The sequence below is a fragment of the Hypanus sabinus genome, unplaced genomic scaffold (genome assembly GCF_030144855.1).
Source record: "Hypanus sabinus isolate sHypSab1 unplaced genomic scaffold, sHypSab1.hap1 scaffold_47, whole genome shotgun sequence".
In the NCBI taxonomy this organism is placed as follows: Eukaryota; Metazoa; Chordata; class Chondrichthyes; order Myliobatiformes; family Dasyatidae; genus Hypanus; species Hypanus sabinus.
The window spans coordinates 582,074-726,252 of NW_026781341.1; the positions used below are offsets into that span (position 1 = coordinate 582,074).

Genomic DNA, 144,179 nt, shown 5'->3' on the forward strand with positions numbered 1-144,179 from the left:
TGTGGAAAATCAGCAGCAATGGATGCTGACCAACCTCTGAGGCATTAGAGGATGCCAGAAGGATTGAGTTGTTGAAACTTGCTAGGTTAAAACTTGCTAAGGTGAAATTGACAATGAGGAGGGCACAGATGCAGAGGATAATAGCTGAACATTATGTATCTGAGGGTGTGTTTAAAGTGGAGGAGTTGGAGGTGTTTCCTGAAAGTAAACCTAGTGAGCTTGAGCTCCAGTACAAGTGAGAAAAATTAAACTGGAGGCTGCGGAAAGGCAGAGGCAGTTTGAGGCTAGAGAAGCAGAAAAAAACAGAGAAGAGGCAGAAAAATAGAGGGAGGAAACAGAAAGACAGAGGCTGTTTGAGCTGGAAAAGATAAAGAGGTTGCAGCAAAGGAGTCCAGCGTTTTTCTCTGGTGATAAATTTGAGGCCAGTTGGGAAGTTAAATTGGTCCCTCCATTTGACGAGGCAGAGATTGATAAATACTTTCAGCATTTTGAGAAGGTTGCTCAGAGTTTAAAGTGGCCAGAAGGGGTTTGGCTTATTCTCTTACAAAGTGTAATTAAGGGGAAGGCTCAGCAAGCCTATTCTGCTTTGACAGTTGATGAAGCAGCTGATTATGACATAGTGAAACAGGCTGTGCTCAAAGCTACGAGTTTGTCCCAGAATCATACAGGCAAAAGTTTAGAAATTTGAGGAAATCCGTGAACCAGACTTTTATGGAATTTGCTTATGAGAAGATAGTGTGTTTTGACCGCTGGTGCACACATAAAAATGTGAATGATGATTTTAACAGCTTGAAAGAGTTGGATTTAATTGAAGAATTCAAAAGGTGCGTCCCTGATGACATAAAGAGATATTTAGAAGAAAAGGATGCTGCCACTTTGCAGGAGTCTGGGAAACAGTTGAAGGAGAAATATTCTGGTCTTACTTGTTACTATTGTAAGAAAGCTGGACATGTGATGGCTGATTGTTCTGTCCTGAAGATGAAAAAGGAAAAGGAGGCAGTCCCAAATGCCCGTGGTCAGTATGTTGAAGCACCTATAAATCCGTAGGGTCCTGAACATTCTATTGAGGCTCAGTTAAGGTCTGAGAGGTCTGACCAAGTTAAGAAGGGATTAGATCATTTTATGTCAGATGGGTTTGTATTAGTAAAGGAAGGGTCAACCCCGGTAACAGTGAACATTTTTTGAGTTACTGGGGCTTCTCAGTCACTTATATCAGACAGTGTTCTAAAGTTTGGTGATGATTCTAACATTGGTGAGGTAAATCTTATTAAAGTCATTCGGGGCGACATGGTTTCCGTGCCATTGCACAAGGTAACTTTACTGTCAGGGTTCGTTTCAGGACCTGTTAAGATCAGATTATGCTCCAGTTTACTGGTGGAAGATGTTAGTTTGCTGTTAGGGAATGACCTGGCAGATTGTAAAGTTGTTCCTGCAGTGCAGTTGACAACTAACCCAACCACTGACGAGCCACAGATGGATTTTAACATTTATCCTTCCTGCACAGGAACTCGAAGTATGGCTAAAATGTCTGCCGATGCGGGAGAGCTTACAGCAGAACAGAACCTAGACCCTGAGATTGAAGCTTTAAAAGAAACAGCCCTCTCAGATGATGAGACTAAGAAAGTGCCAGCAGGGTGTTACTTCAAGGATGGTGTGTTAATGAGGAAGTGGAGGCCACCTGCTATACCAGCGAGTGAGGAATGGGAAATTGTTCACCAAGTTATAGTTCCTTAAGTTTATAGGGCTGAAATTTTAACTTTGGCCCACAGTATACCCTTAGATGGCCATTTTGGAGTGAGTAAAACGGTAAACAGGATTACGAAATAATTCTACTGGCCTAATCTGTGGAAAGATGTTACGAGCTTTTGCAGAACCTGTCACACTTGTCAAGTTGTAGGTAAACCTAATTAGGTCACCCCAGTGCCCCACTGTGATCTATACCTGCATTCGGTGAACCCTTTTCAAAATTTATAGTGGATTGTGTTGACCCATTGCCAAAGACTAAAGCTGGCCATCAATATCTGCTAACTATTATGTGTACTGCATCCGGATTCCCAGAGGCAATACCTCTCAGAAATGTTAAAGCTAAAACTGTGGCGAAGGCTCTTACCAAGTTTTCTACATTTTCTGGTTTGCGTAAAGAAATCCAGTCTGATCAAGGACATGATTTTACATCTGGATTATTCCAGCAGGTAGTTTATGAACTGGGAGCTGAACAAATTACATCATCTGCATACCATCCAGAATCACAAGGGGCTTTAGAAAAATTTCATTCCACCCTCAAAACAATGATTATGATATTAAAATGTTGAAAATGGAAAAGACTGGGATGAAGGTATACATTTATTTTTGTTTGCAGTAAGAGAGTCGGTACAGAGATCACTGGGCTTTAGTCCATTTGAACTTGTATTTGGTCAGAGAGTGAGGGGACCTTTGACCTTGTTAAAGGAACAGTGGATTGATGGGGATGTACATGTTAACTTGTTAGACTATGTTTTGAAGTTCAGAAATAAACTACATCAAGCCTGTAGTCTATTGAGACAAAACCTAAAGATTTCTCAAAACAGGATGAAGTGTTGGTTTGATAAGCGGGCTTGCAAACGAAAATACCAGGTGGGGGATAAGGTGCTTGCCTTATCTCCAATGTTGACAAATCCACTTCAGGCGAAATTCAACAGACCGTATGAAATAGTCTCTCAAATTAATGATGTGAATTATGTTATTAAAACGCCCGACTGACGTAAACTAACACAGGTGGTACATATAAATATGAAAAAGCCTAATTTTGACAAGCAGGCACCGTCTGTGAGTGTTGTTGTCAAAACATATGAATCTGGTAACCCTGAGAATGAAACAATTGACTCATCTGAGACTTTTCACAAGTCAAACGTGGTCCCAGTTAGGCTAATGAACTCGGTTGTTCTGGAAAACATTGATAACAGGTTGGCTCATCTGCAGCCAAAGCAACAACAACAGCTGAAAGAATTAATTCTGAATTTTAAGGATTTATTTCCCAATGTTCCCAAGCAAACCGCGGTTGCAGTACATGATGTAGATATTGTTCAAGCCAAACCGATAAAACAACACCCATATTACATGAACGTAGAAAAATGTAAATTGGCTGAGCAAGTGTTGTAAGTGGGGAAACAGATTCGATATGTCTCAGAAGCAAGGACTTTGGACAGAAAATGATTTTATTTACAGAAGGCAATCGTGGGAAAACGGCAACAGAAGCAACACGCACAATTTACAGCAGTTCGGCAATAAAACACACACGGACAATTACTAACGAACGTGGGAATATCGCCTGGGAAAAAAGTGCACGCGCATAACACCCGCACACACACGCAAACACACAAAGGAAAATTCTATACGATATCCGCCAGCTCTGTGTTATTAAAGAGAGTAATCAACGCTCCCAACCCTATTCAATGCACAGCTCACTAACAATTTCTCCAGCGCCGTTCCACGGTTCTCAGCCTGGAGTGAAGCAGGGTGTCTCTCGGAGATGGCAAAGGGAAAGCACACGCGGCACCCTTTATAGTGCTCAGGGATGGAGGGTCCAGCCCAGGTAATCTACAGAGGGGCCAAAGGCTCCGTGCCAGCAGAGTGAAGCCGATTACAAAGGCCGATTGCTCGAGGCCAAGTACAAGGCTAATTAAAGGGGCCAATGGTGAGGTGTGTATTTGGCAGGTGGTGTGCCTTGACCAGGTAGTGGGTAGGTTTGTCACGTGAAAGTCACGACCCCTCCAATACAGTCTACCCCTCGGATCCACGCCACTCGCCAAGCATTACATGTAACAGAGTGAGAAGGAAAGTGCTATATCTTAATGGAAGTCTTACACTTAACTATTTCTAAGGTTAACGCTGTATGTGACTGTACAGAACTAGAGAAAGACAGACGTGCTCTGAATAACATACACACAGCGATGATAACGAGAGGTAAAACGTAGAGAGAAGGCAAACACGCCGAATTCCACGGTGGTAATTAATAAATATCAGTGGTGGAAGATCCTCCGTCGAGCCGTTCCAAAGCTACACACGAATTACCACCAGAGTGATCTGTCACAGGGATGCCGTCTTCAAGGAGTTACCACATCACTCACCCAGGCAGGGGGTAACTTCGAGTGGCCCCACAGGACATTCCCAGATCCACTCCTTTGGACTATACGGAGTTACAGCCACACATCCGATGTGCTCCGGATCGATGATCACTCCACCCTTGTGGGTGTAGCAGAGTTCCAAATCCCCAGCATCGACAAACTGGAACTGCTGCCTTTTCCAGGTTCGCTCCTCTCTCTCTGTCTCTTCTTCCGACTCCTGACCGTGACTGTCTGTGTCCTTGTTTTAAAGGTAAACAAGCTGCGAGTCGGTCAGTGAACAACGTCATAGTCCTGCCTCACTGAAGCGCTCTGTTAAAGTGACAGTCCACAGTGAACGAAACCTGCGGGTCCGTAACAGTGCATTGATGGGCGAGGAGGGGTCAAACCTTGATTGGCAGGTGACGTGCCTTCCGACCGGGTAGTGGGCAGTGATGTCACGTGACAGTCACGCCCCCTCCGATACACTGCGTTAGGCAATGTTCTCTCAAACCGTTCAGTCTCAGTGTACTCCCGACATGAAAACAATTAACCCTGTCTTTCCGTCCAGGCGACCAAGAACGCTCGGAGTCGACTTTCCTCCAGCAGCTGGTTCTCACAGCGCCAGTGCCTGGATCCCAGCTCAGAGTAGATGAGGAAGAATGTCCTTAACTCCTGGCAGAGTCATCGGGCGCCGTCATGACAAGTTTTTGCACCGATCTTTCTGGTGATTGCTCATGGCGTTTCTGCGGCATTCTCCAGCTTTATTTTTACGAGGTCGAGTTGCCGCTCGACGCTCAACCCAGCACGGATGGAAAGCGTGCAAGAGAGCCGGCTGGCCTTGAACTCGGGACCCTTCGCTCCGGAGTCCGGCGCTGATGCCACGACGCCTCACAGTGCCGAGGGGCAAATTCCATCCACACCAGGTGATGGTTCGAGGACGGCATTTGCCACATTCAGGTTGCCATCGCAGGGAGCTGTACGCTTGACAGACATAGAGGCGATCTATTCGAGAATCTCTCCCTCTAGACACTTCTGGAGAAGGCTCCAGAGTCAGGAAGTAGATCCCGCCAGGCGTCCACCAAGTCAAAGGAGCCGACTAACTCCTTCAGCTTCTTTGCCGATGCTGTGTCGCGCTGGAGACTGCAGAGGTTCTCCACCTCGAAGGTACATTTGAAGTCCCCACTCCCAGGACCCATGGAGCTCAGTAGAGTGGACAGCTGACGGAATAGGGAATAGGCGCGTCAGCATCACCCCGCCCCTCAGGGCAGACACGTTGATGAAATGCAGAGGTTCACCATCCAGGCGCACAGCCAGATGGAGCAGGCGGCCGGGCACCGACATCTCGAGCTTTAACCATTTCCGGCTGGAAGGTCGAGGCCAACAGGATCGTCACCCCGCTAGAGTTGGAGCTGAGGAGGCTCATGTAGACCCCTCCTTGCCGCTGCAGGAGCCAAGCGGACTCGTCCCCCGCGGTGGTATGGGTTCCCTACAGGAACCTCACCGTATATCGCCCATCCCAAAGGACTGAGAGATTCTTTTATCTGCCGAGAGAACCCCTGCTACCATTAAAATTTAGACCAGCTACAGTGAGCTTCATGTAAGGAGTTTACTAGGACTCAGCACCTGCACCCTTCCCGGTGAGAGCGGAGGCACCCTCAACCACACTAGCCCGAGAAAAAAAAACAAGAATTCTCTTTGCTTTCCGGGGCCCAGTGGTGCCAACGCCACTCACCTGTGACCCACCGTCTCCCGAAGGAGCGAGGCTGATTCCCACTCTGATGTCCCTCACCAGGTCATCCGGAAAGGATTTCAGCTGCCGCCTGACATTCCCAGACACAGCATTCCTCTTCCCCTTCACCTTCCGTCTAAGGATGACTCGCAGGGACTTCATCAGCCTCGGTGTGCCAGACCAGCGAAGCGAGGGAGCTTAGGCCGATGCTTTGCACACTCAGAGGCGAGAATGAACTCTGTCATTTCCTCCACAGGTATCAATGGGGATTTCTCTGGAGGGGTGAGGATGTCCTTTGTCTCACTCCACCGCCTCACTACAGATAGATTCCCCCGTCTTCATCCCCGTGTGTTCGAACAGACGGCTGCACTTAAAGCCCACACTGCGCAGCGGGTACCTCCCTCATACCTTTCCGCTGCACCGTCGCATCAGTCTTATCCACAGTTACGACAATGGAGGGATCATCCCCAGGGTCTCCCTGCTAGTCGTTATTTGATGGGGTCGGCATGCAGAGTACATCACCCTCCCCAGGAGGCAGGTATGAGGTGGGTCTCAGCAGCTCAGATCCTAGGGATCCACCGGCAGCCCGATTATGAGAGTGAGAGAGCTTGGTCTCCTCTCCGCTCTTACTGTTTAATGCACTTGCCCCCAGGGAATCGCTTACTACTAAGTCCTGGGTGGAGGGCTTCAGGGCTGTCGCGATTGTGCAAACAGGGCTGGCACTAACTTTCAGCACAATCACACCACCTACCACAGGACTAGTGGCTACATCTGGGGATTCAGGGTTAGACACAAACTCTACCTGGATTCCCTCCCTTTCCTGGGAAATCCCCGCATCTACATTCCCTATCCTCTTGGGGGAAGATACCCTTCTCTTCTGAGGCGCACACAGGTGCCGGATTCACCAATGACGCGGTACTCTCCGCTTCCATCTGCGCACTTTCCCGAGCCTCCCGCTCCACTTCAGGGCAAATAGGCGGGAGTTCTGCGGTCTCGGGGGCCGACTTCTTAGTGTGTTTGGATTTCTTCTTTGCTTTCTTTCTCAGCATAAGCTCCTCCCCGTCCCTCGCCTGAACTTCCTTGTACGTAGCCTCAAGATCTCCCACCTGAACCACGGGGCAGGGGCAGGGACTGAAACAGACGTAGGAATAGGAGCAGGAAGCAGGAGTCGGCTCAGGTGCAGGCACAGGAATAGGATCGGGGCAGAGGTAGCTGGAGAATTAGTGCCCGAAGTGGACATCCTAGGGTTTCGGGTGTTAGGACAGTCCCTCCGAAAGTGCCCCACCTGAACCACGGGGCAGGGGCAGGGACTGAAAGACGTAGGAATAGGAGCAGGAAGCAGGAGTCGGCTCAGGTGCAGGCACAGGAATAGGATCGGGGCAGAGGTAGCTGGGGCTCTGGTGCCCCAAGTGGACACCCTAAGGTTTCGGGTGTTAGGACAGTCCCTCCGAAAGTGCCCCACCTTCCTGCACGTAGCCCCAGGAGCACCCGCCTGAACCACAGGGGTAGTAGCAGAGACTGGAACAGACGTAGGAACAGGGACAGGGGTAGAGACAGGGTCAGGAGCAGGAGCAGGGGCCGGCACAGGTGTAGGAACAGGGATGGGATCAGGGGCAGAGTTAGCTGGGGCACTGGTTCCCGAAATGGACTCCCTGGGTTTTCGAGTGCTAGGACAGTCCCTCCGAAAGTGCCCCACCACCCCGCACGCATGGTACCGTGGGCGCTCAGAGTTCCAATACACCTGATAGTCTACCCCCTCGTGCCGGACAGTAAACCGGCCCTCAACGTCGTCCTCCATTTCCAGCTGCATGAACACCTGACGCCGGAAAGAGATTACGTTACGGAGGGTGTGTCTCTTAAATTTGAGTCTGATGTCAGTTATCTCTGACCGTACTTGTCCCAAGCTGTCTAGTGCGGGAAGCAGGACCTCGTTGGGGATTAAACGCTTAACGTGTCCGAAGACAATTCGCTGCGTGGACATGTCACCAGCTTCATCTTTAAAAGGATGTTTTCCACCGTGATCCCCCCAACTAAGATCCCGGTGTACTAACTCATCATTCTCTAGATAAAACACTGCCTTCCCGAACTCATTCACTGTGGCCAAAATGCCACCTTTCCCAAACAAGTCCTCCAGAGCCGCCACATATATTTTGCAGGGCGGTTCTTAGATTCAAAATACATTGCACTCGCGTTCTCCTTTCACCGACCAAAACAAGGCGTTGTCCGAGGCTGGAGATACAGCCGTCTTTATCCAACTCCCCGAAGGCCTGCAACTCCGTGGAGAACGGCCCGGCATGGTGACACTATGTCCAAATCTAGAGATATACGGATGTGTCGGTTATAAGTCCTGGAACGAGTTGAGTGACTGGCCTGAAAAGTTTGTACTCGACAGTATCTTGCAGGCTCGGCACCAGAAATTCCAGCGCCAGGAAAGGCTCCGTCGGTCCTGCAGAACTTCCAGGCCGTGAGAGGTCGAGACTTCTCAACAGATGCTCCGGCTCCTACACCGAACGAGAATCACGACGATAAAGAGGAGGGACGTTGTTCCGATGTTAATGGGAGAGCAATGGCGTTTGTCTCCGTTGTTTGGAGCAAACCGGTCTCCTGGAGAATTGCCAGCAGCTGCAGCTGGGAGCCGTCAACGAACCCAGTCCAAACTGGCAGAAAAACTCCAAACGAAGCTTCCACGCTAAAACAGTGTGTGATGGGTGAATGTGGAGGGAGCCTTACTCTGTGTCTGACACAGGAATTGTGCGATGGGACAGTCTGGAGGGAGATTTTCTCAAAGTCTGACCTGCGATTGTGTTATTATACAGTGTGGAGGGAATTCTCTCAGTGTCTGACCCCGGTAGTGGGTTATTTCATGGTGTGTACAGAGATTCTCTCAATGTCTGACCCTGTGAGTGTGTAATGGGACGTGGTGTAGGTAGGTTCACTCTGTGTCTGACACCGGTAGTGTGCGATGGGATGGTGCGGAGAGAACTTCACTGTCTCAGAACCCAGGAGTGTGTGATGGGATAATGGAGAGGGAGATTTACTGTGTTTCTGACCCCCAGTTGTATGTAATTGGATGATTTAAAAAGAGCTTCATTCAGTGTCTGACCCTGGATGGTTCTGATGGGACGATGTGGAGTAAACCACACTCTCTGTCTGACACAGAGATTGTGTGATAGTACCATGCGGAGGAAGCTTCACTCTGCGTCTGACCCAGAGACTGTGTGATGCGACATTGCAGAGGGATCTTCACTCTGTATCTGATCCGTGGAGAGCGTGATACACTCTGTTTCCGACCATTGAGGTTGCAGGTCTGATAGTATACCGTATATGAGCTTCCAATCTCTTTTGTCAATTTTGTCTGCAAAGCCAGGAGAGTGCTCAGGAAGGCTGGGGTCAGGAGAGTGGGTGTATCTCGGGTGCAAGGAAGCGGTGGTCAGCCTGGATGGGGATAGGGACTGAAGAGATCCTGGGGACTGGACAATCTCAGCCTGGAACTGAGGCGCAGCTGTACCACTTCATTGAGTGTGTGTGTGTGTGCGTGTGTGTGTGTGTTTGTGGTTCCCTATGCTACAGTTCCAAGGTGAACACAATGAAAATGTCCTTTGTAATCTGTTTCAGCTCAAGAACTCTTTTGGTATATCTCACACTGCAGAGACGTGTTTTCTCCCCGTGTCTGAACCCGGGAGTGTGTGATGGGACGGTGTTGAGGTAGCTTCACTCTCTGTCTGACCCCGGGAGTGTGTGATGGGACGGTGTTGAGGTAGCTTCACTCTGTGTCTGCCCCAGAAGTGTTTGATGGAAGGTGTGGAAGGAGCTTCACTCTGAGTCTAACCCCGACAGTGTGTGATGGGATGATGTTGAGGGAGCTTCACTCTGTGTCTGACCCCGGGAGTGTGTGATGGGACGATGCGGTTGGAACTTCACCCTGTGCTGAATGCCGGTATTCCATCCCGCATCCCATTCGTACTTGGGAACTCAGTGAAATCACATCTGACATTACAGTAGATGTTAACTGTCTGTGGGCGCCTCGTCTCTGAGACGCTGCTGTACCAGTGTGAGGAGCTCAGAACCATTATTGCAGTTCACCGAGTGCGGGGGGCAGCAGTAACCCCAGGTCACTGTTTCTCCCCTAGTGAGACTCAGGTCCGACACCAATGCAGGAAGTTACAGCAGTTTATTGATTTCATCATGACAAATGTAAATTAAGGAATGTTTGAACTAGATAGGACACGGAATCATGTCACTGCGGCACCGCCTCTGAGATCACAGAGAGCTCGGCTGAAGCAGGGATCTGTTAGAACAGTTAGAAATTAAACGTGTATTGCAGGAAATCGGCCAACATGTCCTCATCCAGCGAGCAGGGATGATCACACATTCAGATCTTCACAACTCCACTCTCAGTCCTGGTCTGGGTTCCTGCAGAGATCTCAGTTCCCTCTCTCCTGTTGGACTGAACCGATTCCAGTGCAGCCTGAAACAGATGGGAGAATAAAGATGAAATAAACTGATTACACAACAGTGTCAGTAACAGGGGACCGGGGTTAATGTTTCAACAACACTCACAGACAAATATCACCAGAAAACCCGCGGATCCGCTGATATTTCATCACATTGAACATTAACACAAGCACTTACCCGATCCGCCCCAGACTCGGGAGGGTCAGTATGACGCGGCGGAGAGCCGGGACAGATCTGTCTGTGAGCGAGTTTAATCCCAGGTCCAGCACCATCAGTGATGAGTTTGTAATGAGAGCGAAGGCGAGATCCTCGGCGCCAGAATCCCTGAGACCGACATTGTACAGACTGGAGATGAGAGAGAGTGAGGGTGAAGGACACAGAGAGACAGGAGATGGTACAAATCCCCAGTGTTTATCAGTAACACAATTACTGATCACATTAATGTTCAGTGTCAGACACCCAGTGACTGTAAACACAATCTCCCACAGTCTGGTACTTACTCCAGTTTCTGTATTTTACACTCTGGGTTCCTCAGAGCCGCAGAAACCAGTTTCACTCCTGAATCTCCCAGTTTATTTTCACTCAGATCCAGCTCCGTCAGTGATGGGTTTGTACTGAGAGCGGCGACGAGATCCTCGACACCAGAATCTGTGAGACTGTTATCTCTCAGCCTACAGATGAGAGAAAGTGAGGGTGAAGGACACAGTGAGATACGAGACGGTAAAAATCCCCAGTGTTTATCAGTAACACAATTACTGATCACATTGATGTTCAGTGTCAGACACCCAGTGACTGTAAACACAATCTCCCACAGTCTGGTACTTACCACAGTTTCTGTATTTTACACTCCGGGTTCCTCAGAGCCACAAACACCAGTTTCACTCCTGAATCTCCCAGTTTATTACGACCCATGTTCAGATCCATCAGTGATCGGTTTGTTTTGAGAGCAGAGGCAAGATTCTCGGCACCAGAAACTGTGAGATCGATATTGTCCAACCTGGAGATGAGAAAAGGTGAAGGACACAGAGAGAGGAGGTGGTACAAATTCCCAGAGTTTATCTGTATCTCAATTACTGTTCACATTAATGTTCAGTGTCAGACTCTCAGTGACTGTAAACACAATCTCCCACAGACTGGTACTTACCCCAGTCTCTGTATTTTACACTCCGGGTTCCTCAGAGCCGCAGACACCAGTTTCACTCCTGAATCTCCCAGTTCATTCCCCGCAAGTCTAAACACAAACAGACAGATTGCTAAACAAATTGATGAATTGATGAGGGTCTGAGGGAATTACTCTCAATCAGGTATTTCAGGAACCACTATACCCTTCAGTAAATCACTGATCAGTGTTCCCATCACTGTCAACGTCCCTCTCTGCCCAGCTCCAGGGTATTCACCAATTATCAGTAATTTAATCTGTTGGTGTGATCCTGTAAAATACACATATTCTGTCTCATTTCTGACGGTTAGAGAAGTGTTATTGGCCTGGGAGCATCAGAAGCAGCAGGGAGGAATGATGGAAGAAAGTCCCACAGTGTGGAAAATTTATGACTGGGAGACTGTCAATGGGAATGGTGGAAGAGACCGCACCTGAGGAAAACTCGATGGGAAGAGAGATCCCACAGGAGGAAGGAGGATGGGAAAAGTTAATCCTACAAGACGAGAGGATACAGAAAAAGATTTCATGGAAGAGGTGGGTCTGAACTGAGGCCCACAGTCGGGAGAGAAGATTTGCCCATGGGGTCTGGGTATCTGGTAGTGAGCACAGTCACACAGGTGGCCTGATGGTGATAGTCACACAAGAGGAAGGGCAGGGGAGGACAATCTCACAATGGTATTTCTTTCCTTCTCACTGGGACAGTCTGAGGACTGTCTCTTGTCCCTCACCGGGAAGGGAGTGTGAATCTCTGACCCACCTGCTGCAGTCAGTGTCGGTCTGGGTGTCAGTAACAGTGAGAAGGAACATTGTCAATGGACGTGTCACAGGCAGCGAGAAACACGGCCATTCCTGTGATTTATTATCATTAAACCAAAGGCCGGTGTTCTCAGAACTGACAAAGTCTCTAACAGCCCTTCACAAGGAATCACAGAAACCTCCTGTACTTGGGGAATTAGTGGCCAATCACTAGGGCATTTGTCACAATTTTTCAGAACCTCAGTTACTACAGTTTTAACCAAATCCCTTGACATTGAAACAACACAATGGAACAGAGTGATAGATAAGTCAAGTTACCTCAAATCCTGGCACTTGTGCAGCCCGGGTCCCAGCCGCTGGATTCCTTCACTCTGAACAAGGCAGTACTCCAGGTCGAGGTGTTTTATTGTGTCACGGAGTCCGATGACATAAGACAGGACCGCGCAGTCAATCGGGGTCAGTGTCATTCCACGGAATGAAAGTGATTCCATTGATTCCAGTGTGGCCTGAGCCAGTCCAAGATTCTGAGACTCAAACAGATAGTGCAATGTGTTCAGGAGGCTCCTTTTACCAGCTTCACTCTCTGTGTTTGAACTCTGGTGTTTAACCTCCTCCTTCACCCAGTCAATCACCTGGCAGGTTGTTTCATGAGGAAATGGACCCAGAAACTCTTCCAGGCCCCGAGCTGTCATTGGGGAGGAGAGACCAGCAACAAAACGAAGAAATACCTCAAATCGTCCATCTGTCGTGTTGTGGGCTTCATTGAGGAATATCAGGATATCCCCGGGATGTGGATTCAGGAATTGTGCGACTGCAGCTACAAACTCTTGGATGGTGAGGTGTGGGAATGTGTACACCACACACCGGGCAGAATCCTCTCTCTCCAAAAGCTCCATCAGGAACCCGGACAGGAACTGGGAAGGCTGCAGATTGTGGTTGATCAAATCATCATCTGTAAACACAATCTTCTTCTCGGACACTCCTCTGAAGGCCATCTGACCAACCCTGAGTAACACATCACGGGGGTTCTCAATCTCACGGCCGTGGTTTTTCAGGATGTTGTAAATATAGTAGGAGTACAGTTGGGTGATGGTCTTGGGAACTCCAGCAGTAGGAGGGGTTGTAGCTCATGGTGTACAGGATCTCGTTCTCCTTCACATATTTGAAAACAGCTGCCGCCACCGTCTGATCTTCAAAATGCCTGCTGAAATATTCCTTCCTTTCCTCACCAAACAATCCCAGGATTTCAGCCCAGACACTGATCTCTGCCTTTTCCAATAAATGTAACGCAGTGGGACGGGTGGTCACCAGCACTGAACACCCTGGGAGCAGCTTGCCCTGGATTAAACTGTACACAATGTCAGACACTTCACACCACCACTCGGGATCTGGACACTGGTGCTTGGGTTCCGTATCTCTCCGACTGTCAGCAAAATCGATTCTGTGTTTGAATTCGTCCAAACCATCGAATATAAACAGCAATCCCTCGGGGTTCTTCCAGACCTCTCTCAGGATATTCCCAAAGTAAGGATACTGATCCAGAATCAGTTCCCACAGGTTTATTCGACAGTTAATGGTGTTTAAATCCCGGAATTTGAAACTGAAGAAAAACTGGAATTGTTCGTATATTTTCCCCGTGGCCCAGTCATAAACAATCTTTTGTACCATTGTTGTTTTCCCTATCCCCGGGATTCCAGCCACTGCTGCTGAATTCCCAGTTTTGGATTTACTCCGGGAAAAGCTGCTCTGGAGTAACTGATCAGTCCGGATTTTTTCCAGCTCTCTGCGGAGATGTTTCTGTCTCCACTCCTTGTGGTCTCTGCCTCTTGCCAGCAGCTCATGTTCCACCAGTCTCCGATCTCGAACAGTAGAAATGACCGTGAGCTCAGCGTATCAGTCAACCAGCTGGAAAACCGTCACCTTCTCCCTCATCAGGATCGTGTTCACTCTCAGTGTTTCAGTTTGTGCCCGCAGAGTCTCCTTGTGTTTCTGTTGAACATCTTCCATGGGAACAGAGAACATAGTCAAAATGTTAAATGGTTCAACGGACAAAGAATATTATAACTGCATTTCAACATTCAGTGTTTGAGATTACATGAATTAATTCAATGCTTACATGGATATTAGGCAGAAAGTAAAATTCTGTTCACAGACACCGGAATTGACAGCGATGGATGTCTCAGAAAATGTCCATTTCTCATATTCTGATACTAGTTATTTGTGAAGGTGAACTTTCCCCTGATATCCTATTCCAATCCTGACTGCACTCCCGTTGCAACAACATTTCACTATATTTCAAGCATTGCTTGCATCATTAACAGATGATGTTAATGTTGATCTGGCATGGAAATATGGAGAGAAGGACACTGTGAATTTTGGCAAAGCTGCACACTGGGGAGTCCATTGCTCTTACATCACAACAAGAGCAGAATATGTGGAAAATACTCAAGTCGGGCAGCGGGTGGGGGAGAATCACAGTGACATGCGGATCGATAACCCATCAGAATGACAAGAAAGAAAATGGGTAGTTTTCAATCGCAGTGATGGAGGATTGGTGGAAAGGTGAAATCTCTGTTATTGGAAGAAGCCAGAAGCGTCTGTCTCAGTGATGGACATTGTTTATGTGGAGAGGGTGGTGAAGTCTTGGCAACTGCTACTCATCAGTCTTGCTGTGGCGGTGTGGGGCGCTGTCTTATGAGGCCTCCGTCTGTCAAAGTCGACCATGGATGTCCTGACCCCTTCATTTCCATTCAGCAATGTCTACCCATGATCATATTTGCATATGCTTGTATGGAGTGCTGAATCCCCCTTGTGTTGATGAAAATCTATCCTTAGAGCTAATTGTGGATTTCAGAAAAGGCAAGGTGAGGGTACACAACACAGCAATCCTCATAGAGGGATCAGAAGTGGAAAGAGTGAGCAATTTTAAATTGCTGGTTGTCAATATCTCTGAGGATCAAACCTGGAGCCAATATATCAATACAGCTACAAAGAAGACACAACAGTGGCTATCAGGAATTTCCAAAATCACTCGAATTTGTAACTGGGCATTGTAACTGGCTGCATCGCCGTCTGGTTCATGGGGACCACTGCACAGGATCAGAGTAAGTCACACACTCAACGATTCAGGTACAACTTCACCTCTGCCATCCAGTTTCCTAATGGACATTCAACCCCTCGATAGTGCCTCACAAATCACTTTTTTTATTTCCATTTCTGTACAACTTATTTAATTTAACATTTCATATAATCACGCAGTCATGCATAACTCTACATGCACAACTTTCAGGCCCTGATGCCATTTTGCTGCTCAGCCAGCTCCACTGGACAGGCCACGTGCCTCGCATGGACAATTCCAGGTTACCGAAAGCAGTATCTAAGGAGAACTCACTCAGGGCAAGAGAGATGGTGGTGTCCAACGCAAGAGATACAAGGACCAAATTAAGCAACAGCTCCCTCAGGCAAATATGGAGGTTGTCCACGGAAAAACCAAAAATTCAGAGGAACCCAGAAGAGCGACTGCTGGAAAGAGGAGGAGATGCAAGAAGGATCCAACTACCGAAATGCCCGACTCCCAGCGACATCTATGTTCCAACTGCTCCCGGGTGTGCAGATCCAGCATTGGCCCCCACAGTCAGCAACGATCGTGCCGTCATCCAGTACGTACGTTCGCACACACACACACACACACACACACACACCTGTGTGTTATTATCACAGAGGGTGATGTTTTCCACCAGAAACCGGTCAGGACTGCCCAAACCAGAAATGCTGCAACAGCAGTTCCGTGCGAACAGCACGTATTGCATGACTGACAGCTTACATTGTTGGTAATCAGCAGGAGCTCAAGAAATGCAGCTCCGATTTGTGGAATATCAGCCAGACAGCGAAACGACAATACCGAGACAGGATTCAGGCACAACTCTCCTCCAACAACACACACAGCTTAGAGTAAGGTCTGCACACCATCGTGGACTTCAAAGTCAAGCATCGCTGCATCTCTCCCAGATGAGCCAAATCTTTTATACGGTCGGTTCAATATCGCCAACACTGAGGCCCCGAGGAGAGCTGACAAAGCGACCTGCACATTGGTCATCTCTGAGGCTGAAGTTCGCATGTGTTTCCAACGAGTGGACAGTTGCAAGCCTGCAGGACCGGATGGCATCCAGGGCGGGTACTCAGGATGTGCACGGCGCAAATGGCAGGTGAGTTTACGGATATTTTTAATCTCTCCCCCTCCAAGTGTAGAGTGCCGTCCTGCTTCAAAACATCCACCATTGTCCCTGTACCTAAAACTACAAAGGCAACATGTCTGAACGTCTGGCGTCCTGTCGCTCTCACGTCAAAAATAAGCAAATGCTTTGAGAGGCGGGTCAAGGACTAGATCTGCCGCATGCTGTCACCCACACTGGACCAACTACAATTCATCTACTGACACAACCGAACGACAGATGACACAATAGTCACTGTTCTGCACACCACCTTAAACATCTGGAGAAGAGGGATGCTTATGTGAGAATGCTGTTCTTGAACTACAATTCAGCAATCAATACCTTCATTCCCTCCAGGCTTGACAAGAAGCTCAGAGACATCAGCCTTGAGCCTGCCTTCTGCAGCTGGATCCTGGAGTTCCTGCCGGATCACCGGCAAGTGGTAAGAGTGGGCTCCCTCACTTCCGTCCCTCAACACAGGAGCCCCTCAGGGCTGAGTCCTGTGCTCCCTCCTTTACTCTCTGTATACGCATGACTGTGTTGTAGATGATACTATATTTATTGGCCAAATCTCAAATCATAATCATGTATGATTATGTGATGTATGATTATGTTGAGAAGTGATCACACTGGTGTCAAGAAAGCAACTTGTCCATCTATGTTGCAAAAACAAAGGAGCTGGTTGCAATGTCACAGAAACAAGAGGACTGGAGACAGGCTAACCACTATTGACACCAGTGGATCTGGGGTTGAGAGGGTAAACAGCTTTCACATCACTGAGGACCTCACGTGGTCTGTAAACACCAGCTGTGTGGTGAAAAAAGGCTCAACAGCAACTCTTTCACCTCAGATGGTTGATGAAGTTTGGTATGGACCCCAAATGCTAATGATTTTCTACAGGGGCACAACTGAAAGCATCGTTGGCTGCATCATAGCCTGGTATGGGAACTGTACTTCTCTCAATCGCAGAACTCTGCAGAGAGTGGTGCGGACAGTCCAGCACATCTGTAGTTGTGAACTTCCTATTATTCAGGTAATTTCATAGACGGGGGTAAAAAGGGCCCGAAGGATCATCCTGTACCCAAGTCGCGCCACCCACAAACTATTCCAGCTGATAGCATCCGGGAAACGGTACCGCAGCATAAAAGCCAGGACCGACAGACTCCAGGACAGCTTCTCCCACCAGGCCATCAGACTGATTAATTCACGCTGATACAATTCTATCCCTATAATTGTATACATAAATACACGCTCACCACACACGCACACGTAATTGTGCTGCTGGCACAGAAAAACAATTTTCACGACATGTGTCCATGATATTAACCCTGATTCTGAGAAATTTTATCTGGCTGTTGTCTCATTTTTTTAGATCTGTCCTTCATCATCCTCATACTGTCCTCTTGCATATCAATCTAAGTGCGCTCCAGTGCACATGGTGTTTTCTACAAATTGTTATTTCTTATTTTTCTTTGCATATTTTCCAGATCTGCTTCAGACCAGGATACTGTACCAAAATTATATGTCAATATGGGCACAGTGAGTGTTTACAACCTTTGTTATATTTTTACTGTTCAGCTCTGTTTGGCAGATTTTCTTGATCCTTAATGTAAATTCAGATCTTCTTCAGCCTTGAAGTTAATTTTGTTGTAAGGTTTTCCTTTATCACACGATGATCTATTTTCTTTGCTAATTGATACCCTAAATATATGTTTCATATTCTGTTGCTTTGCTTTTCTGATGCTCTGTTTGAAATTCTACTGGCTCTATTGCACCTTTCTTTATGTTTAACGTTCTGCACTTTTCTAGTCTGAAGTTCATCCTTATATATATTTGGAAATTAGTTCCATTATTTGAATTATTTGTTTTAGCTTTAGCAAGAGCAAATAATTTCAAAGCACCAATACATAGCTGTCTCAAGGTACAATTCGTATTTTCTTCTGATTTGATACCTGATTTTTGTCCCTTTCAGTGAATAATGAGCGGGTTTAAAGCTAGACAAAGCCATGGTGGGTTCAGTGAATCACTCTGGAAAATCCCTCAATTTATTTTGATAATGGTGGTTGTTCCTTCATGGTTGTTAATAGGACGATTATTTTCCGCCAATGATTCATCAGATTGTGTGGAAATTTCCCAAATATTGGATGAATCATATATACTTGGAATATCTCTTAACCATGTGGGGGAGAGAAACAAATGTTTTTTGATAGACAGTAAAACACTGAAAGATTTCTGCTTTCCACAGAGTTTGAAGTAGAATTACATAAGCTGTTTTCTGTTGTTCATACCCGACCGGTATTCTTTCCGCTCTCCTGTGAGTATATTGTGGTTATCTAAGTGAGTTGTTATTAGTTACAAGATGCACGATGCTGCAATTTACATATTAAAAAATGGTCTTATTATTAAGAGCCAATAATAACAGTAGTCTTATAAATGCAGAATTAAAGCTGTCCTTGAGGCTGGTGTCCTTAAGCCTTTTATATCTTCTGCCCCCATGGGAGTATGAAAGAAAGAATATTTGAGGTGGTTTGGGGTTCAGCAGCAAGGCTTTGGGTGGGGTTAGCGTCTTGCCAACCTGATTACACATGGATGTTGTCTACTTGTATATTGGTAGAGTCTTTGACAAGGCCCCACATGGGAGTCTCATACAGAATATTAACATGCCTGTGAACTGTGTGAATTGTCCTGGCTGGCGGGGACCCACACTGGGAGAAATTTCTTGGCTGGCGGGCGGTGAATCTGTGAACTTATGGAAGACATGACATTGGGTATATTTAAAATGCAAGTCGATATGTTCCTGATGAGGTAGAGTGTCAACGTTTACTGTGGTAATGGGGTAGAGAGGAATTGAAGAGCAAATTCACTGAGCCGAATAGCTTAATTCTGCTCCTGGATCTTATGGTTTTAGGGAGAATCTGGAGAATTTTATACACCTGATTGTCCAGCTCTTGGAAGCATTGGAGAGGGTGCAGAACAGGTTCATCGGGTGTTGCCTGGATTCGGTGGCATGTGCGACAAGTAGAAGTTTGATAAACTTGGTTTGTTTACCCTGGTGGTAGAACAGAGATCTGACAGAGGTGTACAGGTTTGAGAGATATGAGTTTGGGTCGACAGCCTGTATTTTGTTTGTTATTTTTTTTACTTAAGACCTGTGTTTAATACCAGAGGGGATTTGGTTAAGGTGAGATTGGGTAAATTTACAGCAATTGTGGGTAGTTTTTTTTTTCACAGAGTTGCAGGTGCCTGGAATTTACTGTCTGGGTCATGTCGGGGGCAACTATGCCAAAGGTGCTCCAAGTTATACATGAATGTGCATGAAATGCAAGGATATGGTCAATAATATAAGAAAGGATACTAAAGTCATTTTTTTCGTTCCCAGATATATAGAGTAAAAAAGAGAGAAAGAGCTGTATGGGAACCCTGACAAATGATGCTGTAGTTGCAGTAGCGGGTGAAAAGGAAATGCCAGACAAGCTCTGTGCAAGTCACTAGCGGAATTACAAAAGGTGAAGAACGTCAGTGAACAGAATTGTGTGTAGTGCTATTACAAAGGAAAAGGGGCTTGGAAGATGAAAGGTCTGAAGATAGAAAAGTCACCTGGACTGGGTCATAAAGTGTATCAGGAGCCTGTCAGAAGTGTGTGGGGATTCCGAGAACGTGAGGACCTGGAGTGAAGGCTTCACCAGAACCAACAGTTGGATTAATAGTAAAATACAATGTAGAATATTCAGGTTGCAACGAGAGATTCTCTGAATTGTAACTTGAAACCAGAGATCAGTGAGTGATTAATGGTGAATTTTCCTTCCCAGATTCCACCAAGTCACAGTCAAAATTCCGAGATGCGGTTTGAACTGACAATTTCATCACTCACCAAGCAGTTCAGTAGGTAACTCAGATAACACTTGGCCGATGTTCATGTTTTCCTGTGGATCCGGACCTGTTTGAATCAAAATATGTCCATGAAAACAGAGCTCAAATAAATAAACCTGTTTATTTCAATGTGCCTGTGTGTTCAGTGTGTGGTTTTAACATACCGAGTTCCTGTATTTCCCTCAGTATTCTGTCCAACTTCGGTAACTCAGTCCTCCATGTCACAAAGGATTCCCACATCGCCCTCTGGGCCCGGGAGCCTTTGCCATTCACCAAACTGAGGAAGAGTCTGGAACTTTCGGTCCGGTTTCCCTTCTCTGTCAGTTCAGTGACTTTCTACAAAAGGAAAAAATGAATTTATTATGGAGCAGACGGACAGACATGGAGAAGACGGACAGACATGGAGAATGTGCAGGAAAATATCTGTTCTTGGTCCCGGTAGCTTCAGAACAGATGCAGTCACTGGGCTGCTGCCTCATCCTCTCTGAGTTCAGTCATTAACAGAGAAACCATAACTGAAGGAAATTCTAAATCAATATTGTGGAAGTGTCACGTACCCCGTGACTGGTTAAAAAACCAACAGAAATAGAAAATACCGTAGAGTCTGGTTTTGCTATAAACTAATGCTATTTATTAGTAACTACGCAATACATTAATATAAATGCAGATATATCAAACAGGTTAGCAATATACATAGTTAGTATATATAAGTGTGGAAATAGGAAAACCAAGTTTCTTCAATCCTAGGGGTAAATGGATGCAGTCTTATGATGATGAATGAAGTTCAGTTCAGTTCGTGGTATTGAGTTAAGTAGTGATGGAGAGAAAGAGAGGGAGAGTTTTGAGTCTTCAGGTTATCTGACGCCATCGATCATCCTGTTGTCCTCCGAAATCCTTTGGAAGTCACCGATTGTGACCGCAACAAAGGGGACCATTCTGTCGTGGAATTATTAACACAGGCGAGGGTTGGACACACGAATAACCCCCCCACCGGTCACACCTTTTTCACACTGTGAGAGCCACTGTTCAATTCTCCTTATCGATCCTACAAAACCCACCTTTTCTGTGGCCACAACAAAGCTCATTCAGCGTCCAAAACCATGTGTCTGTAGGTCTATCAGCGGACCTCCTACTTATCTCACCGTGCTGAACTCCAGCTGTCCACCAAATAATGCCGCCCTCGGTCACCATGGCGACCCACGAGCTGCTCACTGCTCTCTCTCCGTAAGAACTCACAAGCAGGCAATGTCCTTGTAAAAGTGTAAACAAGCTTGCAGAGAAATCATAACACCATCTCCGAGCAGTCAGTCAGTCAGTCTCTCTCTCTCTCACACACACCCACACACACACACACACACACACACACACACAGTGTCCGCGGTTCAACAACAACTCCCTCTCTTTTTCAAAAACACAGTTCACAGGAGTAATTCAGGACCCCGCCAGTAAGGATAAGGATTCACTGACAACCTGCAGAATATTCAACATGATTAATTTACTTGTCCATCAATGTGCAACATTACATCAAAAAGATGTGACTACAAGAATGGAAGTGAGGGGAGAGCGAGAGAGCAAAAATGGATGGTGGGCATCACTGAATTCTGGATGAAAGAAGATCATATTTTGGTGATTACATCCAAGGATAAATATTTCACCAGAAGTGTAGGCAGGTGGGTGAAAGGGTTGTGTTGACTCTGTTGTCATGAAAATAAAAGTCCTTATAAAGAGGTGAAATCGGATTGGACGATGTAGATGTTAAGTAACTGCATAGGACCCTGAAAATGACCCTGATGGAACAGTAACCAGGATGTGAGCTACAAATTCCAGTGGGAGAGAGAAGAGGCATGTTAAAATAGTCATGGGGAATTTCAATATGCAGGTAGCTTTGGAAAATCAGGTTGGTGCTGAATCCCAAGAGAGATAATTCATAGAATGCCTCTGAGATGGCTTTTGAGAGAAGCCTGTGGTTGAGCCCACTATTGGAACGGCGTATCTTGAGTCTGTGTAGTGTATTGCACCAGATTTGATTGGGGAGCTTCAGCTAAATAAACCCTTAAGAGGCAGTGATCAGCAAATAGCAGAACTCACACAGCAGTTTGAGAGGGAGAAGGTAAAAGTTAGATGTATACATATTACAGTGGAATAAAGGAATTACAGAGGCATGTGAGAGGAGTTGAGCAAAACCAAATTGGAAGAGGACACTAGCAGAGGCAACAGCAAAGCAGGAATAGATGAAGATTCTGGGAGGGATTCGGAAGGTGCAGGTAGAGGTTGATAATCCCAAAGATGAAAAATTATACCAGAGGGAGGATGAGCAACCGTGGCTGATGAGGAAGTCAATATCAGTGCAAATGCACAGGAGAGGACATAGAATATAGCAAAATATATTGGAAAGCTGGAGGACTGGGAAGCTTTTACTAACCAGCAGAAAACAACAAATAAGCTGTAAGTATACAAAATATGAAATATGAAAGTAGGCTACCTAATAATGTAAAATGGCTCACCAAAAGGTTTTCCTGATATATATGTTCTTTTCGGACAACCTATTGATTTTTGGGGTCATGAGATATCAGCTTTGTGCATGGTAGTTCATGTCCAACCAATATTAAAGTTTTTCCAAGGAAGTTACCGGGAAAGTTGATGAATCAATGGAAGTGGGTCTTGTCTGCATGGACTTTCGCACGGCATTTGACAAGGTATTGCATAGGAAGGTTGTCAAGAAAGTTTATTTGCTCCGCATTCAAGGTAAAATGGTAAATTGGATTTGACACTGGCTTTTTGGAAGAAGACAGAGTGGTTATAGATGGTTGAATCACTGCCTGGGATCGGTGCTGGGTCCATTGTCTTTGTCATCTATATCAACAATCTGGCGAAAATGTGATTAACTGGATCAGCAAATTTGCTGATGACACCAAGAGTGGGAACGTGTAGTGGAGAGTGAGGAAGATGACCAAAGCTTGCAGTGGTGTCTAAACCGGTTGAGAAATGGGCTGAAAAATGACCGATGGAATTTAATGCAGACAAGTGCAACATGTTGTAGTTTCGAATGACCAAGCAGGGTCGATCTTCTTCAGTGACTAGTAGGGCACTGAGTAGTGTGGTAGAACAAAGTGATCTGGGAATACAGGTCCACGACTCCTTAGCAGTGGCAGAAAAGGTAGATGGATCGGAAAGAAAGTATTTGGCACACAAGCCTTCATAAATGAAAATATTGAGTACAGGAGGTAAGATATGATGTTGAATGTGTGTAAGACGTTGTTGAGGCCTAATTTTGAGATTCTGTGCATTACCGGTCACCGACTTACAGGACAGATGTAAAGAAGTTTGGAAGAGTACAGAAAAAAATTACAAGGATGTTGCGGGACTGGAGGACCTGAGTGACAGGAAAAGATTGAACACATTATGCCTTGGAATGCAGAAAACTGAGGGGAGATTTGATAGAGGTACACAAAATCATGACGGGTATAGATAAGGAAAATGCAAGCAGACATTCTGCAACAAAGTAAAGAAGTACTACAACAAGAGGTCTTCAGTAAAGGATGAGTGGTGAAAAGTTTAAGGGACACATGAGGGGAAACTTCTTCAATCAAAGGGTGGTGAGAGTGTGGACTGAGCTAGCAGCGCAAGTGGCACAAATGGTTAAGAGTAGTCTAGATAGATACATGAATGATAAGGGTATAGAACACTATGGCCCAGTGCAGGCCAATGGGAATAGGCAGTTTAAGTAGTCTGGCATGGAATAGATGGGCCAAATGGCCTATTTCTGTGCTGTACTTTTCTATGACTATGACAAATCAGCCACTTATTGTGCAGGAACTTAGACGGAGACCAGACCAGCAGTACCGCAGTGAAGCCAGTTGACCCAATTTACAATCTGACAGTTTAATATTCATCCTGGATTAATGAGCTGAGGTGAATTTGACCGACGGTCCTGATAAGATGAAAAATTAAATTTAGACTGAATGTCTGTTCAACAGTCCAGGTATGCAGCCACTGCTCTTATATCACACTGATAAATACAGCAGGTGTGAGAGGAAATGGTGACGCTGAACCTGTAGTTCCCAGTGCTCACCACCTTATCAGCTGAAACCAGATCTGCTGGAGACATCAGAGATCAAAGTCTCCATTGCCATGTAGAACACCTAGAATGTGCAGGAGATTAATATCGATCACTATTACCTATGATACCAGCAGTTTGGTGACAATACACAAACTATACTTGCCTCATTTTCTTCTCTACTGAAATGTCCCTCCTTTGTCAACATCCAATCGAGTCTTTCAACCTTTTCTTCAATTGCTTGTTTGAGTCTGTCCCTGTAGAACTTTGTCAGCTGGTACAGTCGATACTCGCCCCCCTCTGCCAGGAGGTCGGAGATTGTAAACTCTGGCTCTGGGAATATAAAAGTGAATGTAATCACAAACTCAAATATCGCTTGTCTCCACCGCTCTCACCCAACTCAACAAACCAGTCATCTCTTGAACCTCAGTGTTCACCTGCTTTCAGCTGGAAACACATCTTTTGCCCTAATCTCCAACACTGGCCTTATAACCCACCTATCAATGTGCTGGGCATGACGTTACCAGAAGGAACATATTCCTTAGAAACCTGTCTCTCCTACCGTCCCACCTACTCACTGATTTCAGTTTCAGATGGGCAATAAATGCTGGGAATGTCAATGATAGTCGCTTCCCAGAGATACTCTCTCCATCCTGGTGAATACATTTCCCATAACTCATATCCCCTTATCCGGATTGCTGCATTTCCTCCGATACACATCCTGGAAATCATCTCAGCAGGTAGTACATTTCCTGTAGTAGGGTAACGGGTGCCTCAGTATGCCACATACACCACTCCCACGCATTTCACCTTTCTGAACAACCCTCCAACAAGGAATAGCATTTACCCGCTTCCTGCCTCATTCTGCAAGCACATCACCCTGAGGTTTCACTCACCTGCTCCTTGGTGGGGCCTGGACAATTCCATGATCAATGAGCTTCTGAGCTGACAGGCGATCACCTCTCTTGTGCTGGTTCCAGATTCCTGATTGGTGTCTCTGACGTCACTGTCTCTGGGCTGAATTTGCTCCTCCTTTTCTGCGGCTGGACTGCTTTCCATTGGGACATTGCTCTCAGTCTGACCCCGCTTTAGTATCTTGCTTCCCATGTCCCGATCATCTTCCCTCGATGAGTTGCCTGAAATAAACCTCTTGAGTACTTTCCGTATCCGATTCAATTTCCCACCTGAAATAAATGATGAATTGCAGGTTTAGAGAAATTTCTACTTAAACAAGGATTAACATTGGGTGTCTGCAATGGAGCTGAGACTTCGGCTGACCAGATTTTGAGTGGGACTGTGCTGGTAAGTGTGAACCACAATTCTTGCCAGGTGAACATTATGATAAACCGGTGTCTGGACACATCCACACCCAGAAAAGGAACTGGAAAGACACAGTAATACTGATATCAGAATACGCATTAGTTAATTCCCGGGTGATACCGGGAATTATCACTGGGATTATCTTCCACAAGCATAAATCTCCCTGGATCACAAACTGTCCAGTCACCTGTGTCACTCACAGACAAGCCACTGGATTACTCATTGTCCGATCCTCTAGATCACAGGTTCTCCGTTTGCTTTGTCACACAGTCTTGTCCCCTGTGTCACAGAATGACCACTGCCTTGAGAGGAACAATGTCCAGTCCCCTGGGTTACAGACTGACCATAACCTTGAAGCCCGTGATGCCTGGTCCCCAGGACCCATCCGGTCTCCTGGATGGTGATTGTCATGGAACAGCTATACAAGTCATTGGCAAAGGGAGAGTCTTGAGTGAAGTTCTAGGAGCTAAACTTCAAGTCTCCCTCTTGCAGTTGCTAATCTATAGGATGGGTGTGATTCAGCTAGAGAGTGCAGAGGAGATTGACATTACTGGACAGGGCTGTTTGGTTTTTGTGTTATATGGTTCGGCTGGGACAGTTTGCCGCCGCTCATGGGAGCTAAAGGGTAACCTTATACACGTACATAAAATAATCAGGGTGCAGATAGGGTAGATGGTCGTAGTCTTTTCCTCAGGGTAGGTGAGTCTGAGACTCGAGGGCAGAAATTTAAAAGGGACTGAAGGGGCATTTTGCCACGTTGCGGGTGATGGGTTACATGCAGCCAGGGGAGGGTGCAAACACAAATAAAATTACAAAGTTGAGAATATGTGGAAGGAAAAAGGATAGAAGAAGTCTGCAAGGGAAATTTGGGAAAAGCTGCTGGGAAATTCGACAAGCTCAGAGACATTTAGAACAGCATGAATTAGTTGGGCTGAAGACCAGTTTCCACACTGTAATCTCCATTTTATTCCACCTAAAATCACAGATTTGAGCACGATCACAATATCTGCTGGAGACAAATACAGTTGGTCATTGGTTATACCGGGTCTCTGATCAGAGATACTGAGTATTTAAATTCAGGTAGCAGGTCATCTCAAGAGGGAAATATTGAGAACTCACGTTCACCATTTGGCCACAGACCAGGCATGGATTGGGGTTTTAAAACAGAATTAGAATCAGGTTTATTATCACCAACATGTGACGTGAAATTTCTTAACTTAGCAGCAGTTCAATGCAATACATAATCTAGCAGGGAACAAATAATAATGGATAAAATAAAATATAATAAACAAATAAGTAAACTAATTACGTATGTTGAATAGATTTTTAAAAACATGCAAAATCATAAAGAATGTATATTATAAATAAAGTAAGGTTGTGTCCAAAGATTGGATGCCCATTTAGGAACTGGATGGCAGAGGGGAAGGAGCTGCTCCTGATTCGCTGAGTTGTGTACCTTCAGGCTTTTGTACCTGCTTTCTGATGGTAACATTCAGAAAAGGGCATGCCCTGGGTGCTGGAGGTCCTTAATAATGGACGCTGCCTTTCTGAGACCCAGTTTCCTAAAGATGTCTTGGGAAATTTGTAGGCGAGTACCCAAGATGGAGCTGACTAGATTTACAACCTTCTGCAGCTTCTTTCAGTCCTGTGCAGTAGCCCCTCCATACCTGACAGTGGTGCACCAAAGCAGACCACAAGTTTATCTAAAATGAAGTGTGTCCTGATCCTCAGCCACTTCCAAGGCTGGCAATGTTCTCGGCTCAGCTATGGAAAACAGAGTTTGGAAAATTCCCCTCATCTACTTTGCGCATTGAGGGGGGAGTTGATAGCTGTCCTGACAGAACCCGAAATGTATTATCACAGAATCTCTGAAAAACCGGAAATGCTCTTATCACCTGACTCTGAATTTTATAAATGAAAGTTGGAGATGTCTTTCACCTCTAAACAGGCCCTGATATGTAACAAACCCTGAACCTGGGCTTTTCCGTAACGAACAACACGGCTGTCACATTCCTCTTAGTGTTTCACCCTCAACCTGCTGATTCAGGGTCTCCGGCTCCTTTCACACAGGTGAAGCTTTGCCTGGTGAGCGGAGTCATTCGACCATTACTGGTGTCAGGTCCCTGCCCTGGAACTGTTGTATTGATTGATTACACAAAGCCGCTTTACCAGTGGGGTCAATGACACTGCTTGATGAAACACTTCTCTGCCCTGTTAGTGCCTGTGTGAGTTTCTTCATCTGAACTACTGTGCATCAACAGGGCAGAAGTTTAATTATAAAGATCCCAGTGAACATACCTGTAGCCATTCTGATTCTGACTGACGGTTGTTGATTGTCGTCTTCTTGTTTACACTTTGGTCGCGGTGCAGGACAGCTCCACCTGCTGGTGATGCCCTGAATTGCACAAAACTAGCAGACAGTGAGTCAGAGAGGGTAGGATTACTTTACAAATGTGACAGTACCGCCGTCCTCTGAATCTGAGCAGCAGTTTGCTTAGGGATCAAACATTCCCTGTTAACATCAACTCCCACACCATGTCTGTATGTCTGTCCAGTGATATCTGTTACATCCTACTGATAGAGTCACAGAGCAAGAGAGCGCAGACACTGACATTTCAGCCCATTGAGACAATGCTGACCACAGTGCCCACACAGATGGTCATTATTTTCTAAGTTGGGCCCATTTCCCTCCAGGCCTCTTCATTCCATCTTCACATCCCAACTTCAAGAATTATACAATTGTGCCTGCCTCATCCACTTCCTCTGGCAGGTCCCTCCACATGATCACCATCCTCTGCATGAAACCATTGCTGCTCGTGTTGGTTTTGCAATCTACTCTGCCAATTTAGATCCCCTATAAGCTACGATAATCTTCATCATGAGTACCATCTACTAATTTTGTGTCCTTGCAACACCTAGGGCTTTCATTTATCCAACTTCCAAAGGACTCCTCATGTTCCTTTCAACCTCCAAGTCACTTTTTAAGCTCCTTCCAGGCTACCTTATAATTCACTAGAGCCTTGCTCGAATGTTGCTTCCTAAACCTAAACAATGCTTCCATTTCCCTTTTGCTAAAATGTTCTCATCTCTTGAGAACCACGGTTCATTTATATAAACATTCTTTCACTGTGTGTGGAACAAACCTACCCCGAACCACATTCAAGTGTTCCTGAAACAACCTTCACAGTTTCATTGTACATTTCCCTTTGAAAATGTTTTCCCAATTTACACTCACAAGTTGCTCCGAACACCATTGTAACTATCCATCCACTAATTAAATACTGCCTCATATCGTCTGCTAATATCCTTGTCCATGACCATGATAAAAGTTGGGGTGTTGTGGTCACTGTCTCAAAAAGGTCACCCATCATGATATCTGTCACCTGACCAGCGTCATTGCCTCATACTAGATGCAGAATGGCAACTCCTCCAGTTAGCCCATCCACATACTATGTCAGGTATTCATCCTGGACACACAACACATTCTGCCCCATTGACACATTTTGGAACAAGGAGGTGGGGTCAACATCAGGAAAGTTGATGTCAACGATGACAACAACCTTGTTGCTTTTGCACCTTTCCCAAAACTGCCAAGTTATCTGCTCTCATTATCCCTGCCGCTTTGGGGGTGGCCTATAGAATACTAACGGAATGATAGCCCCCTTCCCATTTCTGACTTTCAGCTACATTGATGTCCACTGTTTATGTAGCTGTGATAACATCCCTAATTAGTAAAGACAATTCTCCCCTTTTACCACCACCTGCTCTCTTCCCCCCCCCCCCCCCCCCCGCGTATATAATGAAACAACTAAAACCTGGAGCATCAAACACCAACCCTGCCCTTGTAACAGTCTGGTCTGTGTAATGGTGATAACATGTACCATCCATGTTCTAAGTTACTCGTATTCTTAACACTTATTGTATAGAATTAAACTCATTTTGAACTGACTATATGATGCCCTGTCCACATCTGATCCTTCCACAATCTCTGTGAACTTGGCATCTACCTTTATATCAACTCTTCTATCATCTGACCAAACACTCTCATTCCCATCCCACATTGACTGAGTTTAAACTGACCCTGGCAGCTCCAACAGTGCTGGCTGCAAGAACATTTGTTCAACTCAAGTACAGATCTATGCGTTTGGTACAGGGTCAAAGGTGAACATAACTTCACTGTAAAACCTAATTCTGCTTAATCACAGATTTGTAGGCTCTGACAATTTATTAGTAGGGAAGTATTTGATGACGACAGTGTATGGAAATGTAAATGATTGGTTGGCATTTGCTAGTTCGGACTGAATGAAATGTGGTGCTGGGACATTTGGCTTCAAGAGGGTTTGCTCTTAGCAGAGGCTTGCACGACGATACACTCGGGGGCAAGTGTATCATTGCAGCTTGCAATAGACAGAGGAATCAATGCAACGTTGCTGAAGTTCATGGTAATTCCACATTTCTGCAATCACTACAGTAGGAACCAACTGTGGCCTCTTATAAAGGGAGGAAATTCTCAATGCATTTTGAGATTATTGTGACCTAACACAGCCAAGCAAGAAAACAGCAGAACTGATAAGAGTTTGAAATGAGCAAACAATGTAAGGGAATGTGTGTGGCTTCACAGATCTGGGATGCTGACAGCACATTAGCAAATCTGGAGTGATTGCAACTGGCACCTCTATATTTATTCAATCCTGCTCCAGCTATTTCCTCCCTTCCTTGGTGCAGAAATGTAATGTCCAAAGGACCAGTGTTAGAATAATTGGGACTCACCAAACTTTCTCCTGACTGAATCACTGGAATCTCTGAGTCAGATGGGTTCTCTCCAGTCGGTGCTCTCAGTCCTCGGGCTGGTTCACTTGTTGCTGTTCCCTCGTCTTCAGTCGTGGTTTGCCTCCAGTTGGGGTTTTTCTTCCAATAAATTTCTCACCGCAGATCTAAATTTAACATGAGAGATAATGAAGCACATTAACAACACAAAGGAGAATATTTCTGCTCAATGCTCCTAAATGCAAAACTCACTGAAATTTATACTTGAAGAAAAATATAACGATCTCAATGAGCAAATATGTAATTGTCCCTCACAAGTCACAAAACCTGATATGGGATAGGAAGGAGTCATCGTTCAGTCATGGTAAGACACAAGATGGAGGAACAGAGTTAGATGATTTGGTCCAACTGGTCTGCTCCACCACTCAACCATGGCTGATTTTTATTCCAACACCATATTCCTGCCTTCCTCCTGTAACCCTGAAGCTACTTAGCAATCATGAATATATTAATCTCTGCCACAAATACACTCAATTGGCAGCCTCATCCACCATCTGTGGCAACAAATTCCACAGATTAGCCACCATTTGACCAAAGAAATTTTTGTCATCTCAGTTTTAAAGGGAAGCTTCTTTATTTTCTGAGTCTGTGCTCACCGATCGCAGGCACCCCATCTAATGGAAACATCCTCTCCAGATCCACTGTATCCAGGCTTTTCAGCATCTGGTAGGTTTACTTAACCATACATTTCCAACCCCGCCCTGCCACCATTGTCCCTCTGAACTCCATTGAGCACAAAGCCCAGAACCATTGACTTAACAGATAGGTGACAGTGAGGGGAAACTCCAAACTTGGTTTGACCAGTGAATCTCCTGGGTCCAATTCTACTGCTACAAACATTTAATGACCACATCTCCCTGTGAGGGATGGAATGAGAACTCAATTCTCTCCTTAAATTAGCAGTTATTTTTTCTAAAGGAATTCCAGAAACAAGCAACTGAGACCAGACCAGAAATACTCGCTCAACACCTCATCAGCCCAAGAAGCTTGATCCCCAGAGCCATTTTACCTGTGTCAAGATCTGTGGTATCCCAGGACCCAACCTCACAGGGCCACACAGCTGAATCTGCCACTTACTGACCCTAGAATCCTCGCACATCATCCCATATCAGGGATTCCCCCACAACCAATGCCCAGCTGCCTCAGATTTCTGATTCACTGTGGAAGAAGGAACATCTGCAGAAGTAGTGACCTGGGCCAAATCCCAAATCCCTAAGCCCAGAATCTCCATCCCAGTAAAATAGCCCAAGCACCAATTTTCCCAGGACTCTTTGTTGCCAGTAACATGGTGCAGTGACTCTGCCATTCAGAGTTCAAAAACTAACACTCCTACCTCAAGCTGTGGCAGAATGGGAAGCTGATGATCCTCTGATCAAGATAGCGATCAGGTTGGAAAACGTGGCTGTGGGTCACTAGATACCAGAGATACATTTCACATCGTCTCCAGCAGCTAAACTGAACACATTTTATTATCTTATTGTTAAGTGGGATCTTGCCCAGCACAATTGCCCATCACATTTCCTGTAAACTAACAGGAATAAAATGCTTTTAATATAAAATTGAAATTAAAGTTCTGGAAACTCGGTACATCAGATTGGATGTGTGGAAAGAGAAGCTGTAGAAGAACTACAGTAGAACTACAGAAGAACTACTGTAGAAGCTGTATCAGAACTGGGACTGTCCAAGATGCTGCCCGATCTGCTGAATGGTTACAGCATTTTATCTTTTTACTTCAAATGATGCACTACTATTGACTGATTACAAGATGTTTGTGATGGTCTGAACAAATTTGCACAAATGAAATGCCCACATTCATTAGTTTTCTCTTCATTCAAACACAGGGTTAATACAGTCGACACAGTCAATGCTCTCAATATCCTCCCCACCCCACTATCTAGTTGTTACATCTACTCCTGAGGCCACTAGCTCTTACTGAGTTATTCACCACCCTGCACATCTGGTGGGCTGTTACTCTGGCAATGGAAAAAGCAGCTCTCCAAAAATGACCGAAAAAGAAAATAACTTCAAATTTTAACTATATCTTTAAAATTCAACTTTAAATACAGCAAATTACCTCAACAGAAAAAGTAACATAATGGCCCTTTTCTAATGTTGAAACTAAAATTGCAATGACTGTCTTTACCCTTCCTCATGCTGCATTCAATAAGTCCTCTGGTAGTTCCAGGTAACAAACACCGATTTCAGAAATAACTCAGTGAGACAAAATACTTCGCAATGAAGACAATGGAGGAGAAATATGGTTCATATCTAATCATTGGTGGGATACAGGCTGGGCAGAGGTTGAACAAGATGCTTGATATATATCATTGAGGTGGTGGGATACAGGCTGGGCAGAGGCTGAACAAGATGCTTGATATATATCATTGTGGTGGTGGGATACAGACTGGACAGAGGTTGAACAACATGGATGATATATATCATTCAGGTGATGGGATACAGGCTGGACAGAGATTGAATAAGATTGTTGATATATATCATTGAGGTGGTGGGATACAGGCTGGACAGAGATTGAATAAGATTGTTGATATATATCATTGAGGTGATGGGATACAGACTGGACAGAGGTTGAACAACATGGTTGATATATATCATTGAGGTGATGGGATACAGGCTGGACAGAGATTGAATAAGATTGTTGATATATATCATTGTGGTGTTGGGATACAGGCTGGACAGAGGTTGAACAAGATGGTTGATATATATCACTGAGGTGGTGGGATACAGGCTGGACAGAGATTGAATAAGATTGTTGATATATATCATTGTGGTGTTGGGATACAGGCTGGACAGAGGTTGAACAAGATGGTTGATATATATCATTGAGGTGATGGGATACAGGTTGGAGAGAGGTTGAACAAGATGGTTGATATATATCACTGAGGTGGTGGCATACATGCTGCACACGGGCTGAATGAGGTGGGAAGTAAGCAGATGGAACTAGGTGGGAGAAGGGATCAAGGGTGATCACTGATGGTTCACAAGCAATATATGGCTACCGAATTAATGAAACATACTGTGCTGCTCTGGGTAGTGGGTGGGGTCGTGGTTGACAACCCACCCCTGCATTCCTAATGACCAGCACTGTTTGTTGTTCTTGTGTTAAAATGCATTGCGAGATTATGGTGGGAATTTCCAGTTCACTTATTGTTAAATTTTAACCTGGGTTATACAGTAATTTGCTCTTGTTGTTTGTTGGTCAGACTGACTGGAACCGGGATGTGTGATGGTCACCTCCCCCATCAGGTGGAGACTGGTTGGGTTCACTCTCCGGGTCACGGTGCCCAGTCTGTTTTGTGTTGTTTGTGGGTCAGACAGACTGTAATCGGGGTGTGTGATGGTCACCTCCCCCATCAGGTGGAGACTGGTTGGGTTCACTCTCCGGGTCACGGTGCCCAGTCTGTTTTGTGTTGTTTGTGGGTCAGACTGACTGTAATCGGGGTGTGTGATGGTCACCTCCCCCATCAGTTGGAGACTGGTTGGGTTCACTCTCCGGGTCACGGTGCCCAGTCTGTTTCGTGTTGTTTGTGGGTCAGACTGACTGGAACCGGGGTGTGTGATGGTCACCTCCCCCATCAGTTGGAGACTGGTTGGGTTCACTCTCCGGGTCACGGTGCCCAGTATGTTTTGTGTTGTTTGTGGGTCAGTCTGACTGTAATCGGGGTGTGTGATGGTCACCTCCCCCATCAGTTGGAGACTGGTTGGGTTCACTCTCCGGGTCACGGTGCCCAGTCTGTTTTGTGTTGTTTGTGGGTCAGACTGACTGTAATCGGGGTGTGTGATGGTCACCTCCCCCATCAGTTGGAGACTGGTTGGGTTCACTCTCCGGTCACGGTGCCCAGTCTGTTTTGTGTTCTTTGTGGGTCAGACTGACTGTAATCGGGGTGTGTGATGGTCACCTCCCCCATCAGTTGGAGACTGGTTGGGTTCACTCTCCGGGTCACGGTGCCCAGTCTGTTTTGTGTTGTTTGTGGGTCAGACTGACTGGAATCGGGGTGTGTGATGGTCACCTCCCCCATCAGTTGGAGACTGGTTGGGTTCACTCTCCGGGTCACGGTGCCCAGTCTGTTTCGTGTTGTTTGTGGGTCAGACTGACTGGAACCAGGGTGTGTGATGGTCACCTCCCCCATCAGTTGGAGACTGGTTGGGTTCACTCTCCGGGTCACGGTGCCCAGTCTGTTTTGTGTTGTTTGTGGGTCAGACTGTCTGTAATCGGGGTGTGTGATGGTCACCTCCCCCATCAGTTGGAGACTGGTTGGGTTCACTCTCCGGGTCACGGTGCCCAGTCTGTTTTGTGCTGTTTGTGGGTCAGTCTGACTGTAATCGGGGTGTGTGATGGTCACCTCCCCCATCAGTTGGAGACTGGTTGGGTTCACTCTCCGGGTCACGGTGCCCAGTCTGTTTCGTGTTGTTTGTGGGTCAGACTGACTGTAATCAGGGTGTGTGATGGTCACCTCCCCCATCAGTTGGAGACTGGTTGGGTTCACTCTCCGGGTCACGGTGCCCAGTCTGTTTTGTGTTGTTTGTGGGTCAGACTGACTGTAATCGGGGTATGTGATGGTCACCTCCCCCATCAGTTGGAGACTGGTTGGGTTCACTCTTCGGGTCACGGTGCCCAGTCTGTTTTGTGTTGTTTGTGGGTCAGACTGACTGTAATCAGGGTGTGTGATGGTCACCTCCCCCATCAGTTGGAGACTGGTTGGGTTCACTCTCCGGGTCACAGTGCCCAGTCTGTTTTGTGTTGTTTGTGGGTCAGACTGACTGTAATCGGGGTGTGTGATGGTCACCTCCCCCATCAGTTGCAGACTGGTTGGGTTCACTCTCCGGGTCACGGTGCCCAGTCTGTTTTGTGTTGTTTGTGGGTCAGACTGACTGTAATCGGGGTGTGTGATGGTCACCTCCCCCATCAGTTGGAGACTGGTTGGGTTCACTCTCCGGATCACGGTGCCCAGTCTGTTTTGTGTTGTTTGTGGGTCAGACTGACTGTAATCGGGGTGTGTGATGGTCACCTCCCCCATCAGTTGGAGACTGGTTGGGTTCACTCTCCGGGTCACGGTGCCCAGTCTGTTTTGTGCTGTTTGTGGGTCAGTCTGACTGTAATCGGGGTGTGTGATGGTCACCTCCCCCATCAGTTGGAGACTGGTTGGGTTCACTCTCCGGGTCACGGTGCCCAGTCTGTTTTGTGTTGTTTGTGGGTCAGACTGACTGGAACCAGGGTGTGTGATGGTCACCTCCCCCATCAGTTGGAGACTGGTTGGGTTCACTCTCCGGGTCACGGTGCCCAGTATGTTTTGTGTTGTTTGTGGGTCAGTCTGACTGTAATCGGGGTGTGTGATGGTCACCTCCCCCATCAGTTGGAGACTGGTTGGGTTCACTCTCCGGGTCACGGTGCCCAGTCTGTTTTGTGTTGTTTGTGGGTCAGACTGACTGTAATCGGGGTGTGTGATGGTCACCTCCCCCATCAGTTGGAGACTGGTTGGTTTCACTCTCCGGGTCACGGTGCCCAGTCTGTTTTGTGTTGTTTGTGGGTCAGACTGACTGTAATCGGGGTGTGTGATGGTCACCTCCCCCATCAGTTGGAGACTGGTTGGGTTCACTCTCTGGGTCACGGTGCCCAGTCTGTTTTGTGTTGTTTGTGGGTCAGACTGACTGTAATCGGGGTATGTGATGGTCACCTCCCCCATCAGTTGGAGACTGGTTGGGTTCACTCTTCGGGTCACGGTGCCCAGTCTGTTTTGTGTTGTTTGTGGGTCAGACTGACTGTAATCAGGGTGTGTGATGGTCACCTCCCCCATTAGTTGGAGACTGGTTGGGTTCACTCTCCGGTTCACGGTGCCCAGTCTGTTTTGTGTTGTTTGTGGGTCAGACTGACTGTAATCGGGGTGTGTGATGGTCACCTCCCCCATCAGTTGGAGACTGGTTGGGTTCACTCTCCGGATCACGGTGCCCAGTCTGTTTTGTGTTGTTTGTGGGTCAGACTGACTGTAATCGGGGTGTGTGATGGTCACCTCCCCCATCAGTTGGAGACTGGTTGGGTTCACTCTCCGGGTCACGATGCCCAGTCTGTTTTGTGTTCTTTGTGGGTCAGACTGACTGTAATCGGGGTGTGTGATGGTCACCTCCCCCATCAGTTGGAGACTGGTTGGGTTCACTCTCCGGGTCACGGTGCCCAGTCTGTTTTGCATTTATCATAATAATACCATTATTGAGATTAATCAGCGCCCTTGGCTGTCATTATGGACCAAATGCTCACCACAATACCACTGTATAAAAGATACAAAAATGACAATGCTAGAACAAATTGTATGAACTTTGTCATATATGCTTTGCCAATCACCAAATTTTATCAATGCACCATAAAAAGTTTCCCATCCGGATACTCCACGCCTTGGTTTGGTGACTGCTTTGCCCATGGCCGCAAGGAACTGCAAAGTTACGGACACAGATCAGCTCATCACAGAAACCAGTCTCCCCTACATGAACTCCTTCTGGACTTCCCACTCCCTCTGTAAAATCAAAGATCCCCACAACCCGAGACATACTCCTTTCTCACCCACACCATTGGGGAGAAGACACAACAGTCATTAAGTATGTATCAACAGACCATGGGTGGTTCTCCCCAACAATGAACTGACATACAAGCATAATTAGGCCATTTGGCTTATCGAGTCTGTTCCAGCATTCAATCATGTCTGTTCCTTTTTCCCTCTTCAGCCCCACTCCCCGGCCATCTCACCACATCCAATTAACATATCAACCTCCATCTTAAATACCCCCAATCTGGCCTCCAATGCTGCCTCTGCTAATTCCACAAATTCACCCACACTGGCTAAAGAAATTTCTCTGAGTTCAGTGAAGCATATCCCTCTGATCATCAACACTGTTCAGGGTTTTGCGTTTAACAGTGTACTGTCTCATACATTCGTCCTACCGAGCTGCCAAGATGATCATCACTAATCAAATCTCACTGAGATTTCTCAGGTCCTGTTGAATTTATTGCCAAGTGCACAAGTACGGGAAGGTACAGGGACAGAGAAACACTGACTTGTGGCAGCCTCACAGGCAAGTACATTCAGATAACACACGGAACACAAATTGTCCAATTCTCTAACACACGGATCACAAATTGTCCAATTCTTTAACACACGGAACACAAATTGTCCAATTCTCTGTCAGTAACAATATAGAAACATGTTTAACTTCATCCTGCTAATCGGACCAGAACAACGGGCTGAGCGGCGGCTCATCTCAGACGGTTCGGTGAGAAGGTCTCACAACCCGGACCGACCCGGGCAGATTCTGTGAAGGAAGCGAGGCGAGGTCGCCAGTTTGGGAAAGTTCATCCCCTCCCCCTTCAGGTTTCACCGATCACCTTGTGTTTCTCTCTCCCTCCCCACCCCCACCTTTTATTCTCCAGTCCTGACGAACGGTTTCGGCTGCTAATGTGACTGTACTCTTCTCCTAGATTCTGACCGGCCTGCTGAGTTCCTCCAGCCTTTTGTACACGTTGCTCGCATTTCCAGCAACTGCAGATTTTCTCTTGTTTGAGTTCGGGAAAGTTAACTCACTACCCAATGTCAGACCTCCCACTTGGGACCGGCTTCGATACTCACTGAAGGGAAATTGTCGGTGTTGCTCCGCAGAGAAGGAACCCCTCCCGATGCCGATCCCACTGCTGACCCACTTCCACAACGAACGGAAAATACCACTCTTCAAGGACTCAGCATGCGCAGTGTGAACATTGCGTCATCAGTGCGGAAGGCAGGGCTCAAAAACGTACCTGCAGATGCTGCAGTTCTGCGGCAAAATGGGGTCACGTGACAGGTGGAGAGTCTCCCACGTGACCCGGTGACTCCGCTCCTCGACCCTCACACACTGCCCGACCCACAGCCGCATCTACAACACTATATCATATTTACAACAGCTACATTTGTAATTTTCCCTCTGCATCTTCCATATCCCATCCCACTACACCTGTGTCACAGGGTTTTGGGTTCAGTTCCCATCCTGGTCTGACACTGAAGTCAGACACAAACAGAAACTGCGCAAGTCTCATTTAAATCATTTTATGTTTATAAGAACTAATTCGGTGAGCAGTGGTGTGACTCAGGAATCTATTCTGGGACCCTTACTCTTCGTGATTTTTATAAATGATCTGGATGAGGAAGTGGAGTGATGGGTTAGTGAGTTTGTTGATGACACAAAGGTTCGTGATGTTGTGAGTAGTGTGGAGGGCTGTCAGAGTTTACAGTGGGACAGTGATAGGATGCAAAACTGGGCTGAGAAGTGGCAGATGGAGTTCAACCCGGAGATGTGTGAAGTGGTTCATTTGGTAGGTCAAACATGATGGTAGAAAACAGTATTAATGGTAAGACTCTTGGCAGTATGGAGGATCAGAGGGATTTTGGGGTCCAAGTCCACAGGACGCTCAAAGCAGCTGTGCAGGTTGACCCTGTGGTTAAGAAGGCATACGGTGCATTGGCCTTCATCAATTGTGGAATTGAATTTAGGAGCTGAGAGGTAATATTGCAGCTATATACGACCCTGATCAGACCCCACTTGGAGTACTCTGCTCAGTTCTAGTCTCCTCACTGCAGGAAGGATGTGGAAACTCTAGAGAGGGTGCAGAGGAGATTTACAAGGATGATGCCTGGATTGCGGAGCATGCCTTATAAAAATAGGATGAGTGAACTCAGCCTTCTCTGCTTGGAGTGACGGAGGATGAGGTGACCTGATAGAGGTGTACAACATGTTGAGAGGCATTGATCGTGTGGACAGACAGAGACTTTCTCCCATGGCTGAAATGGCTAGCACAAGAGGGCATAGTTTTAATTGCTTAGAAGAGGAGTTGTCAGGGGTAAGTTTTTTTACACAGAGAGTGGTGAGTGTGTGGAATGGGCTGCCGGTGGTGGCGGTGGAGGTGGATACAATAGGGTCTTTAAAGAGACTCCTGGAGGGGTACATGGAGCACAGAAGAACAGAGGGCTATGGTTAACCCAGAGTAATTTCTAAGGTAAGGAGATGCTCAGCCCATTATTGTGAGTCAAAGGGCCGTATTCTGCTGTAGTTTTTCGATGTTTCTAATTTCTATTCACATTCCTCTGGCCTCACTGGACAGGAACACTGAAACAGCAGGTGAGAAAAAGCCCCTCCTCCCTGACCAAACCGTCAGCAAGATGGCAGCTGTTCTCCCATCTCAGCCACATGTTCCTGCCCGATCCTCATTTTCTCGATCCCCTCGCTCTCCACACATCTGCCGGCCTGTTTTATGTGAGGACGATCACAGAGACTTCACCTCCCTCTGTGGTGGGGATTTACAGACATTCAACACTCTCGGAGTGGAGGCATTTCCCCTAATCTCAGTCCCGGACAGTCCACCCCCTTTTTCAGAGACTGGGATCCCTGGTTCAGCCGGTAATGATGTTGTACATTTCAATGTGTTCACCTCTCAGTCCTTGATTCTCCAAATGGAAGAGGTATTGCATTTGATCTTTCCTCATATGATGACCCCACCACACCAGGGATCAGTCAGGTGAATCTGCATTGCACTCTCTACAACAAATACTCTGACCTCTTTTGTTAACCCTCTATGGAATTAATTTCCATCTTCTGCAGCCCCAACCACTCACCTCCCACCACTGTCACTCTCACCACCTTCCTACCTCCCCCCTCACACGGATCCACCTCTCACTCCCCAGCTCTTGCCCCATCCCCACCCCTCACCTCTTTTCTCTGACTATTTCCTGTCCACTCTTAGTCCAGAGGGAGGGTCTCGGCCCGAAATGTTGATGGTCCATTTCCCTCCACAGATGCTGCCCCACCCACTGAGTTCCTCCGGCAGTTTGTTCTTTGGTCTGTATAACCCGTGTTAGTATGGGGTGTGGGATTTTACACCATATTCCAGGTACAATCTCAACAAAGCCCAAATAACTGTTAAGGTCATTTTCATTCTTATACCCAGTAACTCTTGCAATAAATACAATGTACCTTGGGCCTCCCTCCCTACCCAATGCACCTCAGTCCATCTCCATTTGATCACACTCAGGATTTCGGTTTGTCCTACAGAAGTGGGTGATCTCAAATTTCCCACATTGGCCTCCAGCTGACCTGTTGTTCCCACTCACTTATTTTGCCTCTGTAACCCCGAAACCTTTTGACAAGAGACACAGAACATAGAACAGTGCAGCACAGGAACATGCCATTTGGCCCACAATGTTGTGCTCAAACTATTTAATTAATCAAATTGCCAACTAGACTAATCCCTTCTGCCTACACAATTTTCCCTCACATTCATGTGTCTATCTAAACATCTCTGAAATGTCTCCAATATATCTGGGGCTACCATCACCGCAAGCAGCACATTCCAGCAACCCACCACTCTGTGTGAAAAAAACACTTCCCCCTACATCTCCTTTCAAACTATCCCTCTCACTTTAAATGCATGAATTTTGATATAGACATTTCTACCCCGGGTAAAAAGGGAGGATCTGGTCCAGCGGAACAGACAGCTCAGTTCGCGTGTCCTTTCAAGATTGCATTAATATTAATATAATATTCATATTAATTACATTTATTAACTAATCATATTGTTATAAATATTAATATTCTTATTTACCTATGCATATTTATTGATATTCACATTAATTACAGTCTAATCTTACTGTTAACATTGTGGTTATTACAAACTCCCAGAGTCTGGGACATCTGTCACCAGCATGGTCTGCGAGTGCGGATTGGGAAGGGGGAGGCGGCGTCAGTGACCTCTGCACCAGAAAAGGACACGGGTTTGTACAGCCTCCTGTGAGATACAAATGTCCACATAGTGGACTCAGATCTGGTGGCATATCTGGAGTTGACGAATCTTACTGTTAAATGGGATCTTGCCCAGCACAACTGGACATCAGGCCAACAGGAATAAAATACGTTTAATATGAAATTGAAAGTGCTGGAAACTCTGTACATTAGATTGGAAGTGTGGAAAGAGAAACACTAGAAGACCCAGTATCAAAACTGGGACTGTACAAGATGCTGCCCGATCTGCTGAACGGTTCCAGCATATTCTCTTTATACTTTAAATGATGCACAACTATTGACTGATTACAAGATGTTCGTGACGGCCTGAACAAAGTTACACAAATGTAATGCCCACATTCATCAGTTTTGTCTTCGTTCCAACACAGGGTTAATACAATCGATACAGTCAATGCTCACAACATCCCCCCACCCCACTGTCAGTCTGTTACATCTGCTCCCGAGGCCGCTGTGCTCATTGAGGGAGCGTGACCAGAGAGCGAACAAACGTCCACCATTCCGTGCAGGTCAAGTGGGCTATTCCCGGCAACAGAGGAAGAGGCTCTTCAAACATGACCAAAACAGGAAATTACACACTCAACTTTAAATGCTGAGCCTCCTTCTGACAGAGATTAACACAGCGGTCATTTGGTAAATTGAAACTAAAACTGTAGTGACTGTCTTTACCGGACCTTGTGCTGCATTCTAGTCCATTTGCTAATTACGTGTAACAAACACCGATTTCAGAAATAACTCAGTGAGGCCGACAGTTAGGGGAAGTTACCGGGACTCACTGCCCAACATCAGACTCCCGACACGGGCCTCAATATCCACCGATGGGAAACTGATTTCTCCCCCGGCTCCCCGCCCGAGGGGGCAAGGACCCCTCCCCCCACTCGCTCCCTCTCCCGATCCGCTTCAACATCGAACGGGATGAAAACAAACCACCGCCCACCCGGGGGCTGTGAGCGCGCAGGGTGATTATTGTGTCATCAGAGCGGAGCGTCTCCCCAGGGGGAAAATTCCAGCGACCGAACCAGCAGACTCCGTGGGGAACACAAACTCGCCCCTCACATCTCCTTTAACCTACCCCCCCCCCCCCACCCACTTATCTTAGAAAATTCAACCCTGGGAAAAAAGATATTCTCTAACTGCTGTATCGACGTCTCTGAAATTCATACAAACGTCCATCCAGTCTCACCCCAGCCTGCGCCGCTCTGGAGAAAAGGACACAAGTTTGTCCAGCCTCTCGTTATAGCTCATGCCCTCTAATCCAGGCAGTGTCCTGGTAAACCTCTTCTGTGCCCTGTCCAAAGCCCCGACATCCTTCCGAGAATGGGGGCGACCAGAACTGTATGAAACACTCCAGATGTGGTCTAAACAGTTTTACAAAGCTGCAACACAACTTCCCGACTTTTGAACTCAATGCTTCAACTAATAAAGACAACCATGCCATTTGCCTTCTTAACCACCCGATCAATTTGTGCAGTCTCTTTCAGGGAGCGTTGCACGGAGTCTAAGATCCCTCTGATCATCAACACTGTTCAGGGTTTTGCATTTAACAGTGTACTGTCTCATACATTCGACGTACCGAGCTGCCAAGATGATCATCACTAATCAAATCTCACTGAGATTTCTCAGGTCCTGTTGAATTTATTGCCAAGTGCACAAGTACGGGAAGGTACAGGGACAGAGAAACACTGACTTGTGGCAGCATCACAGGCAAGTACATTCAGATAACACACGGAACACAAATTATACGATTCTCTGTCAGTAACAAGATAGAAACATGTTTAACTTCATCCTGCTAATAGGACCAGAACAACGGGCTGAGCGGCGGCTCATCTCAGACGGTTCGGTGTGAAGGTCTCACAACCCGGACCGACCCCGGCAGATTCTGTGAAGGAAGCGAGGCGAGGCCGCCAGTTCGGGAAAGTTCATCCCCTCCCCCATCAGGTTTCACCGATCACATTGTGTTTCTCTCTCTCTCTCTTCCCCACTCCCACCTTTTATTCTCCAGTCCTGCCGGAGGGTTTCGGCCGCTAATGTTTACTGTACTCTTTTCCTGGATTCTGCCCGGCCTGCTGAGTCCCTCCAGCATTTTGTGCGCGTTGCTCGCATTTCCAGCATCTACAGATTTTCTTTGTTTGATTTCGGAAAAGTTAACTCAGGACCCAACGTCAGACCTCCCCGCTCGGGACAGGCGTCAATACTCACCGAAGGAAAATTTTTGGTGTTGAACCGCAGAGAATAATCTGTCTCCGGCTCCCCATCCAAGGGGGCGAGGACCCCCTCCCGATCCCGATCCCTCTGTCGACCCGCTTCCACACACAACGAAAAACCAACACAGCCGATCCCGGGACTGTGAGCATGCGCAATGTGCTTTTTGCGTCAACAGGCGGTGGGCGGGGCCTCGGAATCAAACCCGCAGATGTTGCTGCCGATCTGAGCGAAACGGGATCACATGACGCTGGAGGGTCCCACGTGATCCGGTGAGTGTTCCTCGCCCTTCACACACTGCCGTACCCACCGCCGCATTTCCCATATTATTTAATTATTTCCCTATTTACAACAGATACGTATTTAGTTTTTCCCTCCATATCTTCCCCAATCCTTTTCCCTCCACCCCAGGTCACAGAGTTAGAGTTTCGATTCCCATCCCATCCCAAAACACACAAATCAGACCCACACAGGAAATGTGCTGGTTTCATTTAAATCAGTCTATGATTATAAACACTCATTCCTCTTCATATTCCTCCGGGATCACTGGACAGGAACACTGAAACAGCAGGAGGTGGCCATTCAGCCCCTCTAACCATCAGCAAGATGGCGGATGCTCTCCCACCTCATCCACATGTTTTTGCATGATCCTCATTTCCTCGATCACTTCGGTCTCCACACATCTGCCGACCTCTGTTTTATGTGAGGACGATCACTGAGTCTTCATTGCCCTCTGTGGTGTGGATTTACAAACATTCACCACGCTCGGAGTGGAGACGTTTCCCCTCATCTCAGTCCCGGACAGCCCACCCACCTTTTCAGAGACTGGGATCCCTGGTTCAACCGGTAATGATGTTGTGCATTTCAATGTGTTCACCTCTCAGTCCTCGATTCTCCAAATGAAAGAGTTATCACATTTGATCTTTCTTCAAATGATGACCTCACCACTCCAGGGATCAGTCTGGTGAATCTTCATTGCACTCTCTATAACAAATACTCTCTAACCTCTTTGTTAATCCTCTATGGAATTAATTTCCATCTTCTGCAGCCCCGTGTTGCCCAACCAGTCACCTCTCACCCCTGTCACTATTTCCAGCTTCCCACCTCCCCCTCAGCTGCATCCACCTCTCACTCCCCAACTCTTGCCCCATCCCCACCACTCACCTCTTTTTTCTGACTACTTCACTCCACTCTCAGTCCAGAGGGAGGGTCTCGGCTCGAAATTTTGACGGTCCATTTCCCTCAACTGATGCTGCCCGACCCATTGAGTTCCTCTGGCAGTTTGTTCTTTGGTCTGTATAACCCGTGTTAGTATGGGGAGCGGGATTTTACACCATATTCCAGGTACAATCTCAATAAAGCAAAAATAATTGTCACTTTGCCCGGACCATTGGCCCCGCTTGCAGGGCAACAGTCTGCCGGTGTTTGCCCCCAATGTGGTAAATCCCACTTCTTGACAACCACGTGGGCTCATACATTTCCACAGATGAGCCCCTCCTGACCCTACCGGGACAAGCATCCTGTCCGCCCCCTCTCAGACCATTTTCATCCTTTCAATAAAATCTTGCCTCTCCCTCCCCGGGGAACCGGCATCAAACCGACGGGTTGAGTGGTCTCTTCCTACCTCTCAGCAATACATCACATCTTGGCCGGAGGAGATGCTTCACAAACGCCCCCAACTTCCCTCGGAGGGAAATGGAAATAAATGAAGAAACAGGAAATTTACTTTGGGATTTGTTCCGCTCTGACGAGAGCTCGGCTTCACAGCGGGAGACGAACTCAGCCGGGATAGCGCCTTCTGCACTGGTCCCTCTCCTCTATTGGGTGTAACCAGTGATTAACATTCCTGCGCACCAATGGCAATAGCGGATCTCCTGTCGGCGGAGGGGGAAGGGCTGGTCACGGGAATAGTAGTTCAGCCGTTAAACCGATAATGCTGGAGCTCAACAGCGCGTGGGTGACGTAAGACACCGCGCTCGTGAGGGCAGATCCCGGCGTGGGGAGCCCATGTGTGACGTCAAGCGCGTGAGTGAGCCTGTGACGTCACTCGTGGGGGGAGCACTCCTATTTAAAAACACATAAATGAAATGTTGCTTTTCTGCCCAGCGTGCACGCTCTTCAATGCTGACTGGTTCTTTTATATCATTCCACAAGATAGCTGTTCTGTATCCGGATTCATAGATAATACTGCATTGGTCTCTGCAGTCGGGATCCTCTATCCAGTATCGAAGATTCCCAAAATCTTCGAAAGGCTGTTTCTCTGGAATTCCCCAATCATCAATATCCATGTGCTTATCAAAGTCTGTGAAGAAATTGACACGAAAGGTATTGCTGCTGTCTAACTTGCATCCATCTGCATCTTTTTACCGCACCCACAGCAAAAGCTGGTGAACTGTATTCCCTATCGTCTTCCATCTGTCCCTGAGTAAAATCCATCTGTAATATCCCCAAACTTGGAAAAGATCTTCTGGATAACATTTCGACGTTTCTCTAGCCAATCTGGTTCAACTTGTGGTCCATTATCCACAACAATAACAGAATCTATTCCATCAGCTTCTGGAGGTTGATTGTTTAAAATATCACCCGGCAATTCCTCGTCGGAGATAGCATCATCCACGAAGCCTTCAGGATCACTGAAACCTTCCTCCGGCTCCTCCAACACTTAGAGCCCCGTGGAGTTGTTGACACTGATCAGCTGGATGACTGGGAGGAAGAGACAGTTGATTTTATTTCTGACAGAAGAAATTATCCCTTTTGGAGATCAGGAGTAGTCTGATACAGTGCCACCATATTTTGCAGCGAAGCTGATTTCTCCTGCATCATCTAGAAGTTCAATGTGCTCCACGCTGCAAAGATCATCACAGTGCCTTTTCCTGTATCAGTTTCCGTGGTGGTGATAAAGACGCTGCCTTCACTTTTACTAATTGTGAATAAATTCCACTAATTAGCAGCAGCTCAGCAGTTTACTTTGTGCAACTATCGCTAGTCACTGTGGAAGCTGTCATTGGTTTAAGTAAGTATATTATTGAGGCACTCTTTCCCGTAGCCATTGGCTATTTTTACATCCATGGTAAGTTAACATTGTATTTTGTACGGAGGATTATTGAGACTACAAAGAGAATTATTACGTATTTTAGTGTCCACACTGGACTGTACCCTCCTCCATTCAGGTTATATCTGACATCAAACGGGATAAAATAAACCTTAGTAACACAAAAAAAAACACGTAAATGGTCGTTTCTCATGATTTCGGTGGGACAACAACATTGATCACGGGTTTCATCACTGAATCCAGTGTTGTGGGATGTAAAGTCCCCTGTTATGTGTCCGGCTGTGCCGTGTTGTTGGTGGAGTGGGCAGCGTGGTGTTTGTCTCGATTCCGGTCGCAACACCAGAATTGCCAGCGGGGTCCACACACAGAGTATCAGTCAACAGAACACCTCTCGTCCCTGCAATCTTTGTCTCCCGGTAAACTCAACACCCTGACAGTGTGGACCATAGATACCCCTTCCTCTCAGAGTCAGGGAATCATTCAGACAGCTGATCGCTGAGAGGAATTATACTTATTGGTCATTAAAGTTCGCCCAGATTCGTTTGGACGGATTTGATGTGGAGTTCGGGGTGTCACAGTGAAAGGGCCGGACGGTCGAACTCTCTCCGTTGTCCAAACATCCTTCCAGGTGAGGCGACACTTCACCTGTGAATCCTCCGGGGTCGCCTGTTGTGTCCGCTGCTCCAGATGTGGCCGCCTCTACACTGGCGACACCGGCTCCTCCGCAGTTGTGCGGGGCAGGGGTGTTCTTTTACCGGGTGTGGCTATTTTCTTTCTTTTGTGCGGAGGGGTGGGTTTAGGGGGTTGACAATCGGGATGCCGTTCTTTTTTTATGCGGGAGGTTGGGGTTGGAGTTTCATTTTTTTTCTCTCTGATCGACTTTCATGTTTTCTTTGTTTGGTTCTCTGGAGAAGAAAAAAAACTCAGCGTTCTTTATGGATACCTGCTTTGATAATAAATTAACCTTTGAACTATCCGCTCCGAGGGGGACTTCCGGTGTCCAAACATTTCAATTCCGATTCCCTTTCCCGTTCCGACGTGTCAACCCATCTTGTGCCAAGATGAGTCCACCCTCAGTGTCCAAGATCAGAACCTTATGTTCCGTCTGATGGCATGAATATAGATTTCTCCTTCCGGTGAAAAAATTCCCTCACACCCCTCCCTCCCACTCCCTCTCTGACTTTTCACGTCCTCTCACCTGCTTATCACTTCTCTCTGGGTCCACTGCTCCATCCCTTTCTCCGATTCTCCAATCTCCTCTCCTATTAGACTCTATTTTCTTCTGATCTTGAGCTTTCCCACCTACCTGGCTTCACGTGTCATCTTCCAGCGAGGCATTTCCTCGCCCGCACCGATTTTATTCAGATATTTCTCCCATCCCATCTCAGTCCTGAAGGAGGGTTCAAGTGGAAACGTCGACTGTTGACTCTTTTCGATTGATGCTGCCCGGCCTGCTGAGTTCCGCCAGCATTTTCTGTGTTGCTGTAAATTTCCAGCATCTGCAGACTTTGTCGTGTTTGTGATCTTCCTCTCCGTTGTCCCTCTGGCCTCCGACCACTGGTGGCGCTGTGCAGACCTCCGTCCACCGGTGTTGCTACGGAGAACCTCCTGCGAAACGCAGGCGCGGCGTTTCTCCTATTCGGGCTGATCCCGGGGTTGTGTAAATCGGGACCGGCTGCAGAGGGAAAGGCTTGGGATCGAGCTCGGCCGGACGGCTGGAAGCTCCGGGCTCTCCGGTCCCGAGCCCCGGTTTTAGCTTTGCGCCCGAACCCTGTGGGATCGGTAAGTTGTGGTTCCCCGAGCCGGAAGGATGTTTGGAACGAAAGGAATCTGTGTGTATGGATAGAGCTGATAGGTGGATGTATAAGTGAGGGGTGAGTGGTCGGATGAGGGATGTGGGAGCAGAGTGGTGATCGGACGTTCCCTAACCCGGGGAAGAGAGGTCCCGGGACAAAATAAGTTGTTAACTGGGGAGAATCTGGGCAATTGGATGAGCCAGTTGGCGTGTCCTTTCAGGAAGCAGCAATTCTCTGTTCATATTAATTACTGTGTAATCTTGCTGGTAACATTGTGTTTGTTACAAAGCCCCAGAGTCTGGCAGCCTCTGTCATCGTCATGGGCTGCGACTGTAGATTGGGAAGGGGGGGGGGGGGGTGGGGGAGAGAGGTCAGTGACCTTTGCATCAGAGGAGGACACGGGTTTGTACAGATGGTTCGGATCAGGTGGGACAACCGGTGTTTGCAAAGGGAGAGAGAGTTTTAACCAGCGCAGCATGGTCAGAGGTGGAGGGGTACAGGAGCTGTCTGATAGATCGTTTTAATTGTTTTTTATAATCTCACAGATGGTGACTGAGGAAGAGGCTTGTTGATGGAGGATACCCGGAGGTGAGCAGGTCAGACACGGTATCAGGAGAGTGACAGTGATGTGATTTCCTGTGTCACGGGTACAGACAGTCATCTCAAGTGAGGAGTTTGTGCGGAGATGCAGCTTCCCTGGAGATGGAGGAAAGAGGACACACCAACAGGTGGAACCAGCTGTGGCAAAACATGGTTTGTCAGGTCTGACGATGAGCTGAATGTACCATAACCTTCAGACTGAATCAGAAATTCATTCTGAGGGTATTTGAAATGTCAGAAGCAGGGGAGATATGATCCCTTGTCTCCATCAGACCCTCAGTGAGATGGTTCCAGTTATAACGTGCAGGGATGAAAGCACAGTGTTTGGATTCTGATTTAATCACTGATTCTGACACAGTGAGAGGGTTAGTTTTGCTGTAAGGCAGCAATATTAATGGAAGAAGACACAAGAACTTCATCAATTGCCAGTTGTTTAGCAAAAATAATCAATCGCTATGCTACCTTGACAGAAACAGATATTCACAGAGGTGACAAAGGGGTTCAGTCTGGAGAGGGGTGTGGAGTTTTGAAATCAATGCCTTGCGGTGCCACCATCGTTAATTTAGCATGTCCGGAGTGGTGGATCACACAGCACGGAAACAGGCCTTTGGCCAGCCATACCTATTCTGACCATCCACTCACTGTCTACACTGGTCCCATTTATCAGCACGTGGTTCACAGCCGACTGTGTCTCGGCAGTTTCAATGCTCATCCTCTTCGTAAATGTTGTGAAGGGACCTGCCTCCACCACCACCTCAGGCAGTGAGTTCCAGATTTCAGCTACCCTCTGAGTGAAAAGTCTCTTCCTCAGATCCCTCTAAACCTCTTCATCCTCTGCTTAAATCTGTGCGCTCTGATCGGTGACACCTCTGTCCCAGGATATTGGCCAATATGGGCATCAGTGAGGCCTTTGATAACATTCACAGGGTAAGTTGCTGTGGAAAGTCAGATCACCCGGGATCCAGGGAGAGCTGGCTCACTGGATGCACAGTTGTCTTGATGGTAGGAAGCAGAGAGTGATGGTGGGAGGCTGTTTATTGGACTCGAGGCCTGGGCCTAGTGAGGTTCCTCAGCGTTACTCCCCATTGCTCTCATTATTCATTGACTTTTAATTAATTTGCATTTGCACAGTTTGTTGAATTCTATGCTCCACTTGATCTTTCATTGATCCTGTTACTATTCTATAGATTTGCTAAGTGTTCCTGTAGGAAAACAATCTCAGGGTTGTATGTGGTGACATATATGTACTCTGATAATAACATTTACTTTGAACATCAACCACTGCTACTTGTCACCCAGATCAATAATTTGGTTAAGAATATACAGGATTTGGAGAGCTTCGCAGCAAGTTCAAACAATTAGTTTTTCTGAAAGATATTAAGTATAAACACTCCGCTCTGTTTCCCTCTCCGCACTCGACCACCCCCTCCCATTACTGTCTTCCCTCTCTGCCCCATCCTCCCTCTCACCCTGATATTGGACATTCATTCAGGGTGAAAGTGAATTATTTCCGAGGAATCTGAAGGGGAATTCTTCACTCAGAGGTTGGTGAGAGTGTGGAATGAGCTGCCAGTGGAAGTGGAAGATGTGGGTTTGATTTAGACACAAAAGAGGAATTTAGGTGAGGATGTGGATGGAAGTTGTATGGAGGCTCTGGTGCAGTTAGTTGGAACTAGGCAGTAACAACAAGAACAGGTCAGCATGGACTAGAAGGGCCAAAAGACCTGTTTCAGTGCTGCGGCTGCTCTCTGTGACTCTAATAATATTCTCATTTGTAATTTCCACAATCAGTACTTTGCTGTTTATGACTGAATCCAGAAATTTACTCAAACAAGAACTGAAAGACTCTTGGCTGGCTACAGAAAGTGTTCACAAGCTGTGATACTTGCCAAAGGGGGTGTTACTCGGTACTGACCAAGCAGGGTCCGCAAAGTTTTGTTTCTGGCCCTTTTCCTTTTTTGTTATTTTGAAATTGTAAAAGATGGAAATAAAAATGTAATCTTGCTTAAAATATTAAAGAAATGTGTCATCTTTAACTATGCCTTTTGTAATCAGGTCATCTTTTAATCACTTAGCTAGTCACAATAACAGAAGTTTTGACCAGGGGTGCCTAAACTTGTGCATGCCACTGTATATATCCTGTGCCATCCAAGTTGCTTCCAAAAATTCCAGCCGTTGCTGCTCTGTTTTCATCCCTGCCCAGGTTTTTTTTAGATCAATTTTGACTAATTTTTCTCTCATGCCTCTCTAATTCTCTTTATTCCACATCGACTTTAGCTTCTCCTTCACTAATGTCATGGTGAATTTGATCATATTATATTCACTTGCCCCTAAGTGTTCTTTGGATTTTAGTGACCTAATTAATTCTGGCTCATTACAACACCCAATCCAGAATAGCTGACCCCCAAGTGAGCTCAACCATGAGCTGCTCTAAAAAAGCATCTTGTAGCTATTCTAGGAATTCCTCCTCTTGAGACCAACACCATCCTTCCTAATCTCCTGCATGACAATCCCCCATGACTATCCTAACATTACACTTTTGGCAAGCATTTTCTATCTCCCCTTGTAATTTGTGGACCACAAATTGAGGCTCTCGAAACAATTCCTATCAGGGATTTTGTTTTACATTTGCTCTTCCTTAATTCTACTCACTGATATTCTACATCTTCCAACCCTGTGCCACCTATTCCTCATGTTTTTATTTAATATTTTACCAACAGAGCTACACGACACTACAACCGGCTTGTTATTTCAAGAAACACAAGTATGTGGGAAACGAGAGGACCTGCAGATGCTAGAAATCTAGAGAACTAAACACAAAGTTCTGGAGGAGCTCAGCATGTCAGGCAGCATCTATGGATGGGAATCAACATTTCGGGCCAAGACCCTTCACCAGGACTCTTGATACCCACATATCTGGAATATCAACAAGCAAAGACAATAGAAAATAGTGTGAAATAGGGAGAACCTTTGACAAAATTTAGTTTGAGGCTTAAGAAAACCTGCCAGAGCTCAGTAATTAACAAATACAACAAAGGCAATAAACACTTTCATCAATACCGACATTGACTTTTTCTAAAGAAAAATACCTTAGTCCTACTTCAATCAGTAAAATTTACAAAGATAAATAAGAACTTCAGAAAACTTCAGAAAAGACTACTTACACTCAAACAGTACCTTAGACAGGAGGAAGAGGAATAACACAAATGAAAAAAAAATCACACAACAGTCAGATAAAACTTTTAGGTGTATATTTTCTTCAAAAGTAAACGGGATTCAGCACTCCAAGTGTGTATGTGCAATTGTGCTAAGAAGACCAGAAAACTTAAATGAGAGGCCAACTCAGAAAAATGAATAATCAATATGGAAGAAAACATTAACAAATGGAATGAGTATGACTCTCCATGGGAGACATCCCAACGATCTGAGCAGACAAGATGTTGAAAAGGAAGCATCAAGCACCTGACTGAGAGTTGGACACCTCTTCCCAGAAACAGAGGGATTCCTTGCAGAAATACAGGACAAGGTGGTTAACAAAAAACTCACAAATACATACAAACAAGGCAATAAATGCAGAAAATGCCAAGAGAAACCAGACACAATCCAACATATTCCTCGGATCCTGCAGCAGTTTAACTCAATCTGATTACTTATGCAAGTACAATCAAGTGGCAAATATAATTCACCAAAATCTTGCTTAAAAATACAAACTCATGAATGACCTCTATCACCTCATTAAGGCACCATAAATTGAAGCCATATCCAGTTAGGGACAGAATCTCACAATTTATATTATAATCAATACATTATAACAGACAGGTTAATCAAAAATAACTATCCAGATATAATATTACAGGATAAACAATCAGGAATAACTCCTTCAATAGATATTACCATTCTGAACACACATGTGCCTCAACAAATGAGGAATCTCACAACAGGCATTGTCTGTGTTGTCAGTCAGACAACTGAATTATTTTCCATCAAATGAGCTTCCAAATCTTGCTATCTGTCATTTGTTGCCACGTCCCGCTGCTGATTCCCTTCTCCTCACCATACATTCTTATCCCGACCATTGTCCAGAGCCCCAAACTCTGCAATGTGCGGACCCGCCTCTGGTTTCTGACCCTGCTTCGTTGAACATCCAATGGATGGTTTCCCATTTGGCTTTCAGTCTTTAGAGTAGAGTGGTGTTTTCTAACAACCCTTTAGAAGCAGGGAAAATGGCCCAAAATATGGAAATGTGCCCTGAATAAGGAGGTTAACTCCCAATGTCATTCTTCATCAGCCCAGAGATCTGAGGGGTGAAGAACATCTCAGACAGAACTGCAATATGTGTGACTTCTTCAGTCAGTAGAAAAATTAAGGGAAACCTCTTCACCACTGGTTTGGAACCCATCACCACAGGGAAGCAGGAGATGAACAATAGGGGAGGATTTAAAAGGACTGTCAAGGAATAGAATCATTGGCAGGGTCCAGCCGGCCTGAGTCCACTAGTTGTGTTGTAAACTCACAGAGTTCCAAAGACAAAGTTTAAAATAGAACTGATTTATTTGTCTCAGATGCAGAATATTAAACTCCAGTCCCATTAAAGGAGAATGTGCAGCAGAAGAAACTCCTCCCATGCCCAGTGACCAGGGTGCAGAACTGGGTGTGGTGAGCAGCAGCAATAATTGCAGAGTTCAGCACCAACAGTCAGTCTTGAAATCGCATTCAGCAATGGATGGAGAAATATCCAGCATACAGCTTATTGAAACTTCCTGCCCAGTGTGAACCCGGCGGTGAGTCACAGGTATAACATGCTGCAAGGTTTCACGGCTACTGTAATGGCCTCTATGTAATGTTTCACTGCTAAGGTAATTGATTCTCTGCAGCAACAATGTTTAGGTTATGACTAGAGATAACAGGGTTTGGGAGTGCGGGGCTCTCCAATGGCAGAAATGTTGTTCTTTCCTGTGAGTCTGGAAGAGAGAATTTCACCACCTTTTGCTGGGGAGAGATGAGAAGATGTGAATGGAGAGAGGAGAGACTGGGCCCTTTTTCTTTCTTTTTGTTTTCTTTACTAACCCTATAGTCTAAGTAGGAATTATAAATCTCAATTGTTTAATCACATATTGTGTACAGTTTGTTATTTCAGTGTACTGATTTGGAACGGGACACATCATGAAGCATCCACCCAAATGAGATTTCTTAAGTTGGCTGGGTTGGGGAGCTATCAATCTAAAAGTTAAGCTGCTAGCCGAAGTGAGAGTTGCATATGGTTAGAGGACTGAGTGAATCGATTCCCATATTCACAGCAGGTGAAAAGCCTCTCCCCAGTGTGAACTCAATGATGCACATTCGGTTGATTTGGCTGAGAGAATCTTATGCCAAACTCTAAGCAGGAGATCGGCCTCTACCCAGTGTGAACTCACTGATGTATCTTCAGTTCAGATGACTCAGCGAACCCCTTCCCACAGACAGAGCAAGTGAACGGCCTCTCCCCAGTGTGAACTCGCTGATGTATCTTCAGTTCAGATGACTCAGCGAATCCCTTCCCACAGACAGAGCAAGTGAACGGCCTCTCCCCAGTGTGAACTCGCTGATGTCTATTCAGCTTATATGACCAAGTGAATCCCTTCCCACAGACTGAGCAGGTGAATGGCCATTTCCCCGTGTGGGCTGACTGGTGTCTCTGCAGGTGAGATGACCAATTGAATCCCTTCCCACAGACTGAGCAGGTGAACGGCCTCTCCCCGGTGTGAACTCGCTGATGTACCTTCAATTGAGCTGACTGAGTGAATCCCTTCCCACAGACTGAGCAGGTGAATGGCCATTTCCCCGTGTGGGCTGACTGGTGTCTCTGCAGGTGAGATGACCAATTGAATCCCTTCCCACAGACTGAGCAGATGAATGGCCTCTCCCCGGTGTGAACTGACTGGTGACTCAGTAGCTGGGATGAAAGAGAGAATCCTTTCCCACAGTCTGAGCAGGCAAACGGCCGCTCCCCAGTGTGAACTCGCTGATGTAACTTCAGTTCGGATGAGCAAGTGAATCCCTTCCCACAGTCTAAGCAGGTGAACGGCCGTTCCGCAGTGTGAACTCGCTGGTGAGCCATTAGGTGGGATGACTGAGTGAATCCCTTCCCACAGACTGAGCAAGTGAATGGCCTCTCTCCAGTGTGAACTCTCTGATGTACCTTCAGGTGGAATGACGCAGTGAATCCCTTCCCACAGTCTGAGCAGGTGAATGGCCTCTCTCCAGTGTGAAATCTCTGATGTGATTTCAGTTGAGAAGACCAGCTGAATCCTTTCCCACAGACTGAGCAGGTGAACGGCCTCTCCCCAGTGTGAACTCGCTGATGGACCTTCAGGTCGGATGAGCAAGTGAATCCCTTCCCACAGTCCGAGCAGATGAACGGCCTTTCCCCAGTGTGAATTCGCTGGTGAACCTTCAGATGGGATGACTGAGTGAATCCCTTCCCACAGTCTGAGCAGATGAATGGCCTCTCTCCGGTGTGAACTCGCTGGTGTACTTTCAGTTCGGATGAGCAAGTGAATCCCTTCCCACAGTCCGGGCAGGTGAACAGCTGCTCCCCAGTGTGAACTCGCTGGTGTACTTTCAGTTTGGATGAGCAAGTAAATCCCCTCCCACAGTCTGAGCAGGTGAACGGCCTCTCTCCAGTATGAACTCTCCGATGCACCTTCAGATTAGATGACATAGTGAATCCCTTCCCACAGTCTGAGCAGGTGAACGGCCTCTCTTCAGTATGAACTCTCTGATGTACCTTCAGATTAGATGACATAGTGAATCCCTTCCCACACTCCGAGCAGCTGAATGGCCTCTCCCCGGTGTGAACTGACTGGTGACTCAGTAGCTGGGATGAAACAGAGAATCCCTTCCCACAGTCTGAGCAGGCAAACGGCCGCTCCCCAGTGTGAAATCGCTGATGTAACTTCAGTTCGGATGAGCAAGTGAATCCCTTCCCACAGTCTAAGCAGGTGAACGGCCGCTCCCCAGTGTGAACTCGCTGGTGAACCTTCAGATGGGATGACTGAGTGAATCCCTTCCCACAGTCTGAGCAGATGAATGGCCTCTCTCCAGTGTGAACTCTCTGATGTATCTTCAGGTGGAATGACGCAGTGAATCCCTTCCCACAGTCTGAGCAGGTGAATGGCCTCTCTCCAGTATGAACTCTCTGATGTGATTTCAGTTGAGAAGACCAGCTGAATCCTTTCCCACAGACTGAGCAGATGAATGGCCTCTCCCCAGTGTGAACTCGCTGGTGGACCTTCAGGTCGGATGAGCAAGTGAATCCCTTCCCACAGTCCGAGCAGATGAACGGCCTTTCCCCAGTGTGAATTCGCTGGTGAACCTTCAGATGGGATGACTGAGTGAATCCCTTCCCACAGTCTGAGCAGATGAATGGCCTCTCTCCGGTGTGAACTCGCTGGTGTACTTTCAGTTCGGATGAGCAAGTGAATCCCTTCCCACAGTCCGGGCAGGTGAACAGCCGCTCCCCAGTGTGAACTCGCTGGTGTACTTTCAGTTTGGATGAGCAAGTAAATCCCCTCCCACAGTCTGAGCAGGTGAACGGCCTCTCTCCAGTATGAACTCTCCAATGCACCTTCAGATTAGATGACATAGTGAATCCCTTCCCACAGTCTGAGCAGGTGAACGGCCTCTCTCCAGTATGAACTCTCTGATGTACCTTCAGATTAGATGACATAGTGAATCCCTTCCCACAGTCTGAGCAGGTGAACGGCCTCTCCCCACTGTGAACACGCTGGTGTAATTTCAGTTTAGATGAGCAAGTGAATCCTTTCCCACAGTCCGAGCAGGTGAACGGCCTCTCTCCGGTGTGAACTCGCTGGTGAGCCATTCGGTCAGATGACCGAGTGAATGCTTCCCCAAAATTCAACAGATGACCAGCCTCTGCCCAGTGTGAACTGACTGGTGTGTCCACAAGTGGAAAGACTGACTGAATCCCTCCTCACCCACAGAACAGGTGAATGGCCTTGCCCAGTATGAACTAGCTGATGTACCTTCAGTTGAGAAGGCCGAGTGATTCCATTTCCACTGTCTGATCAGGTGAATCGTTCCACCCTGTGCAAAATGATGGGTGTGCCAGTTGGTCAGATGATTCAGTGAATCCTTCCCCACAGTCTGAGCAGGAAGGATGATTGAGTGAATCCCTTGCTCCACTTCTTAAATATCTGGACAGAGACAGCAAAACTGGTGTGTTGAGCTCTAGATTCCCGTACACAAATTCCTTGTCATTTTTGACCTGTAAAAAGATTTACAATATCTGTCAATGGGTGAAGGACAACATTTCAGATGAGTTCACATAAGTTGTCAAGGTGTGATCTGGCATCACACTGTTACAGTGAAGTTCAACCCAAGTTGGAGAGAGAAATCATCTCCTGACTGGGCAGGGTGCTGGTATCTGGAATGACCATCAAACTCTCTGATGCTCTTCCTGTCTCCATATGAATGGGGCATTTCTGCCATCTCCAATCCGTGACCTGGCTAAGTTTGACTCTCTCCACTGGTATTGTTCCCTGTTCCCACTGAGCTGCATGGGTTCCTGGCCCCGCAATAACTGAAACACTCTCACACAAATAGCCAGCAGTGTATTGCATGAACCCCCCACTACCTGTGTAAAAAAACTTACCCCTGGCATCCCCTCAGTATCTATTTCAAAGCACCTTAAAACTATGCCCCCTCGTGTTAGCCATTTCAGTCCTGGGAATAAAACCTCTGGCTACCTACACGATCAATGCTCCTCGTCATCTTATACACCTAAAAAATGCACTAAACATAGACAAGGTAATTAAACATTGCATGAGGATTTGTTGGAAGTATACAGAATTATGAGGGTATAGATAGGGTAAATGCAAGCAGCTTTTTCCACTGAGGTTGGGTGGGATGACAACTAGAGGTCATGGGTAAGCGGGGAAGGTGAACATTTAATGGGTGCACATGGAAAAGCTCTTCACTGAATTGGTTGTGAGAGTGTGGCATGAGATGTCAGCACAAGGGGTACTTGTGAGCTCAGTTTCACCATTTGAAAGAAGTTTGGATGGGAGCCTGGATGGTATGTGTATGGAAGGCGATGGTCCCAGTCAGGTAGTTGCAATAGATACCTTAAGTGGTTGTTTAAGCATTGACTAGATGGGCCAAATAGCCTGTTTCCGTACTGAACTCCTCCATGTTTCTGTGACAGAGAAGCTGGCCAAACTTGTTTGGAAGGGAAAAGGTAGGAGTGACAACAGGGCAGCAATGGCTGGAGTTTCTGGGAGCAATTCAGGAGCTGAGTGTTTGATATCTGAGGTCTGAACAACATCTGACTAGTGTCAAGAAAACAAACTCTCCTTATTGTCACAAAAACAAAGGAGCTGATTGTGTACTACAGGAGGAATGGAGACAGGCTAACCCCTATTGACATCAATAGATCTGGGGTTGAGAGGGTGAACAGCTTTAAGATCCTCAGCATGAAGATCACCAAGGATCTCAAATGCTCTGTACATACCGGCTGTGTTGTGAAAAGAGCACAGCAGCACCTCTTTCTCCTCAGATGGTTGAAGTTGCTTGTTGTGGGCCCCAAATCCTAAGAACTTTCTACAGAGAGACAATAGAGAGCATCCTGACTTGGTCCAGCACTGCCTGGTATGGGATCTGTACTTCCCTCAATCGCAGGACCCTGCAGAGAGTGGTGCGGACAGCCCAGTGCATCTGTAGATGTGAACTTCCCACTATTCAGGAGATTTACAGAGACAGGTGTGTAAAGAGGGCCCAAAGGATATTGGGGACCCAATTCACCACAACCACAAACTGTTCCTACTGCCACCATCCAGGAAACGGTACCACAGCAAAAGGACTAATAGGCTTTGGGACGTCATTTTCTACCAGGCCATCAGAATGATTAATTCATGCCGATACAATTGCATGTTGATGTTATATTGACTCTTCTATGTATAAACAATATATTATAAGTTACTATAAATTACACATTGCACATTTAGATGGAGAGTAACATAAAGATATTTACTCCTCACGAGTATGAAGTATGTATGTAATAAAGTGAATTCAATTCGACTCAAATCACCCTCTCCACTATCCGTTCTGTCACTCTGGCTCCCATTCCCCATACAACTTATTTTAACCACTTCAACCCCTCACTACACCAGCTCTAGCAAATCTTAATACTAGGATATTAGTCCACTTCTTGTTCCATTCCCATAACTAATGAATTCCCTATCACTTATTTGACTTTTCACTGCCAGGTAATCCCCCCAACAGTTTCTAAATTGGTCCAGCTGCTGTTGTGTGGGATGTCCGCAAGAGTACTCTTCGATGGCTGTTTAACTTCATTCACCTGCCTGACTCTCACCCAATTTCCTGTGTCCTGCACCTTGGGCGTAACTCACCTCTCTTCATGTCACATGCATCACCCGCTCTGACTCCCAGCTGATCCAGAATTCATCAATTTCATGTCCCAGCTCCTTCAAGTTCAGGGCTACAAGCTGCAGCTGGATGCACATCTTGTAGGTGAGGGCATCAAGGACACTGGCAGTCTCTGCACCTTCCATCCAATACCCCCTCTAATTTCTAATGACCAGTGTGCACATAAATCATGTACTGTGCTTATTTTTACCAAGTGACAACATGTGCACAGTGATTTTTATATAGTGAGGTATTCATTTTAACAGCTAGCAGATCACTGTCAATAAGAACTATGACCTGCTCTGGGTTTGATCGAGTTCATCTGCACTCTCACATGAACTATGTAGCGGGAGTGTAACGGGTAATGAAGGATTTTCTTACCAGAGCTTTTACACATTGTCCATGTGGTTTGCTTGCTAAATTACACTTTAAAAAGTTAGAGTTCCAAATATCACTCCACTTTTCCCACTTGTAAATTCTCCAGCAACTTTTGCATCACCACAATACACACAGGTAACACCAGTTTCTATATTGGACAAAAACATTTCCCCCGAACCCTCCTGAAGAATTAAGGATATATACAAAACAAAATCATTTTGAACCTATGTAACCTCTGGCTAAAAGAATAATTGGGACTGAATAGGAATATCTGAACCGAAGTAAACACTGTCTTCAGTGGTTAGCGAAGACAGGCTCATTACCAGTTCTACGGCTCTACGGCTTGCAGAGAGACACACTGAGAGATGATAACATTATACACTGGACCCTCATTAGTTGATAACATTATACATTGCACCCTCATTAGTTGATAACATTATACACTGGACCCTCATTAGTTGATAACATTATACATTGTACCCTCTTTTGAGTAAAGGGAGGAGGACTCACTGATAAGGACAGGAATAAACATCTGTTTGTAATTAAGTCAGGGCCTTGCAAAGGGAATAACTGTTAAGGACTAGACAGTGTATCCATCTGTAATTAAAACCTTCATTTAGCAAACTCTCTTATCTAATTAAGTTTGGAGACAACAGACTTGGTGGGCGTACCAGTTCAAATAACATCTTGCAATAGGAATGTATGGGGCTTACTATGCATAAATATATGGCTGTAACCTGATTAAGTCAGTCCACTTATCAGATGGTGGCAGTGCTTACATGCCTTCCCTTTGACAACAGGGTCTCAAACTCCTGCTGGAAAATGAACTGTGGCGACAATAAGAAGCTGGTCCGCCGAGTTTTATTCAACTTCAACATTTGGAGTCACAAACACGATCCCAATATAGGGAGTGCTGAGCAGATCGGCTGAATGAAGATGTAAAGTGGAACAGCATATTATCAGCAAGTTGGAGGAATAATGCATGTGAGAAAGGGAAACAGGTATGTACTGCAGAAGGAACGCCAAAGGTTGGGAGATGCTAAAAGTGGAGCATGAATGGGTGGATGGGCACCAAAAACAAGAGCAGGAGAAACAACGTAAGCAAACCGAGGTTGGTCCAGATAGGAGAGAAGGGCAGGAATATCAGTCTAAAGTTCGAACTTACAGGAAAACAAGGGATCGCAACCCCCATGTTTGAGGACAGTGGCCATGCTGAGGAGTGGGCACCCACCGTACCTCTCCTACCTTACCAGCGGCCAAGTTCACCCAGTGCCCCCGAACCCCAATCCTCCCAGTACCCAGATACGGTGGCCGCTCAGGTAAAACAGCGGCACAGGGAAGGGGATCTCTACACCCTGAGATCCCGAAAGGGAATACCGGGGATTGTTCCGAGACAGGGAGGGAAGAATCCAATAAATCCCCAGAGTTAGTGGCTCCACAAAGACAACTGCCCACTCTAATGCTGCTCAATCCATGAGCAGGAGGAGGGACAGCCCTCAGTGATTCCTGTGTATGCACCCTGGAAGCCTCAAGATATGATAATGATCATGAATCAGGCCCCAGATAGAAAAGAAAAACCAGCACAGTTTGCTCAGTGTGTCCACAGTACTACACAAATGTCTAAAGAGAATCCGCAAGATTTATTCAGTCTCTGCTGCATGATTCTGTCAGCTGATGAGGGGTGGAAATGGAAGGCAGAATTGCGATACCAAACCTATCCGGAGTTACAGGCGGGAAACCATAATGAGAATGAACAGACAGACCAGATTATTCAAGCCTTGGAAAGGGCTCTCCAGCAACCTGTAAACATCACTAAAGTACTTGAATGCAATCCGAACCCTGGGGAATCAGGATCAGACTATTGGCAGTGATTTGTGGCCTGCTATGGCACTTTCACAGGAGACCAAGCCTTTTAATAATGGGAATCTGTCCCCCCAGTTTAATGTCCTACTGCTCCAAAACTTACCAACTAAGCCAACATGATTTAAACAGATAATATGGATTGGCCTGACAATGACCGAAATTGAATGTGATGAGCTTTAACATATTATTGGAACCTGATTTTCGATTCCTGATCAACCCCGAAAGGAACTAATATTTAAAGTGAGCATGTTCAGCGGGAAGAAGGATGCAAACGGGCTATATCTTGGGATCAGAAATGGGATCAAAAACCTACCATGGGATAGGTGGGGACAACAACCCGTTTAGAAATTGACAAGCAAAGATCCCTCAGGAAGAGCCCAATGTAATATTGACAGTTGCTGGAATTTCAATTCCGTTTATGATTGATATGGGGCAACCAAAAACACCCTTGATCAGGAAATACTATCAAAAGGGATTCCAGCTATCAGACGCTACAATCACTCTGTCAGTGTTCGAAGGCACGGAACGTACGTATTCACGTACCCAGCCACTGCAGGTGGAATTCCAGGGGAACCAGTGTGAGGTTTCATTTACAGTCACCACCAGACGGGGGGTGAAATCTCGTAGGGAGAGACTTGCTCTGCCTTGGAAGTCGAGATTCTATACATGGACAAGGATATCATGCCGGAACTGCGAACAACTGATAGCTTCCCGTGACCACCCAGTGGTGGGCACTTTGACCCTACGTGGTGCTCATCTGAGGAATCCCCTCAAGGGACAGAAGTTCCCAGTCCCGGTGATTGGAGAGGTTAAAGGAAGAGATGGTACTGCATTTCCGGACGAAGTTCCAGATTTCTTCTGGTGACAGACAGGACTGGTGGTTCCCTATACCACCAGTGGGTTTGCCCTGTGTTCAAGCCGAAGAGCCCAGGGTTCCTTGCCTACACCCTGATGAAACAAGCCTCCAGCACCGAGGGAGACTGGCAAGACTTGGCCGTGGGCCAACTCCGATACTGGCAGGAGTCTGAGGTGAAGACGGGACATCTGGTAAGACATTCTTTTAATATTGACCAAACCCAAGATGTTGTACCCCATCTCTGGGCAATTGCAGTCCATGATGTCAGCCCTCCTGTCTGGATCACAGTGAATGAAGGACAGACTCTCCCATCCATTCTGCAATACCCCCTCTAGCCCATCCGGATCACAGTGAAAGAAGGACAGACTCTCCCATCCATTCTGCAATACCCCCTCTAGCCCGTCCGGATCTCTGTGAAAGGACAGACTCTCCCATCCATTCTGCAATACCCCCTCTAGCCCATTCGGATCACTGTGAAAGGATAGACTCTCCCATCCATTCTGCAATACCCCCTCTAGCCCATCCAGATCACAGTGAAATACAGACAGACTCTCCCATCCATTCTGCAATACCCCCTCTAGCCCGTCCAGATCACAGTGAAAGAAGCACATACTCTCCCATCCATTCTGCAATACCCCCTCTAGCCCGTCCGGATCACAGTGAAAGAAGGACAGACTCTCCCATCCATTCTGCTATACCACCTCTAGCCCGTCCAGATCACAGTGAAAGAAGGAGATACTCTCCCATCCATTCTGCAATACCCCCTCTAGCCCGTCCAGATCACAGTAAAAGAAGGACAGACTCTCCCATCCATTCTGCAATACCCCCTCTAGCCCGTCCAGATCACAGTAAAAGAAGGACAGACTCTCCCATCCATTCTGCAATACCCCCTCTAGCCCGTCCAGATCACATTGAAAGAAGGACAGATTCTCCCATCCATTCTGCAATACCCCCTCTAGCCCGTCCAGATCACAGTGAAAGAAGGACAGACTCTCCCATCCATTCTGCAATGCCCCCTCTAGCCTGAGGAAACGTTTTATAAGGATGGAAGCTCTTTTGTGGATCCAGCAGGGAAACGATGCAATAGTGACGGACAGTGAAATAATTGAACAGGCCTCTTTTGAAGCAGCTGTCTCCGCCCAGAATGCTGAGCTGTTTGCTCTGACTCGTGCCTGTATCCCAGCAACAGACTAAAGTGGGAACGTTTACACAGACTCCGCTTTGCATTTGGGATTGTACATGACTACGGGGCTCTCTGGGAACATGGGGATTCCTGACTTCCTCCTGCCACCCCATTAGTAACGCCACCTTTGTAAACAACTTACTCACCGTTCTACAGCTACCTCGAGTTTTGTTCTTCTCAGGGGCTGCCTCTGAGGAGGAGTGAAAACTGTGGTCCCAGATGGGGTGCCAGAAAGACCCCGACCTAGGTTTTTGGATCACCCAGTGGGACAAGTTTATGTTCCTACACAGTTTTTACCAATATTGGTTGATTATATACATAATTGTACACACCTGGGAAAGCAGGGAATGGTTGGTAACCTGTACCCTGCACACCGGGTACGACTCCCTTGACAGGTGGATCTTTTTCGTGTCTACAAGTTGATTTTATTGAATTGCCTAGAGTACATTGCTACAGATACTACTTAGTTATTATAGATCTGTTCAGTTGATGGATTGAAGCTATAGCAACTACCATTAATACTGCTGTGACAGTTGTGAAGGTATTATTACGGGAAATAATTCCCAGGTACGACCTGCCAGAGATGCTGAGCTCAGACAATGGCCCACACTTTGTGGTGAAAGCAAATGAAGGGGTATGTAACAAACTAGCTATCAAGCAACAATTCCACTGTCTACACCATCCACGGGCCGCCGGCAGAGTGGAGAGAGCCAATGGCACTCTGAAGAGTAAACTGGCCAGACTAACAGTGGAGACTGGACTCACTTGGTTGAAGGTCCGACCATTAGCCCGATTCCACATGAGGGTTACCCCACAGGGGAAAACAGGGTTGTCACCAGCTTAAATCATTTCCGGACGGCCCATGAGGACACCCTGGGAACAAAGTCTCAGGATTAAAGGCAAGGTGAATAAGAATAAGGAACCTTGGTTCTTGATGGATATTGGAACTCTGATAAAGAAGAGAGAGATGTATGGCATATATGAGAAACGGAGCAAAGAAGGTACTTGAGGAGTATAAAAAGTGCAAAAAAATACTTAAGGAAGAAATCAGGAGGGCTGAAAGAAGACATGAGGTGGCGTTGGCAGTCAAGGTGAAGGATAGTAAGAGCTTCCACAGGTATAGTAATAGCAAAAGAATAGTTAAGGGATAAAATTGGTCCTCTTGAAGATCAGAGTGGTCGACTATGCATGGAACCAAAAGAAATTGATGAGATGTTAAATGTTTTTTTTTGTGTCTGAATTTACTAAGAAAACTGGTTTGGAGTCAATGGAAATAAGGCAAACAAGTATTGAGGTCATGGAACCTATACAGATAGAAGAGGAGGAGGTGCTTGCTACCTTGAGTAGATAAATCTCCAGGACCTGACAGGGTATTCCCTTGGACCTTGAAGGAGACTAATGTTGAAATTGCAGGGACCCTGACGGATATATTTAAATGTCATTATCTACGGGTGAGGTGCCAGAGATTTGGAGGATAGCTCATGTTGTTCTATTGTTTAAAGCATGCTCTAAAAGTAATCTGGGAAATTATAGGCTGGTAAGTTTGATGTCGGTCATGGGTAATTTATTGGAAGGAGTACTAAGAGATAGGATCGTCAATTATTTAGATGTACAATGTCCTGTGTATGTTACTCAGAATGGCCTCTTTGGTTTGTTACAAGTAGGAATGTTTCTTTGTCGGATAAGTGTTTCTCTCACCGTTGTTTCACTTCAGAATGGCTGATATGGTAATGGTATTCATTTGTTAATCAATGGGGAATGTTACTGTGTCTTGTGATGCTGGGAATTTGGGGGAGGGGTTTTTTTTGCGGGTTTTTTTTTGGTGGAAGGGAGAGGCCGAGGAAGACACTGAGGAAGGTGGACGTGTGCTGGACTGCTCGTAAGACCACCGGGGTGGTCCCAGGTGCGACGGCCGGATGGGTCGATTGGTTCGTTGATTGAGCTCCAACGAGTGCACTAAACAGACTGAACTTTTTAAAGTGTATTTCATAACGGTATTTGTTGTGGGTTTGATACTGTTGGCGGGCGCGAGGCATTAACTCGATTCTCACAGCACCTGCGTGTATGGGAGGTGGGTTGGAGAGTGGCTGGATCTCCTTTTTCCCCTAGACATATACCAGCCTGTTGGGTAAGGGTTACATTTGTGGGCTTACCACTTTTATTCTGGCAGGCACATACAAACTCTACTCCCTCACTTCTGAAGAACTCACACTTACAAGTATTCCTTTGCTAGAAAAACCGCCATTCCCAATCCACACTTATTAGATCTTTCTGATACCATCAAAATTGTCTTTTCTCCAATTTAGAAACTCAAACCATGGTCCAGCCCTCTCTTTTTCCATATTTACTTGGAACCTTATGTCATTACGATCGCTAGATACAAAGTGTTCCCATACACTAATTTCTGTCACTAATGCTAGATCATTTCCTAACAGCTTACCGCACACCTCTATGTCGGGAATACGACGTCCTGATTAAGAGCACATTTGACAAACTCTACCCCATTTAGTCCTTTTACAGTATGGGAGTTCCACTCAATATATAAAAAGTTAAAATCGCTTCCTATATCAATCTTTGTTTCTAAGCATAGTCTGCGATCTCTACAAAGTTTTTTTTTTCTAAATCTCTCAGAGTGTTGGGAGCAACCAAGTCCCAATAATGGCTACAATATCACAATTCCCTGTCCTGAGCTCATCTGGCTTTCCTACGACGCTTCTTGCATTCTGATATACACAGCTCAGCACGTTCATCATACCATGCTTAACCTTTTGTCTGCTGACTCTATTTGAGGTCTGAACAACATCTTTCTGGTGTCAAGAAAGCAACCTCTCCCTCAATATCACAAAAACAAGGGAACTGGTTGTGGATTACAGAAGGAATGGAGACAGGCTAACCCCTTTTGACATCAATGGATCTGGGGTTGAGAGAGTGAACAGCTTTAAGTTCCTCAGCATAAACATCACCAAGGATCTCATGTGGTCTGTACATACCAGCTGTGTGGTACGTGGCTGTGTGCCTCTTTCACCTCAGACGGTTGAAGAAGTTTGGGATGGGGCCCCAAATCCTAGGAACTTTCTACAGGGGCACAATTGAGAGCATTCTGACTGGCTGCATCACTGCCTGATATGGGAACTGTACTTCCCTCAATCGTAGGGCTCTGCAGAGAGTGGTGCGGACAGCCCGGCGTATCTGTAGTTGTGTGCTTCCCATTGTTCAGGACATTTACAGAGACAGGTGCGTAAAAAGTCCCAAAGGATCATTGTGGACCCAAGTCACTCCAACAACAAACTGTTCCAGCTGCGACCTTCCAGGAAATGGTACAGCAGCATAACAGCTGGACCAACAGGCTCCTGGACGGCTTCTTCCACCAGGGCAACAGACTGATTAATTTATGCTGATACAATTGTGTTTCTGTTATAATGACTGTCCTAAGTATAAACTATTTATTGTAAATTACACATTGCACATTTAGATGAAGAAGTAATATGAAGATTTCTACTCCTCATGTATATGAATGGTATAAGTCAATTCATTTCACCCGCTTCACCATCTGTTCTGGCATTCTGACTCCAATTCCCCCCTGCAAATTTAGTTTCACCAAACACCCTCCACTCCACACACTAGCAATAGCAAGCCTTACCACTAGGATATTAGATCTCTGCTAGTTTTAATTTCCGAACATTTGACTTTCCTCTGCCAGGTAACCCGCCCCCCCAACAGTTTGTAAAGTGGTCCACCTGTTGTTGTATGAGATGACCCCAAGAGTACTCTGTGATGGATATTTAACCTCATTCCCCTTCCTTACTCTCACCCAGTTTAATGTGTCTTGCACCTTGGGTGTAACTCACCTCTCTTGATGTTATAACTATCACCCCCTCCAACTCCTAGATGATCCAGAATTCATCCATTTCCAGCTTCAGCTCCTTAAAATGCAGGGTTACAGGCTGCAGCTGTATGCACATCTTGTATGTGAGGGTATCAGGGGCACTGGAGGTCTCCCCGCCTTCCCACCAATGTCCTGTCTAATTTGTAATGACCGGTGTGCTGAAACACCTTGCGCTGTGCAATTTTTACCCACTGACAACAAGACATGCACACTGAATTTTAAATAGGGAGGTACTTCTTTTAACAGCTAGCAACTCACTGTCGATAAGAACTTTGATCTCCTCTGGGTTTGATCAAGTTCATCTGCACTCTCACACAAACTATGTAACAGGCCTGTTGTGGGTTATGAAGTATTTTCTCACTTGAACTTTTGCAAACCGTCCATATGTGATTTGCTTGCTAAATGATACTTTCAAAGGTCAGATTTCCAAATATCACTCCCCACTTGCAAATTCTCCAGCAAATTTTGCATCGCCACAATACTGTAATACCAGTTTCTGTATTGTACATAAATATTTCCTCTGAAATCTCCCCCAAGTGACAGATGGTGTTGAACTCAGTGAATGCAATGCCAATGAATATGAAGGGAAGGGCAGTAGTCTGTCTCACTGGAGTCTGGCACATTTGTGATGTGAAAGCTACTTGTAGCCCAGGGCAAAGGTGTTTGATGTCATTATGCACCCAGGGAGAACGGGACAAAACATGTTCTCACCGGTAGAAAAGTCCAGAGCAAGAGGAGGTAGAGGAAGCAACAGACACAAAATGCTGGTGGAGCTCAGCAGGCCAAGCAGCATCTATGGAAAAGAGTACTCAAGCTGAGTTCCTCCGGCATTTTGTGTGTGTTGCTTGGATTTCCAGCACCTGCAGATTTTCTCTTGTTTGTGATCGGAGATAGAACAAAGGTGATTTTCTCAACTGGTGATGTAAAAGATTTTGTTCCCTTTCTCCGAGTTCCTAATCCTTGCGTTTAGATAGCTGGAGCTCAGCTCTGTCTGAGAGATCCATCGGTTCCCATTCACTCATCAGCCGGAAGCTCCCCGGGGTCCGTGTACGGATCGCGGGGCTGAGAGAGAGGGAAGAGAGCAGGACTGTCCCAGGATTGCGGACTATGATGTCCAGAGTTCACAGCAAATGTCCCTCAGTCGGTGTTTAAGATAGCAGCCCAGAAAATCATTCTTACCTTTACCGATCCTCCGGATGTCCTTTGTCTACGGCGCGCATGCGTGCTATTCGGTGACGTCATCGACCTTGATGCCTGCGTATTTGATCGTTGCTTCAGAAGCAGCGAAATTTTAAACCCAGGGCTTTATGAGTAATCGCGGTGCCATTAAACATTCCTGCTAGCACCCGTTTCATGTCCACACCTCAGGGTTTTTTTTTCTGTGTCGAAAACTCAGCAGCTGTTTTAACGTAGAAAGTGGCTCCCAAAAACAATATCAACAGGCATTCTATTTACCTAATGCCTCTCGTATAACCCTCTTACAGAGGCAGATATAAAACACAAGAGATTCTGCAGTTGCTAGAAACACACACACACACACTCACACACACACACACACAGACACACACACACTCACACACACACACAAACAGACACACACGCACACACACAGACACACACACAGACACACGCACACACACACACACGCACACACACACAGACACACGCACACACACACACACTCACACACACAAACAGACACACACGCACACACACACACACACACTCACACATACACACACACACAGACACACACACACACACACACACACAATGCTGGCGGAACTGTGCAGTTCAGGTAGCAACTAAGCAGAGGAGTACACAGTCTAGGCATGCTGAAGGGGCTCGGCGTAAACGTTGTCTATTTATTCCTCTCCACATTTGCTGCCTGATCTGTTGATTTCCTCCAGTATTTTGCAGAAATTAACCACCTTTTTTTCCAATCAAGCAGATTCCAAATGTGTCTGATCTTTCATTTGTAGCCACATCCTGCAGGTTCGGTTTCTCTTCTTCCTCCTCCTTGTAAACCAGGCCCCATCTCTTTCTGGAGCCCCAAATCTCTGACTGGCAACTTGGTTTCTGACTCTGCTCCATTCACTCGCTAGTCTGCTGTCAGACTTCAGATGTTCATTGTAACAACCCAGCAGTTCGAAGCGAAGACCTTTGAAATTAGTGAGAATGACCTAAAACATTGAAAAGAGCGGGGAAGAAGGAGTTTAACCAACTTCGTCCGGGGCCCTGAACAACGTCACAACCACAGTGAGCTCATCCTCTTGTTCAGCCCGGAGAAAATCATGCAGGAAATTCATGCAGGTGTATAAGATGATGAGAGGCATTGGTCGTGTGGATAGCCAGAGGCCTTCCCCAGGGCAGAAACGGCTAACACGAGGGGGAATAGGTTTAAACTGCTTGGAAGTAAGTACAGAGGAGATGTCAGAGCTAAGATTTTTAAACAACAGTGGTGTGTGTTTATGGAATGCAGTGCCAGCGATATGGTAGAGTCGGATAAAATAGGATCTTTTAAGAGACTCAGATAGGTACATGGATCTTAGGAAAATAGGTGGCTATGTGGTAGGGTAATTCTAAGCAGTTGGGACTAAGATAAAGGCCAAACTGTCTGCAATGTGCTGTAGATTTCTCTGATTCTATGAAATTCAATGGCAATCTCCTATCCCTTGGAGTGGTGACTAGTTGCAACCTGTCATCTCAGGGAACGCGAGAGGAGAAAGGCAGGGATGTATTTTCATATACTGATATGGAACAGAATCATGGGAAGGGACCAGATGGTCCCTCCTGGCATTTGAAGTGGTAAAATCAGAGTCAGCAATGGTATTGAACATCGGGAGTAGGTGATAAGGCTTTTTCGTTGGAGATCGATAAACTGCCGGTAGTGTGTGTCTGGATGAGTGGGTCGTTTACAGACTGGAAGGAGGTAGTGTTTGGAGTACCCCAGAGAGCAGTCCCTGACCACAGTTGTTCACAGTTTAATGTCCTGGCGGAGGCAGCGAGATGTGAGATGTCCCAGTCTGCTGGTGAGGCAGAAAGAGTGGAGTTGGGGGAGGGGAGGCTATTCACATGCAATTTCGTAGCTTTGCAATCAGTACATAGTGCACTGTGGGGCTGCAGTGGGGGGTTCCAATCTGCTAATTAGATTTGCTGACGGCACTACTTTGATCGGCCGAATCCCAAACAATAACGAGGCAGCCGACAGAGAAGAAGTCATCACCCCGACACAGTGGTGTCAAGAAAACAACCTCTCCCTCATTGTGACAAAAACAAAGGAGCTGGTTGTGGATTACAGGAGGAATGGAGACAGGGACCGAATTCAACATTTCCAAGACTGTTATTGACACAAATCATTTTAATATTGATCATGGCCCAATGTGTTTTATATGTTGTTAATGTCATAAAGCATATTTATAGATTGTTACTGACAGAGAATCGTATAATTTGTGTTCCGTGTGTTAACTGAATGTACTTGTCTGTGATGCTGCCACAAGTCAGTGTTTCTTTGTACCTGTACCTTCCCGTACTTGTGCACTTGGCAATAAATTCAACAGGACCTGAGAAATCTCAGTGAGATTTGATTAGTGATGATCATCTTGGCAGCTCGGTAGGTCGAATGTATGAGACAGTACACTGTTAAATGCAAAACCCTGAACAGTGTCGATGATCAGCGGGATCTTAGACACCAAGTTCATCGCTCCCTGAAAGAGACTGCACAGATTGATCGGGTGGTTAAGAAGGGAAATGACATGGTTGTCTTTATTAGTTGAAGCACTGAGTTCAAAAGTCGGGAAGTTGTGTTGCAGCTGTTCCGAGCCTGCGGTCGTACTGTGACTGTTTCTTTAAGAGCGCCGGCGTGAGGAGGCGGGGCTATGACGTCAGTCACAGGCTGACAGCGCTGACTGTGGACTGAACCATAAGAGAGAGAGAGAGCGATCTGCAGACAGGCAGTCGGCCAGTCTAAAGAGAGAGAGAGACTGGAAAAGCTGATCGCTTCAGTTAGTTGCAGCTGAGGCTTGGAACTCTCCTATGCCCGCAAGAGTGGGTTGATCATCGGTACACGGAAACACAACGAATGTGTGTGGCTGTCACTTCGTATAATCCATAGGAGTAGATTTTGGAATATCTTGTGTTAACCCTTGCCTGGGTATGTTGTGTGGTAACCCCTGGAAGACGGTATTCCTGTGACAGGTCACTTTTGCAGATAACTCGTATGTGGACGGATTCAAAGGATAAGAATTTCGACGGCGGTTATTTTGAAGTAACCTTTTCTCTATATTTCACCCTGGATTATAAATATCTCTATCCCATCATTTATTCCGTGAATTACTGAACTTTCCTACTTTACCATCTCAAGACTGAGCTTTGTTCCCTCAGGCTCGATAATCTGTGAGTCATATTTACACATATATACACATAACACTGTAAACTTTCCTTTATTTCGTTAAGTTACTGTATTATATAAGTCAGTACTACTAAAGATAATGGTTTTAACATCAAAACCAGACTCCAGTGTGAACTCTATTGCTGCTGTTTCGTTTATAAAACGTTGCAGTTCGTAACACAGTTTTATAAAACTAGTTAGCTCACATCTGGAGTGTTTCATACAGTTCTGGTCGCCCCCATTCTCGGATGTCGGGGCTTTGGAGAGGGCGCAGAAGAGGTTTACCAGGACACTGCCTGGATTAGAGGGCATGAGCTATAACGAGAGGCTGGACAAACTTGTGTTGTTTTCTCCAGAGCGGCGCAGGCTGGGGTGAGACTGGATGGGCGTTTATAAGATTACGAGAGGAATAGATCGTGTGGACAGACGATATATTTTTCCTGGGGGTTGAAATGTCTAATACATTTAAGGTGAGTGGAGATGTGAGCGGCGTTTGCGTCCTTCCACAGAGTAGTGGGTAAACGGACATCTGTCTGGGGGTGAGAGACCAAAGCGGCCATGTGATCCCGTTTCCTGTTCACGTTTCTCTGCAGATCTGCAGCATCTGCGGGTCACTGCTCTACCTATACGTGTAGCTTCATCTTTCCCCGTTCATACAAGGCAGTGAGATCCGGATCTGTCACGTCCTCTCGTTGTGGTGGACAATATGGGTTTTTTTTCGGCAATATTTTCAGCATGTTTCATTCCACTGTTTTCACCTGCTGAAGTGCTGCCGATGTTTCTGGGTGTCTGACCCACTTATGTGAGAATTTAGCTTTTTATAATTATCTGAGCTTCTCATCATTGTGTAAAGTTCAGTTAAGCTTCACTCCACTACTTCCAAAGCAACAACCCAGTCAGTCAAACAGTCGGCACAATCAAAATAGTTTATTACATCTTTTTTTCATTTTGTATGATTTATATAATTTAACTATGTGATATTTCTATTCTTGTATTAAATCACAATTGTTAAAATATGTGGTTAAAAGTTAGGTTCTACTGCTGAACGAATTTCATGACATATGCCGGTGCTATTAAACTTGATTCCGATATTGACATGGGAGACCCACCACCGGTCACCTGATCCAATTAAAATGGGGAATTTGTTTATTATCATCACGTACTGAACTACAGTGATGTACCATCCACACAGATCGATACATTACAACAGTACATTGAGCTGATAGATGACAGAACATTAACTGTAACAAAGCATTATGGCTGCAGAGAAAGTGCAGTGCAGATAGACATATGGTGCAGCGTCACGTCGACTTACATTGTGAGGTTGAGTCAATTTTATCATTCATTTGGCTTATAACTGCAGTCAGGAAGCCATCCTTCAACATGGTGTTACGCGCTTCAAGGCTTTTGTATCTCTCCGCCAGTGGGAGAGGGATTGCAGCTAGAATGTCCAGATTATGAGGTTCTTTGAGTACATGGCCTGATTTTCCAGGCAGGGGAAGTGTAGGAAGAGTCCAAGGAGTGGGGGCTTGTTTCTCTGATGTCCTCTGCTCTCCAAAGTTCTCTGCAGTTCCTTGCAGTCATGGGCAGAGCAGTAGCCATACGAAGGTGTGAAGTATAGAGAAGAAGCTCAGAGACCTCGGTCTTCACCCTGCCTTGTGTAGCTGGAAACTGGACTTCCTGTCAGATCGCCGGCAGGTGGAAAGAGTGGGCTCCATCTCCTCTGTCTCTCTGACCCTCAGTACACATAACCCACAGGGTTGTCTCTTTGGCCCTCTCCTTTACTCTCTGTGCATCCATGACTTGTGTTGCCACCCACAGCTCCAATCTGCTAATTAAATTTGATGTCAACACTACATTGATTAGCCTAATCTCAAATAACAACTTTCAATAGATCATATGCCTCCTGACACGGCTCGGTCCAAACCAACTGTTCACCCTTCTTCAGGAGATTATTCAGAGGAAGAGCGATAGCAGCAAAGTTCTGACAGAACTTACGATAATATCCATCCATTCCCAGAAACCTAAGAGCCTTCTTAGCAGTCAGAATAGGAACTTGAGAAATTGCCTGGACTTTTGCCCGAGCAGGAGCCATCTTGCTTTGACCTACAACATAGCCAAGACAGTCACACTGGCATGGCCAAATTCACTCTTAGCCAAGTTAACTGTAAGGTTGTCCTAGGAAAGCCTGTCAAATAGCTTTTCTACTGCAGAGATATGCTCTTCCCAAGTGTCACTCCGTGTGCCCGAGTTATCAATATAGACATCTGTGTGTTCTAACCCTGGAATTACAAAATCAATCATTCTTTGGGATGTTCCTGGAGCATTTTTCCTTCCAAAAGGCAAAATACTGTATTCATACAACCCAGATGGTGTCACACATGCAGAAATTTCTCTACCTCTGTCCATCAATGGAACACACCAAAACCCTTTCATCAGATCTATCATTGTAAGAAATTAGCTGTTCCAATATTATCGATACAACCATTATTCCTAGGGATAGGATAGGCATCTGTTTTTGTTACTGCATTTACCTTCCTATAATCAGTGCAAACTCTAACACTACCATCAGGTTTTGGCGCAATAACACAGGGTGAGCTCCAATCTTATGCTGAAGGACTAATAATATCATTTTCTAGCATATATTCAATTCCTTGCTCAGCCACTTTACACTTTTCTACATTCATGCGATATGGGTGTTGTGTATTAGGTTTGGCTTGACCAATATCTACATCATGTACTACGACCGTGGTTTGCTTGGGAACATCCGGAAATATATCTTTAAACTTCAGAATTAATTCTTTCAGCTGTTGTTGTTGCTTTGGCTGCAGATGTGCCAAACTTGTTAACAATGTTATCTGGAACAACTGCGTTCACTAGCCTAACTGGGACCACGTTTGGCTTGTGAAAATTCTCAGACGAGTCAATTGCTTCATTCTCAGGGCTGCCAGATTCATATGTTTTAACAACAACACTCAAAGATTGTGCCTGCTTGTCAAAATAAGGCTTTATCATATTCATGGGTACCACCTGTGTTCGTTTACGTCGATCATGTGTTTTAATAACATAATTCAGATAATTAATTTGAGAGACTATTTCATGCGGTCTATTGAGTTTCGCCTGAGGTGGATTCGTCAACATTGGAAATAGGCAAGCACCTTATCTCCCACCTGGCAAGCCTGCTTATCAGACCAACAATTCATTTTGTTTTGAGAAATCTTTACGTTTGTCTTGCTAGACTACAGGCTTGCTGTAGTTTATTTTTGAACTTCATGACAAAGTCAAACAAGTTAAAATGTACATCCCTATCAATGCACTGTTCCTTTAACAAGGTAAAAGGTCCCTTCACTCTGTGATCAAATACAAGTTCAAATGGACTAAAGCCCAGTGATTCTTGTACCGACTCTCTGACTGCGAACAAAAGCAAATATATTCCTGCATCCCAGTCTTTTCCATCTTCAACACAGTATGTCTTAATAATTGTTTTGAGGGTAGAATGGAATTTTTCTAAAACCCCTTGTGATTCCGGATGGTACACAGACGATGTAATTTGTTTAGCACCCAGTTCATAAGCTACCTGCTGGAATAATCCAGATATACAATCATTTCCTTGATCAGACTGGATTTCTTTAGGCAAACCAAATAAATATAAAAAAAAACTTGGTAATTGCCTTCACCACAATTTTATCTAGGAAAATATTTCTGAGAAAAATTGCCTCTGGGAATCTGGATGTAGTACACATAATAGTTAGCAGATACTGATGGCCAGCTTTACTCTTTGGCAATGGCCCAACACAATCCACTATCACTTTGGAAAAGGGTTCACCAAATGCAGGTATAGGCCGCTGTGGGTCCATTGGGGCGACCTGATAGGGTTTACTCATAACTTGACAAGTGTGACAGGTTCTGCAAAAGGTCACTACATCTTTCCTCAAATTAGGCCAGTAAAATGCTTTCATAATCCTGTTTACAGTTTTATTCACTCTAGGATCTCAACCTAAGGGCATACCATGGGCCAACGTTAAAGTTTCAGTCCTATAAACTTTAGGAACACCAACTTGGTGAACAATTACCCATTCCTGACACGCTGGTATAGCAAATAGCCTCCACTTCCTCATTGACACTCCATCCCTGATATAATACCCTACTGGCACTTCCTTAATCTCATCATCAGAGAGAGCTGTTTCGTTTAAAGCTTCAATCTCAGGGTTTCGGTTCTATTCTGCTATAAATTCCTTCCTAGACAGAGATAAATCTTTCTCATCAGACTTACTACCTGAATCATGTTGAAACAATGAAGGCAGAAAAGTCCCTGACAAGTCTTCATAACCTGAATCCCGACTTTGGCTATCATTGGTATCAGAATCATGCTGCACAGAACCGTCTGCGTCGGCAGACTTTTTAGCCATACTTCGAGTTATTGCGCAGGAAGGATAAATGTTAAAATCCATCTGTGGGTCGTCAGTGGTTGGCTTAGTTGTCAACAGCACTGCAGGAACAACTTTACCATCTGCCAGGTCATTCCCTAACAGCAAAGTAACATCTTCCACCGGTAAACTGGTGCATAATCCGATCTCAACAGGTCCCGAAACCTTCAATAATGCAATCCCATCTGACATAAAATGATTGATCACCACCTTAACTCGGTCAGACCTCTCAGACCTTATCGGAGCCACAACAGAATGTTCAGGACCCAGTGGGTTTACTGGTGCTTCAACATACTGATCAGAGGCATTTGGGACTGCCTCCTTTTTCTTGTTCTTCTTCAGGACGGAACAATTAGCCATCATATGACCAGCTTTCTTACAATAGCAACAAGTGAGATCAGAGTATTTCTACTTCAACTGCTTCCCTTCCTCCTTTCTCTTGTCGGTAGTCCCAGCTTTAATTTCTGCTTTACCCTGGTTATCCTTGCTACTCTTCTGGAAACTCTTATTTGGGATAAACTTAACCTTGTCAGTTAAAGCAAACTCAGCTGCTAATCAAGCAGACTCCTGCAAAGTGGAAGCATCTTTTTCATCTAAATACGTCTTTATGTCAACGGGGACACACATTCTGAATTCTTCAATTAAAACCAACTCTCAAGCTGTTAAATATCATCATTTATATTTTTATATGTGAACTAGCAGTCAAAATACACAAACTTCTCATAAGCTAATTCCATATAATTATGGTTCACAGATTTCCTCAAATTTCTAAACCTTTGTCTATCTGATTCTGGAACCAACTCATGAGCTTTGAGCACAGCCTGCTCCACAATGTCATAATTAGCTGCATTTTCAATTGAATGTGCTTGTTGAGCCTGACCCTTAATTATACTTTGTAACAAGAGTCCAGCTTCCTTTCGGCCGCTTTTGACTTAGAGCCACTTTTTCAAAAGGCTGTAAATATTTACAAACATCAATCTGATCAAATGGAGGGACCAATTTAACTTCCTGGCTGGAAATGAACGGTACAACCAACTCCTTTGAGCAAGCACCTTCTTTCTCGAGCCTTAACTTCTCTATCGCAAACTGCCTGTCTTCTTTCCCTCTGTTTGTCTGCTTCCTCAGTTTCAAGAGTCTTTTTTCCTGCCTCTTCCCTTTGTTTGTCTGCCTCTCTAGTATCAAACCCCCCTCTGCCTCTCCTTTACTTCAGCCTCTAATCTAAGTACATCAATCCTCAATTGTTCCAGACATAACAGGATCTCCTCTTTACTCACAGGAAACCTCTGTAACACCTCCTGATCAAACACCTTCATAGATATATAGTGCTCAACTATTTTCCTCTGAATTTCTGGCTTTCTCATAGCCCTCCTATGGTGGCTGCAATTCCCAGCTGCACCATCAGCTGGGCATATTAAAGTGTCCTGGAGCCGACCATCCTCCTGATAATCTGGGAAACGAATGAGCAGTTGCGTTACACCAGCCTAAGTAGATGGGGCTGGATAATTGAATTGTGCCATTCTACTATAGCCAGCGGGATGTTATCTGGAGCTACTTCATTTATGCCATATGTTTAAGGAGTAGAATGTTTTATCTTCCCTGCAATGTACTATGGACTGGCCAGCATCAAATGTAAACCCAAAGTCAGGAGCAGAGTGGTGTCTCTTGGTTTGAGGAGTATTTCACTATGTTGTTGTCACCCAGTTCTGTTCGGTTTAGCTGATTCAAGTTTGGACTCTAGAACAGTTCTGTTGAGTTTGTAAACATTTTGGGGAATAAAGCCCCTATTTTTTTTAACCTTTACCTGCTCTCCCAGATTTATGCTTCCCCTTGTCATTCACAGATTCTTAACTCCTTAAGGCTCAGCCTATTAGCAATAGTCATCAATTCATTCTGATTGGTTTTTCCTAATGCCTCAGGGGTTGGCGCTTCCAAAAATATAGCAATATCCACTGCTGCTGATTTCCACACACAAGACAGACAGACATACTTTATTGATCCCGAGGGAAATTGGGTTTTGTTACAGTCGCACCACCAGGAGTAGTGTAGAAATATAGCAATATAAAACAATAAATAATTAGAAATAGTTAAAATATGCCAATTGGAAAAAGTCCAGGAACAGCCTATTGGCTCAGGGTGTCTGTCACTCTGAGGCAGGAATGACTTCCTATGATGATCAGTGTTGCATTACAGGCAGGATTACAATCAAAAGGGATTACCCCAATCAAATCGATAATTAATCAATCAATACACCCCCAAATTTGTTCATATCTGAGATGCTGGCCCCAATTTTTTTTATGAACCTTAATGCTTTAGAAACAAACCAGTAGCAATTGACTGCACCTGGAGTCTGGTTTTGATGTTAGAACCAGTATCTTTACTAGTGACTACTTATAATATTGTAACTTAAACAAGATAAACAAAAGTTAAGTGTTATGTGTATAAATATAACTCCCAAACTATTGAGCTTGGGGGAAATAAGGCTTAGAGTCTTGAAATGGTAAAGTAGGAAAGTTCAGTTCATCCACGGAATAGGTGATGAGAGAGGGATACTTGTAATCCAGAGTAAATGTTGACAGAAGACAATTATGTTGAATTCCACAGGTTCCATGGTGGTAAAACGAGAGAACAGTCACTGTAGATTTTATGTGTCATTCAAAGTCGACATACAAATTATCACCGAAAACGACTTGTCACAAGAAGTATCATCTTCTAGTGAATTACCACACCACAGCCAGGCAAGGGTTAACACATAAGTGGTCTTCACAAGATACAACAAATCAGATACACTCCTATGGATCAAATGAGGTGACAACCACACATTTGATGTACGATGGATCGATAATTAACCCACCCTTGTGGGCATAGGAAACTTCTAAACAGTGACCCTTGGTTCTGGTTTTGATTCTTCCATTTTTCCTCCTTCGTCTCTGTCTGACTCTGAGTGTCTGTGTCCTCGGGTAAAACTAAACAAGCTGCAAGTCAGACTGAATTGCCTTCTTAATCTCTCTCTCTCTTAAAATGACAGTCCGCAGCAAAAGAAACCTAGAGATTCATAACAACAGCCACTCACCATTGTGAACTGACTGATGTGCCAGTAGTTGGGATGACTAAGTGAATCCTATACCACAGTCTGAGCAGGTGAATGGCTTCTCCCAGTGTGAACTCGCTGATGTCTCTGCAGCGTGGATGACTGAGTGAATCCCTTCCCACAGACTGAGCAGGTGAACGGCTTCTCTCCAGTGTGAACTCGCTGATGACTCTCTAGGCACTAGACTTATACTCACCAGAATTTAGGAGATTGAGGAGGGATCTTATTGAAACATAAAATTTTAAAGGCATTGGACAGGCTAGATGCAGGAAGATTGTTTCCGATGTTGGGGGAGTCCAGAACGAGGGGTCACAGTTTAAGGATAAAGGGAAAGCCTTTTAGGACCAAGATGAGGAAAAACTTCCTCACACAGAGAGTGGTGAATCTGTGGAATTCTCTGCCACAGGAAACAGTTGAGGCCAGTTCATTGGCTATATTTAAGAGGGAGTTAGATATGTTCCTTGTGGCTAAAAGGGATCAGTGGGTATGGAGAGAAAGCAGGCAGAGGGTTCCGAGTTGGAGGATCAGCCATGACCATACTGAATGGTGGTGCAGGCTCGAAGGGCCAAATGGCCTATCCCTCTACCTATTTTCTATGTTTCTACAGTGAGGCTAAACACAAGTTGGAGAGAGAAATCAACTTCTGACTGGGCAGAGTGCTGGGATCGGGAATGACCATCAATTCCCTAATGGTCTTCCTGTCTGTATAGGAATGGGGCATTTCTGCCATCTCCAATCTGTGACCTGGCTCAGTTTAACTCTCTCCATTGGTATTATTCCCTGTTCCTGCTGAGCAGCACGGGGGCCTGGCCACACAGTAACTGAAACAGTCTCACACAAATAGTCTTTCTTGATGCACAGCTGGGAATTCTTTTATGTATTATTAACTTAAAGTATCACAGATTTAACACCATGTAGAAAATTCCTGCTGAGATGTATGGTTGGTCTGCACAGCTGTTAAAAGGACAGAGTGATTTTTTGCAGAATTCCCAGAATGGGAATACTGAGGATTATTCTGAGACAGGGAGGGAAGAATCCAATAAAACCCCAGAGTTAATTGCTCCACAATGACAACAGCCCACCCGAATGATGCCCAATTCCTGAGCAGGAGGAGGGACAGCCCTCAGTGATTCCTGTGTATGCTCCCTGGAAGCCTCAAGAAATGATAATGATCATGAATCAGTCCCCAGAGAGAAAAGAAAAAAAACAGCACAGTTTGCTCAGTGTGTCCGCAGTACTATACAAAAGTTTAATGCAACCCCATAAGATTTATTCAGTCTCTGCTGCGTGATTCACTCAGCTGATGAAGGGCAGAAATGGAAGGAAGAATTGAGATACCAAACCTGTCAGGAGTTACAGGCAGGAAACCATAATGAGAATGAACAGACAGAGCAGATTATTCAAACCTTGGAAAGGGCTCTCCAGCAACCTGTAAACATCACTAAAGTACTTGAATGCAAGCCTAAGCCTGGGGAATTGAGAACAGAATATTGCGAGTGATTTGTGGCCTACTATGGCACTTTCACAGGAGACCAAACCTTTAATGATGGGAATCCGTCCCCCCAGTTTATGCCCTACTGTTCCAATGGTTACCAACTAAGTTAGCCAACAAGATTAAAACAAATAATATGGATTGGCCTGACAATCACCGAAATCGAATGTGATGAGCTTTGACATATTACTGGGACCTGACTTTCGAACCTCGAAGGGAACTAATACTAAAAGGTGAATACGTTCAGTGGGAAGAAGGACATGAGTGGGCTAAATCTTGGGATCAAAAATGGGATCAAAAACCTACCAAGGGACAGGTGGGGACAACAACCCGTTTAGAAATTGACAAACAAGGATGCTTCCTACTGTGAGTATCATCCCTCAGGAAGAGCCCAATGTAATATTGCAAGTTGCTGGAATTCCAGTTCCATTTATGGTTGATACGGAGGCAACCACAACACCCTCGATCAGGAAATACTATCAAAAGGGATTCCAGCTATCAGACGCTACAATCACTCTGTCTGGGTTCGAAGGCACAGAACGTACATATTCACGTACCCATCCACTGCAGGTGGAATTCCAGGGGAACCAGTGTGAGATTTCATTTACAGTCACCACCAGACGGGGGTGTAATCTTGCAGGGAGAGACTTGCTCTGTCCGCTGGAAATTGAGATTCTATGCACGGACAAAGGTATCACTTCGGGACTAGCGAACAACTAACAGCTTCTCCAGTTTCTGATCTCTCCAGTGTTGGGCAATTAATCTGGGCTCCACTGCATTCCCAGTGGCCAAATCTCATGCGATGAGAGGTGCATGGAGGGATATGGGCCGGGTGCAAGTCAATGGGACTAGGCAGAAAAATGGTTTGGCAAAGCCAAGAAGGGCCAAAAGGCCTGTTTCTGTGCTGTAATTTTCTATGGTTCAATGAACCTGAAGGGTGCTCAACGTAGGAAAGCCCATATTTTGCACTTCTCGAGGGACAGAACTTCCCAGTCACGTTGATTGGAGAAGTTACAGAAAGAGAGTACAATGCATTACTGGCCAAAATTTCGGATTTCCTTTGGTGACAGACAGGGCTGGTGGTTCCCTATACAACCGTTAGGATTTGTCCTGGGTACAAGCAAAAGAGACTAGGGTTCCTTGCCTACACCCTGACGAAACAAGCCTCCAGCAGCGAGGGAGCCTGGCAAGACTTGGCCGCGGGCCAACTCCAACACTGGAAGGACTCTAAGGTGAAGACAGGAATTATGGTAATACATTATTTTAATATTCACCGATCCTGAGTCGTTGTACCCCATCTCTGGGCAATTTCAGGCCATTAAGTTGGCCATACCAACTGCCCCCATGTGGATCACCGTGAAGGAAAGACCGACTCTCCCATCCATTCCACAATATCCCCTCAAGCTGGAGGCAATGTTTTATGAGGATGGAAACTCTTTTGTGGATCCAGCAGGGAAACGATGCGATAGTGACGGACAGTGAAGTAATTGCACAGGCCTCTTTTGAAGCAGCTGTCTCCGCCCAGAAGGCTGAGCTGTTTGCTCTGACTCGTGCCTGTATCCCAGCAACAGACAGAAGTGGGAACGTTTACAAAGACTCCCGTTATGCATTTGGAATTGTACATGACTACGGGGCTCTCTGGGAACATGGGGATTCCTGACTTCCTCTGGCCACCCCATTAGTAATGCCACCTTTGTAAACAACTTACTCACTGCTACACAGCTACCTGTTACTACCTGTTATTAAATGAGCAGCCCACACCCACATGTCCGACTGAGTCACGAAATACAATGCTTTAGCAGATGAGACAGCGAAAAGTGTGGCACCATCCTCGGTAGTTGTAGACCCCTCGGGTTCCCGTCAAGCAATCCTCCATCACTCAAGCAGAACGCGTTTGCCGGACATGTGGGAGGTACGTACTTTTCAGGGGAACGTCTCTGAGGAGGAGCACAAACTGTGGTCCCAGATGGGGTGCCAGAAAGACCCCGAGCTAGATTTTTGGATCACCCCAGCGGGACAGGTTTGTGTTCCTACACAGTTTTTACCAATATTGGTCGATTATATACATAATTGTACAGCCCTTGGAAAGGAGGGAATGGTTGGAAACCTGTACCCTGCACACCGGTACGACTCCCTTGACAGGTGGACTTTTCTCGTGTTTACAAGTTGATTTTCTTGAATTGGCTAGAGTACATTGTTTTGGATACTGCTTCAGTTATTATAGAAATGCTTAGTGGATGGATTGAAGCTATTCCAACTACCTTTAATACTGCGAAGAATACGTACACAATGCTGGAAGACCTCAGCTGGTCTGGCAGCATCTGTGGGAAAAAGAGTAGCCAACGTTTCGCGCCGAGACCCTTCGTCAGGAATGGGGGGGAAGAGAGGGCCGAAGCCCAGTGAAACAGATAGGGGAAGGGCTAGAGGCAGGTGGAGAACCAATCAGAGGAGAGATAAAGGGGGGAGAGGGAGGGGATAAGCATGAAAGAACTGTAGAGATAAAGGAGCAGAAAGTTGAAATGGGAGAGAGGCAGAGAGGGACCTGGGATAGGGGAAGGGGGAGGGAATTACTGGAAATTGGAGAATTAACATGGGGGCCCCCGAATGCTGGGGTGAGCCCTCTCAAAGACATAAACATGAACACCACTAACAACCAATACATTTAATACTGCAATGTCTGTTGTGAAGGTATTATTACGGGAAAAAATTCCCAGGTACAGTGTGGCGGAGATGCTGAGCTCTGACAATGGCCCACACTTCGTGATGAAAGTAAACAAAGGGGTACGTAATGACCTAGCTATCAAGCAACAATTCCACTGTGCACACCACCCACGGGCCGAAGGAATAGCGGAAAGAGCCAATGGCACTCTGAAGAGTAAACTGGCCAGACTAACAGTGGAGACTGGACTCACTTGGTTGATAGTCCTACCGATACCCAGTTCCACATGAGGGTTACCCCACAGGGGAAAACAGGGTTGTCACCAGCTGAAATCATTTATGGACAGCCCATGAGGACACCCTGGGGACTAAGACCTTGTGTACCATTGTTCCCAGAAGTCTACCAGCAAAATTGGATATTCATACCTGAGGTGAAGACACGGGGAAATATATATGCCAAAAAAAACAAAATTTTCTAAGCATTACATTCACAGGTATGACAGGCTTACAATGAAGAGAACAACTACGCAGAGAGGAATGACTATCCCACCATGGAACCTGGGATTTTTTTTCCTGATGAAGAACTGGGATTAAGGGAATCTTGGACCTCGGTAGAGAGGACCATCAGGTGTTACCGACCACTCCCACGGCTGAGAAACTGAATGGGCAATCTCGGTGGATACATCATTAGGCGCCAAACATGTTACTGAAGGAACTGAGCAGAAGGTCTCTCTCGGACTAATGGAAAATGTATTGGTTGTTAGTGGTGTTCATGTTGATGTATTTGAGAGGGCTCACCCCAGCATCCGGGGGCCCCCATGTTAAAACATTTCTGTCTTTCTGTCATACCAATGCCAAACAGGTAGAGCTAGGGGCCTGCTAGGTTTGTGCTGAAATTCCACAGCATGGTAAAACTATGGTTCCAATGTCATTAATCCCACTCAACCAGAGTGAGGAACTCTCAGCCTGGGCTTTCTCAAATAACATATGGGGAAGAGAGTGAGGACCTGTGGTCCAGTCAGAGATGACTGTCGCTGTCAGTGTTTTGAGGGATGGTATCGCAGGCCCCCACCAAACTGAACTTCCTATACTGGGAAACATGCATCCTGGCCATACTTGCAGGTGCCTAGCAGCAGAGAGGAACAACCGAGACTGATTGATTTTGGATGATTACTTTTCTCTCCTATGGAGAAAATCAGGAATTCATGAGAGATAATCAATTTGGATACAGCACTTGAGGAGCTGGCCACAATACTGCAGGGGCCCTGACAGTAACACAGGCCCAAGTAACAGAAATATCCACTAAAATGATTGCAATCTGGCAAACAGTCCTACAGAATCGTACAGCTTTAGATTTTATCCCAGCTGAGAAAGGGGGAACCTGTGCTATTATTGACACAGAATGTTGAACCTATATCCCTGATGAATCTACTAACATTACATCCCTCTCCACACTGCAAAGCACACTGCAAAGGAGATTGACAGCAACAAGAAAGTAGGGCAGGATTTACACGTGTTCACCGAAGGGTCGAAATGGTGATCTGTGAAGGCCTGTTTGGTAATATGTGGGGCATGATACTGCATTATAGCCTAATAGTAGTACATATCTTTGTTGTAATTACTGTTGTACACTGTCTTTACCCACTGATAAGTCAATGCTGTCATCAGTTGCTTTCTCTATAAAAAGTTACTGCTTTGTTGATATTGTAATGATCAAAAGGAGGGAATGATAAAGTCTGTAAAATGGTTAACACTTTGTTAAACAATAGCAGCCTGTTTTTCTGAAGGAAATTTCTGATGATCAACCGTTGTGCTGAGCCACGTTTCTTTTTGTGGGTAGCTAGCTAGAGTTTCAAGATGCTTATCTCCATGTGCACTCATGAGAAGAGATAGGACAGCTTCAGTCTGTCCTGTGTCTGGAAGCCTTTATGACTGTTTTGTAATTTGTCTATAGGGGCGGCTCATGTAGTAAATATCTTTGGCTCCAGCGTCTTGCGTGGGGAGGATCTGGACTATTTTGATAATGACTATTTTGTAGTTTGTCTTTAGGGGCTCCAGCCTGTCATGTAGTAAATAGCCTGTCTTGTGTGGGGGTATCTGGATGGATATATCCATGGTGTCAGGGGAATTGTTAGTCAGTTAGTGGATTGGGTGGGGACAGTCATCAACTGTTCCTGTTTGAGCGACTGAGTAAGCCCCAGGTACTTGGAATAAAGAGTTTGTACTGTACGGTCTCTGAGTGACTCTCTCCAGCTTCGACTTACAGAATGGGAGTGGTTTTAAAGGGCTGGAAACTGGAAGCTCATTACCAGACCTGGAGTGATTGCAACTGGGTCTGACAGAGGCATAAATGGTTGTTCTGGGCGCATTCAGTCTCACTCCAAATATAACCCACCTTCCCTTTTACAGGTATGTAATGTCTAAAGGACCAGTGTTTGAGTAAATGAGACTCACCAAACTTTCTCCTGACTGAATCAATGGAATCTCCGATTCTCCTGAGGCAGAGTTGATCTCTCCAGTTAATGCTCTCAGTCCTCAGGCTGGTGCACTTGTTGCTGTTCCCTCGTCTTCAGCCGTGGTTTGCTTCTAGTTGGGGTTTTTCTTCCAATAAAAAGGAGAACCAAACATTTCTGCTGAATGTTACTAAGAACAAAACGTTGAAGGCTGATATAATGATTTCAGTAAACATATTTTTTATTGTCACTCACACATCACAAAACAATATGGGATAAGGAGGAGCCATCATTCAGTCAGGAACAGAATTATGTGATTTGGTCCAACTGGTCTGCCCCACCATTTAACCATGGCTGATTTTCATTCCAACACCACATTCCTGCCTTCCTCCTGTAACCCTGAGCTGCTGAGCAATCATCAATATGTTCATCTCTGTCATAAATATACCCAAATAGCAGCTTCAACCAACCTCTGTGGCAACAAATTCCACAGATCAGACATCTTCTGGCCAATTTTTTTTTTCTCCTCTCAGTTTTAAAGGGAAGCTTCTTTATTCTGAGACTGCGCTGTCAGATCACAGTCTAATGGAAACATCCTCTCTGTGTCCACCGTATCCAGGCTTTTCAGCATTTGGTAGGTTTACTTAACCATACATCCCCCACCACTCCCACCGTCCTGATGAACTCCATTGAGCACTGGTCCAGAACAATCAAATGCTCCTCATACATAATGCCGAACATTCCTGAGATTATTCTTGTAAGCCTTGTTCACAACAACTGTACTGAACACATTTCTAGGAATAACAATCTAATTGGCACCAGGGTAATTTGCAGGGAAAAGTTGTGGTTACTTTACTGTTCTACTATCACAGAGTGAGCCATTTCCACTCCCACATTAAAACAGGTACAATTCAGGAAACATAAACTAATCCAGAGTGAATGTAATAAAAAGAAATTGGAATTACCAAACTGCTCAGCAGGTAAGGAACAGCTGTGGGGACAGGAACAAACTTTACAATTCAGGTTAATAACATTTTGTCAGAATGACTTCAAACACCAACTATTTCCCACCTTCTAATGTACAGGCATGTAATGTATAAAGGACCAGTGTCTGAGTAAATGAGACTCACCAAACTTCCTCCTCACTGACTCACTGGGAACTCCAAGTCACCTGATTCAGTGTTGTTCTCTCCAGTTGATGTTCTCAGTCCTCGGGCCAGTTCACTTGTTGCTGTTCCTACATCTTCAGCCGTGGTTTGCTTCCAGTTGGGTTTTTTTTTCCAATAAACCTCTCACAGCAGGTCTAACATTAACCAGAGAGATCACGAAGCACATTAACAATGAAACAGAGAACCAAACATATCTGCTTAATGTTACTAAGAACAAAACTCACTGTAATTTAAAAGTTGAAGCCAAATATAATAATCTCTATGAGCGATCTTTTATTGTCCCTCACACATCACAAAACAATATGGGATAAGAAGGAGCCATCATTCTATCATGGTAATACATAAGGCACAGGAACAGGATTAGGTGATTTGATCCATCTGGGCTATAAATGAGCAGGAGCAATGGGTGGTTAAGTGCCATGCACAAGGATACAACACACTGCCTGGCCTGAGGCTCAAACTCATGACCTTCAAATTGCTTAACCACTCGGCCACGTGCACATCATAGAAACCATTCACCCCCTAGACTTCCCAGTCCCTCGGTAAAGCAGGCAGTGAAATCAAAGATCCCCAAAACCTGAGATGTTCTCATTTCTCACCCACCCCAGTCCGGGAGAAGACACAACAGCCATAAAGCTCAAGGACAAATGTGAGCAGCCTCAGGAAACGAGGCGAGTTGCAGGAAGTTAACGGGACTCAGTGACCAACATCAGATTCCCCAACACAACATAGAGGAAGCATCCTGACCCATCCGGGGACTCTGAGCACACACGACGTCATCTCACATCACAAAGCGAAGGGTAGGGCAGATCTGCAGTAAACAGCCTCACGTGACCTGTCGGTGGCTCTCCCATTTCAACCCTGTGGAAATAGACAGCCTGGGCTCCAGGTTTGGATCGTTCAATGCAGATTAATTGAAGTCTACACATTTTTGACAAGCCCAGATAATCAGAATATAAATGAGTAATTGGTCCTCAGTTCGGGGCTCACGGCCAACATCGGATCTCCCTGCTTGGGATCGGTCGCAATACTCACCAATGGGAACGCAATATTTTCGGCCCACAGGCAGTGATCCCGACCCCTGGCTCCCCCACCCAGGAGGTGAGGACCCTTCCCTCGATCCCACAGATGATGCACTTCAGCACTGAGTGGAAATGAAAACACCGCCCGGCCGGAGACAGTGAACATGCGCAAAGTGAGTGTCACATCATTCGGAGGGCAGGGCCTCGGAAACAGATGCACAGGTGCTGCCCATCTGCTGCTAAATGGAAGGGACTAACGGGATCACGTGACCAGTCGGGTCTCCCACCCCAGGCAGAGTTTTCCAGCTAGCCACTACTCTGTGTAAAGAAACAAACTTGCTGCTTACATCTTCTCTCACCTTAAATATATTAGCCATTTCAACTCCCGGGAAACATAGATTGTCTGTCCACTCAGAATCAGAATCAGGTTTATTATCACCAGTCTGTGTCATGAAATTTGAAAACCGTGCAGCAGCAGTTCAATGCAATACATATTATAGAAGGGGGAAGAAAAACAAAACAAAAATAATAAAAATAAACAACTAAATCATCTGGTTCATCTGGGACCCTTACTCTTTGGGATTTTGATAAATGACCTGAATGAGGAAGTGGAGGGATGGGTTAGCAAGTTTGCTGATGACACAAAGGTTGTGAGTGTTGTGGATAGTGTGGAGGGCTGTTAGAGGTTTCAGTGGGACATTGATAGGATGAAAAAATGGGTGGAAAAGTGGCAGATGGAGTTCAACCAGGATAAGTGTGAAGTGATTCATTTTGTTAGGTCAAACATAATGGTAGAATATAACATTAATGGTAAGACTCTTGGCAGTGTGGAGGATCAGAGGGATCCTGGGGTCCCAGACCATAGGACACTCAAAGCTGCTACGCAGGTTGACTCTGTGGTTAAGAAGCATATGATGCATTGACCTTCATCAATCGTGGGATTGAATTTAGGAGCTGAGAGTTAATGTTGCAGCTATATGTGAAGCTGGTCTCACCCCACTGTGCTCAATTCTGGTTGCCTCACTACACGAAGCATGTGGAAACCATAGAAAGGGTGCAGAGGAGATTTACACAGATGTTGCCTGGATTGGGGAGCATGCCTTATTAGAAAAGTTTGAATGAACTCGGCCTTTTCTACTTGAAGCAATGGAGGATGAGAGGTGGCCTGATAGAGGTGTATAAGATGATGAGAGTCATTGATCATGTGGATAGTCAGAGACTTTTTCCCAGATCTGAAATGGTTATGGCAAGACAGCACAATAGGTACCTGGAGACACTGGAGAAAAATAAAGAAATACTAGCTTAGAACAATAGAGGGCGATGGGTAACCATAGTAATTCCTAAGTTAGGGACATGTTGGCACAACTTTGTGAGCTGAAGGGCTTGTATTGTGCTGTAGGTTTTCTATGTTTCTGTGAATAAATTAAAAATCGTGCAACAAACAGAAATACTATATATTTTAAATGTGAGGTAGTGTTCAAGGGTTCAATATCCATTTAGCAATCGGATGGCAGAGGGGAAGAAACTGTTCCAGAATCACTGAGTGTGAGCCTTCAGACGTCTGTACCTCCTACCTCATGGTAACAGTGAGAAAACGACATGCCCTGGGTGCTGGAGGTCCTTGATAATGGACGCTGCCTTTCTGAGACATGGCTTCTAATCGTCTGGTAATCTTCTAAACGTCTTTCCAGTCTCACCCCAGCCGGCAAGGCTCCGGAGAAAACGACACAATTTTGTCCAACCTCCCGTTATGGCTCAGGCCCTCTAATCCAGGCAATATCCTGGTAAACCTTTTCTGCGCCCACTCCAAAGCCCCGCTATCCTTCCGAGAATGGGGGCGACCAGAACTGTATGAAACACTCCAGATGTGGTCTAAGTAGTTTTATAAAGCTGCAACACAACTTCCCGACTTTTGAACTCAGTGCTTCAACTAATAAAGACAACCATGCCATTTGCCTTCTTAACCACCCGATCAATCTGTGCAGTCTCTTTCAGGGAGCGATGAACTTGGAGTCTAAGATCCCTCTGATCATCAACACTGTTCAGGGTTTTGCATTTAACAGTGTACTGTCTCATACATTCGACCTACCGAGTTGCCAAGATGATCATCACTAATCAAATCCCACTGAGATTTCTCAGGTCCTGTTGAATTTATTGCCAATTGCACAAGTACGGGAAGGTACAGGGACAGAGAAACGGTGACTTGTGGCAGCATCACTGGCAACTACATTCAGATAACACACGGAAGACAAATTATACGATTCTCTGTCAGTAACAAGATAGAAACATGTTTAACTTCATCCTGCTAATAGGACCAGAACAACGGGCTGAGCGGCGGCTCATCTCAGACGGTTCGGTGTGAAGGTCTCACAACCCGGACCGACCCCGGCAGATTCTGTGAAGGAAGCGAGGCGAGGCCGCCAGTTCTGGAAAGTTCATCCCCTCCCCCTTCAGGTTTCACCGATCACCTTGTGTTTCTCTCTCCCTTCCCCTCCCCCACCTTTTATTCTCCTGTCCTGCCGAAGGGCAGTAATGTCGGTAATGTCGACTGTATTCTTCCCCTAGATGCTGCCCGGCCTGCTGAGTTCTTCCGGCATTTTGTGCGTGTTGCTCGCATTTCCAGCATCTGCAGATTTTCTCTTGTTTGCGTTCGGGAAAGTTAACTCACCACACAACGTCAGACCTCCCCGCTCGGGACCGGCTTCAATACTCACTGAATGGAAATTGTTGGTGTTGCCCCGCAGAGAATAATCCGTCTCCGGCTCCCCGTCCAAGGGGGCGAGGACCCCCTCCCGATCCCGATCCCGATCCCGATCCCGAACCCGAACCCGGACCCGCCGCTGACCCACTTCCACAAAGAACGAAAACAACATCGCTGCCTGGCTCGGCACTGTGAGCATGCGCAATGTGCTTCCTTTTGCGTCACAGTCGGTGGGCGGAGCCACGGAAAGAATCCCGCAAATGCTGCCGATCTGCGGTAAAACACGATCACGTTTCGCTGGTCTCCCATGTAACCGGTGACTGTTCCTCGCCCTTCACATACCGCCCTACCCACCGGCGCATTTCCCACATTATTTCATTATTTCCCTATATCATTTCCATACGTATTTAGATTTTCCCTCCATATCTTTCCCGAACCCTTTCCCTCCAGCCCCAGGTCACAGAGTTCTTAGAGTTATAGTTTTGATTCACTTCCCATCCCGACACACAGTTCAGACCCACACAGAAAATGAGCTGGTTTCTTTTAAATCAGTCAACACACGCAAAATGCTGGTGGAACGCAGCAGGTCAGGCAGCATCTCGAGGGAGAAGCGCAGTTACGCCTCGGGCCGAGACCCTTCGTCAGTCCTGAAACGTTCCGAAAAGTGGACAGCGCTTCTCCCTATAGATGCTGCCTGACCTGCTGCGTTCCACCAGCATTTTCTGTGTGTTGCTTGAATTTCCGGCATCTGCAGATTTCCTCGTGTTCGTGAATGGTGAAATATTATCTGATTGGGGAGAAGGTTCAAACAGGAGTACAGAAGGAAAGATGAGTCCTCGGGCAAGACTCCCAGAAGGTTAATATACAGGTTGAGTCTGTGGTAAAGAAGGCAAATGAAATGCTGTCATTTATTTAAAGTGAAGTAGAATATATAAGCAAGGAGATAGATAATGCTGGTACTTTATAAGACACTACTCAAGTCGCAATGAGAGTATTTGGGACCCATATCTCAGAAAACGTGTGTTGTCATTAGAGAGAGTCCAGAGGGTGTTCAAGAAGATGATTCCGGGAATTAAGGGATTAAGATATGAGGAGCATTTTCCAGCCTTGGGCCTGTACTCCTACACTGACCTATGTTTAATAAATGAGGATGGGTGGGGGTGTTAAATCTCACTGAAGCACACCGAATGTGGAAAGGTCTGGATAGGGTGGATGAGGAGAGGACTTTTAGCATGGTCTGGGTAGCCATAACAGAGGGCACAGCCTCAAAACTGAGGAGCGACCTTTTAGAATAGTAATGGAGGATTTTATTTAGTTAGAGAGCAGTGAATCTGTGGAATTCTCTTGACACAGACGGCTGTGGGGGCCAACTCTTTGGGTACATTTAAGGCAGAAGCTAATAGTTTGCGGATCAGTCAGGGCATTACAGGATACCCCGAGGAGGCAGGTACATGGGGTTGAGTGAGAAACGGAATCACCCATGACAGAACGGTGGAGCAGACTTGATAGGCTGAATGGCCTATTTCTGCTCCTATGTCTTATGGTCTTATACTGCTAGTGTCTTACACAGTGAAGATTGACACAAAGTACTACATTCGGCCACTATTTACTCTAACTCTTGCCTCTCTTTTACTCTTTATGTATCTGAACCTCTTTTGATACTTGATATGATCGGCTCATTGACCTTAATTTTTCATCTTGTCTCTCCTGGGTTCTATTTTTGGTTGTCTCCTGTTGGTTATGTAAAAGCTTTTCGATCCTCTAACTTCCCACTGTTTTCTTGCTATATAGTATGACCTATAGTCATATATATATAATGAGTGAAGCAGCTGCATCACTGCCTGGTTCGGAAATTGCAACATCTCGGAACACAAGACCCTGCAGCGGATAGTGAGGTCAGCTGAGAAGTTTATCGGGGTCCCTGTTCCCGCCATTACGGAGATTTACACCACACACTGCATCCGCAAAGGAAACCGGATTGTGAAGGGCCCCACGCACCCATCATACAATCCCTTCGCCCTCCTGCAGTCTGGGAAAAGGCTTCGAAGCATTCGGGCTCTTACAACCAGACTATATAACAGCTTCTTCCCCCAAGCTATCAGACTTCTCAATACCCGAAGCCTGGACTGACACCTTGTCCTTCTGTCCTGTTTATTATTTATTGTAAATGCCTGCACTGTTTTTGTGCACTTTATGAAGTCCTGTGTTGGTCTGTATTCTAGTGTAGCTTTCTCTGTGTTTTTTTTTTGTTATTATTACTTAGTACAGGCCAGTTTTTTTGTACTGTGTCATGTAAACCATGGTCCTGAAAAACGTTGTCTCATTTTTACTATGCACTGTACCAGCAGTTATGGTCGAAATGACAATAAAAGTGACTTGATTTGACTTGACCCTGCTTTTGCTTTTATCAAAAAACGGGAGAAAATCAGTGGTTGCTGGAAATCCAAGCAACACATACACAAAATGCTGGAGGAACCTAGGAGGCCAGGCAGCATATATGGGAAATAGAAAACAGTCGAAGTTTCGGGTCGAGACCCTTCATCAGGACTGGGAAAAAAAAGATGAGATGTCAGAGGAAGAAGTGTGGGGGTGAAGGGGTGGAAGAAGTGGTAGGTAATAGGTGAAACTACGAGAGGGGGAGGAGTGAAGGTAAAAACTTCTTAGGATATAATTTCCTTAACGACTCTCGAAAGCTCATTGCTAGTGCCTCCACATCTCTTCAGTCACCTCCTTCAGATCTTCAGATGGGGTGTACACCATCTGATTCAGGTGACCTATTTACTTTCAGATCATCTCTGTTTCCAAAGAACCTTCTCCCGAGTAACGTAACTTTACACATTCTGACCACTGACATCAGGGACTTCCATATTACTGCCAGTGCCTTTGACAGATAAGAGTGATGTACAATACTTATTCAGTTCATCTGCCATCACCTTGCACCGCCACCCCATTACTACCTCTCCAGCGTAATTTTTAGTGGTCCAATATCCTTTTTCAAATCTCTTTTACACTATATGTAGCTGAAGATATTTCCTAGCAATTTTTGCTCTATGCCCTCTCTTTGCTTTTTACGTTTTCTTTGGTTTCTCTTATCAGCCGCGGTTTTGTCACCTTACCTTTAGCATACCACTTCCTCTCTGTGACTTCCGAATTGCTTTCAGAAATTCCAGCCATTGCTTGTCTGTTTTCATCACTGCCCTTGTTATTTTCAAATCAATTTCGACCAGTTTTGCTCTCATGCCTCTCTAATTATTCCACATCTGACTTTAGCTTCTCCTTCTCTAATGTCAGGGTGAATTGGATCAGATTAAGATCACTTGTCCCTCAGGCTTTTTGGAAATTAAATGACCTAATTAATTCCAGTTCGTTACATCACCCAATCCAGAAAAGCTGATCCCCAAGCGGGCTCAACCACGAGCTGCTCTATAAAAAGCGTCTTGTAGGCATTCCAGGAACTTCTGCTCTTGAGACCAACACCATCCTGATTTTTCTAATCACCTGCATGACAATCCCCCATGACTATTGTAACATTGCCCTTTTGACAAACATTTTCTATCTCCCATTATAATTTGTGGACCACATACTTTGGAGGTTTGGAAGTCTCTATACAATTCTCAACAGGGATTTTTTTTTTACATTTGCTGCTCCTTCATTCTACCCACAGATTCTACACCTTCCAAACCTATGCCACCTCTTTCTCATGATTTTATTTAATATTTTACCGGCAGAGACACACAACCCCACCAGCAGCTTGTTTTTTCAATAAATGTATAAGTATCTGGGAAACAAGAGGACCTACAGATGCTAGAAATCTAGAGCACTACACACAAAGTGCTGGAGGAGCTCAGCATGTCAGGCAGCACCTATGGATGGGAATCAACATTTCGGGCCAAGACCCTTCATCGGGATCCCGATTCTTTTTATTGTAATTCATTTTTTAATGAAGTTCATCATCAACAAACTTTTCCATAAGATGTATTTCAGGTATTGTACACATATATGCCACAAGTCTCCACACAATATTTATCTGAGATATGCACTTATAGAAAAGAGATAAAAGAAGAAGTGAAAGGAGAAAACTATGTACAAGTAAGCAGTGGTCTTTTTTTTTTTTACAACACTTTCATTCATTTGTGAGAATAAAATCAGGTCTATGAGGTGTTATGTAGTTAAACCATTTTTCCCAGTATGAATCAAATTGTTCTAACTTATGATTAACAGATGCTGTTAACTTCTCCATTTTGTAAATATCCATTGAATTTCCATTCATGCGTTTAAGATTGGGCTGTTCTGTGATAACCATTTCTTGGTAAAAAAAAAATCTTTTTACCAGTCACCAGCAGTATATTCATTAAATATTTATCACTTTGTAGCGATTCTTGAGGTATATACCCAATATATATGGTCTTACTTTCTAAAGGTATTTCACATTTAAAATGTCTTTCAGGGCATTGTGCATTCCACCCCTATAGTCTTTGATAACAGGGCCATCCCAGAAAATATGATAATGGTATGCATTTTGATTTACACAATTTCTCCAGCAAACAGGAAGTTAACTATCATAATGGGATTTCTGAGAGGGTGTAATAAAATAATCATATCAAAGTTTTCCATCCAATCTCCGTCCGTTTCTGTGAACTGGTACAGCTCCATTGATAACTCCATAATATTGTCCATTCTTCCTCAGATATAATTATTCCTCATTCCTTGTCCCATTTTGTTTTAATGTACACGCTTGAAATTATTCTACTACAATTATCTGAATTATACTTCTCTTTTTTTCTAAATAGTTCTATCAAACATGAATTTGTCTTGGTTCCATTTTTAGCCCTCCTATTAACAAAAGGTGGAGTGGCGGAGCAGACTCACCTACTTCTGCTCCATTGTCTTGTGATCTTGTAGTGTTGCCCTTTTGGTACGCATTTTCTAACTCCCATTGGAATTTGTCGACCACATACTTACTACTGTTTGGAGGTCTCTATACAATTCCCATCAGGGAGTTTGTTTTTACATTTGCTATCCCTTCATTCTACCCGCAGATTCTACCAACAAACAAACAAAACAGTAAGTGAAGAAAATGCCAAGAGAAACCAGAGACAATCGAGACATTTCAGGCTCCTGCAGCAGTTTAATTCAATCTGATTACTTACAAAAGTACAATCAAGAGGCAAATATTCTCAATAGGGGAATCAAGGGATATGGGGACAAGGCAGGGACTGGGTATTGATAGTGAATGATCAGCCATGATCTCAGAATGGCGGTGCAGACTCGAGGGGCCGAATGGTCTACTTCGGCACCTATTGTCTATTGTCTATTGTCTATAAATATCATTCACCAAAATCTTTAAAATACAAACTCATGAATGCCCTCTATCACTTCATAAAGGCACAATAAATTCAAGCCTGATCCAATTTTAGAGTCAAAATCTTACAAATTATATGATAATCAATAATTAGGATAGGACAATCCATAATAACCATCCGGATATAATTCTACAAGATAAACAAGCAGGGACAACTCCCTTAATAGATAAAACCATTCCCAACACACACATGTTCCACGACCAGTGGAGCACCACACCACAGTTATTGTTTGTCTCGTCAGTCAGACAAACAAAAGATTTTCTCTGTCAATCAGCTTCCAAATGTTGCTACTCTGTCATTCGTTGCCACGCCCCGCTGCTGCTTCCCTTCTCCTCATCATACGTTCATAATCCAGAGCCCCAAACTCTGCCCTGTGCAGATCCCCATCGGGTTTCTGACCCTGCTTCGTTGAACATCCAACAGATGTTTCCCCATTCTGCTTTCAGTCTTTAAAGGACAGGGGTGTTTTCAACAACCTTTAGAAGCAGGAAAAATGACACATAATGTGGAAATGAGTCGTGAATAAGGAGGTCATTCTTCCTCAGTCCAGAGATGAGAGGGACGGAGAACATGTCAGACAGAACTGCAGTCAGCTCGTCTTCTTCAGTCTGCAGGGAATTCAAGGGGAACCTCTTAACCGATAGACTGGTGACTGGAACCCATCCCACAGGGAGAGCGAAAGGGGAACAACAGGGGAGGATTTAAAGGACTGCCCTGGAACAGAATCACTGGCAGGGTCCAGCTAGCCTGAATTGACTCTCTACTCTGCACTACGCGTGTTATAAATTAACTATGTACCGGAGACAGAGTTTAAAATAGAACTGATTTATTCGTCTCAGATCCAGAATATTAAACGCCAGTTGTCACAAGGTTAGATTACTGAGTGAATCCCTTCCCACTTTCACAACGGGTGAACAGCCTCTCCCCAGTGTAAACTCAATGAGGCACATTTGGTGGAGATGGCTGAGAGAATCTCTCCCGAATGTCTGAGCAGATGATCGGCCTCTACCCAGTGTGAACTCGCTGGTGTCTGAGTAGATTAGATGACCGCGCGAATCCCTTCCCACAATCTGAGCAGGTGAACGGCCGCTCCCCACTGTGAACTCGCTGCTGTCTCTGTAGGTTAGATGACTGAGTGAATGTCTTCCCACAGTCTGAGCAGCTGAATGGCCTTTCCCCGGAGTGCTGACTGGTGTGTCTGTAGGTGAGATGAGAAAGTGAATCCTTTCCCGCAGACTGAGCAGGTGAACGGCCTCTCCCCAGTGTGAACTCGCTGGTGTCTTTGTAGGTCGAATGGCCGCGTGAATCCCTTCTCACAGACTGAGCAGGTGAACGGCCTCTCTCCAGTGTGAAGTTGTTGGTGCTTCTGTAGGTCGTATGATCGATTGAATCCCTTCCCACAGTCGGAGCAGGAGAATCGCCTCTCCCCAGAGTGAACTACCAGGTGTCTCCGCAGGTAGGATGAATGAGTGAATCCCTTCCCACAGTCTGAACAGGTGAACGGCCTCTCCCCAGTGTGAACACTCTGATGTACCTTCAGATGAGATGATCGACTGAATCGCTTTCCACAGTCTGAGCAGATGAAGGGCCGCTCCCCAATGTGAACTGACTCGTGTGCTTTTAGGTTAGATAACTGAGTGAACCCCTTCCCACACAAAAAAACAGATATATGGTCTCTCCCCAGTGTGAAGTCTCCGATGTGCCTTCAGCTGAAAGGACCGAGTGTATCCCTTCCCACAGTCTGAGCAGGTGAACGGCTTCTCCCCAGTGTGAACTGATTGGTGTTTCAGTAGGTGAGATGATTTACTGAATCCCTTCCCACAGTCTGAGCAGGTGAATGGCCCCTCCCCAGTGTGAACTCGCTGATCTGCCATTATGTCAGATGACCTTCCCCACAAATTCAGTAGGTGACTGGCCTCTCCTTAGTGTATACTGACTGGTGTGTCCGTAAGTGGGATGACCGAGTGAATCCCTTCCCACAGTCTGAGCAGATGAACGGCCGCTCCCCGGTGTAAAATGACGGGTATGCCAGTAGGTCAGATGACCGAGCGAGTCCCTTCCCGGTTGAAACAGGTAGGATCGGGAAATATTGCACGAATGGATGATTGCACGATTGAAGGATGATTGCACGAATAGCCCGCTGCACTTTTTAAATATCTGGGCAGACACAGCGAGACTGGCTTGTTGTGTTCGAGATTCCCGTAGCCAAATTCCTTGTCGTGTGTAACCTGAAAAAAATAACAAAATCAATCAGTGTGTGAAGGACAACATTTAAGATGAGATCACTTTGGTCGCCGAGGTGTGGTCTGACATCACACTGTTACAGTGAAGTTCAACCCAAGTTGGAGAGAGAAATGACCTTCTAACTGGGCACAGTGCTGGTATATGGGATGCCCATCAAATTCTCTGATGCTCCTCCTTTCTCTATAAGAATCGGTGCAGACGAGTTATCAGGCGTAAGATTTTTACACAGAGAGTCGTCAGTGCGTGGAATGGGCTGCCGGCGACGGTGGTGGAGGCGGATACCATTGGGTCTTTAAGAGGGTCCTGGGCAGGTATATGGAGCTCAGAAAATTAGAGGACGATTGCTACCCCTGGGTAATTTCTCAGGTAATAACATGTTCGGCACAGCTTTGTGGGCCGAAGGACCTGTATTGTGCTGTTGGATTTTTTCTATGTTTCTGCTGTCTCCAATCTGTGACTTGCCTCAGTCTGACTCGAATTAGTATGACTCCCTGTTTCCATTGAGCTGCATTGGTATCTGGCCCCAGAGCAACTGAAACAATCTCACACAAGTAGCCTATGTTGACTTTCTTTCACGTACTGTCAATATAAAGTGCCACATTTTAAAGCCATGTAAATATATCCTGCTGAGATGAATACTTGATCCACACAGCTGTTCAAAGGATTTAGAATTAATATTGGTATTATTTCAGTTTCTTGAAACAGAGTCATAGAATGTACAAGATAGAAACAGGCTCGATGGCCATCTGCCCACTCCCATGTCGCTACTATCCAGGTACCTGTACAAACCTCTAGCTTGCTGAAATCGATCTCCCATGCACAACTTGAGCTGGCTGCTCATTCCACACTCGCACGATGACATGATGACTTTTTGCATCATGTTGTCGTTAATGTTTCACCTTTCACCCCTAACCCATGACGTTTGGTTCTGGTCCCACCCAATCTCAGTAGCAAAAGTCAGCTTGAATTTACACTATCTATGCCCTCATAATTTTGGTACACTTCCATCAAATCTCGCCTCAATCTTCTGCGTTCCAAGGAATAAAGTCCAGTTTAATCTCTCCTTATAACCCAAGACCTCCAGACCTGGCAACATCCTTGCGAATTTTCTCAGAGCTCTTTCAACTTTTTTAAAAGTCTTTCCTGTGGATGGTGACCAAAACTACACACAATACTCCAAATAAGGCCTCATCATTGTCTTGTACAACGTCAACATAACATCGATCTCCTGTACTCAGTACTTCGGTTTATGAAGGCATATGTGCCAAATCTTTTCTTTTTATCCCTATCCAACTGTGACACATCGTTCAGTGAATTATAGACCTATGGTCCCATCCCTTTCTTCAACAACACTCCTCAGTGCCCTATCAGTCACTGTGTAAGACCTATCCTGGTAGATCCTACCAAAGTGTAATACCTCAAAACTGGATGCATTAAATTCCATTTTCCATTTCTCAAACCATTTCTCCACCTGGTCCGGTTCGCACTGCAAGCACTGCAAGACGGCAAGCAAGTCTTCTCTCAGTCTGCTAAACCCGCAGTCTTGTTTTCATCCACAAATTAGCTGATACGGCCATCCATGTTATTACCCGGATTGCTGATATAGATGACAAACAACAACAGATCCAGCACTGATTCCTGTGGCTCACCACTAGTCACATGCCCCCAGTCAGAAAGACAATTATCTGCTACCACACTCTGAATTCTGCCAGAGACAGTATCTCATCCAATTTATTGTCTCGTCTTGAACGCTGAGTGACTGAATCTTCTTGACCAACCTCCCATATGAGACTTTGTCAAGTGCCTTGCTAAAGTCCATGTGGACAACATCCACAGCCTTGCCTTCACCCACTTCCCTGATAACTTCCTCGAGAGACTCTATAAGATTGGTTAGACATGACCTACCATGCACAAAGCCATGCCATCTATCCACGTAGATCCAAATATTTATATATTCTGTTTCTGCACAAATGTTCCAATACGTTTCCCACTATTGATGTCAATTTCCTCGTTTATTTTTAGAGCCTTTCTTGAACAGAGGAACAACATTGGCTGTCCTCCAATCCTCCAGTACCTCACCTGTCACTAAGGATGATTTAAATATCTGTGCTTAGGCCTCGACAATTTCTGCACTTGTCTTATGCAGGGTCCTGGGGAACAACTTGTCAGGCCCTGGGGATTGATCCACGCTAATTTTCCTTAAGACAGAAAACACCTTCACCTCTGTAATCTGTCCAGGATCTCTGAAGTTGATGCTGCCTTGACTCACTTCTACAGACTCTGTGTCCATCTCCTGTGTAAATACGGATGCAAAACTACTATTTCAAACCTCCCCCATCCATTTTGTCTCCCGTATAGATTACCATTCTGATCGTCCAGAGTGGGCATGTTTCTGTTCTGACCTTCTCCACGTTTCTGTGACAGAGAAGCTGGTCAGAGTTGACTGGAAGGGGAATCTGGTAGGAATGACGACAGAGCAGCAATGGCTGGAGTTTCTGGGAGCAACTTAGGAGGTGCGTGGTAGATACATCCCAAAGAAGTGGAAGCATTGGAAAGGCAGGAGGGCACAACCGTGGTTGAAATGAGAGACCAAAGCCAACATAAAAGCAAAAGAAAGGGCAAACAAACGAGCAAAACCCATAGGGAAGCTTTCAGAAACCAACAGAAGACCACTAAAAAATGTCATCTGAGCTCACGGCGTGGAATGATGTAGTCATGTTGTCATGATGTAATGATGTAGTCATTAATGAGTCTTGGCTGCACCCAACAGTCTGAGGCATTTAGAGGAACAAAATATCCGGGGCCTCAATATTTCTTGAAAACCAAGTACCCTGCACCAGTTCCTTTTCAACTTTTATGTAGGCAAGCGTATACAAACTAGACATCCTCAATATTTCACTTCTGAAGGCCTCCCACTTACCAAGTACTCCTTTGCCAAAAATCATTCTGTCCCAATCCACACTTGTCAAATCCTTAAAATTGAGCTTTCTGCAATTTGGAATGTCAAGTGCAGTCCAGGCCTCTGTTTTTCCGTATTTACTTGGAATCTCATGGCATTATGATCACTAGACACAAAGTGTCCCCATACACTAATTTCTGTCTCTAGCCCTGGATCATTTCCTAACCTCTACGTCGGGAATTCTACGTACTGATTAAAGGAACACTTGACGCCTCTACCCCATTTAGTCGTTTTACAGTATGGGAGTCCCAGTCAATATATGGAAAGTTAAGTTCACTTACTAAATGAAAAATTGCTTCTTGGCATAGTCTGCGATCTCTCTATAAATAGGTTCCTGTAAATCCCACAGACTGTTGGGTGAAACCAAATTCCAGTAATGGCTACAATATCATAATTCCATGCCCTGACGTCTGAACAACATCTATCTCTTGTCAACAAAACAACCACTCCCTCATTGTCACACAAACTAAGGAGCTGATTGTGGACTACAGGAGGAAGGGAGACAGACTAACCCCCATTGACAGGATCTGGGGTTGAGAGGGTAAGCAGCTTTATTAGTACTCCATCCGTACTGGAAAGGAAGGGGGAAGGGTCAGATGTTTGATTGATTTTGGAGAAGTGGGTTGTGGTCCTGTGAGACTTGGTTCTATTTGTCAGCAGCTCCCTATTCGCGCAAACACCAATTTACCCAACAACTCACTCTCGTTTAGGTGTGATCGACGTCGCTTTCATATTTCACACAACCCTTTGCCCTGCGGGGAAAGAGATAAACCTATACCCTGATATAGGAGACACCACTTACCTCTGAGACTGTAACCGGATGGCGTTCGGTGCGGTCCCGGGTAACCTCACTCTGACCTCACGGGTGAGCGGCAGTGGATCTGGACCAGGGTGCTTAACCTGCGGGGAAACAGATTACCCTGATATAGGAGACACCACTTACCTCTGAGACTGCAACCGGATGGCGTTCGGTGCGGTCACGGGTAACCTCACTCTGACCTCCCGGGTGAGCGGCAGTAGATCTGGACCAGGGTGGTTAACCTGCGGGGAAAGAGATAAACCTATACCCTGATGTAGGAGACACCACTTACCTCTGAGACTGTAACCGGATGGCGTTCGGTGCGGTCCCGGGTAACCTCACTCTGACTTCCCGGGTGAGCGGCAGTGGATCTGGACCAGGGTGCTTAACCTGCGGGGAAACAGATTACCCTGATATAGGAGACACCACTTACCTCTGAGACTGCAACCGGATGGCGTTCGGTGCGGTCACGGGTAACCTCACTCTGACCTCCCGGGTGAGCGGCAGTAGATCTGGACCAGGGTGGTTAACCTGCGGGGAAAGAGATAAACCTATACCCTGATGTAGGAGACACCACTTACCTCTGAGACTGTAACCGGATGGCGTTCGGTGCGGTCCCGGGTAACCTCACTCTGACTTCCCGGGTGAGCGGCAGTGGATCTGGACCAGGGTGTTTAACCTGCGGGGAAACAGATAAACCAATACCCTGATATAGGAGACACCACTTACCTCTGAGACTGTAACCGGATGGCGTTCGGTGCGGTCCCGGGTAACCTCACTCTGACCTCCCGGGTGAGCGGCAGTGGATCTGGACCAGGGTGCTTAACCTGCGGGGAAACAGATAAACCTATACCCTGATATAGGAGACACCACTTACCTCTGAGACTGTAACCGGATGGCGATCGGTGCGGTCTCGGGTAACCTCACTCTGACCTCCCGGGTGAGCGGCAGTGGATCTGGACCAGGGTGTTTAACCTGCGCGGAGAGTTCAGTCTGAGGTGAGGCAGAAATTGACACTTTTCGGCACCAATGGAGCTAAATAACTCGCACGTCTCCTGACGACGGTTGTCTGGCGGATGACGGGCACACAAGGTTCCCCAAATCGTCTCAGCGTGAACCCCTCACCTTAATTATAAATCAAATTGTTTAAATTCTAACTGTGTGTTGATTATTTACCAGCAGGGGGAAATAATCAACGCACAAAACTGGAAATAAAATAATTAATCGATTTAATATTTGTTTCCAGTTCAACCCTATATTAAAATCATATCCCTCTTCGCACGCCGTCATTATACTAAATTATGAATGGAAATGGGGAACTACGATATTGTTGGGATATCGGAGACATGGCTGCAAGGGGATCAGGCCTGGGAATTGAGTGTACCAGGGTATACGTGCTATGATAGAGACAGAAATATGGGAAGAGGGGGTGGGGTGGCCCTGTTGGTGAGGAATGAGATTCAGTCCTTAGCAAGAGGTGACTTGGGAACAGGGGAAGTAGAGTCTGTGTGGATTGAGCTGAGGAACAGTAAGGGTAAAAAGACCCTAATGGGTGTTGTGTACAGGCCCCCAAACAGTAGCGTGGATATTGGGTACAAGTTGATTAGGGAGTTAACATTGGCATGTGCTAAAGGTAATGCAGTCGTTATGGGAGATTTCAACATGCAGGTGAACTGGTAGAATCAGGTAGGTGCTGGACCCCAGGATAGGGAGTTTGTGGAGTGTCTAAGGGATGTATTTTTGGAACAGCTTGTGCTTGAGCCAACAGGGAACGAGGCTATTTTGGACTTGGTGATGTGTAATGAACAGGAATTGATAAGTGATCTTGAAGTAAAGGAGCCATTAGGAAGTAGTGATCATAACATGATAAGTTTTTATCTACAATTTGAGAGGGATAAGGGCAGATCAGAGGTGTCAGTGTTGCATTTAAATAAAGGAGACTACGGAGCCATGAGGGATGAGCTGGCCAAAGTTAAATGGGCGGATGCCCTGGCAGGAAAGACAGTGGATCAGCAGTGGCAGATATTCTTGGGCAGAATACAAAAGATGCAAATGCAGTTCATTCCAATGAGAAGGAAGGATTCAAAGAGGGGGAAGGGGCCACAGTGGTTGACAAAGGAAGCCAGAGATTGTATAGCATTAAAGAAAAAGAAGTATGACAGGGCTAAGATGAGTGGGAATACAGATGATTGGGAAAGTTTTAAGGAACAGCAGATCTTAACTAAAAAAGCAATACGGAGAGAAAAAATCAGGTATGAGCTCAGTCTAGCCAGGAATATAAAAGGGGATAGCAAAAGCTTTTTTAGCTATGTGAAGAGAAAGAAGATAGTTAAGAACAATGTTGGCCCCTTGAAGAATGAATTGGGAGAAATTGTTATGGGAAACAGGGAAATGGCAACAGAATTTAATGCATACTTTAGATCTGTCTTCACCAGGGAGGACACAAGCAATCTCCCAGATGTATGGATGGGCCAGGGTCATAAGATATCAGAGGAATTGAGACAGATTGACATTAGGAAAGAAACTGTGATGAGTAGACTGGTAGGGCTGAAGGCTAATAAATCCCCGGGTCCAGATGGTCTGCATCCGAAGGTTCTAAAAGAGGTGGCTCAGGAAATTGCGGATGCATTGGTAATCATTTTCCAATGTTCCTTAGATTCAGGATCTGTTCATGAAGATTGGAGAGTGGCTAATGTTGTCCCACTTTTCAAGAAGGGAGGGAAGGAGAAAACAGAGAACTATCGCCCTGTTAGCCTAACGTCAGTCGTGGGGAAGATGCTTGAGTCCAATATTAAGGACGAAATACTGGCACATCTAGATGGCAGAAATAGGATTAGGCCGAGCCAGCATGGATTTACCAAGGGCAAATCATGCTTGACTAATCTGTTGGAGTTTTTTGAGGGTGTAACAAGGATGTTAGACGAGGGTAAGCCAGTAGATGTTGTGTACCTAGATTTTCAGAAGGCATTCGATAAGGTGCCACATAGGAGATTGGTGAGTAAAATCAGAGCTCGTGGCATTGGGGGCAGGGTTTCAACATGGATAGAAAACTGGTTGGCAGATAGAAAGCAAAGGGTAGCAGTGAATGGGTGTTTCTCAGACTGGCTGGAGGTGACTAGTGGGGTACCACAGGGCTCTGTATTGGGACCACAGCTCTTTACGATTTATGTCAATGATTTAGATGAGGGCATTGAAAACTATATCAGCATGTTTGCTGACGATACTAAACTGGGTGGCAGTGTGACATACGAAGAGGACGTTAGGAGAATACAGGGAGACTTGGATAGGCTGAGTGAGTGGGCAGATACTTGGCAGATGTCATTCAACGTGAATAAATGTGAAGTTATCCACTTTGGAAGCAGGAACAAGAGGGCAGAGTATTGTCTGAACGGTGAAGAGTTAGGTAAGGGAGAAATGCAAAGAGATCTAGGAGTCCTAGTTCACCAGTCAAAGAAGGTGAATGAGCAAGTGCAACAGGCAGTGAAGAGGGCAAATGGAATGTTGGCCTTTGTTACAAGGGGAATTGAATGCAAGAGCAAGGATGTTCTTTTGCATTTGTACAGGGCCCTGGTGAGACCACACCTGGAATATTGTGTACAGTTTTGGTCTCCAGGTTTAAGGAAGGACATTCTGGCAATTGAGGAAGTGCAGCGTAGATTCACTAGGTTGATTCCTGGGATGGCAGGGCTGTCTTACGCAGAGAGATTGGAGAGATTGGGCTTGTACACGCCGGAATTGAGGAGATTGAGAGGGGATCTGATTGAAACGTTTAAGATAATTAAAGGATTTGATAGGATTGAGGCAGGAAATATGTTCCAGATGTTGGGAGAGTCCAGTACCAGAGGGCATGGATTGAGAATAAGAGGTCAGTTATTTAAAACAGAGTTGAGGAAGAGCTTCTTCTCCCAGAGAGTTGTGGAAGTGTGGAATGCACTGCCTCGGAAGACGGTGGAGGCCAATTCTCTGGATGCTTTCAAGAAGGAGCTGGATAGATATCTGATGGATAGGGGAAATCAAGGGATATGGGGACAAGGCAGGGACTGGGTATTGATTGTGAATGATCAGCCATGATCTCAGAATGGCGGTGCAGACTGGAGGGGCCGAATGGTCTACTTCTGCACCTATTGTCTATTGTTCTAATTCTTCTGTTTGATTTATTTTCACTTTTTCAAATAACTCAGTCTGGCTAATAAAGGACAACATGCCATGTTGTTTCTCCTTAACCAGACTAAGTTTCTCCAAATACACATAAATTCCTTCTTCAATTATCCTCTCCAGTAGTTTACCCACTACTGATGTAAGACTGCCTGCTTAAAATTAAAAGAAATATCCCTATTATCTTTCGTCAACAATTGAATAACGTTTTCCACTCTCCAATCATCTAGTTCTACTTCCGTGGCCAGCGAAGATACAAATATCCTGTCTAAAGGTGCAGCAAAATCTTTGCTCACCTTTCAAAATTACCTGGACTATATCCCTTTCGGCACCGGGGAATCATTTATCATAATGTTTTCCAAGTTTCCAGCGCATCCTCTTTCTGAGCGTCGGCAGGTTCTGGCAGATCTGCCTTTTGACGCTGTGTTCACATTGATCAATGTATTCAGTGAGGAGCTTCACCGCCTCCTTGGACTCCAGACACAAGGTTTCCTCTTTTACCTCTGATCTGCCCACACTCTCTCCAGTCATCTTTCTGCTCTTCAATTATCTTACTGATCTCTACTCCCCTTCTAACTTTGAAGTCCATTGTTAAATTCATTTTCTATCTACATTGTTACTCGCCCTAACCCTATCTGATCCTTATTCCTGAACCTTAAGTATCTTTCTTTCTTCCTCTTGACAAGCTGTTCCAATTTCTTGTCAGCAAGGGTTACTTTACGCTATCATCCTTTCCCTGCCTGAATGAGGCAAGCTTTTACTGAACCCCATGTAAGTGTTTCCTGAACAATCTCCACATGTGTGTTGTGCATTTCCCTGAGTACATCATTTTCCTATTTACCTTCCCAAGTTCCTGCCACGTAGCCCGATGTATCGGAATTAAATAATTCCATGCTCTCTGGTCCTATCCCCGTGCAGGGTGGACGTCGGGGAGTTCTCCCTGTCGTTCTGAAATGCTGACCCGCGGAGAGATCTGACACCTGATCCGTTTCCTTTTCTAATATTAGATCCGGAATGGACTCTTCGCTAGTCCGCCTGTCTTCATATAGTGACGTGAATCCTTCCAGCACACAACTGAGGATTTCTGTCATAACCAAATCTTTTACCCTGGGGATGTTCCAAAGAACATTAGGGAATTTTCAGTTGCCCTTGCCAATAACATGACACGTGTCCAAGTTCCGCTTCCCGAACGGTACCTCACTGATTCAGTCGCCGTTTTTATTTTTGTTCAATCTGTGGGCAGCTGTATAGAATACTCCAAACGGAGAGATCGCGTCCTTCATGTTTCTGTGTTCGTCTCCCAGTCTATTAACAAACGAACTCTCCACATTGTCCTCCCTTTCTGCAGCTGCGATACTATCCCTTGTTTCCCATCGCACTCACTTTACACTCTGTGACCTGACCCTGTCCATTTTGAAACACCTAAAGCTCGGAAAGCCCTGAAGCCATCCCTGCCCTGTTGACACATTTCAGTGGCCATTGACATTGTCAATTTATAATTTCCTGTCAGACACATATCATGTTCGGAAGTTCGCGCAACCAGCGTTCATTTAAGTACGTAAAATTAGTCTATGTACATAAGCGAATCTTATGTACCTTTCACAGACAGGCGAGTGACACATAATTCAACCAATCTAACAATCACGGTAGCAGCATTGAGTGTTTGTATTGCTACCTACCTGAACTGTATCACGTCAGCAATTTTCCACCAATTCTCCAATTCCCGGATGACCAGGCATATGAATGTTTGAATTTATGACATCCATGCCAAGCCTGTTCATTGTAAAACGGCTTTATTTGAAAACTTCACTGAATTGCCTTTGAAGGCCGACGTTATCTACACAGATGGCCATTTAATGTGAACACATACTTCATTCCATTCCTCAGCTCCTCTCTGAATTTCCTCTGTGTCAGTGTATAGATACAAGTATTGGTGCACATGCTGAGAAATTTTAACATGAACCCAAATTGTTGGAAGATATATACCGGGGAACTCAAATATCTGTCCTCGTAAAAATAGTTTTGTGCTTGCCATTTTAGAGTACGGGCTACATGGGGCATCCACAATAATATGAAATTAGCTGATATAGAAAACAGAAAAATCATCGATTTTCTGCGTTTTTCCACCTCGGCATCTTTCTGATTATCGCTGCTGTGCCGAAGCCTTCTGCGGACTCTATTTGCCACAACGATATGTCTAACGGTTAGCCCGTTAAACACCAGGATTAAGCCGATTGGTAGCAATGGTGTTAAAATGCTCTCCAGTAACTCGTATCCTTTCCACACGGGTGAAGTGGCGTATTCATATGTGGTGGTGCACCGCCACGGCGTGTTGTCAATGATGACGTAAGGTTCAATGCCAAAGTAAAACGGGACCCCTGTCCCGCAGCTCAGTATAACCACCGTCACCATAACCACCGTTGCTGTTCTCTCGGTGCAGTATCGCTCCCGTAGCTTTTCGTAACATATTGCGATGAAGCGATCGAAGGTAAAACTGACCGTGAACCAGACAGAACAGTCACTCGTTATAACCCGAAATACAAGTGTCAGAGCGCAGACAGGAGTGATGAGCAGGAATTTGGAATAAATGTAGATATTGTTGGTATGTTCCATTAAAGCAGCAACGATAACCAACATCAGATCCGCTGTTGCCATTCCAACCAGGTAACGGGTGATGCATTTGGAGAGTCCGCATTTTCCCCGAGATAGGATCACAATCGCCGTTAAATTAACTGCAAGAAATATGAAAAGAGATTAGAGATATGGTCATCTCCCTGCATGCCCCATTCTACCGATGGTATGCAGGGTAGGGTCTTGGAAGTGGAAAGCGGGAGTCTCCGTCGCTGCACTCCGGCTGGGCAGGTCAGAGCAAAGAATCTGAGTTCCACGGCTCACGCACCGGTGAACGGACGATCGTCCCAGTAAACAACACCATTTCCATTTCTAGAGGTGAAAGAGCAGAAGGGATTGCTTGCAGCTGTGACAAAGAGGAATCAAAAGATACAAAACACATTTTATCATTTACAGACCCGCGTGTCGGAAATAGACTGGACAGTCATTTAAATAAGCTGCCATGTTGTTTTAAGGTCGAAGTGTCTGCACTGACAGAAACTCGGACCTAGAAAAGCAGAGACCAGCATCACTTCAGAAAGCCTAGCGAGGTGAAATTATGAAACAATGTCAATATCGGCATATACATAATTGACAAAAGAATAATCACTTCGAACAAAGTACGAAAATGGAAATAAAACAATCAGATTCCTGAAACCTCCATTCCGGATACACGTTTCAGCCGACGGTAGCATCAGTGCTTAGTAACAGTGCGGATACCGCAGCAGAGTAACGACGGCACCGTACATAAAGTAACCAGCTCCGGCATCTTACCGGGGACACCAACCGCCACAAGTGTGGGATAGTAAATGGCCGCGATGTAGTAAATCGCCGGATATCCCATATTCCGTCAGAAGCAGCGTTCAGTTGTACGGAACGTTTCAGCTGCTCAGATGGACTGGTGATCGGTTTAGCAGAGTTTTATTGAGGAGAGAGCAATTCCACTGAATTAATTAGCGTGGCGATCACGTCAGGGACATTAGTAACAACCAACTACACAAACATTTACGTTAAACTATTTTTACTCTCTCAATCCCCTTGTCATGAATTTGACTCCTCAAGGGATTTTGCAATGTCATTACTTTAAAACAAAATATGATGTGCTTTTTTTCCATGATACCTGGCTTCAGCTATTTAAATGAAGATATATTTTGTCATTGTTGCTTTTAAATCAGGCATTCAGCTTGAAGTCGATATATTTGGAATATTTGACGGAGCACATTCGCTTCTGAAATTGAGGGAAGGAGTTTGTTCTGGCGGGTGGAATGGAGAACACTTCTTTATGAAAGGGGAACGTTCATCATCTTTTCTTTCGTTCGTTCCAGTCATTCCGAGCGGTTTGAGTGATGGAAATCACAGTCACAGCTGACATGTGTTACAATAAAATAAACTGCACATATTCCTCCAAACACTGTAAAAGATCCACAACGATATTCCAAAGACCTGTCGTCAAAAAGGAAAACTGTCCTCTGGAGATTAGCGCGGGCTGTGGACAGTTTGAAGAACAATGTTTTCCAGCGCACACATGGGCCGTTTGGCAGGAACTTGACCTCTGCCAGTGAATGACTTCACCGCCCCATAACCGTGACCTGCGATGCAGTCTGTTTAACTTTAAACATATTCTCAGACCTGCTACAATTCTACCACTATTTCTCCATCCATTCTCTGTTTGAACAAATATAGTAAGCAAAATCTATGATCAATCAGCAGGTTCTCAGGCTGTTGTACCATTTGCCACGAAGTTGCATCTTTTTCCTCTTGATTTACTGTCAGGTATATTGCCTTTCGAGCGTCACTATCAGTATGTGCAGAACAGCGGAAGTGTTCAAGCTCACCTGTCAATTACACTTCCGTCTGCTCCTGCAGCGCACCGCTCCGTGCTGATTGTGGTTCTCGTACCGATGATCGGGTCTCGGCTTATTGGAGAAAGTCTCATCACTCCGTTTCCATTGTGGAACTCGGACTAATGTGCGGCCCTCGGTTGACTCGAGAAAGTATCACCTCAGTCTTCAAATCCATCCTTCCAAAGTGAATCACTCCGTAACGTTCCGGGTTGAACTCCATCTGTAACTTCCCAGCGCTGCTCTGCGTCCTGTCACTATCCTGTTGTTAACTCTGACTACCTTCTATACTATCCCTAATTCCACCAAACTCCACATCATTGCAAATACAATAAACCACCCTTCCACTTATTTATTCACATCATTTCAAAGCACAAATATCCTGGGCTCTCAGAACAGATCTCTGCTGGACACCACCGGCACCAGCATGCGGGGAGATAACGCTCCATCCACAACTACCCTCGGCCTTCTGGGGTGTCAGTCCTGAATCCACAAGCCTACTTTCCCGGGACACCAAACCTTCTGAAAGGTCCTGCCATGGTTAACCGTCACATCCTCACAGAATTGAACCAGGCACGTGAGACATGATCCATTACTCTAAATCGAATCCTGAGGGAGTTTTAGAGTTAGATTCCGACAATTTTATTATGACCAATCCATTCCTAGAGATAGGGCAATACATCAGAGACATCCGGATATAATATTACAGGATTAAACAGCAAAAACAATTTACTTAATAGTCAACCAATAAAAAACAAGAGACAAATCTGCAGGTATGTGTGTGTGTCATTCCAAACACACATAATAGACAGAAATCAGTACTTGAGAAACAACAAAAATATGCTGACTTGAAAAATAAAATTGAAAGACTATGGTATATGAAAAGGGTATATAATGTCCCAATTGTAATTTCCAATGGTAGTTTCATCCTAGAGTCACTGCGCAACAATAATTACTCCTATGCAGCAATATTTATGTAAATCTCCTGAAAGCTACAATAATAAATATCACTAGAATAGTAGGAATGTTCCCAGCAATTGAAAAATGCGTTTTACCAGTCTTAGCTGTGAGAAAAAAAAAGAAAAATTATTAACATACATGCGTTTGTACTGGAGTAAATGCAGAGGAGATTCAACATGTATTTTGCTCGGATGGAAATTTGGAAAACTGCAAAACTCGACAGTTACAATTCTGGTCTGTAACTGTTGTCTGCTCATCGCGTGTTGACGGATCCGATGTTGGGTGCAAACAGCTAAATCTCATTGTGGTGCTGCCCACTCACTGCGAGCACGGATCAGTCCCGATCTGACCGTCGGGGTGCTCACTGTGAATTCCGTCCGCTCTCCTTGTGACGGCCATATTTCCAGCAGCTGCTCCGTCTCTGCGAGAAGCACCGGCTTTGTCCGTCACTTGAGCGCTGAGTATTTACACCGTACGGCGGGATTTATTATTCAACCTGGTTCGGCGATGATGACAGCGGGGTTATGGTCAAAAATCAAAATAAGATGCAGGATGAATTTAATCACTGGTCGGAGGTGAAGGTCGCAGGGTGCGGGCGCCGAGGGGTCTGTTCTCATGATGTGTCTCCGTCGGGCTGAAAACCAGTTTTATTCTCCCCGCTGCCACGTCCTCCAATGACCGCCGGTTTTGCACTCTCAAGGTGGAAAAATACATCCTCCCTCCACTGAGAAGAATTTAGACATTTTAGTTATTAATTAGTTGACATGACAGGATATCTCGCTGCGCTGGGGAACTGCTCTCTGAATTTAGACTGAGTTACCCCATAACGTGTTTAATCAGCAAATTAATACCATCAGCAAGTATCCGCAGTGTTAAACATTTTCCAAGCCTTGGAAGGAGTCCGAGCAAAACCGGACGTGGGGGAGGCAATGACGGGAGAATGAGAGCACAGTGGACAGTGGAGTGGAGACACAAGGGGAAGAGAGAGATGGGTAGAGAAACTGAGATATAAACGAGAGACAGACGGAAGATCAGCGAGGTAAGGAAAAGCGAACGAACTAGAGACGTGAGGGAAAATAAATTTCAATGGAGCAGACACTGGTTAGAAAGACTACGGAGGAGAAAGGTTGGTTGGAATGAGTGGGAGTGGGCGAAAGAGTTATAGTGAGAGAGGCGGCAGAGGAAAGACAGACTGGGAGAAAAGGGAGACTAGTGAAAGAGAGTCTTGCAGATATGCGGAGAAGCACGGGGAGCGAAAGAGAAGCGTAGGAAGGAGAAAGACTGGGTGAAAGACGGGAGAAAGGGAGAGGTTGAGAAGCAGCGAGTGACAAGTACGGGGCCTGAGACAAGAGAAGGATACGCATAGAAGGAGAGTGACGAGGAGAGAGAAACGGGGCGAGGGAGGGAGAATTGAAGGAGAGAGAACGAACGGGCTAATAGAAACCGGGAGACAGAAAGCCTTGGGGGGGTGGAGAGAGAGAGAGAGAGAGAGAGAGAGAGAGAGAGAGAGAGAGAGAGAGAGAGAGAGAGAGAGAGAGAGAGAGAGAGAGAGAGAGAGAGAGAGAAGACTAGGCGGGGAACAAAAGTCTGAAGGGTCGAAAGACTGAGGAGAGAAATAGACTGGTAGGAGAGAGGGTGAGAATGCGGATGAAAGTGTGGAATGAGAGCCCCTGCGAGGAGGGAGACTAGAGACAAGCAAGAGACGGGGAGGGAGAGGCAGACGTGAGGAAGACAGACTGTACAGAGAGAAACTGGGGGACTTGAGAGAGGATGAGTGAGAAAGAGAATAGCGGGGAGATAATCCGGAGGTGATAGTCACGGGGTGAGGGTTGATAGGATGGGAGACTGGGAGAGAGAATCCCGGGTTGGGGAGAGGTAGCGGGATTGGAAAACGACAGTGATGGGAGAGACAGTGGAAGACGGGAGTGGTAATGGGGGATAAAGGGAGACTGGAGAATGTGCAGAGACGAGGGTGTCTGGGGAGGAGAGAAGGACAGGGGAGAGGGACGTAGAAGAGAAGACAATTGAGAGGGAGACGAAGCCGATGGCCTAAGGGAGGAAAACGGCGGGGGGCGGGAGAAACTGTGTGTGAGAACTGGAGGAGAAAGTGGACCGGTATGAGAGAGAAACAGGGAGACTGGGGAGAGAGACGGAGACAACTTGGGGAAGAGAAAGACTAGGTGGAGATGGACTGGAGTGAGAGAATGTGGCGTGTGACAGAGGGCGAGAGACTGGGGAGAGAGAATCGGTAGATAGAGACTGGGGAGAGAGTGATTCGATAACAGAGAGACTGGCGAGGGCGATTGGGGGGGGGGGAACATTGGGAGAGAGGGAGAAAGAGACCAGGGATAGAGACTTCTGGCATAGAGATTGAGCGGACCAGTCTGGGAGAAACAGACTGGACAAGATAGACTGATTGAAGAGAGATTGGAGAGGGAGCCTGGGAGATAGACTGGAAGAAGCGAGACTTGGGAGGGACATGAACAGGGGAAAGAGAGACTGGGGAGGGACATGTACAGGGTAAAGAGAGACTGCGGAGAGAAGCGGTGAGAGAGAATGAGAGAGAAATGGTGAGAGAGTGGGAGAGTGAAAGGTAGAGAGAGAAATGGAATAAGAGAGAATAGGGCAGGGAGAGGCTTGACGAGAGAGACGATGGAGAGAGCCGAGTGGAAATGGAATGACAGGGTAGGAGACTGAGGAGCGGGAAGGGCGGGGTAAAGAGGGTAGGGGTAAGAGAAAATGGGAGAGAGCACCTCGGAGGCGAGATAGTGTCTGGAAGATGAGACGGGGAGAGAGAAACAGCGGCAGAGAAAGAGACGGTGGAGAGAGTGGCCGGAGAGGGTATGTGGGGCAGATAGATGAGGGAGGGGGTGAGATGGAGCAGCATGAGGAAGAAAGACTGGAGCGGAAATGCTCTGAGAGAGAGAGAATGGAGTGCCGAGGAGAGTTACTGGCGGTAGAAGGAGTGAGAGATGGGGCGCGAGGAAGATGAGGTAGAAAGAAACCGAGGGGGAGAGGTAGAACCAGACCAGGAGGAGGAATGCTTGGGTGAGTCGAGGGATCTGGGTTGGGGAAAATGATTTGGAGTGGGAAGCGAAGTCTGAGTGACGAGGGAGATGAGAAGAGACCCGGAACAGAGATTATCATCAACATCATCATTGTTATTGTTGTTGTTCGCAGTAGTATAAACATGAGATTGTTGTGGAGTGAATGCAATGGAGATTTAATATGCAGTTTGCTCGGATGTTTGTTTTTAGAAATCAGGAAGTGTAACTCATTCCTTCCTTAATGCAGAGAGAACATTAGGATTATCCATAGAAATTTATACAATTGTGAACAAATTGCACGACTTTTCTGGAGCTGTTTTTTTTTTTCCATAACAAGTTTATCTAATACGAAGGAGAAGAGTAAAGTTTTCTGCTGATCTCGGCTGTTTGTTTTCTTTTTCGTGTCATTCCCAAGCAGAAGAAAAAACTATCAAATGAGTTGCATTCCTGCCGATTTGGTCCTGAATATGCTCAGATCCTCACCCGCTCTGTTATTACCCAAAGGGAAGCGGTGGAGACTAAAGAAGGAATACAGTGAAAAGATAAAAAATAAAAGGTAGTATGAGTTTATTTTTTGGTCGGAGGTGGAGGTCGCAGATTCCAGATCCGTACTTCAGGGAGCGCGAAGCGCAGAAACAAATATCGCTGTGATGATTGTACACTCGAGTATTAATTGTCTGGTGACAATAAAGCAAAGTATAAAGCATAGATTCTGAAGGGTCTGTTCCCGTGTTGTGTGTCTCTCCCTTTTATTTTCACCGCTGTCGCTTTCACCGGGTGACCGCCTGAAAACCTGGAACCTGGAAGAGCCTATCCCTCTTCAGTTATTTTGTTTGTTTGTTTTTTAACGAGGTCGACTTGCCAGCTCGACACTCAACCCAGGCATTTCCGGAGAGCGTGCAAGGTAGCCGGCCGGATTCGAACCGGAACTTCTCGCCCCGAAGTCCAGCGCTGATGCCAGTAGCCACCAGCCGGCATAGATCTGTAGTATCGACACTGAAATCGGGGAGACCGCCTCTGAGAAGAATTTAGATTTTTTGTTTATTAATTAGTTGAATAATTGATGCGAGCGGATATTTCGCTGCGCTGATGAACTGCTCTCTGAACTTGGTCTGAGTTACCACATAAATAAACGTGTTTGTGCGGCAACTTAATATCATGAGCATGTATCCGAGGTGTAGAAATATGTACTCCGATTCGTTGTAATTCTTTGGATCCAGTCCGGCGATGGTGTAATAAAGGAATTCGGCAACATTCACCGACCACAGGATGATGAAGCTCCCGGAGATGGAGATAAGTAAGATCACAGACCTCCTCCTGCTCTCCATCTCCGGGTCACTGCGGTTCTCCGCCTTGCTCTGACCCCTCAGCCCCTTACGGACGCGACTAGTGACTAAAATGTGTCTGACTGTCAGAGCGTTGAACAACAGTATTAACAGGAACGGGAGTAATGGCGTTAGGACGGTAGTAAGCCAGTCATACCCCAACCACCCGGGATCCGTATAGGTGCCGGGCTTTGGAATACAGTCCCAAGGTATATTGTCAATGACTTTCGCAGGATAGTATGTAAAGAATCTGGGCACATTATTAACACAGAACAGAACGCCGGTTTTTGTCAGAACAACAGCCGCAGTTTTCCCGGTGCAATATTTTGTTTTCAGCTTCTGGCAACAGATGGCGACAAACCGATCAAACGTAAAAGTGGCGGTGAACCAGACAGAGCAGTCTGTTGCTGAAAATCCCAGTACAGAGATCACACTGCATACGGGGGTGATATCCAGGAAAGTCCCGGGGAAGTAATAATAACTGATCCACCACTAAAGGACCCGAAAGATAATGGTTATTAGATCCGCCGTTGCCATGGCCACCAGGTACCGAGTGGTGCAAGTGGCGAGGCCGCACTTTCCCCGGGACAGGATCACAATCGCCACTAAGTTCACTGGGGGGGAAAGCAGAAATAGAGAGTGAATTACAGTCTCGCCGCTCCGTGGGTCTCAGGGCCGGGATAAACTGGAAATTGAGCACAATCAAACTTTGCAGAGAACTCACTTCTGGAGGTTGACAAGTGTAAAGCGGGAGTGACCGATGCCCAAAGCACGTGAATGCTGGGTGAACGGGTACAGAACGCGGGACTGGAAGAGGAACGCTGTTTGAGCAGGAGGTATTGTCAACTGATGGCCAAAGGCGCTATGAAAAAATCAGTATAAATTTCACACCAGAAGGTTCTCGACTAGCGTGTAAGATTCCTCAGCAACTGTCTCAGCGATACTGCTTGCCGAGTTCCCGTCACTTATGTTCCGCAAACTCCATATAGATCGCAGGCCTGCTCCCTTCGTCTATGTCCACTTCCAAAGTTCGTTGTTGAAAGCAATTTTATTTCCCGCATTTTCATGTCTTATTCTCGCTTCGTTTGCATTCTGCAATAACTTCTCTTCGTAGCTCCTTCACACTGTGTCAACGGATCTTAACAGAAAGTTTCATTTTTCACATTTAAAGATTTTGCCTGACCCGCTGAATTTACAGATATTCTGCAGGTTAGTGATTAAACCATCTAATTTTCAAAGGGAAGTCAATGTAGATACTTCAAAAACATTTGTCACTTTTAGGGGTTGCTCCGAATCCCTGCAGCATTTTGTTAAATGCTTCCAAGCTTTTTTTTCGAGAGCGGAGTATCGCCGTTACTCGGTCTGACCTGTCACGGACACTGCCGGGTTGACTCTTTCTTCTTGCTTCACTTGGCGGATAACAGAGCGTGGAAACAATCCCCGGTACACTAAAACACACACACACCCGATATGACTGTTGAAAGCTCCCGATGTTTCGGATTCTCACTCGGAAGTGATGTCTACGGCTCTCCGCGGGATCTCTCCGGGGTTTCGCTGCTCGGTTTCCCTTCGAGCTGGCAGCAGTTTCTGAAAACACCGCGCAAAACCTTTAAATTTCAAACATGTATCAACATTGAGACGGATAAAACCAAGTAACCGGTAAAGGTGCCGGGCGCAGTGAATGACGGGAGTTTACTTCGACAGCGGCTTTGCATTGATAAATCAAAACGAGACGTACAAGCAAGCTGGATGAACTCAGCAGGTCGGGCAGCGTCCGTTGAAAGAAGCAGTCAACGTTTCGGGTCGAAACCCTTCGTCATGACCTGAAACGTTGACTGCTCCTTTCAACTGACGCTGCCCGACCTGCTGAGTTCATCCAGCTTTTTTGTACGTCTTGATTTGATCACAAATCAAAATTGTCTGCTCTGAATCCATAAAATGAGTCCATCTCACCGAACTTCCTCTCCACATCTGTGTCAATAGTCGGTTCATTTTCAGCTGACACCACGGATTAATCTACAAGGGAGCTTCTGAAAAAGCACAGAGTTTTGACACAATGTTTGCACTGATACAGCGGCATCACAACGCTGTCGGTAACTGAATGAGACCACAGACCGCGCACATAAGACTGCAAATGATAGCTCGCTGATATTCTTACCGGGAACACCGATAACGGCAATGATCAAGTAATATGTCTTTCTCACACGGTAAAACGTTTCGAGCATGCTGTGTGAGATTCAGACTGTCTTCTGGCTGCCTGCGATCTCGCTGAAGAAACTCTGAGCTGATGAATCTCCACGCTCATTCATTTATACTCGCTCCGGCACGCTGAATATTCAATACTGCACAAGGCTGACGTGTCTTCCAACAGCTGGGATAAAAATAAACATGATGTCATTCGATTACAATCCCAATTGTAATGAGGCATGGATAGCTTGACAGGAAATTACAAAATCTCACAGATGAAGAAGCGACAATGCGAGCTGTCAGTGAATGTTGTTGTGAAACACCCTCGGGATCGCCTCTCGGTTTCATGATTGCCATTGTTGATCTTGTCCATTGCTTGGCTCCGTGGCCTTTGTCATCACAGACCGATGGTCTACTGTTAGTCGCCTGTTCCGTTTGAGTGGCAATAAAACACATCAAAAAGTATAGGTTGTTTGTGTGATCCTGTAATAGAGTCTTAAACCAATAAAGCGCACACGCTTACTATAAGACATAGAAGGAGAAGTAGGCCATTCAGACCATCGAATCTGCTCTACCATTCCATTCTGGCTGACTCTGGATCCCACCCGTACACCTGTCTTTTCGCCATATTATTTAAAACCCTGACCATTCAGGAAGCTCTCAACTTGTGCTTTAAAAATACCCACAGACCTGTCCTCCAACGCAGTGTGTGACAATCACTACTCTCTGGCTAATGAAATACATCCTCCTTACTGCTGTTCTAGAAGATCGCCCCCTCAGTTCTGAGGCTGTGCCCGCTACTTCTGGATATCCCCACCTTAGGGAACTCCTCTCCACATCCGCCCTGTCTGGACCTGTCTGCATTCGGTAGGTTTCAATAAATGGTATTTTCTACCTGACGTCATCCTTGCTCTCGATGCTTGTTAAACAGGAGGATGCCTGCTCAAGCAGGTAAGAAAAATCGGCAGCAAAATGTCCATTGCTATCCTATGATCGACAGAAGTTCGCGGAAATCTAGAAATTGCCCACGACGGGTCAATAAATCTCAGCTTGAGTGCGGGATAGGACGGCAGCTTACTCTTCTTCTTCGATCAAAGTCAAGTTCTCAGGCTGAGCAGAAGATCCAGAGAAACGGACCGAAAACCAGTCGGACACTTGGGTTGAAAGGGAGGGAAAACGCTGATCAGTTTTGTCCCGGATTTTGTAATGGATTGTGAGAACGGCTGTGGAATTTATCCGGGGCTCTCCGTCAATATCAAAGGCAACTCGCATTCGTCCTACTGTTCCATAATGTCTCCGTCCTCATACCGTCAGGCAGAAGGTACCACGGGCTGGGAGCAAGGTTTGTTCGGCGAGGAAACATCTTCTTCGCCCTGTGAGACTTCTGAACAGCCGGTTGTCATCCATTAAACATTACTTATTGCAACGTCTGTGGCATTATTCACATATGTTTAACTATATGTTGTACTAGATATGCACTTGATGTCAATTTGTACAGTATTGCTCCCGAATATATATTTACTATCCGGTAAAATTATTGTGTTAATATAATTTTATGTGTTGTATGTGACGTAGGTTTTGGGTTTCGCTGCTTCGACCCAGAAAAACGTTCGTCTGGACGTTTGCCTGTTTACGGTTTAATAACAGTAAATTTCAAGCTGAACTTGAATGATAATTTTGCAGCGGTTTACGTGAAAGCGCAGCAGATGGTCCCACAAAACAAACCGGCAAGGTCAAGGAAGGGATTCGAATGCAATTTCGCAAAACAGTATAGGTGACCAGTACATCGCTTTAACCACCCCACCACCTCGCCGGTTATTCAATGTTCTACATTTCAACAGGCTGGAGGAACTCAGCAGACCAGGCAGCATCGACGTGTGAAAATTCGTCCTGAATAAAGTTCTTATTGTGTGCCTTTTATCAAACGTCTTCGCTGTTCATGAGACAAATGCTTCTGTACACCCGCCTGAAATCATGCCAATTATTCACCGTCCAGCAGCCGCCGGGGCAGGGGATTGCTCAGAGGCATCACCCAATGCAAGAAAAGTATGCTCGGAACTGAGTTTTAAACAGGCGTCCCTTGTTTGGGTCCTTTCCATCGGCAAACGCATTCTGATCTGCTCTACATCAGGGTCCGTTATATTCTTTTTTTGACTGAATCAAGTAACGAATACTCTTGCAATCTCAAAGGAATACGGGCCCAACATATTTCGACATCGGGCTCTCCTCTCACCAACGGAGAGGACAATGGGTGTTACACTAATTAACTTTAAGTAGCTTCGCAGTTCAATTGTGACGTTGGTCTAGAGTGATATGATTCTCGCTTCGGGTAAAAAAAGGCATATGCGAGTGGTCCCGGGTTCAAATCCCGGACGAGCCCCGTTATTGGATATTATTAGTGATTTGCTTCACGATTTTTGCATTGACGCACGAATAACATTAGCTATATCAAACAGAAACACTGAGGGAGGAATTGGAAATAGTTTTCAATGCAGGTAAGTTTGAAGTGTCACATTTTGGAATGTCAGTGCAGCTGAGTATATATTCTGTGAGGATTAGAGCACCGGGGAGTGCAACTCAGCAGGGAGAGAGAGTCGGAGAGGGGCATAGTTTGCTGAAAGCCGTCTCATATGCAGAGAGACTGTGGGAAAGGTGTTCGGCGCCCTGGCCTCAGGAGATCGGTGTAGGAGTTGGGAGATTGTGTTGCTGTTGAACTCTGTTGTGGAAATACGTGTAAAATGGTAAAAGCGCAGCAGTTTTTGGAAAACGATGGATCTGCATGTTGATGAGCACTGTAGACATTAATGTGGAAGAACAAGAAACCGGCAAGTAAACTTATATAGTTTAACCACTTCCCTTTTTCCGACCAGGACACAAGTGCCGCTAACTTGCGTAGAATATCGGCTTATACACTTCACAGGGTTGCGAATCGGTGCGGGCAGAAATTAGGTGACAAGCGAAACTGCTCACTCCGGTCACATTGTTGTGCCAAACGCTTGGGATTTAGAGAGCTGGAATCTTCCCACTGAACTCATTTTCTGCTGATCCGGATTGAGAGTCTCAGTTCTGATCTTCACCAACATCTGTTTAACGGATCTGACTTACTTCAGAATCAGAATCAGATTCGGGTTTAATATTTGGGATGTTTGTCGAGAAATCTGTTAAATTAGCGGCAGTAGTGCAATCAATACATGATAAATATAGAAGTAAAAATCAATCAAACATTCAATTACAGTAAAAATATGTATATTAAATTGTTAAATTAAAACTAGAGCAAAACAGCTAAAAAAAGGTGATGCAGTGTTCATAGGTTCAATGTCCATTTAGACATTGGATGGCAGAGGGGAAGAATTGGTTCCCGAATCGCTGAGTTTGTGGCTTTAGGCTTCTGTATCTCCTTCCCGACGGTAACAGTGAGAAAAGGAATGTCCTGGGTGATGAATTCCTTAATGACGGTCACCGCCTCTCTGAGTCACCGCTACATGAAGATGTTCTGGACACAACGGAGGCCTGTCCCTATGGCGGAGCTGACTAAATTCATAACTTACTGCCAGTCTCGCCGCTGGTTTTTTGGGACCGCAGTGAAGATCCTCATCCCTGCCAGTCGGCGATGTTCAGGGATTCATTCATCGTGTCAGTAGCTTCCGCTCGGCCTGCCAAGTCCCGGGTAGCGGTTCAGAATTACCGATGGGTACATATGTAGACGGACTCTTCATTTTCGTTAAACTGAAGTTTTCTTTGACCAGTTCCACTTGTTATCTCTGAGCTAAGCCCTCGAATTTGTAGGGCCGGTGGACACTCGCCGTCTGCCCTCTACCATTTGACTTGTTTGGCATGAGTGACACGACCAAAGGCCAAAGCATTAAATCCTAACTCCAGCCAGCTTCGCTCTCCAGGTTACTGAGCCAGGCAACTCTTCACATCACGACTAGGTTGTGTTCTGTTTGGAGTCTATGGATGTGATCACTAATTATAAGCCAAGCCTGAGACGAATACCAGGAATGTCTGACATCATAACGAGCTGAAACCAATCACGTGACAGTGATAGTCTCAGCCCATCCTGTGTTTGCAGAGAAATGCGCAAACCCTGTATGAAGAGTGTCGTTCTCCGTGACGCCGCTCGCTGCTCCATTCTGTAGACACTGAACCATTTCAGCAACGACCAAGCACTGATTACTCACAGTCACTCACACCGGGTACTCCGGAGGAACAGCCATTGCGTTGACTGTACTGCTGAGCAATGACTGGGACGGGTGAAGCACCGAGGAGGCAGCGACTCTCCCTGCTACCCATGCTGCACTCGGAACTTGGAGGAACACATGTTTTATGTTGACTCTGCAGGCAATCCCGTTTGTGATGACACCAACAGGCGTCTCAGCATCAGATGGATGTGCTGATTGAGTGGAGTCGAAGCAACAACCTTCTCATCAATTTTAGTAAGACCAGGGAATTAATTGTACTCCAGGGAGAATGCGTCAGGTGAACAAACGCAAATCCTCACTGGAGGTTCAAAAGGGTGAATCTATGGAATTTGTCGCCACGGGCGGCAGTGGAGGCCGGGTCAGTGGGTGTATTTAAGGCAGTGATTGACAGGTTTCTGAGGAGTCAGTGCATCAAAGGTTATGGTGAGAAGGCGGGGGAATGGGACTAAAGGGGAGATTGGATCAGCTCATGATGCAATGGCGGAGCTACCTCGATGGGCGGAATGGCCGAGTTCTGCTCCTTTGTCGTATGGTCTTCAGGTCTTCTGGGTGAATATCTTCACGTTCCTGGGTGTCGACATCTCAGCGGATCCATCCTGGTCCCAACATGCTGATGCGGTCACTGTGCAGACGTCATAATTGTTCATTAATGAGATTTAGAGTGCTGTCGAAGACTCAAATACATTTCTGTGGGCGTACGTGGACAGCATTGTCAGTCGTTGCGTCACAGTCTGGTTTGGGGCGGGGCTCCAATGCGTAGGATCGAAAGAAAGGGCAGAGTGCTGTAGTGACGGGCACACCTCGCCAATATCGAGGGCATGTTCTCAACGGTGCAAAAAGAAGGCTGGGTGCATTATTAAGGACCTTCACCAGACCAAACATGCCCTCTATATATTTCTACCCCTGGGGGTGGGGAGTGGGGGAGTGTGGTGTGGGGTGGTGACAAAACATGCCCTCTGCATATTTCTACCCACGGTGGCGGGGAGTGGGGGAGTGAGGCGTGGGGTGGTGGATGTAGAGGAGCCTGAAAATAGAAAATCACATTTTAATTAAGAGCCACTTTTTCTGCCCAGGTTAGACATTTCTCAACACATGAACGCATGAACTCTCCCTAACAATTCCCTTTTTAAATGTCTATTTAATTTATTTATTGTAATTTATAGTGATGTCCAGAACATTAAAAAAAATCCTTAGTGCGAGTTAACATAGGATCAGAGAATGGGAGTTACATACAGCCTCTAGCAGTCGACTTTGCGTACAAATAACAATGGGAGATGCACAAGGCATGTGAAAATGGCAATATTACTATGTTCATTGTAGGATCTCAACATGCAGGTAGTTTGGGAATGCCTACTGAATAGTTTTTTAGAGTACATTGTGGTTGAGCCCATTAGGAAAAGACAGTTGTGGATTGTGTGTTGTGTTGTGCTTTGACCAGGTACATTAGTATACAGGAATGCTTCAGAGGCAGTGATTGTATGTGATCGATTTTATCCTGCAGTCTGAGAGTGAGAATCTAAAATTAGACGTATGAGTATTCCTTGCAGTAAGTGGAACTGCAGTGGCGCGAGTGAGGAGAATAGAAAGGTGCAAACGGTTAATATTATTCTCAAAGGCTGCATGTACAATACAACTCTGATATTTGTCTGCTCCGGACAGCAACTGAATACAGACAGGCCATCGGGGTTGATGTAAGGACAGACATCAACCCCGGCACGAAAAAGGAAATGAAAAAAAAAACCTCACAAACCCCAAACTTTCTCCTCCCCAGCAGCAAAAAAAAAAAAAAAAATACTAATAATAATAGCGAGAATAGCAATCCCCCAAAACATCACTGGCAGAAAAAAGTCAGGGACGATAACAATCCTCGACCCCGTCACTCGCATGGAAACACAATAGCAATAACAGTTCCCGACCACGTCATTCGCAGAGAAAAATGTCAGGGACGATAACAGTCCTCGACCCTGTCACTCGCAGAAAACAACAGCGACCAAAGTCTAGGGCTGGCCAAGTCGATTGGAAAGGGGAACCAGTAGGGTTAACGGCAGAACCAGCAGGGCTGGTGTTCTAGGGGCAATTGCAAAGGCGCAGGATAGATGCATCACAAATAAGAATGAATATTCGATAGGGAGATTGAGGCAACAGTGGCTGATACTGGAAAGTAAAGGCAGCATAAAGGCAAAAGTGAGGGCTTCTAATATAGCAAGCATTAGTGGGAAGCTAGAGGTTTGGGATGCTTTCAAAATACAAAAGAAAGCAAATAAAATTTGTTGAGAGGAAAAATAAATGGCTAATAATAGAGAAAATACCATTTTTTCAGACATATGAAGAATAAAAGGAATGCAAGAGTGGGTATCAGAAAGCTGGAAAATGACGCGGAAGAAGCAGTAATGGGGGGAAAAGAAAAGGGACGAACTGAATGAATATTTCGCTCTGTGGAAGATTCCAGCATAATGGCACCGAGAAACATGTGTCAGGGGGCATCAGTGAGAGTGGATATTATGGCTCTGGAGAAGGTGCCCGTGAAGCTGAAAGCTCTGAAGCTGTATGTCAACGGGACCAGTTGGACTACACCCCTGGGTTCTAGAAGTGGGAACTGAAGATTCTCGAGGCAGTAATAGTACTCCTTCACGTATCATTACATTCCAGAATGGATGCTGATGGTTGGAAAATTGGGATTGCCACTCCACTCTGAAAGAAGGAAGGGAGGCTAAAGAAAAGAAAATATAAGAAAGGTAGCCTGACTTCAATGAGTTCAAAAACTCAAAAGATTAAAACACATTTAAGATCAAAGACAGTTGAGGAGAATGGGAGAAGATTTGTCAAATAGATCATCGTGTGGTACGGTGATGCACATTGGAAGGAAGGATACGGTGGGATACAAAGATTTGGGCACCGATGCTCAAAATTTCTGTTACTGTCAACAGCTAAGCGAGTAAAAGATGACCTGATTTCCAAAAGGCATAAAGTTAAAGATGACACATTTCTTTAATATTTTAAGCAAGATTACTTTTTTTTATTTCCATCTTTTACAGTTTCAAAATAAGAAAAAAAGGAAAAGGGGCCGAAGCAAAAGTTTGTGCCACCTGCATGGTCAGTACTTAGTAACACCCCTTTGGCAAGTATCACAGCTTGTAAAGGCTTTCTGTAGCCAGCTAAGAGTCTTTCAATTTTTGTTCGGAGGATATGCGTCCATTCTTCCTTGCAAAAGTCTTCTCGTTCTGTGAGATTCTTGGGCCATCTTGCATGCACTGCTCTTTTGAGGTCTGTCCACAGATTGTTGATGATGTTTAAGTCGGGGGATTGTGACGGCCATGGCAAAATCTTCAGCTTGTGCCTCTTGAGTTAGTCCTTTGTAGATTTTGAACTGTGTTTAGGGTCATTATCCTGTTGTCGAAGCCATCCACTTTTCATCTCCAGCTTTCTTACAGATGGTGTGATGTTTGCTTCCAGAATTTGTTGGTATTTAATTGAATTTATTCTTCCTCTACCAGCGAGTTGTCCCTGTGCCACTGGCTGCAAGACAAGCCCAAAGTATGATCGATCCACCCCCGTGCTTAACAGTTGGAGAGGTGTTCTTTTCATGAAATTCTGCACCCTTTTTTCTCCAAACATACCTTTGTTCTTTGCGGCCAAAAAGTTCTATTTTAACTTTAACACTCCACAGGACTTGTTTCCAAAACGCATCAGGCTTGTTATAAATGTTAACACGAAGTATACTGCAGATGCAGATTTTGTTATAAATGTTCCTTTACAAACTTCTGACACTGTATTTTGTGGTAAGGACGCAGGATAGGTTTTCTTCTGTTAACTCATATTTGAGGAGCTGTCGCTGAACAGTAGAACAGCTCACGACCACTCCAGTCTACTGAATCTTCCTGAAGGTCTTTTGCAGTCAAACGGGGGCTTCGATTTGCCTTTCTAGCAATCCTAAGAGCAGTTCTCTCGGAAAGTTTTCTTGGTCTTCCAGACGTCAACTTTACCACCACCGTTACTGTTAACAACTATTTCTTAATTACATTGCGAACTGAGGAAACGTCTAACTGAAAACGCTTTACTATCTTCTTATAGCCTTCTCCTGCTTTGTGGGCATCATGTATTTAATTTTCAGAGTGCTAGGCAGCTGCTTAGTGCTGCAAATGGCTGCTGATTGTTGGGACAAGGTTTGGGGAGTCAGGGTATTTATAAAGCTTTGAAATCTGCATCACTTGGCCTTTTCTAACGATGACCGTGGACAAGCCATAGCCCTAACAAGCTAATTAAGATCTGAGACCATGGTAAAAGTTATCTGAGAGCTCAAATCTCTTGGGGTGCCCAAACTTTGTACGGTGCTCCTTTCATGTATTCCACTCTAAAAATATACAAAAACAAAAGTGATGCACAATCTTGCTTAAACCTTTGAAAAGAATGTTTCATTTTTCACTTTATGACTTTTGGAGATCACTTCATCGTCTACTTCCTTAATATTCACAGTAATAGAAATTTTGACCAGAGGTGGACACACTTTGGCATGCCACTGTAAAAAAGTCTCCGAATCAGGATAGTTTTCAGAAATCAGAGATGCAAAGAGACCTTGTGCAATGTTTACTAAATGTTTACTTCTAGGCCTAGTCAGTGGTAAAGGAAAGCAAATGCAATTTTCACATTCAGTTCAGGAGGAGTAGAATATAAAAGCAACACCGTAATGTTGACATATGTCCATCATTATAAACCTGATTCTGATTCTGACCTTTATCCCCAACAGTGGAAGTCTCCTTCATTTACGATATTGACGCCTGTGTTATCGCTCCACATTCACATTCTAATCTAACGGGGTTGTAACAAATTCCACAGCTCTCCAATTATACTATTTGTATTGCAATGATGATTCACCATTTCCGTTACCGAAAATAAATCAAGTACACCCCTCATTTCAGATGTAGTGCTACGATTGGTGCTGAACATTAATGGAGCTGCGATGGCCGAGTGGTTAAGGCGTTGGACTTGAAATCCAATGTGGATTCCCCGCGCAGGTTCGAACCCTGCTCGCAGCGCTAACACTACAAGCAGCAGCGTGTAGTGTGCCAATAAAATTTAACACCCTGGAGCGCTGGCCTAAACTTTGTTCAGTTGACAATCTGCAGTTGCCTTGCAAAATACCTGATCCACCCATCGGCTCGCCATCTCTGTTTCGTGAACAGTTTCCTTTGACAGTCTCACCGCAACTTTATTTTAACTTAATCCCAACGAAGTACATGACCTCACACATTCCTGCATTCCTCTTTATTCAAAATAATCACTTTTGTCCAGTTTGTGCCCTCACTGAACGAACCAATTGCAGCCTAAGTATTCTCACTGCAGCCCGCTGTCCCGCTACGTCACGTCATCAGCCTCACTCAGTCAGGACAGCTCATAAATGAAGGACGTTAATCGACCGTCATGACACTACCGATAAAAATTCTTCCAATCTGCAAAGGAGCAACGTCGACACAGATGGCACCAGATATTAGTGTTGACCTTGGGTGTCTAAGGTTATGAGACAGAAACGCACTCTCAGCGGTTCAGGAACAGCTTCTTCCCCTCTGCAATTAGAATCACGAATGGACTTTGAAGCTTAGAACACTATCTCATTTTTTAATAAATGTTTTATTTCATTTATTATTATTATTATTATTATTATTATTATTATTATTATTATTATTATTATTATTATTTTCTCTCTCTGCTAGATTATGTATTGCATTGAACTGCTGCTACTAAGTTAACAAATTTCCCGTCACATGCCGGAGATAATAAACCTGATTCTGATTCTCTGTTCAACGCGGTACTTTCCCGATTCGATTTTCATTAACGACATGGATTTCGATGTATTGAGTTCTGGTACCGTATCCAACACAAATCCGGAGCCGGTAACACTTTCTTCAATAGATCGACAGGGGAGATTCGAGAATTTGTGGAATTGACATCCCATATTTCCGTCAGTTCAATGCTCGCAGCATTTTTAGCTGAGAATATATAGCAGATTAGGGGGTCCTGATTCAGTATTACAACGGAAAACATTGAAAATTTCTTCCACCACCATCGTCCCCACACCCACATATGCTGGTCGAGGTCCTGGGTTTCTACTGCACGAAAATAACTGACAGTGACTCAATTCATCTGCATCTGGTGACGGATCTAACCGGGGGATCATGCATTATACTTAAGTGGTGATGACCTCAAAGTGAGCTCAAATTTATATTTATGCGCACATCTATCTGTACACACAAGCGCAATGTAAAATGTACTTGCTGATGGGTGGGGACAGGTGGCAACCCGACAAATCGACATGCCAATACAGTTTATTTAGCTACGATATTCTTACTTTGCCGAACAGTAAATTTTCAGTAGGAACAGGACGATTGATGCCGGTGTGTTCTACAACCGCATGGATGCTGAGCTCCTCGCGTCTTTCACCGACGTACTTCCTTATGTTCGACAGCGGGCGATTTATCACTCTGAGCAGAACTCTTGAACCAAATCAGAACTAACTTCTGAATTTTAAGAATTAATGGCTCTGATTTAATGCCATTTGTCTTTATAATTGAAGAAACTGGGAGAATGGCATCAATACGTATATCGGTTGAAGGGCAATGTGTAAACGCATGAACCATTTCTCCTCCTCAGTCCAAACGGTGATAATACTTTCGAGCCCTGCAGCGTTCGCGTTTAAATGAAGGGTCGGAAAGATCCACTTGGTTTTGTCGGTGAGGTGAGTTACTCTGGTGGTCAAGAAAACACTGTGAGGAAAACAGTGGGCAAAAGAGAACATGAAATTGGTAAGCTGCCGCGTAACTCTCTCTCTCTCTAACTGCCTTTCAAACTACCCCGTTTGCCTCTCTTGTCCTATCTACGATGTGACTCTCTCCCCTGCCTCACTTCCATGTCTCGCTTTCTCTATCTCTCTCTAATACACACTTACACGCACGATATTCTTGCTCTCCCTCTCTCCCTCTCTCTCTGTCTCTCTTTCTCTCTCTCTCTCTCTCTCTCTCTCTCTCTCTCTCGCTCTCTCTCTCTCTCTCTCTCTCTCTCTCTCTCTCTCTCTCTCTCTCTCTCTCTCTCTCTCACTCTCTTCAGCACTCTTCAGTCACCCAGTCAGTTTTTACTTGTGGAAGAACGGCCATCACATGACCTCACACCGGCGGGAAAATACATTACTTCACCATCACAAGACCATTACATCACGCTCACCAGACATTCAATTGCAACATGGTCATATGACAGTCACAAGATACCCATCGGTAATATAACACGCTAAATTGAAAGGTAGATTCAATGGCGGATATGGATAGCCTGACAGTGATTTCTCCCGGTTCAGGGAGAGGACAAATGATTTTTCCGCTGGATTACAATGTTGGGAATGCAAGGTTCCGAACTTTGGAAAGGGCATGCAGTAGATTATTCAAATAGTGAGGGATAACAGCGCGATTTTGCTCGGAGGGCAGTGTGAGTGCTTTACGATTCACAAAAGATGCAACTGCTTAAGGGAAGGGAAATGGAAGGGCTGCCTTTATGGCTGGAGGGACTGAATCTCAGAACGGGGAGATCATACAGCATATTTTCAGGGTAGTGCCGAGGCAGTAGCCGGTGTACCGTATGCAGCTTTGCCCTTGCTATTTGAGAAAAGATCGAACACAGGACAGACCCTTCCGCCCACGATGCGCTGACCACTTCTCAGCCCAGTTTTACATCCTATCAATGTCCGGCTTTGAACTCTGACAGCTCTCCACACTATCCACAACACCCTCAACCTCTGTGTCATCAGCAAATTTACTCCACTTCCGCATTCACGTCATGTACAAAAATCACGAAGAGAAGGGTTCCCGCGACAGATTCCTGAGGCACACGACTGGCGAACATTGTGCATGTAGAATTCATCTCATCATCTTGTACACCTCTATCAGGTCACCTCTCATCCTCCGTCACTCCAAGAGAAAAGGGCGAGTTCACTCAACCTATTCTCATAAGGCATGCTCCCCAATCCAGGCAACATCCTTGTAACTCTCCTCTGCACCCTTTCTATGGCTTCCACATCCTTCCTGTAGTGAGGCGACCAGAACCGAACACAGTACTTCAAACGTGGTCTGATCAAGGTCCTATGTAGCTTCAACATTACTTGTCCCCTCTTAAACTGAATCTCACGGTTGATGATGACCAATGCACCGTACGCCTTCTTAACCACAGAGTCAACCTGCGTACCAGCTGTGAGTGTTCTATGGACTCGGACCCCAAGATCCCTCTGATCCTCCACACTGCCAAGAGTCTTACAATTAATACTATATTCTGCCATCATATTTGACCCACCAAAATGAACCACTTCACACTTATCTGGGTTGAACTCCATCTGCCACTTCTCAGCCCAGTTTTGCATCCTATCAATGTCCCATTGTAACTTCCGACAGCCCTCCACATTACCTACAACACCCCCAACCTCTGTGTCATCAGCATATTTACTAACCCATCCCTTCACTTCCTCATCCAGGTCTTTTATAAAAATCACAAAGACTTTGGGTCCCAGAACAGATCCCTGAGGCACTCCACTGGTCACCGGCCTCCTTGCAGAATATGATCCGTCTACAACCACTCTTTGTCTTCTGTGGGCAAGCCAATTCTGGATCCACAAAGCACTGTCCTCTTGGATCCCATGCCACCGTATTTCTCAATAAGCCTTAAATTGTTTACTTCATCGAATGCCTTGCTGTTATCGATATACAACACATCTGGTGCTCTACCTTTATCAATGTGCTTAGTCGCACCCTGAAAGAAATAATTCAGGCTCGCAAGACACGATCTGCCTTTGACAAGGCCAGGCTGACAATTGCATCGGCCTAGGGATCTTAGCCCTGTCCTCCTACAAAGTCCATATCCTTATATTTTCCTTTTATACACACAGAGATCTAGGAGATTCTGAAACTCCGCCAATGTACCTGCCTCTTCCCGCCTCCCCGTTAACGCGTTCACCAAACTGTGTAAAAATCCAATCTCTGACAATCCCCGAAATTTCCCTTAATCACCTTCAAGAAATGTCTTGTGGTACTCGCGATATTCGCCCTGGGGAAATTGTTCTGTATCTTTGCATTATTGTACATCTTACAATATTGTACATCCCTGTCAATTCACCTCTAATTCTCGTTCGCTCCAAATTGAAGAGCCCTAACTCGCTCAAACTTTCCTCACAAGACACGCTCTCTAACCGAAACAGCACCCTGGTAAATCTCCTCTGCACCCTCTCTAAAGCTTCCACATCCTTCCTATAACGAATCGACGAGGACCCAGGACAAGGAACGGTGCGATCTCACTGATGGGATTGTACAACAGACCCACAGGTAGTCCCAGGGACTGTGAGGAACAGACATTTAATGCGATTCAGGGAATATCAGTTTGTAGTCATGAGGCGTTTCACCTATCCTATTATAAACAAGGACCTTCTTAGCACAGGGGCTTAGATGGGGCTGAATTCGGGGAGCAGTTAGGGAACAGTGATCAAATCTCGCCACCTTTTTGATTAGCTGCAGACAAGGACTGGTTGGGTCCTTGCGGGAGAGTTTTAAATTGGAATAGGACAAATCAGGAATGAACTGACAAGAGTTCTTTGGGAAGACCTTTTCGCAGGTGCCTCCACCTCAGACATGCAGAGAGTGTTTGAAGATCTATAGCACAGAGTACAGAAATGGTGTTTTCCCGTTAGAAAGAAGGACGGGGATGGGAAGATAAGACAACCTTGGATGTCCAGAGAGTTGATGAATGCAGTCAAGATGAAAAAGGAGAAATAGGTAAAGCTTCCGAAGTCAGGATCAAAGGAAGCCGGTGAGGAGAATAAAGACGCCTGGAAAGAAGAAAGGTAGGGAATGAGGAAAGCCAGGGAGACCATGAAATGTCCTTGGCAAGTAGGATTCAGGAGAATTCCAGGTCTTTTCATACGTACATCAGGAGCAAGAAGATAACTCGGGAGAGGGTGGGATCCCTCAGAGATAATTGGGGAATATTTGCTTGTCTGCGGAGAATGAGCGTGAGGCACTTCATGAGTACTTTGCCTCAGTATTTACCAAGGCCTCCTAATGAGTAATAAGGAGGAGGACACCAGGGCCTGATGGGATTTACAGCAGGTTATTGAAAGAGGCAAGGAACGGTTGCTGCGGTTTTGACCAGCATGTTCGTGTCCTCTAGGCACAGGCGAGTTCCCGGATGAATGACCAGAAAAGAAAAATTTAAGAAAAGAAAAATGGGAAATTCTGGGAACGACAGAGCGCAGAGTTTCACTTCCGTTTTGGGGTAATTGCTGACTAAAATTCTTAGGGATACTCTGTGTGAACGTTTGGTAGCCCATGGACTAACTAAGGAGAGCCGGTATGGTTTTGTGCAGGGCTAGTCTTGTCTTACAAACTTCATTGATTATTTGGACAATGTAAAGAGAAGGATCGAGGATGGTAGGAGAGTGGCTATTATCGAAACAGATTTTAGTAAAGGCGTTTGACGAAGTCTCTCATGGGAGGCTAATCCGGTGATTGGGCAGCATGAAGTCCGCGGCGATTTGGCTATTTTGATTCAGAACTGGCTTGTGCATAATGAAAGGCGTAGATGGACAAGACAGGGAGTGTCTGTTCAACAGTACTGACATGTCTGATACCAGAAGGCGTGCATTGGATGTAAGAGGGGATAGGAACAAGGGTAATATAAGATGTAATATAAGATGGCGGATGCCTGGAATGTGCTGCCTGATTTGGCGTTTGAGACAATCATATTAGAGGATTTCAAAAGACCTTTGGATGGGAACATGGACATTGGGAAGACGGAAGTATATCGACATTGTGTCAGAAGGAGGAATAGGTGCTTGTATTTTTTTGATTTGATTGTTATCTGGTCGGCATAACTTTGTGGGCCGAATGACCAGTCCCTGTACTGTACTGTACTGTTATATGTCCTATGTTCTCTGTTCAAAGCTAAACACAATACTCCAACTCTGGTCTCACCATAGTATAGTAGACCTGCATCATTACGTCACGGAAAAAATACCGGCCTTGGTGTGGTAACGTGGAATTGTTTTTTTTTTTTCTGCACTCCATGCGCCTCTCTTTCTCTCTTCCTCTCTCTCTCTCTCTCCCATCTGATTTTGTAGGGCAGAGCGCCCATGCCTCTCCCTACCCTCCACGTCCATCGATGCCAGTCTCATGTCATCACTTCAGCCTCTCACTTTTCCCTCTTTTTCGGCTGCACCACCCCTGCCTCATGTTTCTAATTCTCTCTTCCGCGTCCCGCTCTCTATAACTCGCTCCTCTCGTTCATCTCACCCTCTTCCGTCTTTCCCCGCAGATGGAGACCACTCTAACTCTCTCAGCATCCTAACTTTCCTTACTCGTCCGGCCCTCTGCCTTCCTCCACCGCTATATACTATACCGAACATGCCCTTATTTTCCGCTGTATCACTCCCTCCTTCACACTCCCCCATTCCCCTTACTCTCTCCTGCTCTTCTCTGCCCCAATTTTCACTAGCTGTTCTTCCTCTTCCCCCCGTTCTTACTCACTTTTCCCTCAAACCTTCCTCCGTCTCATGCCTCATTTGTCTACATCTCATTTCCGCTTCGCCCTCTCACCACTCGCTCCTCTCGTTCATCTCTGCCTCTTCCGTCTGCCTCCCAGCTCCTCCCTCCCTCAGCAGCCTCACCTCCCTTACTCAAGTCCTTCCATCTCCCTCCACCTATATCCCAAGCCCCACGCCCTTACTCACGCTGTCTCACTCCCTCCTTCCCCCATTTCCCCCTCTATTCTCCCTCTTCTCCCCCTTTCTTTCACTTCCTTTCCCACCCCTCTCTGTTGCATCTCCCGCCCTCCTCTCTTTCTGCCCTGCCGCAGTCTATCAGTGGCTTTTCCTTCCCATTCTATTCCTTCCCCATTATCCTTCAACTCTTCGTTCACTCACCCTCCTTCCAATAACACCAATACCACTCTCTCCCATCTCGTTCCCCCCACTCCCGATCCCGCTGGTCCGACTCCCCTACTTTCCCTCTATCACCCTTGCTCTCTCTTACTCCAGAAGTTCTCTCTTTCTCTTTCTATCCCTCTGCCATCTCTCTCCCTGCATCTATCTTTCTCAGCCTTTTCATTTCCCCAGTCCCTTACCCCCCACTCTCGCTCATATATTTCCCTCTTTCTCGCTCGCGCCGCTCTATGCCTCCCTCCCTCTGTCCCAGTCTCTCTCTCCGGTTCCCTCTATCTCCCGCGGCCATCTCGCCACCTCTCTGTTCACTGCTGCTCCCTCCATCATCCCTCTCTCTCTCTCTCTCTCTCTCTCTCTCTCTCTCTCTCTCTCTCTCTCTCTCTCTCTCCCTCCCTCTCTCTCTCTCTCTCTCTCTCTCTCTCTCCCTCTCTCTCTCTCTCTCCCTCCCCCCCTCTCTCTCTCTCTCTCTCCCTCTCTCTCTCTCTCTCTCTCTCTCTCTCTCTCTCTCTCCCTCCCTCTCTCTCTCTCTCTCTCTCTCTCTCTCTCTCTCTCTCTCTCACTCTCTCTCTCTCTCTCTCTCTCTGTCCATTTGCTCCTCACTCCCACACTTTCCTCACAGCCTGAAGCGAACGGTTAGCTATTAATATTCGTGTTCAGTGAAAGGACCTCGTGATTTTAGTGGGTCGTTAATAGATTTTCTTTTATAAGACAGTTAGGGTGGAGCGTGTGGGAATGTGTGTAAACTGGTGCTGAAATGTCGGGGCGAACAGGTAATATGACATGAAGGAGTAGCGATTTTTTAAACATATCTGTCCTGGACTTTGGTTCAGTGCTCCGTTAAGACACGACCATCATGCGAAATTTCGGTTAGCTGAAAACACTTGAATTTTCAACTTAGAAAAACATTTACATATTCGATAAGAAATGTTGTTCAGCTGCGGCTGGAAGAGGGGAGATTGTGATTATTACTGATTCGCTGAAGTGGGCAGCACGGTCTCTGAACGCGAAGAGCTTTCGCCGTTTCATATCACTCACTGTACAGACTCCCCATTGCTCTCTTGTCTACCGAGCGACCCCACCTATTGCCATAGACAAATAGGTTCGCTGACCTTCCGGCAAAATCACCCTCGCCAATTGTCACTGAGCCGGTGTAATTGCCCGACATCAACCAATCTCGTCAAATGGCGTGCAACGTACCTAACTCCCATTCGTGTATGCACATGTCAATCAAATGTGTTATCCAATTGCGAAAAGGGTTTCACCCAAGAATTGTTCCCTCCCACAGACTCTGTTTGTTTCTGCCTCCCCAACTGATCAAAACTCAGAACAATGTCCCATTTTATAACATTCATATCCATATGCTTCTGATATTCATATGCTGGGGGCGCTGTCATGGCGTCGAAACAAAGGCGGGCAACAGAAGTTTATCTCCTCTCACCTGGGGAGACGGTAGAGAATTTGGTGGCGGACATCGACCGACTTTTGTCCGGCAACTGCGGTATGGGGGTGGGGGGAGGATTGAGAAAAATTCTGGGCCAGCCTGATCTTATTCAATGCCAGGGCTGGCTGAAGAGGTCTAGAGACCCTTCTTTCTGTTGTCTGTCTGTTTAAAGAAAAGGAATAAACAGGCTTTTCTTGGGCCTGCATGCTCCCCCGGGGAGATAGTAGTTCGCACTCTATGTCATCAGTTCGCCTGAGGAATTATTTCCAAGTCTGAAACTGGCACAAGATTTACATCCATCTTTTGTTAATGATGCAGAATTGTACAATTTATGCTTTGCGTACAGTCTGTCTTTTCGAGCCTGCAAAGATGCTGCAAGTGTTTAATTGCACCTGTCCCTGTGCACACGGCAATAAACCCGGCTGGACCTGACAACACTCACTGAGAATTGAGCAGTGATGACCCCGGGCAGATGAGTCAAGGTGATGTCGGCAAACTGAGTGAGTAGGACCAGAATCCAATATGGGAAATGTATGGTCACCCTCTTCTACAGAGAGACAGTGTCTCTGAGTGGATTGAGGTGCAGTGAGGAGTGAGGAAGATCAAATCTACATTGTATCCATTGAAAATTATTGTATGTAAGACCTCGCAAAGTTATTTCCAACTTTATTGAGACTGCAACTGCGATATTATTTTTCAAAGTAACGTTCTCCTTGTTCAAACAGAGCAAATAACGAATAACTGCAGTAACAGTGGACAGCAGGTCAGGCATTTGTGGACGGAAAGTGATAGTTCAAACAAAGTACACTGCAGATGTTGTTGTCAAATCAACACGTACAAACAAGCTGGATAAACTCAGCACGTCGGGCAGCATCCGTTGAAATGAGTAGACAATGGTTTGATTTTCTTTGGTGAGTTCATGTTCCTGGCGTAAGTACGAGGAGGTGTCAGAGAGCTGCCGTTTGGCCTCAGTGAGGTAGAAGTCCGTCCGCCAGACTACTACGTCACCACATTTGTCTGCAGATTTGATGGTGAGGTTAGGTTTAGTGCGCAGAGAGTGGAGGGCAGTGCGTTCAGAGGGAGTGAAGTAGGAATAGGAGAGAGGAGTGGTGAAGTTGAGACGGTTGATGTCTCGACGACAGTTGTCGCTTTTCAACGGATGCTACCCGACATGTTGAGTTCATCGAGCTTGTTTGCACTTGTTGAAGAGATAGTATACATTTCATATCCACACACTGACGCTGAACTGAACGTGGCGAGCAGATGACCAGTATGGGGAATTAAGAAAGGGGCAAGGGTCGAGCGGGTGCAAGTGAGGATGTGTAGTAGTCAGCTCGATATGGGAGACTTTGGTATGACACCATCTACCATATTCAGATTTTTCAGAGCGAAAAGAGCAGTAAGTCCTTCTCGGAGATTAAGAGGCTACAGAAGGTTGGAAAATGGAGAAGGAAGTGGTAAATGAGATGCAGTGCAGGGAGATATATGGTCAGACACTTTGATATAAGAAATGAAGGAGCAGACTTTCTAAAAGGAGAGAACATGCTCACAAGAAGACTGAGGAGCTAAAAACCTCGGGAGTCCCTGCACAGCCCTCCCATTGTGACGTACACACCTGCACCATAATGTTCCAAAGGTTAATTTGCAGGTTGAGTCTGTGGTGAGGAAGGAAAGTGCGATGCTCGCATTCATTTCAAGAGGACTAGAATATAAAGCAAGGATGCGATTGAGAGACTTTATAAAGAACTGGCGAGGCCTCGCCTGGAGTATTGTCAGCAGTTTTAGTTCCCTTACCTGAGAAAGTATGGCTGAAGCTGGAGAGGGTTGAAAGGAGATTCAGAGGAATGATGCTGGGATTGAATGGCTGGTGATATGAAGAGCGTTTGATGGCGCCGGGCCCGCATTCTCTGGAATTCAGTAGATTGCGCGGGACCTCATTGGAAGCTGTCGAATGGTGAAAGGCCTTGACAGGGAGGATGTTGAGGGGATGTTTCCTATGGTGGGAGGATCTAAGACCAAAGGACGCAGCCTCGAGATAGAGGAGCATCCTTTTAGAACAGAGATGAGGAGTGAGTTGTTCAGCCAGCGAGTGGCGAACCTGTCGACTTCGTTACCACAGGCCCCCTGTGGAGTCCGAGTCTCTTTGTATATTTGTCAGAGATCGGTAAATGCCTGATTAATTATGGCATGAAATGATCCCAGTAGAAAGCAGGAGAATGGGGCTGAGAGGGAATGTCGATGCAAACCCAATGGGCCAAACGGCCTCATTCTGCTCCTATATTTTGTGGTCTTATGTTGCTGAATCAGGTTAAGCATAGACAGGAATGGGGTGTCTGTGGCAGTAAGTTAATACACACGATGTTTTAAAACAAGCACATTTCATTAGGCAATATCCTAATTCCCTGACCGGGAATCGAACACGGGCCGCGGCGGTGAGAGCGCCGAATCCTAACCACTAGACCACCAGGGAATCTGATGGTGCTTTGCCTACTACAATAGACAACTACCAAATCAGCAAAATATAAAATAAAACTTATTGGTAAATAATAATAATGAATAAATGTGATAAATATTGACGTGAATATACTGCTCAGCACTTTGCAGATCGCTTGTTCATCCACTGCTTTTGGTTAAAGACCACTCTGGACTCCGAATGAATCGGTGGGAAACACTCGTTCTCCAGTGTCTTTATAAAGATTGTGATATTCAGATTCTCTTATGAGCTCTGGGTCATTTTATTTTCCTGTCTCTTGCCGATTCCCGCGACATTGTTGCCGATACATCTGGTGTCTTGTTCCTCACCCTCCGCCTGGATGGAGGTAGGAGAAAGAACACCAGACATTCAGAATTCCCGAAATATGGTCTGGGGGTGGAATGATAGGCTTTCCTGATCGTGCCCTAACAGTGGTCGAGAGTGCGGGAGCCCCTGTTACTGAGGACGACGTGCTGGTGACAAATAAGCCTGGATTTTTTGAATAAGCCTGATAGAAACCCCGCAATGATTTGAAAGTCCTCAGGGTAGGCAGTTCCTTGTTTACTGGTCGCGGCACTCAGTACATGGTTTGCTTGCTTAACATCTGCTCTGGCGGTATGTGAAGTGCCGTCCGGATCAATGAGGAGAACCTCTCGGTGAGCAGCACCGACAGAACTCAATCATTGGGTGTTGTGATTGGGAGAACAAGGGTGGGGCAAGACCGCTATGTACGGAGAGCATGAAGAGTTAGTCATGAAACAACACCCCCGTTCCACCCCTCACCCCTTCACACCTCCCACACCCAGCACCATAATACCTTCTTATCTTCTCCGAACGGTGGACTGTGAAGCCTTCCGGCTGTTCCACCGAACTGAGCCATGTCTCCATGAAGCAGAGAAGACAGCAGCCCCTCATTTCCCTCTGAAACTGCAACGTTGTGCTTATGTAATGTATCTCGTTTTCAAGCCATTGGCCTTTGGCTAAGAAGATGCCGGGTAAACGATGCTTCATAGCCCGTCGATTTAGTCTGGCTTGAAGTCTTCCGAACCGACCTCTTTTCCGGCAATCGTAATGGCTGACCTTCGCTGATCGCTGAAAGGTGCCGCACCTGCATTCCCGAGAGTCAGTTCCATCTGGTCCTTCAGCAGCTCGTTAAACTGCTGAGTAATTTAGACAGATCAACAGTACGTTTCTTAAAGGGAAATCAGGGGCTTCAGATTGCAGCGACAGTGGTTCAGAAGAAATACGTCTTGACTTTTTGCGAGCTGTCTGGTGGGAATAATTCACCCAGTGGAGGGAGTCTAGGACAGACGGCACTGCTTCAGAATACAGGGGCTCAACTTTGGAAGAAAGATGATGATAAAATTGTGGTGAATCAGAGTGGGGAATCATTGCTATGGTCGGCTGTAAAGGCGGAGCAATTCGGTTTTTGTAAAACAACAGTTGGTAGGTTTCTGAAAAGTCAGGGCGTCTAAGGTCACGGGCAGATGGCGGAGAAATGGAGGTTGAGGGGAACAGCAAAGGTATCAGGACCATCCCCCAACGTTTCAGCAGAAAGCATCAGCGCCCACTAGCTACCAAATACTCAATAGCAACGTCCCCAAAGACAGCTGTGCTCAATGGTGGAGGGCTTCACCGGACATGTACTGGGCCGAAACCACCACCGTCTGTAGGAACTTACGTTCAATGACATCGATGTTTCCACACCACCTTACCATTCGGCGTCAGTCGATACACACTATATCACTTCTACAGAAATGTGTCAAGGTTTCAAATGTCCTGCCGATCTCCGCAAACTCCTACGAAAACAGAGGCGCCGCCGTCCTTCCTTCGCATTTGCACTTGTGATGGGTCCAGGGCAAAACCTCTGAATTAGGAGCACCCGGGGATTTAAAGTTGCTCACCCTCACTGATCCTCCGATGAGGACTGGCTCGTGGACCTCTGGTTTCTTCTCCCTTTGCTTTGCTTGCATTGAGTGGGACGTTCAAGGGCGGGGTGGAAGCTGGAGGCGAAGTGGTTGATATTGTCGAGCTCAGTGTGAATGCAGGAAGCGGCAGCAATACATTGGTCGACGTAGCGCTGGGAGCGCTGGGGTGCGTTACCGGGGAGGGTCTGGTACATTGGTTTGGTAGATTGATTTACTTCGGCAACGAAAAGGGAGACATGTCTGGGACGCATGCTGGTGTCCATGGCGACCCATTGAATTTGGAGTAAGTGGAAGAAGGCGGAGGAGAAACTGTTTCAGTGAGGACTAGATTTCCATGGAGAAAATGAGACGGTCAGGGCCAGGGAATTGAAAGTCAGCGAGTTGATCGAGCGCACGGGAAGGGTTGCGAATGCGGGTGGGAAGAGACTGAATTACAGGGCATAGAATGGACTGGAGCTACGAGAACACAGGATCAGCGAGGTAGGAACAGGCGGAGACAGTGGGCTTACCCGGACAATCAGGTTTGTGATTTGAGTAGGAGGTAGGAGCGAGCAGTTCAGGGCAACGGAACCATGAGTTCTCCACAGTGAATGGAGGTTCTCCAGAGTTGATGATGTCAGTGGTAATGCCGGATACTGTTCTCTGATCGTCCGGAGTCCGGAGTCGGGCGTTTTCAAGGTGTAGGCGTGAGGATGTGTTCGTGTGTTACCGACTGGTCTCAGCAAGGTAGAGGTCAGTCCGCCACTCTACAACAGCAGCACTTTGTCTGCGGGATTGATGGTAAGTTTGGGACCGGTGCTGAGAGATTGGAGGGCAGTGCATTCACAGGGGGTAAGGTTTGAGGAGAAGTGAGGATTCCTGATGTTGAGGCGGTTGATGACTAGTCGGCAAATAGTGATAGAATGATCCAGAGCAGGCAGAGAACCAGCGCGTTGTGTCCAAGAAGAGGAGCAGGGTTGAAAACAGGAGAATGTACCGTCAGTGCTGGGTGGTGAATTCTTGCCGATGAGGTGTGCTCGGAGACGGAGCTGAATGTGAAATAACCTTCACCTTCCCAGCAGCAGCTCCTCCTGAACTTCTGAGGAGCTCCAGCCAATTGTTTATGAAAGTGTCTGCAGAAATACTGCACAGAGTAGACACATAATATTATATGTTGTGTACAACGAAGACGAGGCATTACTTATCCCCGAGGGTGGAGTACTCCGATTAATCCCCAGGCGGAATTGAGACAACCATGTTGCAGGTAGTGAGAGACAGAATGGAACCGAATCCGCCAGTTTGTCAAAAAGACCGTGGCAGGACTCGAACCTGCAATCTTCTGATGACTTCCACCAGTCAAGCACCGAAGTCAGACGCCTTATCCATTAGGCCACACGGCCGTATTCTGCGAGAAAGACCAAGAGGGAAAATGGGGAAATGCTGAATGCAGCAAGGAGTTTCCACCTGTAAAATGATTTCCTGACCGAGCTAAAAGTACTCGGCTGCAGTGATTTCATCCCAGGTGAGCATTCGACCATTGTTGTGTCAATATCTCTCCATGCACTCCTGCTTTGGGCTGTTCAATATTCCATTTCTGTCACACAGAAAGGAATGGTCACAGGCACACGTCACTGTCTTTTGCAGCAGTTATATTCTGGGATTGGAATCAGTGACAAAGCTCCACCACATTCAATGCATTATTGACAGAGTAAACTCGACTTCTTATTAGCTGCTTCAGCCGTTGGTTTGGTATTGCAGAACAGGACGGCCATGTGTTTGTGTCGGTTCAGCGTTAGGGTGTTCGGATCTGCGGCTGCGCACGGCCGGACGTGACATTCCGCGCGTCTTAATGTGGTAATCATCGGGTTATTGCATTTGCCCAATACACGGAAAATCGTCATTCTCCAACCAGATGGCAAATTCCTATAACATCTGTTTACTTGAATTCGAGCAATGTGATAGCAGAAGCTATTGAAATTTTGTTCAATTCAACTTAAATTTATCTCATTTTACAACTCAAAACATTCACAGTTTCTCCGAGTTACAGAGCACGGAATCGATACTTATGCCACAGCAGCTCCATCGCGTCTTAATGAAATAAAATACCTATTTCCATGTTTCCTTTGGTTGGCACAAATCTCTCTAAATTGCCCTGATCCACGTACATGAATTTCTGATAAGAACGGCGAGCAAAGCAAATCGGCAGAGAATCTGAACAGAAACGTGTAGACATTAAGCAGAAGATTTAAGTGCTGTGAATAAATTCAGAAGTTCGGAACACAAGAGCGAGAAGAGCAGACGAGGTGGCCGAGAGGTTAAGGCGATGGACTGCTAATCCATTGTGCTCTGCACGCGTGGGTTCGAATCCCATCCTCGTCGCGACATGTTTATCGGGGGGACCTCCTCTGAAACTGTCACTTTAAAATATCCTAGCCTCCAAATTTAGTCACAGGGACGCCGGACGGTTTGTTATGCGAATCATGAAAAGCGATGTTCGTCATTAATTTCTCACCAAATTTGACCGCAATACCACAAGGTACAGGAACAGGGTTCGGCTATCCGGCTCACCGATCTCCGCCATTCCATCACGGCTGAGGCCGCACCTTGAGTATTGTGGACAGTTTTGGGTCCCTCATCTTATAAAATATGCACTAGCATTGGAAAGAGTCCAGAGGACGTTCACAAGGATGATTGATGTCTCTGGGACTGTACTCGCTGGAATTCAGATGGATGAGAGGGGGATCTCATTGAAACTATTCCAATGTTGAAAGGACTACACAGAATAGATGTGAGCAGAGCGATTCCCAAGGTGGGAGAGTCTAGGACAAGATGGCACAGCGTCAGGATAGAGGAGCACCCTTTCAAAACTGAGATGGAGAGAGATCTTTTAGCCAAAGACTAGTGAATTTGTGGGATTTATTGCCACATCCAGATGTGCAGGCCAGGTCGTTGGGTGTTCTTATGGCAGGGATTGATAGGTTTTTAATTGGACATTACACCAAAGGTTACGGGGAGAGGGCTGGGAACTGGAGTTCTTGAGGAGAGAAATAAAAAGATCAGCCATGATTGAAAGGCGGAGCAGACTTGATGAGCCAGATGGCCAAATTCTGCTCCTCTGTCTTATGGTCTTATGGTCATACATATCATTCCTCTAATCTCCATTCCCGTGTCTTCTCATCGACACAGTTGACTCCCTTACTACCTGTCCACCTCTTCAACCGCCGCTTTAAATGTACCCAATTACCTGCCCTTCACGGCTTTCCGTGGCAATAAATTCCACAATCCATAACTGTCTGGATACAGAAATTGCTTCTAGTCCCTTTTCTAAAGGGATGTCCTTATCGGAGGATGTGCCCGCTGGCCATCGACACTCGCACTACATTACAATCCTCTCCATGTCCATTCCAACTCAGCCTGACAATAGTCGGTAGATTTCAATGAGATCTCCGTCTCATTCTTCCACATTCCAGCGACCAAGGCCCAGGGTGCTAAAATATTCCTCATATATAACTCTTCTCTTCCAGGCATCACTCTCCTGACCGACCACTGGACGCTGGCGGCACAACCGTTTTAGATAAGGGACGCAAACCGTTCACCATATTCCAAGTTCGGTCTCACCAAGACCTAATAAAGGCTCAGCATTAGATATTTGTTTATATTTTCTATTTCTCTCGAAGTAAACGCTGACATTGCATTTACCTTCCTCACTACCGCGTCAATCTGCCAATGAAACTTTAGAGAATCCGCACTGGGTCTCCGAACTCATGTCACATCTC

At 45.7% G+C, this 144,179-nt stretch overlaps 3 protein-coding genes and 4 non-coding genes across 15 annotated transcripts; 2 read left to right on the top strand and 5 right to left on the bottom strand.

The window, feature by feature from the left end:
* Positions 1-9,965: 9,965 nt before the first annotated feature.
* On the bottom strand, positions 9,966-13,572 carry LOC132389089 (NACHT, LRR and PYD domains-containing protein 3-like). The gene is made up of 6 exons (XM_059961525.1): positions 12,500-13,572; positions 11,411-11,497; positions 11,093-11,263; positions 10,767-10,937; positions 10,444-10,611; positions 9,966-10,279 (listed from the first exon to the last, which is right to left on the bottom strand). The coding sequence occupies exons 1-6, from the start codon at positions 13,174-13,176 to the stop codon at positions 10,192-10,194; spliced, it is 1,362 nt and encodes a 453-aa protein (XP_059817508.1). The 5' UTR covers positions 13,177-13,572; the 3' UTR covers positions 9,966-10,191.
* A 484-nt stretch (positions 13,573-14,056) lies between these two features.
* On the bottom strand, positions 14,057-43,621 carry LOC132389090 (uncharacterized). The gene is made up of 8 exons (XM_059961526.1): positions 43,493-43,621; positions 30,410-30,573; positions 27,938-28,049; positions 25,216-25,503; positions 24,486-24,652; positions 20,427-20,598; positions 20,264-20,329; positions 14,057-14,181 (listed from the first exon to the last, which is right to left on the bottom strand). The coding sequence occupies exons 3-8, from the start codon at positions 27,945-27,947 to the stop codon at positions 14,075-14,077; spliced, it is 810 nt and encodes a 269-aa protein (XP_059817509.1). The 5' UTR covers positions 27,948-28,049; positions 30,410-30,573; positions 43,493-43,621; the 3' UTR covers positions 14,057-14,074.
* Positions 43,622-52,179: 8,558 nt separating this feature from the next.
* LOC132389088 (zinc finger protein 850-like) lies at positions 52,180-91,149 on the bottom strand. 9 transcript variants are annotated; one of them, XM_059961521.1, is made up of 4 exons: positions 90,948-91,142; positions 87,214-87,345; positions 86,044-86,190; positions 52,180-57,209 (listed from the first exon to the last, which is right to left on the bottom strand). In XM_059961521.1, the coding sequence occupies exon 4, from the start codon at positions 56,802-56,804 to the stop codon at positions 54,354-54,356; it is 2,451 nt and encodes an 816-aa protein (XP_059817504.1). In that variant the 5' UTR covers positions 56,805-57,209; positions 86,044-86,190; positions 87,214-87,345; positions 90,948-91,142; the 3' UTR covers positions 52,180-54,353. The 9 variants fall into 9 exon arrangements, 6 of the variants coding, with proteins under 6 accessions (XP_059817504.1, XP_059817502.1, XP_059817506.1 ...); XM_059961519.1 differs by having other exon boundaries at positions 87,173-87,345; XM_059961523.1 differs by having other exon boundaries at positions 86,044-86,219; positions 87,173-87,345.
* Positions 91,150-127,577: 36,428 nt separating this feature from the next.
* On the top strand, positions 127,578-127,659 carry trnas-uga (transfer RNA serine (anticodon UGA)). The gene has a single exon. It is a non-coding gene; the product is annotated as a tRNA-Ser (tRNA).
* A 10,762-nt stretch (positions 127,660-138,421) lies between these two features.
* On the bottom strand, positions 138,422-138,493 carry trnae-cuc (transfer RNA glutamic acid (anticodon CUC)). Its single transcript has one exon. It is a non-coding gene; the product is annotated as a tRNA-Glu (tRNA).
* Positions 138,494-141,711: 3,218 nt separating this feature from the next.
* On the bottom strand, positions 141,712-141,803 carry trnar-ucg (transfer RNA arginine (anticodon UCG)). The gene is given in 2 exon segments: positions 141,712-141,747; positions 141,767-141,803. It is a non-coding gene; the product is annotated as a tRNA-Arg (tRNA).
* Positions 141,804-142,700: 897 nt separating this feature from the next.
* trnas-gcu (transfer RNA serine (anticodon GCU)) lies at positions 142,701-142,782 on the top strand. The gene has a single exon. It is a non-coding gene; the product is annotated as a tRNA-Ser (tRNA).
* Positions 142,783-144,179: the final 1,397 nt, after the last annotated feature.

What these genes read in the sequence shown, in the direction of transcription:
- LOC132389089 (XM_059961525.1), bottom strand. Translation starts at nt 13,176, where the DNA reads ATGGCCTTCAGAGGAGTGTCCGAGAAGAAGATTGTGTTTACAGATGAT. An exon ending in TGTAAAATACAGAGACTGGG is followed by an intron (nt 11,264 to 11,410) that starts GTAAGTACCAGT and finishes TCTCATCTCCAG; the next exon opens with GTTGGACAATATCGATCTCA. An exon ending in CCGAGTCTGGGGCGGATCGG is followed by an intron (nt 10,280 to 10,443) that starts GTAAGTGCTTGT and finishes CATCTGTTTCAG; the next exon opens with GCTGCACTGGAATCGGTTCA.
- LOC132389090 (XM_059961526.1), bottom strand. An exon ending in GAGGGAAATACAGGAACTCG is followed by an intron (nt 20,330 to 20,426) that starts GTATGTTAAAAC and finishes TGATTCAAACAG; the next exon opens with GTCCGGATCCACAGGAAAAC. An exon ending in GTTACCTACTGAACTGCTTG is followed by an intron (nt 14,182 to 20,263) that starts GTGAGTGATGAA and finishes TTCCCATGGAAG; the next exon opens with ATGTTCAACAGAAACACAAG.
- LOC132389088 (XM_059961521.1), bottom strand. Translation starts at nt 56,804, where the DNA reads ATGGCTCACCAGCGAGTTCACACCGGAGAGAGGCCGTTCACCTGCTCG.